The 115,059-nt window shown below is 36.4% G+C and overlaps 2 protein-coding genes across 3 annotated transcripts; both read right to left on the reverse strand.

The window, feature by feature from the left end:
* Positions 1 to 1,260: 1,260 nt before the first annotated feature.
* LOC136981948 (Krueppel-like factor 6) lies at positions 1,261 to 31,858 on the reverse strand. Its single transcript, XM_067278373.1, has 9 exons — positions 31,605 to 31,858; positions 23,528 to 23,594; positions 21,823 to 21,889; positions 8,979 to 9,083; positions 8,243 to 8,387; positions 4,941 to 5,016; positions 3,984 to 4,282; positions 3,427 to 3,627; positions 1,261 to 3,347 (listed from the first exon to the last, which is right to left on the reverse strand). The coding sequence occupies exons 1-8, from the start codon at positions 31,726 to 31,728 to the stop codon at positions 3,455 to 3,457; spliced, it is 1,056 nt and encodes a 351-aa protein (XP_067134474.1). The 5' UTR covers positions 31,729 to 31,858; the 3' UTR covers positions 1,261 to 3,347; positions 3,427 to 3,454.
* Positions 31,859 to 36,040: 4,182 nt separating this feature from the next.
* LOC136981937 (TBC1 domain family member 4-like) lies at positions 36,041 to 112,091 on the reverse strand. Of its 2 annotated transcripts, none has more exons than XM_067278345.1 (20): positions 111,474 to 112,091; positions 105,868 to 106,026; positions 105,541 to 105,789; positions 78,927 to 79,436; positions 71,282 to 71,386; positions 71,057 to 71,198; positions 57,415 to 57,506; positions 55,113 to 55,232; positions 54,931 to 54,978; positions 44,818 to 45,059; positions 44,602 to 44,741; positions 44,375 to 44,524; positions 43,794 to 43,955; positions 43,519 to 43,686; positions 37,739 to 37,890; positions 37,555 to 37,647; positions 37,305 to 37,464; positions 36,994 to 37,163; positions 36,743 to 36,913; positions 36,041 to 36,667 (listed from the first exon to the last, which is right to left on the reverse strand). In XM_067278345.1, the coding sequence occupies exons 1-20, from the start codon at positions 111,870 to 111,872 to the stop codon at positions 36,425 to 36,427; spliced, it is 3,675 nt and encodes a 1,224-aa protein (XP_067134446.1). In that variant the 5' UTR covers positions 111,873 to 112,091; the 3' UTR covers positions 36,041 to 36,424. The 2 variants fall into 2 exon arrangements, with proteins under 2 accessions (XP_067134446.1, XP_067134445.1); XM_067278344.1 differs by having other exon boundaries at positions 54,931 to 55,014.
* Positions 112,092 to 115,059: the final 2,968 nt, after the last annotated feature.

Raw genomic sequence — 115,059 nt, forward strand, 5'->3', positions numbered from 1 at the left:
GTAAATATATTTATTCCTAATAAAATTTCACTCATTTTATTGACAGCAGATGGCGCCACATTAAAATATCTTATTACATTTTAATGTTAATAATAATATTTACTTATTATTATTATTTTAAAAACATATCTAAAAAACTTTCTATTTTTGTAACTATTTTTGAAATTTTTCAAATTAATATTTTTACACGAGTTTTAGATTAATTTATAGTTTTGAAAAACGTGAATAGATGGCACTGCTAAGCACTAAACAATTTAACATTTGTATTTATTGTACGAAAAGATATGCATTTGTGGTAAATTTATATTACAAATTTAATAATTATAAAATATTTTAAATTTATATTATTAATATACGAAAAAACAGATATTTCGCCCCAAAATTCCTTATGACGTTCATTTAAAAATCGCCCAAAAAAATCACAAAATTCAAATCCCGCCCATGAAAATAGCGTATTATTGTTACTTCCCATACAGAATTTCGAAATCTTTAAAAAAGAAAAAAAAATTAAAAATAATTAACATAAATTGTATTGTTAACGTTACTTATCTCACAGATTTCTACGGCCAACAATGCTTGGAATTACCAGAAATTGAGAAACTAGGCGGCTATTCTTTTCCGTCATTTTGAATCATAAACTATCAATTAAATAGACTTTTCATTGTTTTAAGCGTACATCAAGTGATTCAACCAACCATAACACTTTCGCCTACCATCTATTGTCTATAGAAGACTTTTTCTCATCCATAATAGTCGGATATTTCCGTCGGGCAATGTGTCAATAATGGACTCCTCCGTGTATTAGCGGGTAAGCGTGAGATCCACGTACGACCCTACCGAATCTTTAATTCCGAATATCAGTCCTAACAATACTTTTCCTTCTCCCTGGCCAGATGGGTGGCAATTTTTTTGTTGTTCGCTGGTTTATAATACAATCGATAAGTATAATCGGAATAAATTGCACTCGAAAAAGAGTCAAGTGATCGATTCACCAACGGGTCATTTGAAATCAATGAGGAATTTTTCGATTTATTTATCTAATCGGCGATTCGATGCCCGAATTTAATTCTTTTCCCAATTCGAGTGTCGAATTTAAATATTTCCTTATATATATATATATATATATATAAAAGGTAAAATAGTGCTTCAACGCGCCACACGGATTGCCGATCTTTCTGCATTCAAACCGGGATCTTCAGCAGCAGAACTTTGCCCAGCTAGGGAACGACTTAAAACAAGAAGAAATGGCCATACCAGAAATTATATTTATCACGTGTTTTTTTATTTTCTTTATATTTTACATGAAGTACAAAATATATATACTAGGTTGTGTATAACTTAATTTTTTTTTTTCCTCATTCAAATTTTCTCCTGTGTGAGACAGAGAAAAAAAAAAGGGAGAGAGAAAAGAGAAAGAGAGAGAGAACGTCAAACCTAACAACCAAACCCCCCAAAAAGTGATTGGCGACGTATACAAAAATTGTCACACCAAAAAAAAAAGTGATCCGTGGGAATGTGCCAAGTCTGGGTGGGGGGCCGGGAGTCACGAGAAGGGGGCTTGAGCGTTTTTTTTCTTCTTCTTCGTCTTCTACCGTCCATTTAGTGTCTCTGGTTCCAAAAAATAATAATTAAAAAAAAAAAAATTGGAACCGTCGTCATATGGAGGGGGGGGGTCTCTTGAACTTTGGATATCTATTAATGCCCGATTTTTTTTCTTCCTTCTAAAAGATGCGGACTAGGTGATGATGCGACCTGCGTCATGTTCTGTATACCGGTGTTCAGCTTTTTAACACCAATGGAAATAAAATAAAACACAAACAAAGAGAGGGGGAGTTCGATAATGCCCGCTGCAATATGTCCACTCTGAATACTGCTTTAAATAATGAAGGCACCGAGGGATACCAATACGTCAAGAACGTGTAAAATGTATGTACTTGCGTGTTTTGTGTAATAGTATAGTATATAGTATAGTATAGTAGTAGTAGTAGTAGTTGGCACATGTATATCCCGAAAGATATCCTCTATATTTTTGTTTAATAATTTCTTTTTCTTTAAAAAAAAATTCGGATTGGCAAGTCTCCATAGAGGTTATCATCTTTACGGGAGGTTAAAAACTGGGGGGTAAATCCTAGGGTCATAGTATTTTTTTTTGTATTTTTTTAATAAATTTTTCGTATAAACCTTGAGCAAAAAGGTGCACCCGAAAGGAGGCATATATTCATATATTTATATATAATATATATATGTATATATAATCTTTATTTAAATTTTGTTTCACCGTCGTATGTGGAAATTGTCCAAAAAAAAAATTACGATGGAATGTCCCGTAGTAAAGAGGACCGTTGTGGTATAGGGGTTTACGGGGGAATTCGGGAAGATATAAACTATACAATACAATAATAAACTGGCCTTTGTTAATGATGCCGTTAATCGAATTTGTATTTTGTTTTAAATCATCATTTCGATTTGTCGTCAATAATCAATAATAACGATACCATACTCGCGTTCAAAAATAATAATAATTAATAATAATAATAATTAATAATATAATAATAATAATAATGAGGCTGTCTAGCCTGCGTCATTTGTAATTAAATGGAGGAAAGGAGGGGGACGTCGTTGATTGGATGTATTGTACTAGAACGAAATAAATCAGGCCCGCTGACTTCAAATTTCGGCCCCATCTATACAGGGCTCGTCCAGTTTGCGTATCAGTAAACAATCCCCCTGTACGATGTTCTAGTACGAGATCCGAATACTTTGTATCGTGTGTATGTGTGTGTGTGTTTTTTTTGTTCCCCCCTAAAACATTCCTCCGTCCATACAAAAATAAGGAATTAGCGAGTAACGACGGGGGAGGAAAAAAATAAAAATAATGATAATAAATGATGAAAAATCGTGTAAAACTGGCCGAATGGTCTGAAATTTCCCTCGTGTTCTTGAGGGAAATGGTCGTTAACGTATACAAACACTTTAAACCACAGAAAACAAAAAAGGGGATGTTTTAAGATGCATTTCTGTAGCATCTCGTCTTAGGAAGCCCATGGAGAACGGGGTGATGAAGTAACAATTCGAAGGGACGAAGATAACTTTCCCTGTTGACAGGGTCGTTCTTTCTTTTTTTTTTTGTCCTTTTGTGTATTTTTTTTTATATTTGAACTCTGACCCGACGCCTCATATCGTGGGCCGAAGTCACCGTCGTCGAGCTTTCTTTTCCTGCCAGGATGCACGGCATCGTCTTATTTTTTGTTTTTGTTGTTGTTATTATTGTTTTTTATTCGTGTTAAACTTTACTAGGCCTACTGACCGTGTGCTTGGCCAGACGTCGAATGTACATGTACTCAAACCTGGAAGAGGAAAAAAAAGGAGGGTGTGTCAGAGGAAACCGTGGGTGGACGAGGATACGATTTGCAGAAATGTACTTACGTTCAACATGGCAGCCGCCTTTTGTTTTTTAGTGTCGTTTCATGTGCAGGGACAGGTGATCGGAACGGGAAAACGAACGCTGACACAACTGGCACTTGAACGGTTTCTGACCCGTGTGCTTCCGATAATGACGGGTCAGTTCGTCTGACCGGGCGAATTTCCAGGTGCAACCCTCCCACGTGCAGGTGTAAGGTTTTTCACCTGAAAACAGATAACAAAAGAACGTGAATAATAACATCGCGCGGGGTGGTCGCGGTGTCGCCATCTACCGTAAAAAAACAAAAGAAATTGAAATTAGGGTGGGATTCTTGCGGCCGTCACTTCCGGGAGAAGGCTGCACGGACGAAATTTCGTTCGTGATTTGCGTCGGGCCCGCTGGCGAAACGGCGAAATTAGGAATTTCAATTTGTCGGTTCATAGGTCGAACGGGACCGGATGTATTGGCCAAAGGCGTCGCGATGTTTTTTGGCGACAATTGGAAAGTCACGAAAGGCGTGAGACCGAGAGGAATAAACCAGTTACGTAATAATTTCGGGGAGGTACCGTACGGAGCTTACCCGTGTGCGTCCTCTTGTGAGCTTTTAGGTGAGAACTCTTGGTGTAGACCTTGTCACAGCCTTCGAAATCACACTTGTGCACTTTCCGCCTCCTCAGACTGTCCGAGTATACGTCTGAAGGTGATAAGCTACAGCTGACCAGTCCCGCGTTACCATTCGTTAGACCTGAACATGTCACTACCATAGATGGTGACTGGGTGACCGCCACTCTTCCGTGTCCCATAATGCCATTATGGAGCGATCCGTTGACCGAAGTGACCGCAGACGACGCTCTCTGATGTAACTGTTGACTCATGGCTCTCTGCAAGATCAAAAATACACCACATATATTAAAAATGGCGGCACACTATCCTGGAATTAATAATTGCAAAGGGTCGAGAGATCATCCCGATCCGGTCTGCCAAGTGCCATTAATTAAAATGGCAGATAAAAAAATGGGGGAACGATCATGTACTCTATACGTCGTGATTGGAGGAACGGTGCCGTACTCTTACAACAGGAGAAGGTTATTTATAACTGTGGGAACCATTCGGATGGAGTAAATGGCTCGACTCGCACCGCTACACCCACATCTCTTCATAACAACTACGATGATGCGGGGGAGTACAAGTAGGACAAAACGAGCGCGGAGGTGCGGCTCCGTCTCCCGCCAACAGGAAGTGGGTCAGGTGTTTTCCACGCGCGCGCATTTTGTATAATGAAGCCACACTTCCGAGCCAAACCAGAGGAGATGCCACCGGTTGAAGGTCCGAGACCCGGATCCGTTTTGGCACGATATTGAGAGTTGGCTTCCTTGACCCCAACCGTGACGCAGACGTGACCCCACCTTCGTCCTTCTCCAACCGGATCGGAGGCACCCGATCGGGTCCCTAATACGAGTATACTTCAGTAAGCTGGCGTCTCATCTATTTACTGCTAGATGCTACCGAAATTAATGATGCAAAAAAGGCTACTTACAGCGATGCTTCCTTTATCCTCTGCAGCGACAGGAAGGTTGTGGTTGTCGTCTTGTTATTACTGTCCGAGATACCATCTAAACAAAGACAAAAAAAATACAATAATTACTTCCGTCATTCAAACATTGTAACGCGACAGAAACTGAAAATGAATAATTTCTCTTCCGTGTCAGTTCATACGACCGCTGCGTGCAATCGAATTGCATCCCCCTAATTTTCTTTGCTTCTAGATCATCTGCATACGATAACGGACGCCATTTTAATTGATCAATTCGCTTTATTTACGTTGTAAGTTAGAAAAAAACCGCAAAAACAAAGTAGAAGACAAGATAAGAGATTATGTAAGATAGGTTTATTAATAAAAGAAGAAAAAAAAAGATGGCGGAACCAGAAGAAAAACAGAACTCAAAAATGACAATCTAGTATAATTAAAATTCATGAAGATTTGCTAAAAGAAAGAATAGATTTCACTGCGGGATTCGTGGAAATTTGCAGCCAAAGTAAATGCGATAAGAAACAAAATGGCTGCTGGATACAATGTCAGGTATGTTAATTCTTTTAAAACACGAAAATCGCAGGCAATCCAGGCCACGGGAAAACACTGGAAGAAAGTGTAACAACGAAGAAGTATAAATGAACTACAGACGAATACACACGTCTTAATAATTTATGAACGATCGCTAGGTTTTCGTCTTATAGATTATAATTTAATTATCTTACTTAACGAACAAAGATGGAAAATGTCAAAAAATTCAGCAAGAATTAGAGAGATAACGTGAAATTGTAACGACGAGACAACAGAAGTAGAAACACGGCAACGTGTAAGAAAAATACGAAAATGGAGGATAGAAAGAATAGCAGGTAGCCAGAACACGTGTTGCCAGGAATGACAGCAAAATTAATCGATGATGCAACCGTCGCAAGTTTTAAATTAGTTTGAAACCTCGGGCTATGCAATAAATGAACGCACACAAAAACCCTTCTATAACATCGAAGTATATATATATATATATATATATATATATATATATTAAATCACAGATATACAAACACGACTTAAGTAGCAATTCGCGAAGGATGTTCACTTCCTGCTTTTTGTCAGAGTGAATAGGAACAGAAGAATAAATAACGCCGAGTAGAAGCTTCCTGTTGGTCGCCAGCATTATCATTATGCAATACAAAACCCCCGAGCGAAGCGGATTGCGGGAGATTTCTGGCAAAAAGAGAACGCCATTGCGATCTTCGGATATGGAGGTTAGAGCATTAGAACAACAGATGGAGGACGTCACACACGCCCCATTCAGATAACGATCGAAGTTGAGGTGATGCCGGCCGCAACGCAACCCATTAGTGGTCGAACGGCGACCCGAAATGGATTGGGTTATCGCGTAAGAGATCGCTACCAACGAAAGCATCAAATTAGTTTTTCCACTCCGCCCATTGCCGTTTACTGCCATCTGGAATGGAGCCAATTTCGGGCGGATGTCATCCGCCAAGCGAGAAAGAGAGGAAAAAGCACTCTCCAAGAAGGGAATTACCCCCAACTCCGGTGTCCTTGTTATACATAGCTTCCGTCTTAGCTTCGGAAATCCCTCCGCTCGGATGCCAGATCAAGGAGAACCCGATTTTTTGGGGGAGATCTTTCCCGAACGCCTTGAAGTTGCGGATAAATCACACCATTAATTTAATCCAACGTGACATTACACCGAGCCTAAAAGGCACTCGAATCCTGTTTTGGGCTTTCCTGCTTCGGGGCGTTTCGGGTCATCGACACGCGGGGTAGCCCGCTGGGGGGTTCGAGGAGCCCGACCTCGACACCTCCGACCCCAAAACCGTGACTTACCGACTGCTAGAAAGCCCGAGGGTGAAGAATCCCCGCGGACATCGTGTCGCGCTGTGAAAACCGGCGGGTCACACACGTACCACCAGTTGGGCCGGTCCGTGCAAGGCACGTCTGCCTGGCAACGTTCGAAATTCGATATATAGGAGGGCGCAGAATCAATTCGTTACCGTAACGCCTCTCTGGATACAAAAAAAAATAAGTAACTGCACGACGTAATTCCATATCAGAACCAAAAAAGTGCAATTGATAAGATGCCACTTTCGTCCTCCTGAAAGACCCGGTTTTCTGATTGCGAAAAAAATCCTCATTGGCGGGGAAATTATAATACTTTCGATATTAATGATGATCTAATACCTGTCTAGTTATCTTGACAGGAACAAAGCGTATCGTGAGATAAGTGACAGAGCGAAATAAACCTAGAAGTACCCGTTTTTTTTCCCTTTGTAGTTTACTTCTTTCCCTCCTCCATTTTCTCTCCAAGCGGCATTAGCGTATCTTGATGGGTTTTTGCAAACTACAAAATCATTATATATCTTTTTTCCCTCCCTTTTATTATTAAGTAATATTGGTAAAACCGAATTGCTCAGATAGGATCGTGCTGGAGAGGAAGCTTCGAAAACCCCCATATCAGGACTATAAAAGGTTGCAACTTAACATGGGCTGTAACGAAAGAGGAAAAACTACTATCTGCCCGGTGTCCCTGACCGGGTTAAGAAACTAATAACTCACGATCATATTTAATTTTCGAACAGATAAGCAAGGCTTTAAAGGCAGAGGATTAAAAAAAAACAAAAAATGGTGCTCTATCGCGTGTAATCCAAGAGTCACTAAATCAAATTACTGATAAAATGCTCGAGGGAGGTCAGCGCGTATTCGAATTGAATATCATAACCACCGAAATCACACTAGCATGTAACAGCGTTACGTCCTGCACGGGAATTTAAAGAGAAAAGGGGGAGAGGGAAGAAAAAAAAACTCTGAATGTGGTTGCATGTACGGGTTAGAGCCAAAAAACCGGCCCTTTGGGCGCTACTTTAATTGCTAACAACGCAATAAACCCGTCTTAAAACACGAGTGGCCGGTCATAAAGCACGTTGTCCACATGTCACGCGGCCATGCGAGAGACGAGTGGAGAATCGTGGTTGATCTCACCTCACCCACTCACCGGTTTTTCCTCAGGGCCGAGTGGTTGGTTAAAAGGGGTTAGACGTCGCTCGTACGCCATAAATCTCCGGTGCCAACGCACCACCCGCAGGGGGGTGTCGTGTCACCCAACGGTCGTGATTGCCTTACCCGTGAAAATGACTAGTCGTGAAGGTACCGAATGCCGACGGTATTGCACGCCCAGGAATTTTCACCCCCGTCACGCGAAGAAACGTGACAAATGGGACGCGCGTCCCGTCACGATCCACCCCCTCGCGTAGTTGGCGCACCCGGCACCAGATGGCGCCCTTACCTACCTGCGGTTTTGTTAAGTCGTAAATCGATGCAGCTGGCAGTGTCTGGAGAGGACGGAGGAGAGGGGGCTGGAGACGAATCCGCAGACGACCTGCTTTTGTTGACGGAAAGATCGACTGGTTCCATTTGCGTCGGGGGACATTCAGCCTGAATAAAGAACCCATGTCATAAGTCAGTTCACTACTACACCAGTACCGTAGGAAAAGACAGAAATTTTCATAGTATTTTTCCTGGTACCATAAGCACATTAAAAATTAGTCGAATCGATATATAATTCGTGGGGGGGCCCAATGTGTTTGGGCGAAGTATATACCGATGTTTGCCAAGAGGGCGTCGTGTCTGTCTTTCTTATCGTCGGGCCATTTGTCAAAGGCGTGGCACCTGGTCCTATGTACACAACCCGGTCGGTACCGCGGCAAAGAATACAATTTTTGCAAATCGCCGTTGATGGTTGGTATCTATTTACGGTCAACTATCGACCTTTGTGCCCGCCTGGCGGATTGAGGGTGTTGCTATAAATACTCCACCTAGTGAAAAGGGGAGAGTTGCCTTTCGAGCCAAACATCTGTCGAGATAATGGCGTCGTGTTGACACAGTGACAGGGTGTGACCGAAGATGAATATGGGAAAAAGGGGGATCCCGTTTATACTTCGACCAAACAATTGCCGGATATTTTAAACGCCTATGATATCAGGAAATTATATATATATATAAAAGATGTGGGCTTATAATACCTACCTCCTCCGAACTCATAGTATGTTGCATGGGCAGAGGCGAGTAGCGTGGAACTGGTACCAGGGTAGCCAGGGTTGGTGACAAACGGCTGTGCACCGTGCCTTCGCGCTGCAACAAGAAAATTCTTTTTTTAATAATAAAAACACACACACACACACACACAAACACACACTAAAGCGCTGCTGAAATATTACGAGCTACCTCTAAGAGGCAATGATTATAAAGGATTTCCATTTTGCTGGCTGAATTTTGAATCTTGTGTTTTTATAATTATACAAGAATGTCTCACGCATGATAAAATCCCGAAGAGGGAGCAAACAAGACATTTCCGATTACATGTCAGACATGAAAGTTGAAAGAAATGTACATCAACAGGCAGACAAAACACGTTTTTGGAAGCGCATACTTCCTGTTTGCAAGAATTTCTATCATAGACCACGGCAATTGTCATGTCCGATTGTCTACGGATTCGGGTTCGAATACCTCGTCCCCTCTTTTTTTTCAATTTAGGAAATTAGTAAGGGGAGGGCTGGATGACGTAAGAAACATCGTGCCAACCGCGGGAATGCCGCATCAAATCTTGGTTACGTCGGTTTGTCAGAACTGAATGAAGTCGGTAAAAAAAACCCACAAAAGAATGGTTTTGCTGTCCTCAGATGACCGATTCTGTGCTGTCTTGTGTCGTTCGTCGCCATTTTTTTGTGTTTTGCGGGCGTTTTACGCTTGGTCGGACGAGTCAACGACATTGCAAGGATGTGAATCATTGACGCGACCTCAAACCGAACGTTTCAAAAACTGGCTTCGATTTTGGAAGCGTGTCCAAGCTGAACGTACTCAAAATATCCGTTTTTCCGTTTAACGGAGTTCATATCAGTGATGCGAAGTTTTTCCTTTAAAAAAAACAAACAAACAAAAATACGCCTGATCATTAAAAAAAAATAAACTGAGACTCACGAAGACCTGAACAGAGGGATATCACGCCTGAGGTTACACAAGAATTGCAGCGTGCCGTACATCCGAACATAAGACACGGAGTGGCTCATCCTCTATCAAAATGGCCACAGGACGAGTGTTTTTAACTGCAGAAAAACACCTCCTAACGTTGCCCAGTATGCAATTTAAAGAACTCCAAAAATAGCAATATATTTCACAAATCCCCCCCCCGATTCTAACGGATATTGACTACCAACCGATAGAGGTCATTGACTCTAGAAAAACGCCGACTTTTCACATCATTTGACATACCCGGATGAGAATTTCCTCGAAAACCCAAGCGATTTTCCTGGAGAACGTAAGAAAAATCAACTTGAAAAAATAAAATATGCCAATACAACAGAAGGAGCAAAGAAACCGGGTATTAATCTATTAGTATCATCTTCACCTTTTAATCCTACTACGCCAGGAAGTCAGTCAAAGACAGGAATAAGAAGAGAAAAAAACCTACGTTCGACAACCATTAATTAGCAATTGCCTAAATTCCGGTCTGGAAGGTGGGAGCTTTCACGAATCAGCTGCGTGATCCTCCTCCCCCCTTCTTCAGTCCCGTCGTCTAAAAGAGGGAGGAGATGGTACAGCACGTTGGATCAAGAGGTCACCTAAGCCCCCTCCGAGTTGTTCCGGGGCAAGTCAGGAAGGAGCCGCCTGGCGGGTCATTTTCTGAACCGTCACGAGTTCGGTCCCTCCACGTATATTTTTATTTTTCCGCTTCGCGTGCCACTTGCGCTTTTTCAAGACGTCTTGCATGCGCTCGAATATCATCCCTCGAGGGTGGGCGGATCGATCGGAGAATCGAAATTTCGCCCTACGTCACTAACTCCGGAGTCTATCCTACCTTCTGTCGAACGCTCGGCCGGTCCGGTAACAAGAGGGGGAGTGACATCATCATAAATAACGCGGAGATAAGGGATTCTAAACTTCCTCATCTTGTCGTAGCAGCTGGCCTGCCAAGCAACGTGGCACCGCCTCTCCATCTAAATCTTCAGCTACTAAGCAAATATCGCATTCGTCAAAAATGTAGTTCAAAGTTCAGGCCGACTTCTCGTTCTGAAAACGAGCACATTTTAAACGACGGTGAGGGCAATTTCGGGACGGGGAAACGTCGACCCTCCCCCTCTTTCCCTTTCTTGTTTTTCTTTTCCGGCTTTTAAAGGGCAAAGTTTAAGATAATTCACTTTTTTTTTTCTGGCAGAGAATGCGAACAGAAATTGGGAGACCGCAGAATGAGTCAGATATAGCGATTGTGACTCACAGTACACGCGACAGCCGTGTCCCCGTCGGGGGTTATGGGTCATAGACAACACCTGCCTATCCCCCACAGTGCGATTTGGTCGTAGACAGTACGACATCCTTACACCCATATGGTGGCTACTAAACCCGCATACAGACCTCCATTTTTTCCTCCCCTTTTAAATTTAAATCGTCCCTCCTTAAAGCGAAATTCGGTGCCCGAAATTTTGTGGCTCTCGCGTCTATTGTTGCATCTTCTGCTGGGAGTTTCACCCTCGAACGTAATTGAAATTCCTTCCGCAGATCGGGCATTTTGCTTGTATGAGGAACCGCTCTAAGAATAGAACTCCCCCTTGTTTTTTTGGGGGGGGCTCTTTTTCTTCCGGGAGGTCACTGCACAAGAATCACGCGTTGTGCATTGATTGGAAGAGAGGAAGGACGGAAATATTTTGATAAAAACCGGGAGCAGAAAAGCACGGAAGCTTACAATCAGCTCTTCGCAGCCAACCAAAAAGAAAAGAGGAGGGGGAATGGAGGGAGGGAGGAAATGGCTCGATACGGTTCCAGTGCAGAAATCCTTATTTTGTAATTAGCGAAAGCTTACATTTCGATAGCCTTATCTTTTAGGGATTTTCGTAAGAGAAACTTTTCCAAAGATGACGTTTGACCAGACAGGCCAAGGACGAGCAGAAGATTAAAAAAAAGAAAACAAGTCGGTTTGTTTTCAATAAATCTAAACGAGTTTACCTGCGATTCCGTAATACACAACGAGGCACGGGGAGGACGAGTGATTAGGTTGATTCTCAAACCCTATCATCATGGTTGGAGGCGAAGGAGTACCTCATTTTTCTTTCAATCGCGTTTCGCAAAACGCCATTCAAATGAGGCATCCGTCACGCTTTTCGTTCTAGTTCGTGATCGATGACGACCTTTGTCACGAATTTTATCACGGACTTCCAGTGCGTGTTTCGGTGATAACTGATTCGGTGACCTAGATGGGTATCTACTAGATCGATATGGGGAGCTGCTTATATAATTTGTGGTACTTTACCCGTTTGCGCAATACCGGGAGGTGATTTCTGTTTACAAACACTACCAAGTGGACAATTTTCTTCCGCTGTAAACAGGTTGGAATCTGTAAACCACCAATTAAGATCCCCACTGATCGCTTCTTTGTGTACTGACCACAATCGAGTGAAATCGAGTTTAAAATTTGATCTTTCTCGAGGACCAGTCTGCGGTTTATTATTTATTAAAAAATGGCTTATAAATTGCATGAAATTCTCCACGTATTGCATGCAATTAATGTACTTCTCTACGAGCGGATTTATAATTTAATAAAATCCAGAGGGTGTACTCGTCAAAATCTCGATAATTCCATATATCAACTCCATTAAAAATTTACGATATAAAAAGATATTGAAGATGTTAAAACAATTACAGATGGTTTATATTGTGTGGATATTTGTCAGGATATCCTAGCCCTTATCAAGAATTACAAAGTACACATTCAAGGACTTCCTGATGTAAGAATCGGATATAATGTTTAATAGAGGATTCTCCTCAAAAAAACTGTAAAGACCATTCGAAGAAAATCTAAAATGTCATTCGATGTTCCTCCATTGTTTATAAATACACACAGGGTGGTTCCTCCCTACCTATAATCGAGGCGAACTTTGTTTCAGGAAGTCCACGGATCGTACGCAATGCCCCAGACAAATTTATCCGTAAAAATTTTTAAAAAAAGGATCCATGCTAAAATCTGCAATCATTTGCTTCGCATGGTTACCTTCGATCATCATTCAAAAAAGGGCATACGCACCATAAAAATAATAAAAGTTAAAAATTCAAGTTTAAATTCTTTTCACGCGTGAATTCTGGATATTGGTTCGACCCTGTTTAATACGAATTGATGGATCAAATTCTAGAATTTTTGGCTCTAGAAATCCATCACAATATGTACTGTAAGCTACATGGAAGAGAAGTTAGATGATCCGAATTGTGTGGAGTTTAAATTTCCTCCTCACACGCGCGGGTCAAGGAAGGATTTACGCAAGCGATCCTCCTCCTCCTCAGCTGGATATTTAATTTAAAATATATAAATAAATACGTACCGTAAACATCCAGGAATCCAAATCGATTGTTTAAGCTGAAAAATAAGGAAGTGCATCCGAGCAGGTGTAAACACAACACATGACACAAACTGTATCCAAGTCGATCTGCTTTGCACTAAAGATAGAACATTCGCGTTGAGTAGATAGAATCAAGTGTAACGTCTAAGGACGGAGAGTGCAGGAAAAGTATGTTGGACGGAATGGGAGCCACTGACTGACTGCCACACGTGGGAGTATCGAAGTGTGCCAGATTTCTCCATGCAACTCGGTAGGGGGAGGGACGGATGAACACGCGCTCTGGGAGTGGACGGGACAAGTCCATTGTCTTCGCGCCCGTCATTTGCATAGCGTGAACTTACCATACCACGGTAGGGGTGGCAGGTAGAAATGGAGGAGGAGTTGGGCCAAGTGGAGCCTGGGAACTGGGCCCGGGTCTCTGGAGAAGGAAGATAGCACTTTATTATCACCTGCGAACTTACAGGGGGAGGATTAAAGGCTGATCCGAATTATGACTCGGTGCCGTTGTGTGGGAAGAAGAGAGGGTGAACTCTGCTAGTCGGGTCGTATAATCTCGTTCACTCAATTATGTATTTTGGCTGCCGCTAGGTGGTGTTTTATCGTAACTTTCCGCGTGTAATTTACGCAGCTTTTCGTAACTTCCAAACAAAAGGGGGTCGCTTATACTGAATAGCTCGGTGGGATGTTCTGACTTTGTTTATCTCCCCCTTCAATCTCCCAGACGAGATATAATCAAACAATTTCGTTAATGCGATTAATAACCAGGGAACATGACTTTTAACGGCCGTACTCTTCTTCCGGCTTCGCATTGACCTTTCGCAACCAACTTTATAATTAAAATTAAGTCATTAATAAAACTTCGGTACGGTCATCGGTCTTATATATAAATATAACTATCGATAACGTAAAGCGTTATAAGCGGGAAAGTGGCCATAATAGCATTTAATACACCCCATTCTACAAAAAGATATATATGATCCGCCCGTCTTTCTACAGCATTGTATATAAAATGGGTGGATCGGTTGCGTAAAAAGATTTACGCAATTAATCCGCCCATTATCGGTAACATAGTCGGAATATCTATTACTCCTCTAAACATACGTTTGGGATGAAAAATAAAGCCAATTCGGGCTTACGCAATCGACCAAGCACGTGTTTGATCCTTACCCATTACTTTAAAAACAGTTTCTCATCATGTCTATTACCCGATAACAATGCAAAATGGTGACTAGATCATGTCTATTATCCATCTAACAATACAAAAATGATAGCAGATCTGGTTCCTGCCGATTTTACGACGATAATAAACAATACAGGTCTGTGTAAAACTGCGAACATTCTTCATAAAAATGTCTTGTGTCAACCGCTCCGATGATTGCCCTACTAAGTCGGTTCAAACTTTTTTTTTTCTTCTTCTTCTTCTGTTGCGATTCCTCCCACTTAGCAAAAATGAATATCCTTAACTAGACCATACATTAAATGCCGCGAATATGTTTAAAAGTTCGTTCACTCCTTAAGGACACTTTCCAGGATATCAAAACAAGCCCGATACAAACCGATCATTCTCTTAAATGTTATATCTCCGACTTAATATTTTCCCACATGATTTTCCTGTTCTTCCAGATGGATTAGATTACAGTGTATGCGAAATGAGCTCTGTACCATTTTGATATACGACTGTCCACCTTTGAACCAAATATAACCCTTAAGACATCATTACGTGTAGACCTCCTCAGTACAAGGGATGCTAAAAACTTACAACAAGCATAACTACCTCCTGTGATATGACTCTCAAGGTATTCCCACGAATATTTGTCGATGTCCATCACCGAGATAGTTCTAGGTGTGCCCTCTGACCATTCTAACCTCCTCTACACCTGAAAAGTCCCTCCGTTGGGCCATTGACCCGCGGGCAGAGTGTTACGCTCGGGGCTAAAACGAAAGTGTAGTGCACCTGCTTTCACCCTTTCATAATCAGAAATTTCAGGGGTTAAGCTTAATAAGGTGGAAGGTCTTTGCGAGAGGGGATGGAAAGGAAAGGAAAAAAAAATTTCTAATCAAGCCAAACAAATTGAAATCGTTTCGTACGTTGTACGAGCGAACAGTATCGCTTCATTAAAATCCCACAAAATCATTACGGTGCAATAAGTCGCTTGATAATTATGCATGCACAGCAGGTAGCGAACCCGCGACCTGTCGACATGGTAGTTGCTGATTAACTACTTTGCAAGAATCTGATTATCAATGTTTTGTTGTAAGAATGTCAAAAGGAGTCATGAATCGGGAAAATGAATATGCGAACTGTGAACCGAGAATCAATTTCGGGCGACCTTACAACTCCGAAATTAAAATGCAATTTGCATTTTATTCAATACTCGAATCCAAACCAATTAAAATAAATATCAGAATTTGATGTTAATGATTTATCATAAGCGTTTAAAAGACTTTTAAAAAAGGGAAAAAAGCAAACGGAAGTCCAAGAGATGATTGGATTAAACCCGCAGCAGCAATGCTTTGCAGCCATCAGCAAAGGGGTGATCAATTCATAAGAGGTGCTGTATTTGATGAAGGAAGTTGCTATTTCCATAGCCTGCAGGAAATATCAATCACGCGTTAAGCTGATAGGATCTACACGACAGAAATGGCGACATAATCGAGTCCGAGACTACTGTTTTGTTTTTTATGTTCGATTGTTTTCGTTGGCAAACGAGTAATAAACGACTAATAATCGATATATCCACAAATTCGAGACCCGGATAAAACGTAAACCCGGACTTTAGACCCGGCACGACCTATGATTATAGAAAGGGAGCCTCCTCGGTAATGGGGCAAACGTGTATGGGAGCCCCCATGCGGTTCGTGATGGACTGATGGAGATTCTTTTAGGGGAGGGTGGGGTCACGACTTCTGTACTCGGGTTGGTTGTATTCATTCTCCTGCATTGACCACCTGTGCACTTTGGCAGGCAAACCCATCCCGCTGGGAAGATTCATTGCGACAGAACCAAAAACGTCTTTGGATTAAATAACCACACCTATTTTCTTTTTTAATGGGCTATCTCCAGACTGGAAGGAGATTTAAGTCGATTTATAAAATAAATTGGAGCATTTGTTGAGTTAATCTGAACCGTACAAGAAGGAACCCGAAGAATGCGCAAACCGTGAATTCTCCCACGTAACAGTGGAGGTTTTAGGAATAATTTTAGGGATTATAAAGATGTCTAAAGATCGTGATGCCGAATTCTCTGGAAATTTACGCGGTTGTAATGTTATTAAATAGAGCCATCTCCTTTTATCTCTGTACTTTGTACTGTTTACATCTAGTTCTTCACTTCTTTTCGATTCGGAAGAATGCACGATCGAAGAACAAATGGATCAAAACTTGATCGTTTGTCTCTTGTTTCTAAGCGTATAATTCTCTTCCTAGTGGTAAATGTGATTAAAATATAAGCTTTAAACTAATTATTCGGAAAGACAGCGGTGAATATCAAAAGATATTTTTCTCGGAAACGGAAAATCTCCACCAAAACGCACAAACCTGTGACGTTTTATGGTGTATAAAAAAATGGTTATAAATGTTTAAAAAGTTTATCTTATCAGGAAAAACTCTCTGGCGATTCCGGAGCGTAAATTACTTCCGACGACATAATTAATTTTAAGACAAAAGGGAGTAAAAAGTGCTAACAGTAAACTTACCAATGACGTCACTGGAAAGAAACGATCACCTCGAAAATCGCCAAAGCGTCTGAGCAAAGTCACAGCATGGTCTACAGAGAAAGCGAACGGGTGTGGCCTGTGCCTCTCCTTAGCCTTCAAGGTCAGGATTTAATTTGAGCGCCACGCGTGCTCTATGTGGCGGCACGTGGCTGCCGTCATCAAAACCCACACCCAGTGCTGTCCGGGGTCGGAAAACCGGCCACAGACCATTGTAATGAAAAGAAGGGTGGCGCCTATCTAAAGACATAAGAATGGAGGATTCTCATTTCGAAAAATAAAATAAAAAAAAAAAAAAAAAACAAGAAGGGCATCCCTCTTGATACACCGACATTTAAGAAATGTCCAAAAAGTTGGAACATTTTTGAGGAAGTTGTGGGTCGTCGGCACACGCAATACATTCCACTTTATCAGCCTCACCACCCAAGGCGGGCGGGCTGGATTTCGAAAAAGACCTGGATACACCCTAAAAAGACGTCGCACCCGGCGACAGGCGAAACATGCCTTCTCAATATAACGTTTATATTTATGCATTAACCTTAAAAAGACCGCATAAAAAAAAAGAGGCTAAGGAATAACTCGTGCTTATTACATTAACTTTCATTGATAAATTTGCATGATCCTTCCACTAAGATAACAGTAATATGCGGAGGGGGTGAGAAATAAAAAGAAGTGATGAACTGTTTGGACAAGAAACATAAGGAGATAGCAACTAAAACTGGTGGTTTTTATCATTGTATAACTTTGCTTTCATACATTTTGGCCTAAATGGATTAATATTTAGCTTGTAGTTTATCATCAGAACTACATAAACATGAATTTCAACCTGAGGATAGTGAATACACCCTAAAAAGTTACTCTAAAAAGAGGAAGCATTGATAAAACTTTGATGATTATTATGTAATGATCAAAATGCATACATATAAACAGCACTTCCATTCAAAATATAAGAATTTTAGCATAAAATTTCTTTATATTTTGTATATAATATATATAGACAAGACACAAATTTTCAACATGTTTCATGCTAAAAATCTTGAATTTTGTATAGAAATGATGGTTATATGTATATATACTTTTATTATTATATGATAATTATCATCAAAATTATATATCATATATATTATTATATTTTATAACATTATATAATATATGTGTATCCTAATTATGCAATTATGTCCTAAGTAGCCTACAGTAAAACTGCATTGTTTAGCCCCAATTATTAGAATTTTAAGCATAAATTTCATGTTTTTCAGATGAATTAAAGGATTTTGGCATCATTTTCATGTAGAAGAGCCAGTGAATGATTAGAATTTTAGCATTTTCATAATGGAACATCAAACGACAGAATTTTTGACATCAAAATAGTTAGTAAATTAATGAATTTTGTCATTAATTTCACCTGGAAGAGTTAGGAAATTAGTATAATTTATCATTAGTATGGAATATAAAGTGTATAAATGTATGGCATGAGATTTCTAATATCATTTTCATTGTTATGGAATCATATATTCATTTATTTCATTTAAAAACACATTGGAAATGAAATTAATGTTAAAATTCAGTTGCTAAATCACTTCTAGATTAGCTCTAGAAGAAAAATACTGTAATGTCAACCATCATTAGGTATTATGAAGATACTTCTGTCTTTGATTACTCTTATAAGCTGTCATTTATCCTATAAATGATTTGGATCTTTATTTATTATCATTTAACATGGAATTGCATTAAAAATCCCACAATTTTATTTAGAAATGCAACAAAAATTCATAAATATAAATGAATAATTAAACACAGGAAACTAGAAAATAATTTTTTTAAATTAATATAACCTGTGATTAGTGGCCTATCATTTTAGCATTCACACATTACAATAGCTGTTAAATCAGTAGACCCTTTTTAGCTTTAATTCTACATTGAATATCTACAAAATTAGTATATTTTAGCATCATTATTATATTGAATATTAAATGAATTAATGGCGTAAGATTTTAATATGTTTATCATAAAATATGTAATGAATTTATCCAGAATACTGGAATGGAACACTCAGAGAAGGAGCCCCTATATAATTTGCTTTATTTCCTTTACTTTAATATATTAATTTAATTTCCTATAGGGGCACCAATATATACAGTATATATATTTTGCCCTAGGGCCTCTATTGCCCACCGAGTGGCGCTGTTTGGCGCCATTGTCACACGGTGCTGTTTTGTGTAGATTTTTATGTTGTTAAAACTAAATTTAGCCGGCGATTTATATCATAGAAAGAAAATAATATTAACATTAAGTCGAACTGCATGCAGTATTATAAGCCAAATCGATATGAAAGCTTGGAATTTATCATCCAAACGGGATCGATTTTTAACGTCGTGTCGTGTGTGTGTAAGTGCAACAAGTGACCGCTCAGCACCGGCTCTTGCAGCAATTCTTTGGAATTTAGTCGATATAAACCGAATAATTAGCGATATGTTGACAGAAGGAAATGATTTTTCGCAACGTGTAAACATCCAAAAGCACTCTTCTAATTAAAAATAATAAGAAAAAAAAATACACAGAAAGGTTACGGAACTCTGTTATTGCGGCACACATAACTTTCATTGTGGGCTGTTATAAATTCAATTTTTGGTTACAATGGAGGAAACGAAAAAGGAAAATTTATGGCATAATTATTTTTACCTGTTAATGAGACTAAGTTAAGCAATTTATGCCCCCTCTTCTCTCTCTCTCTCTCCGTTTATTTAAGTGAGAAGGAGACGACGACAAAAGATTTATTTTAATTGCATTTACGGGAGTAATTAACAGAGTAACTTAAAGGGGAAGGAATCGAGAATTAATGCCACGTATGCACCTAGACGACTAGTTAAAAAAAAAAATCTTTTCGGGTTTAATTGCAGAAAATGGCGTTGAAATTTAATATAAAGATATCGCGAAAACGGCGTTTTCAGTGCTGAAAAAAAAAAAAATATATATATATATATATATATATACTATATATTGTAAGGGTGGAGGGGGAAGAACGTGGTGTCCTGGACTTTAAACCTTGTAAATAAATGATGAAAGAGTGATGGTAAATTGAGAAGAAAATGGCGTTTCGCAGAAAATTTAAGAAATTTGAGAGGAGAGAAAAAATATGCCAAAATATTTGAAGATAGACGTACTGAAAGAGCGTATTAAACCGGGGGTCAGATTTTACATAAATAAATAAAATATATATATATATATATATGTGTGTGTGTGTGTGTGTGTGTGTGTGTGTGTGTATGTATGTATAAAATGAAAATATCTGATGATAAAAGATGGGAAAAACTTGAAGAAATTTTCATAATTCAGAAGAAAATATTTTATCATCATTTATCTTTTAATGTCGTTTAGAAACGCATTCGTTCCCTCGCATCTTAAATGCGTAAATAACAAAAATATGGCATCATTTACCGCATCAAATGACGTCATTTTCGTCCGCTCCCATCATTCCCTTTTCTTTGTCCCTGACTGGAGGCTCGATTACTGCCCCCTGGTGGGCGTGCGTCTGTCACGTGTCTTCCCTCCTCCTCCGCTTGACCTCTGAACCCGACAGGCCCGGGGAGGAGATGCGAGTCGTGAGTTAGCCACCTCCCAGATGTCGCGTAGCTAATGGTTGGGGCGGCAGAAATTTTGCGTAATAACGCCTCGCGCTTGCCAACACTCCCAGTGCCCAAATAGAATAAGGACTATTAAAAACCAGAGCGACTTTAATGAACGTGTTAATCATTTGTCTCCACCGAGCTTTGTCCCAAATTCGCGGCGTCGTATTCCTCGACGGGAATAAGCGGAATTCGAACCCGAATCAGAAGCATTATTTCCTCTAGTTTATCGACCGCAGCACGCGAGCGGGGTGTAAGCTAAGTGGAAGTGCATGTACGCGCGATGGAAACCCATTGAAGGGGAGCCATCGCGATGGGTACATCCGAAACGTGTCTAGCATGTATATTGGTCATAAACACACAATTTTGTTAGAAATGATAAAAAATAACACACCGCACACACGAAAAAAAAGAAGAAATCTGGTTTTGTAGCCATCCGGCTCAGTGCCAATCAGTCGGGGTGAACGTGCGGCATATAGAACCTCCCCGACCACACGATCCGCATAAGAACAAAAGCAGAATTTCAATTATTCGAATCGTCGATTTAACAGATAAGATAAGAAATAGGGGGAAAAAAGACCTGGACCAAAAGGCCAGGACCTTCTCTGCAACGTTCCTACACGGACGACACTGTCAGTTCCTTTAACAACGGAATACTAACTAGAGAAGGGGGTTGTGGGAAGGTGTAAGAATCGCCGATAGCGTCATCATTTGGTGCCATCTATTTTGTTAGACCCACCGCCAGCCTATAATGGAAGCGGATGATAAATGAATACCACCAGAGCGTTCCACTCTCGAGGGGGCACGCGCGCGTTCGATTGGACCCCCACCCCCGCTGAGCACTCGTAGCACTCGTGTGTTCTCGTGGCAAAACGTCATTTCAACGGGTACCTCCGGCTTTCCTTCTCTTTTTAGGCAAGACTTCACAGTCTCGCCAACCTTGACCGGTTGGGGACTGGCAAGGGGCTCAAGGACGATGGGTGCCATACCGACTCGTGACGCCAATATGGCAGCGTGTCAGCTCGAACCGCAAACTTTACGCTATTTAAACAAGTTAAGCAAGCGCGACCGGTCAGACAAACGCATGCTTTCGTTAAATAATAATAATAATAAAACAAGAGAAATATTTTAAATACAATCACGCAACACTTACCTTCAGCTGATCGTTTTTGGCAGAATCCCGCATCACCTCTTCAGCGCTTCCAAAATTGGTTAGTCCACTGCAAAAAATGAAAGGGGGGAGAGATATATTGTAACGAAAATAGGAAAGTGTACGCCCTCAGGATATATATATAGAGAGATATCAAGATATATGGTGAGTAAGGGAGAGAAAAATACGGTACGATATCGAACGTTGGAATACAATACATTCGCGTTATTGATGAAAAAATATAACACGTCCAATAGTGTCGCAAGAAAAATTGGGTTAAAATATTATATTTTGAAAACGTTACATTGCTACCGACCGTGACGTGGGTGTTAGTTGCAAACAATGAGTCAGAAGTTTATTAAATTCATTAAAAAAAAAGAGGGGGATATCTTACGAAGACCAACGTCCAACCCTTCTCCCTATATCAGGAGAGAATGGGTGAATCTTTGTCCGTACCGTGACGTCACAGACTCGTCCTCAATACTTGAATGTAGGACATGTAAGAGAGAGAGAGAGAGAGAGAGAGAAAAAAAGGAACGAGGACAAAGAAAGTAGTTAAAAATCCTCATCCCAACCGACCTCTTCCCGTCCTAAGAATGCAATTATATGACCCATCCCGTCAGGACTTATTGGACGTGATGTCATTGTTCCAAAAATGGTCAAAATGTAAATGTGGTAGCGAAACGTGACCATGACCCATTTAGAATTTGCTAGTTTTTTCTTTAATTTATTACAAGATACTACGCTTTTCGTTTAAAACACGGTAGTAGTTTGGTCCGAAAACCACCCCGTTCGTAACGAAACACCATTTTTTTTTAAAATTTCCTAGAAAACAAATCCCGCCAAAAATAAAATAAATATTAAAATTAAATAAATTATTTTAAAAAAATAAGAATTCGACATTTATGTACATGCGGATATATATTTTTTTTATTGATGAAAATGGGCGCAACACGAAGATCGCCATGTCTATATATGTATACACGGGCGCGCGCGTATAAGAATGAACTGAAAATAGGAAGATTCTTATACGGATTTAATTTAGTATAACCCCATAGGGTTATTAATTCTGCTTTCAAAGCAGGGAATAAGGAAAGACAAGAGTAGTAGTTGTGGCCTACATAACCAGAATTTAGAAGGTGAACTAGTTGGACAGTAAATCACTGAGTTTACAGAGAGAGAGAGAGAGAGAGAGAGAATCTGAGGACCATGACCGACTTCCGTATCGTCGTAGGGATGGCTCCTTTAACGTTGCCAAAAATTTGATGAAGTAAATTTGCAAGAGCATATCCCAAATGCATCTAATTTCGGAAAAAATATCGTTTACGAGAGCCACGATTTATATCAGCTGCCACCAATTAGATACGTCTGAACTTCTTTTGTTTCATTTGTAATTTTTAGCCTCTGTGCCCATTTTTTTTAATGCCTTTCTATAGCTAGATCAAGTAATAATTAATAATAGCCAGTTCAACAAAGCAAGCAGAGTGTAAACATGTGTAGAAATGACACAATTTCGAATAGATTTATGACGTATTTACAATCGTAGAGGCGTGCGATGCACTTAAACTTTCTCAATTTTATCATAAAATTGATACTGTATATATTTTTTCTAATGTTTCAATAACAAGTTTTGTATCGGAGTGGGGTGCAAAGTCGAAAAATTAGTTTTATCAGACGGACGCAATAAGTTTACGGGTTACAAACTTACCTGGAGGTGTTAATGCTTGCCCAAAACGAACGTACGCCCACTCCCAGTTCCGAGTAGTCGCTAACTTCTGAAAAACAAGAAAAATCGAAGTTAATTCTAACATTTCGTAAATTCAAAACGAAATTATAGACATACACGAGGCTACGCAATGCGTTACAATATGCAAACCGTCATACAGGAGACCCCCGTAACTACGTTCTCTGTCATAACTAGGGGAACTCTAATTAAAGTCCAAGTATACCCTATCGCTTGGGAAACACTGTCAGCACGAGTCTAATCAGAGTTTCGTAATCAGTGGTGCAAAGAATGAACGTTATCATTGCCACACCTCTCACTAAACTGAAGATTCTATGAAAGAAATTGCAATTTGCCCTACATACAACAGGAAGTGGACTTCTACAACAAAGAAAAAGCGCAGCAGACGTATAAAGCAGGTGTTGGTGACTCAAGAAAAAAAAAGAGAACCCCCGACTATACCCCCCGATGCATAGCATTAACGAAAGTACATATATATATGTGGGAAGGTAAGCATGTGGATTTATCTACATGAAAGGGGTCTTCAAGGAGTTAAATTAGCATAATTTAAATACTTAAATTTTTTAAAAGTCTAAACAAAGCATCCTTCCAAATATTCGAAAAGCTCGGCTGCCTGCTTAACCAGCAATAAAAATCACTCACCGTAACGTCGTAAGGTTCAAGGTTGTCGCGAAGGTCAAAACCCAATATGGTTTCCCGAAACTCTCGGAGATTCTTCGGGTGACGGGCATTTATTCATTGTTTATTTATTACTATTATTATTTCCCATCCGTTTATTCAAAGAGAAATAGGAATTCGGCGCGCCGTCACGTGACCGGAACGCCCGTTTCCCCGTTCACGTGACGGTGCCCCTAGGCCAGGGAGGAGTTTTTGGATGGGAGAGCAGATGGATTCAGACGAAAGAACCGCGCCAGGGCAAACGACACACCAGATATAGCCAAGTAGTCCTCCTCTTTTTTTTTATTCGGAGGGGGGCAACAGCTCTAGAATTAGCTACACGCTCTGCCTAACATCTCTGGCACTTTTTTCCTTCTTCTGCTTCTTCTTTTTTAGTAAATATTATTCGGTGTGGTATGCGTTAAAGGGAGCCATTTAGTATAAAAACAGGGAAGCTTTTTTTTACCACTGACTAATCGCTTGACCTTGAAAAAAGGGCGCTGTCGAGCGATGGCTTGTGGCTCCACCCAGGTTATCTTTCGACTCAATTATTCGTCTCCACACGCCCAGGTGTCGCATATGCCTGTCATTTGGCGTCCAACAGTTGTCGCATTGCTTCACCAAACAATAAAATAAAAGCGACAACAAAAACTGCACCCCGTTTTATTTTTAAACACTCTCACCTTGACTCTAAATGCTTGAATCATTATCGTTAATACGTATATATAATTTCTATACTTTGTACCACGTATTTACTAAACTGTACACCCCTATACGTACATTTTAATATAGAAAATAAATTTAAAAAAAATAAATAAAGGATTCTTGGGGTAATATCCTGTTATAACTTTGACCACCCAAGTGTTAGTCGTGATAGTCGGATCATGCCACTCCCTTTCGAGGGATGTTGAGTTGGAATGGCTTCTTATCAACGTGTTAGCAACGTTTATGGATAGATTACCATCGAAATTTCGATATTAAACATAAACACATAACTACAATACTGAAACCCCTATTATCTCCATGAGCCCTGTTATTCTATAGTGGTTCTGATACCTTTATCCACTCTGTTTAAATAATTTAGTGTGGGGAAAAAATGGCTTTCAAATCCCCATAAACAATGATCCATCTCTCGGTACATCCCCAGATTGTCTAACCTATTATTTTTAAATCATTCTATTACTTGTTGAATATCTCAAACAAGTAACTGATCCTTATTTTTTAAACTGATAAAGCAAGATGATTGGACTCTGATAACCCTCAACTTTGATCCATGTATATTTTATGGGGTCTTCCTGAAAGTCCTTGTATACTTTCCATTTTTTACTTTCCCTGTTGTTATATAACAAAGGGAAAGTATGGCGATCGGTCAAATAATTGACCCCCAAAAAAGATTTTTACATTTTTGGACTCGGAGGACCTTGAAAATGAAAATAAATTTAGGGTTTTTTCTGTATGTGTGGATGTCAGCGTGAGTGGGGGCACGATTTTGTTCAGCCACTTTGAAGCTTAATAACTCCTGTGCCTTTTGTCGAAAATTCGTGAAAATTTACAGGGAGGTTTGCGTGTTAGGAGGAAACGTTTCCGGAAATTTTCAGGAAAATCGGACTACTTGTTCGGGAGATATGGCCCTATTTTCCTTTAATATCGCCAGAACCAATCTGGAGACTTAAAGGCAGTGGTAGCAATTATTAGGAATGAAAACAAACAAGTCCAGCAACAACATTGCAATCTTTTTTTTATATGAGAATATATAAAATATCACACATTAATCCGATAAAAATGGCAATTAGAACATCCTCTTGTAGGATCTACTTTCAATTTAACCAACGAAACCTTACTGACATTGTGTAAGAGAACACCAAACAATATACAAACCTCAGTTATTATCTATATTGATATTGTTTAATCCTGGTTTTTTTATATAAAACTAAACATTTTTTTTTATCTTCATACTCACTTCCTCCATTACTTTTCCACGCTTTTGTCCTAAATATAAAAGATATATGGGGCCAACTCCCTTTTATCTAGAATTCTTTTTGACAAGAATTCTTGTATTTTCATTCTTTTATAAGTGCATTTTTTACATCTGTGATGCATAATTTACTACTTATCAATAATAGAATCTATGTTTATGTTCTTCTTTTTGATATTTTACATCATTTTTTGAATTTCTAACAAGGTACTCGTTCTCTTCTAATAATAAATCCATTCAAAAGTATACAAACTTTGATTTTTCCATCTTGTAACACAATCTTATTACTTCCATTAAATAAGAATTTTTTTAAATCTTTAATTCATTTATTTCCTGTCTATACACTTTAAAACCTTATAAATTTATTTATTTACTGGAATTTTTTAACTTATTTCTACAAAATCTTTGATTTTAAATTTATTTTCTCTTCTTTTATACATCATAAAAACATCAAATCCTTTTATTTTTTACTATATTTTTGGTTAGAGAAAATAAAATTACAATTTTTATTTGATTTTATTATTCTTTTTTATCAATTTTATTGCATTTTTTTATTCACAATTCTTAAACCTTTATAGCTTATCCCCAAGAAATATTAAATCACTTAGTTTGTTAGTTTATAGAATGATTTGACAGCTGTAAACTTTATTTTATTTTATTGAGTGTTAATGTTTTGCAAATATATAAATAAAAATACACAGAATTTATCTGTATATTGTAACTGTATATTTAAATCAATATACATATTTATATTCAGCAATATCAATTATAATTAAGTGTAAACTCAGAAAGAAAACCAATTAAAAAGTACATATTTTAAGTGATTCCTACAGAAAAATGTACCTATAACCTTCTCCAGACAATAAATTCCCATTATAGACAATATTTACAGTAATTCACATGTAAATTTTACAGTTTTTACCAATTTAATAACTTAAAATATAATTGATTGTACATTTTTTTAGGGGGAATGTATACAGTATAAGGACTGTGTACAGGAACTGTACCCTTTACCTGTAATTTTCTATTAATTTACCATTTTTATTAATAAAACAACTTTGAAAATCATGCTAAAAAACTGACCCTCAGCTTAAGTGAATGTGTGTTATGTCATAAGTGATATGCAAATTACTATAGTTTATGAATTTTTCTGGTATATAACAGAATGAAGTTCTTCTTCAAACAATATATATTGACTGATTTAGGTAAAGATAGGAGGAAAGAATAGGTTTGTTATGCGAATTCCAGGTAAGCCCTACAGATAGATGAACGGTCACCAGAAAAACTGGTACTATTAAGTAACTGGCAGTGGGCAGATTAAATCAATTCGTTGACAAATTACTTTCAACTACTTCCTGACGTTCTTTAAATCATGTTCTCACTGTTTCATTCTTTTTTTCTTCTTCTTTTCTAGTACAAAATTTATTGGAATAAACACGTACTAATGATTCATTTAGCATCTCGTAAGTAAATAGTTTAAGAGGATACCATCCGGAATTATAGATTTTATATGGAAGAAACAAGGATTTTCTCATTATATACTGTGCAAGCTTGCTGGAAACATAAACAAGATCTCAGAAGAAGTGAAAGAAAAAACCCACGATGACGGTTTTATGTTACCAAATTAAATGTTTAAAGCGTATAATTCTAACTAATGACATCATCTACAAAATGATCCTATGAATAACAATCCTGAATCCTGTAAATCCTGTAAAATGGATCGTGTTAAATGACGACGAAAGCTCGTACGAGATGATAATTACGAAGTAACTTCATCCACTCTCGTATTAAGAAAAAAGAAATTCAATCTCTTTAAATGGAGTAAAAAAGTCTTAAAATTATAAATTCACGTGATTAAAAAAGTAGAAAAATGTTTTCGCTATATTTATCTGCAGAAGTGTATGAGATGAAATTGCTAGCAGCTTCAGCAACAGCAGCAGCAGCAGCAGCAACAGCAGGGACTTTCATAATTGATAAGTCATGTGTAAACCTGAAAGAATTGGAATAAGTTCAATAGTTTGCCTTGAAAGAATCTAAGAAAATATAATATATATTTTGTTTTTTCTTGCTTAAAATGATATAAAACAAGCAAGCATTTGATTAAATTACACCATTGGATATCTGCGATGACTCGCGCGGATTTCCATTTTGAAAATGATTCCAATGAAGAATTTGCTGCAGCGTATTACACATTAAGATGGCTTCAAGTTGCGACTAATTTTTTGGATGGTCTAAAAAAAGCGGTAGATGTAATACAGCGGCTCATTACGATCGACATAAAAAAAATCCCTCTTGGTTTGCAATATATGGGCTTTCAGCTGTCACATCTTACAATTTTGACAGGGCCGTATCTTATTCTAGTTTTTTTCTTTCCGTTCGGCAAGCCATACGGGTTTAGAATAAGGTATCGAGGGGCCTATTTTAAGGTCTAAAAACAATACAAATAAATTTTTAATAGCAAGATAATAAAAAATATTTCATAAACACAACGCGCTGTTTTGCTGCAACTCGCTCTCTCTCTCTGTCCGAGGGCCTATAAAGAATAAGGGATATTTAAAGGGCCCGTGTGGAAGAAGAAACCGAGGCATACAGCTGTTACATCGACTGGGGTAGAAGAAAAAAACACGACAAAGCAAACGGTTGTAAATTTTATTCCCGTAGAAATCCTACAACGGATGTCGCTCCATAGCCAAAGCCACAGCTGCGTTGGATCTGGTTTCAACAAGTCACATATCTACAGGGAGTCAGTATTTTTATATCACGTGATTGTTATCACGTGACGGTAGTAAAAAAAGGGAAAAAATTAGGCAAATAATCCTTAAATTTTAACATTTCAATGAGCACCCGAACCCGAAACCACTCAATATTCCGATCGCGTAGGCGAGAGCAATTTCTTCTTTTTTTTTAAATATTTATTTCTCTATTTATTCATTTACTTTTTGACACGACTCGACTTACTTTAAATAACGTGTGCATGCTGCCCGCACAATAAAACGTGATGATGAACAGGCATGTTAAATGTTGAACATGTCATTAAACATTTAAAAGTGTTTAATGACGTGTTTAACATTTAAGATCCATTCGGAATAAAAAAAAAAAAAAAAGAAATCGTAAAATGCTTTTACAGTTCCTCTCTCTCTCTTTCTCTTTTTCTAGAGATTTTCTATAAGGCAAACGAATTAAAAGCCTTACAGAGTTATAATCTGTCATCAACGCTTTACATTCTAAAAAAAGTCCATTAAAAAAAAGGGGGCAACAACAGGAAATTAAGTTACGCATGGACAGCTTGGAATCAAATTTCGCTTTAATAATATATTCAAAAATATGCTCTACTATAAAATTATGTAAAATTCGCCCTACTTAACACTTATTCTGTAGGGTTTTAAGTAGTTTAAATAGGGATAAGCTGCTGTAAAAATTCCCCATACAACACTCACCCCTTTCATCCATGTTTTACTGAATAAATTAATTAAGGAATATTAAAATTTTGTTACGGAATATAATAGGGAAATTACCTCATTTAAGGTAGTAGTAGTAATAATAATTTTCGCGATTGTTTTAGTTATTTAACTTAAAAAAAATTGTGAAAATTATACAAGTAGTACAATACCTTAAAGGGAAAAAAGATTTCCCCTATGGGTGTAGGGTTTATCCCTACACAAATTAGTATATCCTTCAGAAAATAAATAAATGGTCGCATGAAAAATTACAAATTAATATTTATTTATAAAAGGACAAATTCATTTTTTTCTTACAAATAAATATTAGTTCCACCTCAGAAAACACAACCTCCCCTAAATATATATAAATATAAAGTATCCCTACAGAGAAAAATCATTTTAAAAAGAAAAAAAAAGAAAGGTAAATAAATACTAAGAAAACGTTAAACAATTATAAAGACCTTGACAAAAATATCCATTTTAAAAAAATTAAATAAATTTTAAGGTAAATAAAAGCATAAAAATCTGAAGTTCTCTCTCCTTTTCAATAATTACTTTTATCCCTTTTTATATCTTTAAAAAAAAAAAACCTATAAAAATTAATTTTATTGCATTTTTATACGGAAACAAATGGAATTTTATATTTTAATATCGATTATAAAATGAATTTTTATATAAACGTCCCTCAAATTCCATCTAATTAAAAACTCTTGTAAAATGTAAGCGGTCTACCCCCGTTTCTAGACTCGAAATTCATTATTTATAAGCGTTTAACGTATAAAAAAAACCTTATGTATTTTAATAAAATTCTATTTTATAACGTTTACGACTTAAAAATAAAGAAATAACATGTAAATTTTCCAGAAATAAGCCCTTAAACACTAAGTAATTAAAACGCACCATCCTCACTGTCTACCACGTTTTCTAGACTCAAAATTCACATAATTTACGAACGTTTAACGTACGCGAAAACTTATGTATTTTACTAAAAACATATTTTATAACGTTCATAACATAAAAAATAAAGAAATAAGAAGTAAAATTTATTTAAAAAATTAAAAAAAAAAAAGCCCGCACTCTACGCGCGATCCCCGTCGGCATTCCGGCGAAATTCGACCCCCCGGCATAGAAAAAAACTGTAAAAAATTATTTATAATTCTTCAAAGATAAAGAAAAATATATTTTTAAGTTAGTGAGAATCGTGAAAAACGTATTTTTTTAAATTTTTTTCTACGAATTTAAGGAATGAAATTCGAGAAGATGGAGGCGAATCTCCGGGAATCGAAAACGGATAGCATTTCCTCAAGATTCTTCTTAAATATTTTTTAAAACCGAAAATTACATTCATAAAAGGTGGAAAATCAAAAAACTGTGAAGGTCTTTGACACCGGAATTATATATAATATATATATATATATAAAAAAATATATATGACGTCAGCCGTGACGTTCAAATAATTCGTACGATTTAAAAATACAATTCCCCCTCCCCGATACGAAATTCATAAATTAATTTGGAAAAATTAAACGCGCGATTTAAAAGGAAGGAATTTAAATTATAATTTTGGAGTCATCGAGTAAGAAAGAAAAGAAAGAGAGAGAGAGAAAAAAAGAGTAAACACAAAATCGATGACGTCACGAGTGAAAACAAACACGATTAATCGATTCGAATCGATTACGTGCGGCTTAATTACATAAAGGGCAAGAGGTTGCGATCATTTTGGAGAAGTGGTAATCGGTAGCGGGACAAAGACACCTCTAGCACCTCACTTAACAAAAGTGGATGAGAAAACCCAGTAGCTACGGTATACAACCAGACGCCCATATCGCCTGTAGCGACTACAAGCTTTTGGCTTTCTTTGTTCGTTGGAGACCGCCAGCCAGCTGACTAGAAATCCCCCGTCACCTCCCACCATCCCCATCCTTTAAGTTAAAAACGTCCGAATTTTAGGAGAAAATAATGGAATTACCTCTTTTAATATCAACGCTTCTGCCGTCTTTGGCGTCTTCTGTCTGACTACTCTCGCCTGCTATACGTTCTCCGCTACCCGACTCGACCTTGGCACCACATGAAACACTCGCGATGTCGGCCATATTGATTAGCTACCCCACCCAACATCCGGGCATTGCGTGCTGGACACACCCAGTCCTTCTCCACACCCACTGCTCTCGCTCCCTCCAGCTCACTATTTTCACGCTTCCTGACACGGCTCCCGCCACCGCTGCCATGGTAACAGTTTTAGTACGTGTACCGGCCGCTGCGGCGCTCTGTACGCACCCCCTTTACCGCTTCGAATTTTCCTATCTCTCCGACACGTGCTATTGTTTACCGCTTCGGCCTGCAGGCGATGCGTGGAAATTATTTAAGTTTCGGGCGAAGAAGAAGAAGAATGGTTAATGGGATTACAATGCGACTTCTTTTACGTGTTGTTCGGCATGTTGAGGTTTCGAGTTATGTAATAATTATTTAAGGGGAGCGAGGCGGAGTGTTTCATTCACGTCATGTGCCCGTCTCCTACTTTCTACGACAGGAATGCGCACGATGTTCATGTTAAGTTCCCTCCGAGTGGGAGCCGAAAATACGCTGAATTACGCCATGCAAATTACTCAAATAACACGAAAAAAAGTACAGTTTTGCGGGATATTTTCCATTCGAAAACCTGGAGAAATAAATCGCCTTACAAACAGTACCACCTTCGACTCTACCTATGCCTTTTTATAGCGATAGTAAGTATATCTATGACATATTTTAGGTGCTGATGTACTTTTAAGGAATGTCGGCGCCCTCTTTTAAGAATGAGGAGTGTGCGTGCGGCATCGATTTTACTCCACTTTATCACAGAATTTTCGGATCCCGAAATTTCCTATCGCCTCCTTTCAAAGTGGGACCCTCTAAAATCCGAGTTAATCGATAAATTACGTGACGGGATCGGAAAATAAACGAGCTTCGGACACGTCCAAACACTAGAAATTCCCACACAAACTCCCCTAAACAAGAGGGGGTGAGTGTGTAATTGTTTGATGTCATCTTCCAAGCAAAGGGGAAAGAAAAAATATAATAAAAATCATTCTGGAGGAAAATAAACTGTCGGTTTTACAAAAGACCTTGAAGTGTGCAAATTTGTGCTCCAAGCACGAACTTTACAAATGGGAAACTCCCCCTGACCTATCTTACCTGAGCATAGGAGAAGATAAACATTTTTCGCCGCGTATGTCGCCTGTACAGGACATCTGACAGTAGGAAATGCACCTGTTCTATTCTGTATGCAGCCAACGCTCAGACTAATTTGCTGGAAATATGTATGGAAACGCCTAATTCTCTACAATGTATCCTTAATGAATAGACGAATATTCATAAATTCGTCAGAGTATACTTTCAGAGGAATAATGTAAAAAAAACTGCAATAAATATGCAAAGAAATCCGATAAAAATGCCTTTAAAAGTAGGATATATGAGAATTCGTGTCTGAAATTACGAACAGACAAACAGGAGTGCGTATTTTATACAAAAAGGAATGTCTTCGATCCCGGAAGTCCAGGGTTGACGTGTCTAGCGCTAACTGTTGACTGTAAATTTAAAGAAAAATATATTATTTAAGCTTAAACATCGCTCTTGGATATATACGCTCATGAAATATGATCTTTATTTTGATACCGAACTATAAAATTTCAAAAGTTTATACCCTACTGTGACACAATTGTTTAAGTAGATTAAGCTTCTAAATATTGATTCCTTAAGCTGATATCAACATTTGAAGGCGAGAAAGTTAAGAAAAATCAATACTATGAATGTATATCAGCTTAATTAGTGGTTTTTCAACTAGTTTTCAGGTATAACACCAGCAGTGTAGCATCGAAGATGCCTTTATAAGTAAGAAACTAAAAGCAAGCTTAAACATTTACAGCTTTTTATACGAATAAAACACAAGTAATATTAAAAATTAGCATTTTTAAATGATTCTTTTGAATTTTTTAGCCATGGAAAGCTTGTGGCACACAGGTTAAGAACCTCCGAGACAAACTATAACTTGAGATAGGCCTGTATTTATTATATTAAATAAATCTTGAGCAAGTTTTTCTCCTTGATGTAAAATAAACCTAAATTTGCAATTAAATTGCTAAAATACTAAATTTAAAATTACAATTTATGATGTATACACTCCTATTCATCTGCTAAGCCATTCATTAAGCTGAATCCAGATGTTATTTGAACACGTACAGTGTTATTAATTAATATATTTTAGAAATATTTTGGAGTTTTTCAATTATTATTGATTTATTATACTGTTTTCTAAAATTTATTCTTATGGCAGCACTTTTTTTAAATAAGATCCTTTGCTTAAGAGCTTACTCAGGACTTATATATAACAATATATGAAGTATAATTATCATTTAACACTATACAAGGATATAATATATATAATTAAGCAGAAAATATGCAAAAGGATGACCTGTAAATCTATAAAGTTTATGCAAATAGGTCTACATATAGAATTATACAGGATAAGTCTACAGACATGTATGCTATAAATAACAGAATAACAGGCTGCAAATATGCACACGTATATAGTCTACAGGCCTACCTATACAGGGCCGGCTCAAGATATGGGTTCGGGTCTTAGACCTTCTTTTGAAAATATTTTGGGCCCCCGCAAAACCTCCAGCCTGCGCTGCATCTATAGCATATGTAGACTTATGGGGCTAGACGTAGGGTATATAAGGTTATTATTTGAAGGATTAACATCAGATGCCAATAAATTTATTAAAAACAACGATACTTGCTTGAATGACTCATACAGTACTTCACTCAGCCCCATTCAATTCCAATGTTTAATTAAAATTGTAGAAGCGTAATTTACGGGATTATCATCACAGTAATATGAGGGCAATTTAACGAAATTTTTTGCAAGCAAGAGACTCAAAGAGTAATAATAAAACAACGTGGATCAAGTTATAAAATGGCCGCATAGGAGGAAGAAATAATTTAAAAAATTATAAATTAGATCAACACGCGTCTTAATAACTAAAAACAAGGTGTCAAAATTAAGCAAATAGATCAAGATCGGCGATTAAAAAAATCTTTTGATGAACTTATCGATAAGAAATGCAATTAATGACAAACCAAGCCAGACGCGTGCAACCTGTCTAATGATAATAGATTAATAGCCTAAGGCCATTCTCGCAATGTATCACGGGATATTTATTAACTTTGATTTCTTTTTGAAATTTTTAAAGCGATGTTGCCAACTCTTCAAATCTTTCCTCTTACTAAATTTAGAGTATGCATATATATATATTTTCTTATTCAAAAGGGAAAATTTTGTAGTTTTATTTAAATATTACATGTTTTTAATATAGGCCTATTATTTTAAAAATCTGATATTATTATTATTACCGATTCGAATTCGATTAAAGTATTTGTTTAACTGTATTAATGGGATGGCAACTTTTGATACGTCGATTCTTTCTTTAAATTATGTCAAGGAGCATCATGATGCCGAATATATTTTTAAATTATTTAAATTTTAGTTAAAAAATATAAATTTAATAATCCGTTATAAGAAACTTAGGGAATTTTAGAGGGTTTTTTTTTTTTTTTTAAACCTTCAACTAGGTGGAAAATTGTCTAGAGTTGGTATCACTCAGAGCTGGCAACTTAAGAATTTACACCTAAAGTTAGTAGGAAATCAGCAAGATGGGAAATTTAGGGAAGAAATAGTTAAGAGGGAAAATATAATCTTCCCATATTGGTTAGTGAAGTTTCAGAGGCGAGTAGGAGTTTCCAAAATTCACATAAAATTGTAAATTTGTGTTCCTCCGAATTGTCCAAAGACTACTGTATATATTTTTTGATACGCATTATACCGAGAGCAGAACTATTTAGGGGGAAATTCAGGTCTGTTTAGGGGTTTTTCACCACAGAAGATTGTCAACTTGACATCACTCTCCGGATGCCGGTTTCGAGTTAAAATTACCGCGATAAAATTTCCAATTTCATTACCAAAAATTGCTTTAATTGCGAATTCGATTACGTGCAGTTATTATTTATTTTTCTCTCGTCTCCAATTTTCTTTCACCCACAACAATAGTGAGAAACCTTCTTTATACCGTAGAGTCATTCGACAATTGAGAGTCATCTACTTTAGTTGAACCAAGCGTGAGAATGCGACCTACTCAATTAGTCTAGCTTAAGCGGTGGAAGATCGTTCCCCAATTCTTCCTTAATTATAGAAGAAAACAAGGACAGATAAATCTCACTTCTATCATTAACTTCGTCGTTATACCGGGATTGATTTGTAACCGCCAGGCACTTTTACTGTTATTATATTTTAATAGTTTGTGAATGCTTCCGCCACTGTTACAGCAAGAAAAATAAGAACAGAAAATAAAAAAAATGAACACACAATAATCTTTTTACTGATTTATTCGTAAATAACACATTACATAACTTTTACTGTCTGTCTGGTCCATTCTTTAAAACTTTCCCCAGATATGTTTATATATATATATATATATATATACACATTCATAGCTTTTCATTAGGAATGTACCTTCCTGTTTTATGTTTTCTTTCTTTGGCTAAAAATTTCTTTAATAATAGTAATAATAATAATAATAATCTATTGTCCTCTATGATAACAGAGTGCAACAGCACCTGGTCCATACTTCTATTAATAACCTAAAACATCACTATATACATATTAATTTACACATTTACGTAACTTGTGCTGTTGCTCTTTATAATTAAACTACGTACACAGAATAACAACTTCATTTTTTTTTTGTTTTTTCAAGCGCTTTCTTCTTCCTCCATGCTGGCTTCTTTGATGAATAACAAAACATCGTGCTTCTGATTAACTTGGCTCAGGGCTTTGGAATCGAATTCCTCTAACCTTTTCCTCAAAACGTTAACGCTGTGTAACAGGGCATCCCTTTCATCTTCGAGACCTCTAACTCTGGACTGAAGTTTGTTGATTGTGCTTTGGTACGAAGTTAATGTGGCCTCTAAATTGTGCACGGTCGTATTTGCTGCCTGTTTTTCGAAATTGGTAAATTGGTACAAGGTTACAAGACTAAATTAGAAGGGAGAGGGAAAAATATGGCTTACTTGTAATTGTTCAATTAAGCTTTGATTTTCTTGCTTTAATTCGTTGTTGGTAATCTCCTGCCTGGATAAGGATTCCGCGGATTTTAAGGTGTTGTGGAACATTTCTTCTTGAAGTACGTGATATTCGACTTCGTAGGACTGCAAAGATTTGGCTACGTCTAAACTAATAGCCTGTAAGAATAGAAATTTAAGGAAAATTTAGCGAAATAACGGGATAATTTTCGATAAATTCGAGATAGGATCAACGTTACTTCGTTCAAAATCCTCGACGTTTGTTCGTTATCTAAGGATGGCAGGACGTTTTTCAGGTAATCGACAATGGTCTCGAAAGTCGTCAGTCGTAGTAAATCGTCTCGAAAAGTTGTCAACAGCAATAAAGATACTTTGAAAACTGCCTCCATACCTTGTAAAAAGATAAGATCTGAAAGAACAATAAAAATTATCGCTACGGAAATTCAATCGGTTTGTAGGCAAATCCCGTTTCCAGATTGCACGGGGACAAAACATAAAAGGCGAACGTCCCCTATCAGTTGTATTGTTGCATCTATGAACGATGACTCACCGAATAGTCTGGATACAAATCCTAGATGGAATTGGGATGAAAATAGAGTTAGGAACCACGGAGCGGCATATAAAGCTGGAGAAACGTCGTGGCGTTCGAAATGAACGTGGATGTCGTATAAATTATCGAAAATCAAACGAGATAATTGATATAGCTGCACCTGATAACGATTTTTTTAAAAAAATCAAGAGGGTAGGTTAAAAAAGAAAGGCAATTTCTTAAAGGAAAAATAAACAAAAATGTCATTCACCTGAAGGGCTACCATGTTAGGTCTGTATTGATCGCGAAAACCGAGGCAGAACAGCATGTGTTTTATCATGTCAAAGGCTTGCAACTCCGACATCTAAAAAATGCAAAAGATTTTCTGTTAAAATTACAAAACAGGATTTACATGTTTATTTATTTATTTATTCGTTTTAATCAGACTGACTCACGTGTAGTAAAAGAACTCCAGCAACAAAACTGAGACCTTGACAATAACCGACTTCTGAGTCTAACAGGGAATAAGCCTTCAAAAGGTTAAAAAGCGATAACTGTCCAGCACCGAGTGTCTGTCTGTAATAGGGATGAGAAGGAAACGTCCTGCCTACACAAAAGAAAGAGCGAGAAAGAAAAGTGGCACATTCACCTTATGAAAGAAAAAAAAAATTTAAAAACTTTATTTATGTTCAACCGGCAGACAGAGTCATCATAAAAACATATTTTAGAAGTGATCATAAATGAAAAATTACTTTCAACTCAATTCGTCGCGGTCTTCTGTTCTGTAGCATAAAACAAGTAAAGCACCCCCTGTCGGTCTTCTCTAGAACTACCGGAAAGGGGGTATGATGGGTTGGGTGTCCCAACCTCCTACATACCACTGTCACCTAACCATCAGGTGGAGGCGGAGGGCGACAAAAACACTCGGTGTCGTGACCAGGGGTCAGTGAAGAGGTTAGAGAGGTCATCACGCACGACCCACGATAAGGTTACGAGACGTTGGTCACCGACCTCGGGCCATTACTTTCTCACGGCCCCACGTCCACATGAGAACTTGCTCCGACCGGCAAGTTAGCGGGCGCGCGCGGCTTCACTGCGAAGACGAAACGAATTTCACATCAGAGTTTTTCAAAACGAAAGATAATTAATTATCCCCTAAACGAGTTGTGCCAATCAAACTCCGGCGACATTTAGCGAGTCGGGGGGACTCCCCCGTCGCGGTAACCTACGATAAGAGGTTAATAAGAGTCGTTACGGACGTCGGGGTGGCAGCGGCAACGCGGTAAATCGGAGTGGACCCCTCTTGTGAAGCGCCTATGGTGAAATCGGGAGCCATACTCGGATAATTATTGCATTATCCGAGTTTTCGTTTCGAAATTAATTCGACCAACGTCCCGCGATGGGTATATGGCTTCTTTTAATGTCGGAACTGGCATTGTATCCTTGGCTGGAGAGTCACGGTGTGCACGACATCCGAGCACGAAGTCTCCCTTCTCTATTGTCCGTTGCGCAGGTGACAACATTATCCGCCTTACTTAATATCACCCGAATGGGGCAGATACTGCGCTCGGGAATGTGGATGGCATTCAACATCACCAAAAATTACCCTTTCAGATTCGAATTGCGACAGCGCCCCAGTTTGCGGCTCCGTGTAAATGCTAGCGGGTTTAATAATGGCCATTTGAAAAACACGCGCGAGCGAAGATTCGTAGAGAATTGGCGCACCCTTCTCCCCCAACGCTTTGCTAATTGCGTTGTCTGGGTGATTACTTCACTTGCGGAAGTCTAGTGGTAGGTGGAACCCACTTAAACGGCTTCTTGGCGAAGATTTCCGAACGCCGATGCGAGAACGGATTAAGATTCTTTTAGGAGGACCATCCGAAAAGTCTGTTAAATAGCTGGGAGGTAACGATCTACGGGAGGCAAAGGCGACGTGACAACCTAATTCAATCACCGGAGAACAATTAGGTATAGTACCCGCCGGGGTAGATAATTAATAGTGGAGCAGCACGTGAATGGATTGTAGAGATGATGTGTGAGGCTCGCGGGCGAAACGTGGCCCTGGGGGGCGACGGGAGGAGTCGGACGTCACGATTCTTACACCCACAATGTCGGCAAAGTGTAAGGAGCAGCAACACTTTTAAAAAATTATATAGAATTTTTGGAATTCTCACGAATAAACACATACAAACACCGCGGGTTACCTCACGAATATTCGTACCTCTATTCAGTGGCGAGCGTGACGCCGGTTGTTAAAGAGACAGTAGAACAGCGTGTATTAAAACCATTCTATTGTTGATGCCACAGAAACGTTGCCGTAACGTTAAAGGATTCGAACTTTTCCATCTCTAGGTTATCACAAATGACTCAATTATACATAATTAGATCCACTAGGCACCGATTATGTTACGGGCCTTCGAAGATTGGCCTTGTTTTTAATTAGCCAGACACTTTACTTGTGTGTGTGTGTGAGAGAGAGAGAGAGCAAGCTCAAACTCGGACCCCAAAAAGTCCACACGACTCGACTCGGAAAATATCAAATTAGCATTTCCTGGAAGTTTGTAATTTTTTTTTTTTTAGTCCCCGTATCCGAGTTCCTCGAACCTTTTATCTATTTCCAGACTGGAGATGTACAGTACGCTTGAAATTTTTCATAAAGGTCACACCAGCTTATGAGATATCGCCCGAACGACAAGGAGTGGAAACGTTACGGAAAGGGACAAAAATCGCAATTTAATTTTTTGAAATTAACGCCGTTTCCCTTTTATCTTTTTCCACATCGGGAAACCTGTAGATGAGGCGGCCTCGACTCCACAAAAGAACACCGAATAAAGTCCACAGGTTCCTAAACCAACCGTGACTAATTATGACAATTAGGGGGCGGGAGAGGGGCACATTCGATCACGTGGTCACGTGCCAACACGCGCCCAGTGTAGGCGTACAAACCCAATGACGGCCGGATGGAACGGAATACGTCAGTAGCGTGTTAAAAAAGGAGGGCGGCGTGTGTGGTTCGGTTCCCTCTTTTCTTTTTCTTTTTAGAAACTCTCCTCGTGAATCGCGTCTAAGTCTAGTTCTAAAGTTCCGCTTAGAAAATACACTGTACACACACACACAAATACACAAACAGGGATAAAAACCTACTACTCATACTCCTAAAAGCTGATGTAGTGTGCTCTTTGGGCGGTCCTTGACCTCTAACCTCCACCCCACCCTACAGAATGGTGACTTGTTAGGGTGCGGCTGAAGAACACACTCCGGATTCCTGTTTCCGGCTCAGAAATGGTTTTTAAAAAACTATAAAATAACTCCATTAAACTATATTGTAGTCATCCCCATCGTAGAATTATAAAGGTAAAAACAAAAAAACAAGGTAACCAGCGCCATTATGCATCCACAAGCGTCGCGTCGCGATGCCGCGTGGGTGTCGCGCGTAATTATAGTTCCTATCGCGCGCGCATTATAGTATTTTCGTGATCGAACCCGAAGAGAGGGTTAAGAACGGACGTTAATGCAAAGAAGGACCCTATTTTTTTTTTTTTTTTTTAAGATAATATGCCGAAGATTGTCTCCCTTTTCAGCATTCAAGACGAATTACATTACTAGAACTTCAGTTCCCCTCCCCACAGGTCCTCTGTTAATAAATTTTCTTTAATGTGTTCCTGTCATTCTTCATTCCGTCCTTATAACTACCCGACTACAAGATAATAGTAATTTATAAATTAAGTACAAAACCAAAATACTTTAATCACAACTTTTGCTAACAATCACCTATCATCAACCCAGCAACTTGGGTGTGGATAGTAAACACGTAGTCCCACAGATGCGATCCCCATTCTCTGCTTTGAATAACAAAAATGCCTAAATTTCATCCGAATATCACATTCTGCTCCAATTAAACACGTGGTTAAAATAACTTTTAAACCCCCTCTGGCTGTTCCTAAATAACTTTTATGACTTTAAAAAGAATTATATTTTATAAAAGGGGTCAGAAAACTCACGATATGTATGTATATATATTTTAAAAACAGGGAATTTTCCGAAAATTTCTCTAACAGGAAGGTGGATTTCGAATAACGTGATACTTAAGCGATAAAAATCTTTCGATATTTTACGTATTGAAGGGTGTGAATGTATGCAAAACTAGGCTAAATATAGTCGAAAGTATTTGATTCTTTTCAAAAAAATTCTGTCCATAACTTCGTAAAATAATTATCATTAAAATGTCTGATTAATATAGTAAAATGGGCAAGTTTATAAAATACCATAATTTATTTTTAGGTAACGTTTCAAAACTTTCGAAAAGTACATTCTTAAACTTGATTCCTAAAGAGCTGCATCGTGAAAATTAAGCATGGTTTTAATCTGTTTAGCAGTTACTAATTAATTAATTTAATTACTAGTAACTGTTTATCAGTTAATAAAAATAATATTATAGTAAATTCAATAATTATTTATAGATATAAGTGTATAAATAGTCATACCAAATTTTGTTTCTATGGATTATAATATTAATTAATTAATTAATAATTATGTCAAAACAATGCAATTTTATGTATATCTAATTAAAACGTTTATTATTAATTCAAGTTTTTAAAGCAAAAATATCAATTTATAAATTCTAATACAGTAATTTGTTTTAAATTATTATTTTTTAATTAAATATACAAAACTTTAAAATAGCTTATAATAATTTTTCTAATTCATTAAATTCGATCAAATTTTAATTTAAAGGTTTAAATATTTATATTCAAAAGAGAAACCAAGCAGGGGTTCAGGTCCCAGGGCTCCCCTTACCTATGTAAATAAATAAATGAAGGAAAAAAAAATTCAAATAAGTACAGGAGGAAGATTTGAATGTAACAAATGAACTTGCATATATACATCTAATAGTTTACTCTTCATCCACAACACAGTTGTAGAGGTGAACATAGATTTCCACATTCTATTTTATGCCCCCTTAATATCAGCTCTAGTTATGACAATGTATTTATTACTGATATAATTTGATATATATATATATATATATAATTTTTTAAAATAATGTAATAGTTATTTAATGATGTTACTGTATATGTACTGTACATAGAACACCATTAAATAACTATTATATTATTTAAAAAATTAATTATTATACCAAGAAAAACAAAGTATATATTGTTTTATTATTATTATTGTTATTATTATTTTATTAATTTATTTTTTATAGATATGAAGCAGATGGACAACAAAACTTTAAGTTAAAAATGTTACAAAATGAGGGTTTTATAAATAAATTTATAAATTTCTTTTTTTTTATCGTTACGATTGTATTGTTAAAAACGGGGAAAATACTTTATGTTCTTCCCCATTGTGCCTTGTATTTATATAATAAATAAATTTACAATTACTCAAACGTTATTTTAAGAATTAATTCCTGAACATTTCATACTACTATACCTAGCGCCATCTCTTATTGGACATTACAAACATTAATCGTTTAAGAATAAAATAAAATATAAACGTTACATGTAATGATATATTATAAAATAAAATCAAACTAAGAAATGTAATTTTATTTATATAAATATACTACACAACAGTGTGTTAATGTTCAATACACTGTAAATTTAAGCAGTGGTAGAGGTCAATGAGAGGAGTATTTGTTTTTTTTTTTTATAAAGAAGCAGAATGTTGGAAAAAATTGAGAGCTATGGACAGCAGGAGATTCAGATGTGCTCGTGTGGTAGACGACCATCATACATTTCTTTGTTTACCTTCGCCATCTTACTGCCTATGTATTTTGGGATAATGAGTAATAGGTACATAGAGTACGGTAAATGAAACTTTACTAATATTTTTCTGTGTATTTACAATGAATGTTTGAAGTGGTAACCGTCAACTTTATTACACAGAGTACAATGATGAAGCAAATTTATCCTACTCTCTCAAAGAGTGCCTGTTGTCCTCTGATAGCATCACAAGCCAAAACAATATGAATGAACATTTCTTCCTTTGTTTCTACTGGTGTTTTACACCCCATACTCATTATGTATCCCCAGAGGAAGAAGTCGGGAGATGGCGTGTCCGAGTTTTCTGTGGGCCGTAGCTCGCCCAATTTTTCTTTCTGACCCTAGGTTCTTCGTAAAATGTGTTCGTCTTGTCAACCTTTACTGCCCTTTAAATTTATGGCTTATCGAACATTAACACCCTGTATGTAAAAAAGCATATTATGTAAACGAGAAATAGAAATTACCTAAATCAATGAGAATGGCATGTTGATGAGGCGTTAACTGTTTTAATAAATCGGAGTACTTTAATTCCAAATTAATATCGTCGTTCTTGAAAACTAGATTCAGGTTTCTTAACTTATATTGGTCTGCTAAAAACAACCAAACATCACCTCTCTTCTGGTGAGGAATGCCTGATGATGCAAAGGAAGGAAAAGAATTAAGATGATGTGAAATATACAAAAGTTTAACGTAGAACCTCTTAAATTTACACAGTTTAAAATTATAATAAAAGACATACCCAACTGAACAGTTTCTTCTAATGTTTTGCAATCAACTGGTCCGTTAGCGGGATCGAATTTTTGAATTATGTCGTCCCAGATATCGGCTGCTTCTTCGGCGCACGGAACTACTTCTTCGTAATGTAATTTAATTCTTCTTTCCATTGCACAATTCTGAATAACTGAAATATTTACAAATTATAAAAAAGTTGTTATAATTCTCAAATTATTACAGTTTAAATTTGTTTACTCTGTTTTGATATTAGTAAAAATGCATCTTATACTCTTATTACATAATTAATAATTATTTTGGTTTGAATTTAAATGTAGTAATTTGGTGGCAAAGAAAATTATTAAAAACATTAGATAATTTATTAGTTTTTTTGATTTAAATTATAAAAAATAAGATTATTTTTTAATAATTTAAAATGTAAAATAACAATATAAATTTTCTAACATTAAATATGTGTATTTGATTAAAAACTAATAATTTTTCAAGTAACAGTAAGTAAAAATAATGGACTTGAATGTCATGAAAATTATATGTTAAATTACTGTCAACCAATTTTATTTGGTCCGTGAAATTTAAAGAAATATTTACTTTTTAGTTTTTTATTTTCATTTTCCATTCTTATAAGTAATATCTGTTCCAAAATAGCTTTTCTCCAGAGTGCTCTTAAAGCCGCTTGCGATCTTCTTACCGGTGGACTAACCTCTCTATTTTTTCCTTTGGGACTTTGTAATTTATTTCCTGGAAATATACTTTATGATGAAAAACAATTTTCTGTTAGAGCAATAGTTACTTTTATTAATAAAATAACAACATACCATACACAACTTGATCTTGTTGAATGGGAGCTTGGACTCTTTGAAAGATCGCTTGCCTCCAAGATCCCTTTTTCATGTAAGACTTCTGCTTGACTTGAATGGGAACGGCTAATTTACTCTGACTTCCGACCTTCATAAATCTAAGAAATTTTAATACAAAATTTTAATAATCTTTTAACGTAATTTTGTTTAGAGTTTAATTATCGTTAAACAAACATGTGTCTTAAAGGACTCATTGGAATATGTGTGGGCTTCTTATCTAAATCTTCTGCCTCTTTCTGATCTTTTTTTCTTTTTTCTCTCTGTTTATCCTTTTTAATTTCGTCATTTGTTTTCAGTGACTGATCGTCTGCATTTGTCTTATCGTCACTTGGAGAAAGAAACTTCGTGGGATTAGTGGGGGTCACAGGAGCCGATGACGAACTAGTAATTTTTTTCTTAGCATCTGCTGGAGGAAGCTTAAGAAAAGAAATTTTGTAATTATTCAAATTATACAGTTTATAAATTAATCATCATAAAATTATTCATCATACAAAAATGAAAAATTCACTACATCAGTGATTCTGTACTTTTAATCTGTACTTATCTGATTTGAAATTTGGATCATTTTCAGTAATATTTAATCTTAAAACAATGTTTTAGAGTTGCATTCTAAGTGGATTATTAGCTTTTTCTTCTAAAAAAGTCAGGATTTAATTTTTAAAAATCCAGTATCAAAAGTATTTTTAATACTGTAGTTATTTGCCAGACAATAACTGATGATAAAACTGTTCTCTCTACCAGTGCCATAACTAAGCAGGTGCAACAGGTGCACCCACACAGAGTCCACTTAGAAGGGGACCCAAAATGCATGTGTTTTATTATTTTTCCAAACCTAATTGAGAGGCCTAAATGCAAATTCTTGCACAGGGCACAGGAATGGCTAGTTATGGCACTGCTCTGTACACCTTAATCCAAATAAAAATATAATTATAATTTAACTCTTTAAATATTAAAATGTTTATTATAAAAAGCAATAATTTGATTTTTTAATTGATTGGACTCACAATGAAGATAGGATGGGATTCAACATATCTAGGTCAAACTAGCCATAGATTTCCTGATGACCTGACCTGGACTTAAAAATAAGTCTCTCAGATCAGAAGGTTGATGCCTTTAATACTTTGGACATTGGCTGTCACAAAGCTTTGTTTACAGATGATTACTGATTTTAAGTATTATTAAATTAAATAATACAATTAAATTACTATATTGTAAACAATCCAGGACATATCTTTCTTTTTTTTTCTGAGCATCCTTTGCTCAAGTATATCATCACCGGTTTAAGGAACAGGAATTTATATGTATTACGACTGTGTCTTAGAAGAGTAGTGCCAATTAAGTGAAGAATTATTGTCAAAACTGTACAGATATGTGAACTAATTTTGGCAGGCATATTTGGTATTTTTTAAAAATAATTTGAGAACATGCTAGCATAGCTTTTTGCTTAGATTCTGCAGATTTAAATGAATGTTATCATGGCAACAATATTCCAATTGTTAATAAAATGAAGCAGGTTAATGAAGAGTGAAGAATAATTGTGTTGGCAAATTTTACAAATGACAGAAGGAAAGGGAGAGAAGCTTCACAGATAAGCATATTTTGGATATGGAGATGGCAAGAATGACAGTTTACAACATTATAGAAAACCTGGAAAGTTGTAACACTATTAGATGTCTATGTGTCCATAGAATAGACAAAAGAAATTAAAACAACAGATAGCAAATGGGTCATTGGAAAGAGAAGCAGTCAGAAAAGTTGGACAGTCACTAAGGAAATTTTAAAAAAAGTTCAAAATATCTCGTCAGTATGTTAAAAACATACTAGTCAAGCAAAATTTTGTCCTCTGGAGGTGAAAGTCAGCCCCAAAATAAAAATAAAAACAACTCAAATTGCAAAGGACTGCTGCAAAAAGTGTGATTTTTGCCTTTAATGGCAGTGACTGTGCAGGAAACAACACATACTATTGTAAGGATGGTGTTGAGGTTGATCTACAGGAAGAATTTAAATGCCATGCAAACTTTCCTCAGAAAATGTTGGTTTGGGTAGCAATCAGTCAAAAAGAAAGGCCTCAAGCATTCATGGCACCTTCTTGCATCTGCATTAACAAAAAGAAGTGTAAATAGAGAAGTGTATTAAGATGAGGCTGATCCCATTCCTCAAGTAACACCTCTCAGATGGCTTGTATGTCTTCTGGCTGAACCTTGAGCTGTGCATTATGCAACAGATATAATTTCTGTGCTATCAGATACAAAACAACTTTACTTTGGGCTATAGTTCAAAATTATATTGCAGGCCTTTCTCCCAAACCCACCCCTGCTTCAAAGGAAAGAATTTGTATCCCCCAATAAAGCCTTTAGCCTTTGATTGAGTAAAAGAATCATCTGTTGGCTGTTTGCTTGACATGTTTGGACTCTATTGGCTCTGGACCCTGGTTTGGCCGAAATGCTTTGTGCCTTTGTAATTCCACCGCTGTCTCTGATAATGAGTCAGAAAAATAAAAGTACTTGAGACTTGTTGTAATATACTTATATGGTACCAACCTATAACTCATTGAGAGAGGTGGGTTGTGTCTGGAAGATGTGTTGTTTCACATAGCTCCACAGAAAGAAATCTAGGGGGTTAGATCAGGCAAGCATAGAGGCAACGATGACAGGCAACTGCAACCAATCCAATGTCCTGGAAACATTTCATTAAATTTTTCTCATGAATGGATAAGGCAGTGTCTGCTGTTACACCATCCAGCTGGAGCAAAAGTACCCATCATTGACTCAGAGGAAGATCATCCAGGAAATTCAGCACAGTGGTATCCAGTATGTTCCTTAATGTGTGGATTATACCTATCTGCTGGACCTTTGTCAATATACACACACACACGATCCTCGACTTTCAAATGTTCAATGTAACTTATGTATTAAAATTAATAATTATAATATTTAATTAAATAATTTAGATTAAACTGGAAGAAAAGAATCAGTCTGAAGTAGGATTCAAACCCACAACTCCCGCTTTCCATGTGGAGATGTTGCCAGTTATGCTATCTGGACCCCTGGGTAGCATAACTGGCAACGCATTACACCCCTAGTGTCAAATTCATTTATAATTTTTAATTAATATTTCCAAATTATAGCCCAATTATTTACAGCATGTTGTGGGTGTCTATTTGCTATGCATTGAGTTTTGGTTGGTGTTTATATTTGTATTTGGAATTCTGTATATTTTCAGTTAACAATTTTGAGCTATTGTGCAGTGATGTTTTCTGCCAGTCTCAGTTCCATGTTTTCAGTTTAATTTATAGTTTAAGGGACCGGAAGTTGTGTAATTTCAGGATTGTACATGATCTCCCACGCGATAAAATTTGTAGAATTTCAGTTGCTCGGTTATGTTCCTTTGGGAAGCTTGTGCCTGGGGTTTGAGCAGATCTAATTTTGTTCTTGTTGTATGTCCTAATAAGTTTTCTGCTGGACTTTTCCTATTAGATAAGGGAGTCACTATACTGGAATAGTGGTTCATGGAGTAGCTTCTGATGTAGAGCACTGTTGGAATCAACGATCGCAATGTTTTGTAGATGTTCTGATGTAATAAAAGGTTGGTGGCGTTGTTGACCCCTCGGGGAAGGTGACCTCATTTCACTCTTCTCTTTCCAGCGCTGACCTTCCATGAGTCAAGACTGTGTGTAATCTTTGTGCACTCTTTGTTCTTTTGTTACATAACCGGTTACGCTATTTTAACTGCCTTTTTACCAATCTTTCCGATAAGTGCCAAGTCTAACAGGTTATGGGCCCAGTTATGGTAACAACTAATTAAGCGTAAGGAAAAGATAAAGGTAAATTCAAGGAATAATATAAACTAAATAAATTTACGCAAGAAGAATATTTGGCAAGAACAAAAAACTTCAAAATGGCGGATAAAAGTTACATTGCCATCACTAAATTGAACAACAACAATTATCACATTTGGAAATATAAGATGGAATTGCTGTTGATAAAAGATGAGTTATGGGACGTAATACAAAAGGAAATACCCTTGGATCCTGACTCATCTTGGTTAACAAAGGACAGAAAGGCACGTGCCATGATAGGCCTCCTGATGGAAGACAATCAACTGCCATTAGTAAGAAAGGAAACTATGGCTTCCCAAGTTCCTTTAGCTGTAAGGAAACACCATGTTAAGTCTATACTATCAAATAAAGTTTACCTATTAAAGAAAATTTGCAATTTAAAACTAGAAGAAAACGGCGACATGGAGATACACTTGGCCAACATGGAGGAAATGGTTGATCGTCTTACGGCACTGGGAGAAACTCTAGCTGAGAAATTAAAGATAGCATTATTACTTAGTAGCTTGTCAGACAGCTATAGCACTTTAATAACAGCACTAGAGACTCGTCCAGAAGAAGATTTAACTCAGGAGTTAGTACGTAATAAATTAATCGAAGAACACTCAAGAAGAAAGACCTCATCAAATGAAGAATGTGAAGCGGATAAAGCATTTAAAGTGGGAGCACGCCCAGTAACTCAGAAAAGGAATTTGCTCAAAAGTTGTTATTTTTGCAAAAAGCAGGGACATGTAAAGAAAGAATGTAGGAAATATGCAACATGGAAAGAAAAACATCCAAATCAGATCAACAAAATTTATGCGGAAAGTGATGAACAACACCCAGAAAAGGAATCCTATGTATGTTTTAAGACAGGAACACAAAACGAGATTCATCAATGGTACATAGACTCGGGAGCTTTGTCACATAAGTGTTGCGAGAAGTGTTTATTCACAACTATTAATAGTAAACATAGAGAGAGAGTAATACTAGCCAATGGTCAAGCCCTATACACTGAAGGTAAAGGCAATGTAATGATAACCTGCATGGATGAAAATAACGAACGACGTCGAATATATATGAAAGACATGCTATATGTGCCACACCTTAAAGGAAATTTAATCTCAGTCAGAAGACTAACGACATTAGGGTTTACCATAAAATTTGAAGGAACATTTGCTCTATCCAGAAAAACGGAGTAACAGTAGCATCGGCAACAGCAAACACATGTTTGTATGAGCTTGATAAATCACATAAAGTGCTTACAGTGGTTAATGGTGTGAAGGAATGCATCCATTTATGGCATAGAAGATTAGGGCACCTGACATAAACTCTATAATTTCGATGCAGAATAAACAATTGGCTATAGGAATAAATATTCAGAAATGTCGCATATTCAAACCTTGTGAATATTGCATCAAGGCCAAGATGACTACTAAAAGTTTTCCAAGGAAATCAGAAACCAAAACCTATCAATTACTTGAATTAATACACATTGATGTATGCAGACCAATGCAAACAGCAATACCGAGAGGCAACAAATACATTTTAACCATGATAGATGATTACAGTAGGTACATCAAAATATATCTTCTTAAACATAAAAGTGAAGTACCCGATAAAATAAAGGAATATGTTAAATATGTACAAACAACATTTGGAAGAACTCCTCAACAAATCAGATCGGACAGAGGAGGTGAATTTTCAAGTACCAACTTAAAGACGTTCTTTAAAAATGAAGGTATTCTATGGGAAACTACGGCACCTTACTCCCCGCAACAAAATGGAGTAGCAGAAAGGAAGAATAGATAGCTGACAGAAATGACAAGATGCATGTTAATTGATGCTCAATTACCGAACAAATACTGGGGAGAAGCGGTGAATAGTGCAAATTACCTACAGCATAGGTTAATTACTAAAGCGAGTGAAACAACTCTGTTTGAAAAATGGCATGGAAAGAAGCCAAACCTCTCGCATATAAGAATTTTTGGATGCTCAGCCTATGTTATTAAACCTAAAGATCGAAAGAAACTAGAACCTAAAGCCACAAAACTAATTTTTGTAGGATACGAAAGAGCATTGAAAGCTTATCGATTAATTGACACGAAAATTGATAAGATAACAATAAGCAGAAATGTTCACTTTCTGGAAAATGTCAAGCACAGAGACTCCGAAATCGATATACACAATGATAATGAAAATTCGAAACAAGTTACAACAGTTGATAATACAAATTTAAAAGAAGAATGTGAAACGAAAACAAGGGAACAAGAAATGGAAGAATCTGGCATACATTTAAGGAGATCAGAAAAAACTACTAAGGGAGTACCTCCTATAAAGTTAATTGAAACAATAAATTTATCAGTGACAGAAGATGCAGTAGAACCGAGAGAATATAGTGAGGCAATCGCAGGCAAACATTCCAAAGAATGGAGCGAAGCCATAAATCAGGAAATAGCAGCCATGAAAAATAACGGCACATGGAAAATTACGAAATTACCTCCAGGTAAAACTGCAGTAGGAAGCAGATGGGTATATAAAATTAAGAGAGACGAAAACAATAAAGTTAACCATTTTAAGGCTTGTTTAGTCGCTCAAGGATACACAGAGAAGTATGGCTTTGACTACGATGACATATATGTCCCCGTGATCAAAACTGCCACCCTTCAAACACTCCTAACTCATGTTCTTAATTCCGGCTATAAAGTTAAGCATTATGACATCGAAACGGCTTACTAAAATGGAGACTTATCACATGAGGTATACATGAAACAACCCGAAGGATACGAAGAAAGATCACCGGACATGGTTTGCAAATTATTGAAAAATATATATGGCTTGAAACAAGGCGCGAATGAATGGAATAAAAAATTCAATGAAGCATTGCTATCTAAGGGATTTAGAAGAAGCATGGCCGATCCCTATCTTTACACCAGAGGCCATAAAAGATGTTTGTATTTAGCAATTCGTGTAGATGACATAATAGCAATGGTCACAGACGAACACACGTTAACCGAATTTGAAACCAAAATGAAGGATATGTTTAAAATCAAGAATTTAAGTGACTTAAAATATTATTTGGGAATACAATTTGAAAGAGACGAGAACGAAATATTTTCACTCCACCAAGAAAGATATATCGAAAATAAATTGCGAGAATTTAACTTATCCGATTCAAGACCATCTAATATTCCTATGGATACAGGATACTTAAGAAGAAATGAAATGTCTGATACGTTCAAAAACAACAATGTATACAGAAGTGCTATTGGATCTTTATTATATCTAGCGACTAACTCGCGTCCAGATATTGCGATAAGTACATGGATATTAGCGAGAAAAGTAACAAAACCTTCGGAAAGTGATTGGGTGGAAGTAAAAAGAATCTTTCATTATCTGAATTCGACAAAAAAGAAGAAATTTAAATTAGGAAATATCGACGAAGAATTAGAACTTAAATGTTATGTAGACACCAACTGGGGAGGCGACATATAGACCGCAAATCGAACACAGGATATTTGCTCTTGCTAAAAGGAAGTCCTATTCATTGGGTCAGTAAAAAGCAACAGTGTGTAGCACTTTCGTCCACCGAAGCAGAGTATGTAGCCTTGGCAGAAGCTACCCAAAAAACTGTATGGATGAAACGACTTCTAGAAGAAATAAATCTACCGATTACGACACCTATCAAAATATTCGAGGACAATCAAAGTTGTATACAACTTTTAGAATTAGGAAAAGCACAACAACACATGAAACATATCGACACAAAATATCATTTTGTATGTGATTTAAAGAATTCGGGAGAAATTACTGTAATTTATTGTCCGAGTGAACGAATGACGGTTGACTTGTTAACAAAGCCGCTAGACGCGAATAAGGTTAATAAATTTACTCGCGATATTGGATTGTATTAACGATCAATCGTTGAGGGGGTGTGTTGGAATCAACGATTGCGAAGTTTTGTAGATGTTCTGACGTAATAAAAGGTTGGTGGCGTTGTTGACCCCTCGAGGAAGGTGACCTCATTTCACTCTTCTCTTTCCAGCACTGACCTTCCGTGAGTCAAGACTGTGTGTAATCTTTGTGCACTCTTTGTTCTTTTGTTACATAACCGCTTACGCTAGTCCAACTGCCTTTTTACCAATCTTTCCGATAAGTACCAAGTCTAACACTTCCCTCACAATTTAGTGAGATAGAACAAAGCTTCATCAGTTGTGCTGAATAAAAACACGTGGCAAAAGTTTATCACAAGATAAAATGGTCTAAACCTGCAGTATCTCTCCTTGATGGATGCAATGGAAAGTTCATGGCATGCAGGTCTCTTGATAAGTTTAAGGCCCATTTTCTTCAGACTATAATTGGTTACTTATTGATTAACACCAAACCTTCATCCCATTTCTGATTGTGTTGGTGGGTTTTCCATACTGGACATAGTGTTTAGTCCCTATAATATTGCCTTTGGTAGTATACATTTTTGACCACCACTACTTAGCTTTGATCCTTGTCTGGATGCTCTCTGCTTACCATTCTTAATGTTTGAAGTCTGTTCAATGGAAATATATTGTCTTTTTATCCTTCAATTTTTCTAAACTTGTCTGAAGGACCACCCAAGTACTAAAAGAGTCCTAATTACTAAGAGTCAACTGTTTCATCACTTACTTTTTTATTCACTATTTTGTCCTAGACAACTGTTCTGGACACATGCACTTACTAGACTTTTTATTATTCAAATGTCACCCACATCATTACACAAATCGCTTTCATTACTCTACAACATTCACTTGAAAGTATTCACTTTGATTTTTGTAGATCTTAATGCATTCTATACTACTTTGTGTTTGTGGATGTTGAGACTGCCATGCATAGTTTTACCTTTTGTTGGGTCACAACACAGTAGTTTTCTTAGGTAAATTATGTCTAGTTTTGCAAGTGGGACACAAGGCAACAAATATTTCAACAGATTTTTTGTACATAAAATCTGTTTGTAATACTGTATAGCATTTTGTCATAAACACCATTGTAATGGACACTTGGTACATGTGCTCGGTTGTGTGGCCAGTGGTGCGAAGCTATTGTTTGTGGAATTATGACTGAATGCCTCTAAGGCAGAAGCCCCCTACGGTAGTCGTTGCGATAGTAATCCTGCGCAGTACGAGAGAAACCGCAGGTTCAGACACTTTATTACTTGGTCACTTGTTGCTAGGACGTCGGCGAGTGCGAAGCAAGAAGAACAAACGTATACCCCAGAATAGATCTGAACCTTGGGGTATGGACTCTTGAGTGTCAACCACCCTGAACTTGTGCTCAGCTAAGATTTCCGTTAGCCGTAACAACCATATCTGCAGGATTTATGAATCTCCATCAATGTGTCAAAACACTGTTCAGGAGGAGGTATGATAGGTACCATAGAATCCTCAGGTAACTTTCTCTTAAAAATGAGATGATCCTCATCGGTTGTACTTATGATATTATACTTTAAACACCAATAATATTCAATAGATATCTGCTGTGCATCAGAGTCTATGGACATCTTACCATTTTTGATGTGTAAAAATTCTTTATCTATTTCATGGTTTCATAAAATTTCCATGCTGTTTTGCATTGAACACCATTAGATGTTTGTTGAAATTATCTTTAAACTCACTATATTCAGAAACATTTGCACACTTACATTATTTGTTGTTATATTCAATATTTCTAGTGGAACAGGACATGCTAAGTGATACCATGTTGGTAAATGTCTCCTGAAAACCACGAATGATAAGAATTGGAAGTAAGTATGACAATCCGATGGTAAATTAATCTAATAATGCACTGTAAAGTTGCTAATTATTTCGCCAGCTGTATTACAGAATGTAAAATGTCATTCAATCCAGTGGAATTTGGTTTAGCCTCTTTGTAAAGTGGCTGATGTTTGCTAGCTTTATTATAAAACAGCACCATTTAATCAAATGGCTAGATGGTTTGTAAAGCAGCTAAATTAACAATCCAGCTGTAATATATAAAAAAATATCTAAGAGTTTATTCTTCATCTACTGTACTAGTGGTACATCCACAGTGTACTTTTGTATGTTTTAATTCAACTTCCCCTAATATTGGTTCTAGTTATGCTACTGTTGCTTTATCAATATGAAGCAATAAAAAATGTTGATGAAAAGATGTATTATTTGTTTTTGAAAGTAAATTAATATATTTCCTGTTAATAATTTATAATTTATTATAATAATATTGCATTTTTGGATGGGTTTCAGCATGTTGATCTCTCCAGGTTATGTGCAGCATGCCAGTCAACCCATGAAAATATGGTATTTATAATAAATTTTAATAAAATGTTGGCTTCCTGAAATTACTAGAGATTTATTTATTTATTTTAACCCTAATATTTTTACAATTTGCATTATTTTAAAATTAATATTTAAGAATTTAAACTTTTAAAATAAAATATACACATTGTTTTCTTTATTAAAACATACCTTCAGTAATAATTCTAATGGACCTGGTAATTGTCTTTTGGTCTTAAACTGTCCAATAGAGAAAGGCATTAATCTTTTATCTGGCTAAAAAAATTAAAAATTAAATAATGAATAAACTTTTATTTATTAAAACATATCAAACATAGAATTAACAAGAAATTAAAATTTTAAATTTAAAATACTTCTTGTTTGGTCCCTTGGTTAGGAATGTGCGTATGATTCCTTTGTTTTTCTTCACACAATCTTCTCAGCAGCATCATAAATACTTCATTCTGTTGCTGTAAACTTTTAATTTCTTCTCCCTAAATGTTATACACTTGGATTTTACACATTATTATTAATGTAGTTATTATTTTTAAACTGAATTTCATTGAGTATGTATGTATGTGTGTGTGTGTATATATATATATTTATATAGACAACAATTCCACAAACCCATTTTCAATTAAAGCCAGCTTATCTTCTGAATTATTGGGCTAAGAAATTCTAAATTAAAATTAGTTTATTAAAATGATCATGAGATGGCAGCTTAACAGCCTACCTCTAGACAAATAACTTTGTATCTAATTATTAGTTTAGCCTTATTATAGCCAGCAGCATAACCAAAAGGGAATGAGAGGGCACATGCTGCAGACATTGGAGGTTCCAAAATGAGCTCCATGGCTCATTTTGGCACCTCTAAGGTTATCAATCAATCAATCAATCATTTTATTTAACACACACAATATACAGTGCATACTTGGTACCACTAGGCACAACCAAGTAAATACAATCAATAAATCAAAATATGAGTAATAACAGTAATAATACTAATGTTAAAATTCAAATGATACACTAAAAGTGAATAAAATGCAATACATAATAATAGTGATACAAATATTAAACTACAGAGTGTTATTATAAGAGTAAAAGAAATATAACATATAATAATCAAAATATAGTAAATAAAAATAAGTATGAAAATAATAATACAACAATAAAGATACATAATGATACATAAATAAGAAATTAGATACAAGAAATCAGAATACAGGGAATAATAATAGCAATACAAAATATTAAAAAGCAAAATGAAAACATTAAGAGAAAATAAGATACAATAACACAAAATATAAGTAATAATAACAATAATACAAATACAAATAGTTTAACAAATGGTTAGGCACTATGGCCAAAGGCAGAAGGAGCGGTGCAGATGCTATCTATAGTTTGGCACAGTAGTGGTTTTAAAGTATGCACTGATGAGGTCTATGAAGACTCTAAGGTTAGTGTTAAAAGCCTATAGAATTTTTTAGTAATTATAATAATCCAACAATCGCCTAAATATTTGGGTGTATTGTGTATATATATATATATACACCTCGCTGGGGACAGCGATAGTGGCTGAGTGCCACAGAGGAGATGTTCATTGGCCATTCATGTAGGGTTGTCTCCAGCCAGTGCTGCTTGTAACCATGGAAAGTTATATCAAAATTTAAATATTTCTGGAAGCGAAGGCTGGCTTGGGGCTGAATGGTGCAATTGGTAGCGCACCACATGGCAAGTGGAGACTGTGGGTTCACCCTGGGTCAGTTATTTTCTTCTAGATGGTTCTAAATTATTTATTAAATTATTAAAATTATTAATTTAGATAAGAGATGGCACCTAATGCTTACCTCTAGTACCAAATTTATTTGTATTAATTATTTGATTATAGCCATATTATAGCCCAAATATTTAGGCAATCATTGGAATATTATATTAATTCATTGGGCTTTGAGATGTGTATTATATTTTTAATAATTAACATTGAATCAGAGATGCCAGACGTTTTGTCTCAGAGTTTTGTCTCAGCTGCCAAAACTGTTTGGAATTGTTCTGATCGTAGCCTGAAATTTGGCAGATTACCTGGCTTTAATGAGGGGTTTTTTTATTGTTAATGTGAGAGCAGCTTATTTTGATTGTTGGGCATTGCCATGTATCTTTTATAAAGAAAAAAAGAACAATCTGCAAAAATAAACAGAAAGCAAGATCTTTTATTTGAAGTTTGGTTTTTAGGTTTAGTTAAGTTACGGCAATGCAACACTTGGGTGATGTGCCTAGGAGGAATGCCTTCCGGGAGGTCTTTTTAAAGGTGACTGGACCCCATTCAGGCATTACAGACATGGGGAAAACCCGGAAATCCATGTGGCCAGCCCATCCTGGTGAGGCGCGAACCCACCATCGAACACCCAGTGTTCAGGGAATGAAACTGCTTGGCTACTGGTGGGCCCTTTTATTTGAGAAACATTTTTGAATTTTTACTGCTAATCTTCTTTTCATTAAATTAAGGTATTATATAATTTGAATGAGATGAAAATGATACGCAGATATTTAAATGATTTTTCAAATAAAAGATCTGATTCTTACATGTCTGCTTAGATTGTTTATTTAAAAAAAAATAAATGCTTTCTTAAAGAAAATTATTTAAGAATTAATTTTTAAACATTTTTTCTTATATTTTACCTGATATTTATTTATAATATCTTCCTGATCAATTTCAGAGAGAGAAGCAATTCTATGAATAATAGCTACTTGAGCTTTATCCGTTGTAAGACCTGAAAAACAGATACCATTATTATTTTTTAAATAATTATTTCAAAAGTAAATAAATTTATTAAAAAAATTAATTTTCTGATAAAAACTCATAAAATGCTGTTAATTAAGAGAAAAAACTCATAAGTTTTAAAAGAATATTAGCTTTAATACAAGAAAAAGATGGCAACGAAGCAAATCGAGACTGGCTGAAGTTGGTACTTCTATAAAGGACCTTCTGGTGATATAGGGAGTTATTGGACAAAATAATGAGTGTTATTTTGTAATACTGATGCTGAAAGATCCTTGATACAAAACTGTTAAGTAAGTTAAATTTTCAGTTTCATGATCATTACTCCTTTGTGAAAAATAAAGTTAGGATCCAGGGAATCAATGGTCATATTTCCATCTTCAAATGGGCCCTTGAAATCCAGATTGTTAGGTATGTCCAGTACCTGTTCAAATCCAGTAACTGTTAATTTGCATCCTCAAGGTCTTGTTATGGGGTATATTAGAAGTGGATTTCTTCAATAAATTACCATCTATCCTCAGTGACATAAGAATAGTCTTTGAACACAGTAATGACCCTTAGAAAGGTCATGGATACAGCATAAATTGCACTAATATAAATACCAATATAGCATTCCTCAAAATGATTGATCTATCAGGTGTCAATAATTCCAATCGTGAAAGAACCACTAACCTAATAAAGGGAAATATTAACATCTTTGCTTCAAGTGTGGAGGAGGTCACTGGCACTTCTAAGTTTGTACAAAAGCCAATTAGTGATATGAATAGAGTAGTAAACTTAAGATAGTATTGAATCCCAAATTGCCATTCAAATAAAAGTTGAGAAAATAAATAGACTTTCTTAAAGGCTAGTATTTGTGAGGAGTGTTCCTCAGAATGGAACTCTCCCATCCATATAGTACTGAGTCTGGTGAAATAAGAATAATGTTAGACCTTCAGAAGGTAAATGAGCTGACTAAAACTCAAGAATTTCCAATGGCCTATACAGATGACATTCTAGATAAATTTCATGGTAACAAATTTTTTTCAATATTAGATCATTGGTATTAGTATTAGTCTAGATATTTCCAAGTTTCCATCAATCCATCTGCCCACCATATTTTTGCTTTTCCACTCCATGGGGTAAGTTTCAGATGTGTCAGCTTCCCCAAGGAGCTAAGAATAGCGGGGAAGTATTTCCAGCATGCCATGTCCTGCTTGCTGGAAAAATACATAGGGATAAGCTGCTATGTCTTCCAAGACGGCATTGTCCTATTCTCCTCAACAATTGATGAACATATCAAGGCATCAAAGAATGTGATTTCATTATGAAACAAACCTTAAACTAAACCCAAAAAAGTGCAAATTCTGGTTGTTGAAATTTATTACTTCGGCCATCTAATCAATAACAAAGATGTCTGTCCCAACCCCAGTAACATTGATGCAATAGTACAAATGGAGGCCCCTAGCAATATGCCTGACATCAGAAGTTTCCTTGGCCCGGTAGGGGTTTTTAGGGAGTCATTCCAAAATTCTCCAAGGTGGCACATCTCACTGAATTAACAAGAGAACACCAGAAATTCAGATGGATAACTTGCCATTAGAGTAGTTTTAATAAACTGAAAAACTTCACAACTTGGCCACTTTTTCTTGCCCATCCTGACTTTGAACGACCATTCTTCTTGCATGCAGGTGCCTTGGACAAGTACATCAGTGCCGTCCTTGAACATTGGAAAGGCGAAGATTTAGTCCTATTGGGATCCTTTACCCACAAATTTCATGGTGCAAAATTGAATTACTCTACAATCGAGAAAGAATGCCTCGCCATCATCTTTACAATTTGACATTTTTGCTCATTGATTCTAGGTCAGCATGTTTTGGTCTTTTCTGGCCACAAGTCTTTATTGTACCTGAAAAACATGAAAAATCATAACAATCACCTAATTAGGAGAGCGACTGAGTTTTCAGATTTTAATATCAAAATTAAATATCTGAAAGGCCAGGACAACACTATAGCGGATTGCTTATCTAAAATACACAATGACTCTTGATTATATTATGAACCAATAGTTATTAATGCTAACAGCTGTAGCGCTTCGTCGCTATTAACTATATGTATATATTTATGTATTTTTTTTTTTTGTTCGATTGTTCTATTTATATGTTTGTTTTTTCGTTTATGTCGCGTCGCGTATATGTTGTTGTATCGGGTTTTAGATGTGACGCACAGCCATTTTGTTGTGTACCGTACCGTCTGTTGTCGTCATTGCTGTGCCGTGGTTTGTGATTCGCTATTTGGAGGATCACGTGGGAGGAAAAGAAAAAGCTCCCGGATGGTGGGAGATATAAACGGGTGACTTCCACGTGTCGAGATATTTTTTTTTTTTCATTCTTCTCTTTCGTGGATCGGGGATCTGGAGCGGTGAAGAGACGAGAGAAAGGATTCGAAGCAGAGCAGCCGATCAGGAAGAAGAAAAAAAAGACAAGAACCAGCGAGAAGAATCTCATTTCGTAACTACGTGTCCCACGAAATACGGCGACGGTATCTACCATCTTGTAAATGTTTGTATAGTTTTTTAAGGTTTAATCGCGTATTAGTTTTAGTCTCGCGATTAATTACTGTTGTAATCTTAGTGTTATTGTCATCCTTAATTTTGTTAAGAACGCTGTTTGCCTGTTTAAATCAGGCGATCAATTCCCCCTTTTTGTGTGTGTAATTAATAAACCTTTGTTTGTTTATCTATACGCTTCTACCGACTATTCATTTCCACTTCCTTTCATACCCGCAAACCACGTGCTTGCGGAGTCCACATTGGCGTCCGCGACAGGATATAGAATAGTCGGTTTAGCGTACATCCCCTCATTTCATTTTCGTTCTGTCCGTCGCACATTCCAGGCCCTACTATTTGTATAACGTATTCGTCGCTGCGCTGCACATCTTCGGTTTTGAAAATTTTTTTTTTCTCTTTCCTTATGGAAAGCCATACTGTAGTATCATCCGGATTGGCAATGGAGGGGATCAGTAACGTCCCTATTGTTACCGGGTTCATGGGGATGATCCCATGCTTTACGAATTCGCCAGGCGATGTTTTGGATATATGTCGCTTCTTTCAAACGGTGGAAAACGTGGCGTCTCTCGCAGGTTGGGAGGAGCAAGTCAAAGTAACCGTGGTTCAGGCCAGGCTTAAGGGTGAACCACTGTCGGTGTTTTTTGACCTAAGGGACCAAGGCATCACGAGTTACGACGAAATAAAGAGGGGTCTCATTAAATGCTTCGATCGGAGGGACAAAGAACAAGATCCTTTCAGTCAAGTCCTAAAAATAGCCCAAAAGAGAGGAGAGAAAGTCTGTGAGTACGGAATCCGCATAAGGTCTTTGTTCTCGCGCGCCGTGGCTCGTAACAGTAACTTGGCCACGCTCCGGGATAACGCTGTGAAAGAGTGTTTTTTGAGAGGTTTGGCCACTGACATCCGGAGGCAGGTAATGCAAAAACATCCGGACACCTTGGACCAAGCGATATGTAGGGCAGAGGAAGAGGAAGAGATTGAGGCGGCTTGCGGAAAAGGGAAAATAATGAGCGAGGTGTGCACGAATTCAGAACATAAGGTTTCGTCCTCTGAGAAAGAGGATGGCGTGAACAGCCGTATTGCAGAGCTCGAGGGTCAAATACGGGCATTGACGGAGTCGGTCGCATCGTTAACAGGATGTATGAAGGGAAATGGGAATCCCGATAGAAAGTGGAGCAATGAGAGAAGATGCTATGCTTGCGGGGAGAAGGGGCACCTGGCTAGACAGTGCAATAAGCGTAGGCATTTAAACTAATGGAGGGCCATTTGGGAGGTCAGACAGATGGCCAGAGCGTGAGATTGGAACTGACCACGAGGATCCAATTATCCAGGCGCGGGTTACCGACAATCGAAGGTCTAATGTTAGGTACCATGGTTACTTGCCTAGTCGACACGGGCGCGGAAAGGACCGTTATTAGAGACGAGCTAGCTGAAAATATAAGAAAACAGAATAGAAACTGGGTTGTGTTTAATGATTCCTGTATAAGCGGAATGTCAGGTGCTCTCCTGAGAAGTGATGAGGCTGTAATTATCGATTGTAGATTCGAGAACGGGTGTAGGGTATGTGCTAAGGCTCCTAGTTTGAGTTTTCCAAAGGGGACGGACTATGACTTAATTTTCGGCATGGATGTTATTTGCCAACACCCAGAGCTGCTGACTGGCATCAGGGTAGTTGTGAATAGTACGAACCTGAGGGGAAGTGGGGATTTCTCCATTAACATAAACACTGAGCTAGGTGATAAGACGGGGTTATGGAAGTTGGATCACCTTGAGGAGAAGGTTAAGGAGAGGGTGATCGATGTGTTAAAAAGGTATCCAAACGCTATGGCTAACGAAGTTTCAGAGTTATCGGGGACCAAAGATCACGTGCACTCCCTTGAATTGACGTCTGAGTGTCCGATAAAAGTTAAGCAATACCGTATCCCATACAGCTACTTGCCTGCCCTCAAAAGACAAATTAATGATCTCCTGAAGGCGGGAATTTGCGAGGAGAGCACGTCAGAGTGGAACTCCCCGATACACGTCGTTCCGAAGGACTCTGGCGAGCTCCGCGTCACTCTGGATCTGAGGAAGGTAAACGAAATAACGAAAACGCAGGTTTTTCCGATGGCTAGGATCGATGACATATTGTCTCAGCTTAATGGGAATAAATATTTTTCGGTTCTAGACCTTAAGGCGGGTTATTTTCAGATCCCCTTGGATCCCAGGGTAAGGCATGTTTTCGCGTTCTCCACACCTTGGGGCAAATACCAACTTTGCCGGATGCCTCAAGGGGGTAAGAACAGTGGGAGATTTTTTCAATATGTCATGACGAAAATCCTGGCTAAGTTCGTAGGGAACTCTTGCTTCGTCTTTCAAGACGACATCGTTTTGTTTTCCCAAACATTAGAGGACCACCTTGATTTGTTCGATCGCGTCATCAGCACCCTGAATAGCGAAGGCCTTAAACTTAACCCAAAAAAATGCCAGATATTAGCGGAAGAAGTAAGTTATCTAGGGCACATAATTAGTAGGGAGGGAGTACGTCCGGACCCGAGTAACATCGAATCCATAAGAATGGTGAGGGCGCCCCAGAGCGTGAAAGGTGTCCGCAGTTTCCTTGGCGCGGTAGGGTTTTTTCGAAATTTTATACCATCCTTTGCTGACCTTGCCGCACCGCTTACCGAGTTAACAAAGAAGGGAAAAAAATTTGCGTGGGGTCTGGAGTGCCAACAAGGGTTCGAAAAGTTGAAGGAAGCCATCGCCACACCGCCATTATTAGCACACCCTAATTTTAATGAACCCTTTTTCTTACACACCGATGCGTCTAAGATAGCGGCTGCTGCAGTGCTAGAGCAACGCAGAGAGGGGGGCTTAGTACCGATCGGCTACTTCAGTAAGAGGTTTCAGGGAGCTGAACTTAATTACTCGACCATAGAAAAGGAGTGTTTGGCCATAATCATGGCCCTGAGGCATTTTAAGTTTTTAATCTTGGGGCAAAGGACAATAATTCTCTCCGATCACAAGCCTTTGGTCTTTCTTAGTAACATCAAAAACGGAAGCAATCGCTTAATCAGATGGGTGATGGAGCTCATGGATTATGACATCGAGGTGCAGCACGTTAAGGGCGTGAATAATAATGTGGCGGACTTTTTGTCAAGGAACGTTAATGGGGTATATCACGTTGAGGTAGGGGCCACGAATTTTGCTATTCCTGATAGGTACGAAGTACGTTTGTCGCAAGACAGAGACGAATTTTTTGGACCTATTAAACGGGATTTAATGAGAACTCCTGATGGTAACGGCATAAGGAGTAAGATGCCACAGTATATAGTAGTGGACGAATGCCTATATAGGCAAAGTTATTTCAGGGCGCGCGATCAGTATTACAGCCAGGTCTGCGTGGGGGAAGACATTTCCAAGGAGTTAATCAAGGCTATTCATAATAATAATCTGTCGGGGCATTGGGGAGTACGGAAGACGATGATGAGCATCGAAAAGCATTATTATGTCAGAAACCTAAAGGATAAAGTAGAGGAAGTGGTTAGGACCTGTGAAAAGTGTCAGAGGCACAATATTCATAAGGGAAAGGCCCCATTTCAGGAGAATGAGGTGGCTAATGCCCCTTTTCAGAAGATCGCCGTCGACATCATAGGTCCCCTTAATACGACGAGTCAAGGGAATAGCTTTATCCTTGTGATGATCGATATTTTCACGAGATTTGTAGAGATTCACCCCTTAAGAGATCAAACTGCGTGGTCGGTTAGCAATGCTATCTTTAACTCAATAATCTGTCGTTATGGTGCACCCGAAACTATTATCTCGGATAGGGGGACGAATTTTCTTTCGTCCCTGTTCTCCGATTGTTGTAAGTGGCTTGGGATCAAGAGAAACATTACTACAGCCTATAGACCGTGTTCAAACGGGTTATGTGAAAGAGTTAACAAGTCGCTAATAGAGATGATATCAAAGTCCTCGGAGAGAGGAGGGGCGGAATGGGATGAAATGATTTATCCGGCCTGCTTCGCTTATAATAATTCGCACCACTTGGCAATTGGCGAGTCGCCTGCATTCCTGTTATATGGAATAGATCCCCGCATTCCGAATTTCGAACAACACGTCGATGAAAGCACGACTGACGAGCGTAGGACGTTTCTCATCACAAAACTTCGTGCTCTAAGGGAGTCTGCAGGGAAACGCGCTACCAAATTTAACGAGAAAAGAAGAGAATACGGGAGTAAGGGGCGAAAATTGGAGAAGTTTTTAGTAGGACAAAAGGTCTGGGTGAGAAAGAAGGGGGGAAAGAAAAATAAATTCGCGGATAAATACAAAGGGCCCTTCCGCATCATTAGAGTTGTGAACCCGACTACGTATTGCGTAGAAGGGTGTAACTTCAAAGACAGGGAGACTGTCCATGTTGACCGTATAAAGATGTGCTACGGAGAACCGGTAGAAAAAACTAGGCGTGGGGAGAGAAAAAGGGGAGGAAAAAGGCAACCTAGCGATCATGAAATAGAGGATGAAGAGGAGGGTCAAGATGGGAGATGGAACAGGAGATTGAGGAGCAGTGATGTTAGGGTAAAGGGTGTTGGCAACGACGTTCCGCAGGGGAATAGCGATGACGAAGGCATAAGCAAGCGACCGTACAACCTAAGGCATCGTGAGATTGACTTCCGTAGGCTACACTACGGTAGTTAATCGTCTCCGAGGGGAGATATGTAGCGCTTCGTCGCTATTAACTATATGTATATATTTATGTATTTTTTTTTTTTGTTCGATTGTTCTATTTATATGTTTGTTTTTTCGTTTATGTCGCGTCGCGTATATGTTGTTGTATCGGGTTTTAGATGTGACGCACAGCCATTTTGTTGTGTACCGTACCGTCTGTTGTCGTCATTGCTGTGCCGTGGTTTGTGATTCGCTATTTGGAGGATCACGTGGGAGGAAAAGAAAAAGCTCCCGGATGGTGGGAGATATAAACGGGTGACTTCCACGTGTCGAGATATTTTTTTTTTTTCATTCTTCTCTTTCGTGGATCGGGGATCTGGAGCGGTGAAGAGACGAGAGAAAGGATTCGAAGCAGAGCAGCCGATCAGGAAGAAGAAAAAAAAGACAAGAACCAGCGAGAAGAATCTCATTTCGTAACTACGTGTCCCACGAAATACGGCGACGGTATCTACCATCTTGTAAATGTTTGTATAGTTTTTTAAGGTTTAATCGCGTATTAGTTTTAGTCTCGCGATTAATTACTGTTGTAATCTTAGTGTTATTGTCATCCTTAATTTTGTTAAGAACGCTGTTTGCCTGTTTAAATCAGGCGATCAATTCCCCCTTTTTGTGTGTGTAATTAATAAACCTTTGTTTGTTTATCTATACGCTTCTACCGACTATTCATTTCCACTTCCTTTCATACCCGCAAACCACGTGCTTGCGGAGTCCACACAGCAAGAAGACTAACTTGCTAAAAAAGATTATAAGTTCTCAAGACAACAATGAATTCTTTGGCCCTATCAAGATGGCTTTGTTAAAGAACAGTCATCAGCCTGATAAAGATGGGCCAAAAAGGATTAATCCTACATAAATTTCAATTAGATAGACTTAATCTTGTCCATGTAAATAAAAAGTTTATGGACCTGAGAAACAAGATGCACTTTCATTGGGAGAGTGGCTATACATAACATGATAAAACACTCATAATTTCCAACTTGTGGGACATTGGAAATGAGAGAAAACTGTGAAGCTGATTAGCTGGTACTACTATTTCAAGAAAATGAGGAAAAGCATCAGACATTATATAGAGCATTGCAAAGAGTGCCAACTGTATAACCTCCATCAAGATAAAGGTCCCATTCAAAGAGATGGAGGTTGCAGAGTATCTGTTTCAAAAGATATCTTTTGACATCATCGGGCCCCTTACCACTATATGTAAAGGTAACCAATACATACTGGTTATGATTGATATCTTTACCCATTTTACCAAGATCTCACCATTACCTGATCAGTTAACACAGCAGATGCAATCTTTGACACTATTATTTGTTGTTATGACTGTTCACAGGTGATCGTCTATTTACACCTTCTCTATTCGAAAACATGCAAAGATCTTGAAATAAAACAGAATATTATGACTGCATATAGACCTTGTTCTAACTTGGTCTTTGAATGTGTGAACAAGTTGACAATTAATGTTATATCTTGCATATCTGACAGCAATAACACTCAATGAGATCAATTCTTATGTCTGGCACTGCTTACCTACAACATTAAAACCTATTCTTCCATTAACAAATCTTCTGCCTTCCTAATACATGCATTTGACCTGAAATGTCCTCAAATCCCAAAAATTACGAGTTTCCAAAATGCCCTGAACCCATATGATTCTTGTGACTATATGATGAAAAAGCTAAGAGTCATCTGGGACACTGCTTACAGCTTAAGCAGAAAGAAAAATCAGGTTAATAAACTAAACAAAATAAATATAAGGGCATCTGCATCTACCAGTTTAGTTTGGGGCAAAAAATGTGGTTCCTTAAAAAGACAAGAGATAGTAAATATGAAAAATTTTCCCTGAAGTAGGTTGAACCCTATCATATGGTTCACATTCTCAAATCTATAAATATGAAGAATGAAGAGAGTTCACAAAACAATAAATGTGTGGTCCATATTGATCATGTTAAATCATATCTCATCCACTTAATATATCCCAGCAGACCTGGACAACTCCAGAGATGTGAGAACAAAAAGGATCAAGGAGGTGATGAGGATGACCAATCAGATATTCCATACATCCTTTCATCCCATTTTAGAAATGAGGATCCACCATTTCAGAACAGCGACAAACAAGCTCAAGATCATCCTGCTCATTATTACAATCTCTGCAGTACACAGATCGACTTCTGCTGCCTACACTACAGGAAGTAACTTCTAGGGATATGTGTGACAGTTACCTGCCATGGCTTTTTATATATAAATATATTTAGTTATAGTTTTTATTTGAGATATTTCTATAACTCTCTCTGTCTTTTTCTTTTACTTGCTGGTTTATTGCCTAGAGAGGCAATAAACTCAGTGGGAGTGAGGGGAAAGAGTATATAATTGGTGGATGGAAGAAAACACACATTTTGCATGTGTAGAAAGACATGCAAAATGACAAGATTGCTCAATGTCATACCATTCTTCTTTTGAGATACTGAAGGACATGACATTACCACAATCCATCATTTTGGGCTTTGAGATACTTCTCCTATATAGCCTGCCATTGCTCTTCCCTCCTCCTTATTCTAGTCTTCTGTAGTTTTAATATAAGTTAAAGCATCACAGGCCTGATATATCAGTATTGACTCATTTTACAAACTGATATTTAATTTTTTTCCAATATGCATCCTTCACATAGTTTTTCCATGGCAGGCATTCAAACATGATGAAGAACATACTGTACCATAAAACTAACTGATGGTAGACAGCACATCCTCTCCACATATTATGTGTCACCAATAGCCAAGTGACAAATTGTTCTTGTCACTTTTGGCAAGTGCCAACTTGGCAGGGAACAGGTTTTTTGACACCATATTCCAAGAATTTGGCTCTTATGTGGGCTGGTTGGCACTTTGGCTGTTTTTTAACTTATTTTTAACATTTTCTTATTTGTATATGTGAAATTCAAAAAAACATTACCTTTCATGAAGCTAGTAAAAAGATTTTTTCATTATAGATGTGTGGTTACATGCCATATTTCCAATGTATATTTTGTATAAATTTATATTACTTTAAAATTGTATATTCCCTGTTTCCTTCTATCTTTCCTATTTGTCTATTCTTCCTGAAATGTTCTTGTTTAACCCTCTTTCTTTGGTATGTGGACAACTAATCCATTAGAACAAAAGAATGGAATGCAACCCTGAAGACGAGAAGGTGAACACGTGTCTCATTCAGGAGTGGGAACCCGAGGAGGTTAGATGACAAAATTTGGTCTCTCCAGTGCATTTTAGCCTCGCATGGAGAGACGAGAACTTTGGAAAGAGAGAGAATTGATTATGAGGAATAAAAAACGTTATCAGCCCTTTGAACTGATTTTAAGAGAGTGATAGAAGTGAAACCATTCCTTAGCCCAGTAAGAAATCTCATTCCACGATATCATTGCAACTAGAATGTCGCACCAGGTTGTGGGTACCCTCTTTTAGTTTACTAGTTATAATTAGTCATAAGCACCTAGCTGTAAGTTATGTATAATTTTAGACGACTGATTCGGGTAGAGGTCATCACAGAATTTTTATCAGGAATTGATCTTGTACTATTTTTTGTGTGATTACTTGTGCATATTATTTGGTGGGAGAGGTGTTAGTTGGCATTCTTAAAGAATCCTGTATTGTATCGAGCAAAATAACAAGTTTCATTTTATTTTTATTCCTTTGTCTACATATCTTGCTCATTCACCTCACAGATGCATAATTTTTATTCTTCCTCTAAAATCTTTTCCAAATCTCTCTACATTTTTAATGACAGTTTTTGGCAAGTGTCCTCTACTGAATTGATTTTAGATTCAGGAACTTTTATAATTTTTTTTTTTTTTTCGTTTTAATTGAATTCACGTGTCTGTGTATTCCTATCGCGCTTCACACTTTACAAGTTTTCTCTATCTTAATACAATTAAGTAACTCTAGCTAACCCTTTGGTGAGTGATTAACTGGAAGCTCTCTGTCCTAGAATGAGTCAGGTTTTAAAAAATGTAAAATTTACAAAAAAATATCACATCTTATAATTGATATTTTTTTCTGATTTGACTGTGTCGAATAACTCAACAATTCAGAAGGAGACAGCAAGTGTGAATGACTACTAAACACTATGTTTGTCTTTATGCTAGAAAATTCTATGCTAAATCTTGTGAAACTTAAAAATCATGCAAAAATATTTCCTAGACCTGTCAATAGATGTCACCAGCTGTCTGTAAAGTTTTAAGTTTACCTGCAAATATACAAGTGTACTACAATTAAACTTGAAGAACATATGTGTATATATATAGAGTAATACCTCTGTTTTCATTGACTTCGGTTATTGTCGGTTTCGGTTTTTGTCAGTTGCCTCAGACTTTGTCGGCATGCTCGTGTGACCTCACTGCTACTTTTGCAAAAACAAAGGACAACCCATGTGTTTTCTCCCATTCTCCCCTCCTCTCCATCTTCCATACACCAAGAAGTGTCTTCAGAAAGGTAAATGCCATGTTAAATGTTCATTTATTCTTTACATTAGTCTTTTGTATTCATTTTATATTAATTCTTGTTGTTTTTAGTATTAAGCACTATATTTATTCTCTATAAAATGTCTTTTTGGTATGTATTTTGGAGTGTTTAGAAGGAATTAATTGGATTTACATTGATTCATGTGGAAAAATTTGCCTCGGTTTTTGTCAGTTTTGGATTTCGCCGATTGTTTTCATCGGACGGATTATTGATGAAAACTGAGGTATTACTGGATGTGTGTGGATGTGCGTGTGCGTATACTCTGTACAACCCACCACATATATCACATATATTTATAGGCATACTCATAAAAAAAATTCAGATATATAATAGTTTGACTCCTCTTAACATTTTAAATCCAAAAAAACTGATATTTAGTGATGGACAGTTGATGTGCAAGCAATGTTGTAAGGTCTGGCAATATGTGGTCAGATTTTGCAATATTTCAATGATTTTTTTCAATCTGGTGATTTTTCTATACTATTATAAATTTATTCAAAGCTTGTTAGAATTTTTTCTAAAAACAAGGCTGGAGTTGAGCCTAGGCAAACTAGACAATTACGTCTGGATAGGAAAGAAACACGTAAATTGATTTGTAAATTTTTATTTCTTTATATTTGAATTTAAATGGTTGATAAACACAATGAATATTCTCTAAACCAGTGATTCTCAAAGTGGGGGTTGTGAAAAATATTTGGGAGGGGGGGTCGCTGAAAAATTGATGCCAGATCAATTTTTTTTCAAATATTTTATAAATTTATTATGGATTCATGTTTAGAAATAATAGAAATAAAAAATATATAAAATAATTTTTACTTAAATAAATTGCACATATAAATAATAAAAACAATATAAATATTTAAATACGAGCCTAAATATATTATTCATAAATTTGTGCGCTATTGGGAAATCCCCCGAGTTTCACTTTCCGCCTAAACTATGATAGAACAGTATTGTCATTTGGAATGATGTTTGCTAGCAGCGTTGCGTCTGTAGGCAAGTCGAGTTAGAAATACAGAAGAGCGTCGTTATCCGAAAACCGATCAACCGAAAGCGTTTCAGTAGGCAAATTTGAATTTCCGCTAGTGCTGTGGCACTGCAATATTTGGCTATGTCTTGGGATACTCCGATATTATTTTAGTTGATATGCATTTTTAGCTGGCAACACTGGCGCGACCATGAGAGGGTATTTAAGGGCGCGCCAGTATTTGAACAAGACTTTTTTCCTATCTTGAGTGGTAAGTTTTGCTTGTTTTTCTGAGGACTGTGTTGTGCTGAATCGGAAAGTTTTGAGACTAGATTAACTTCCGAAATATAATGTTTTCTGTTTTTATATTTTTCAATATATTTATTTTGTTTGTGAAAAATAAAGAAATAATTTTTTAAAAAATTTTGTTAGTCTTAACATTGACAAAAATTAAACGCAAAGCGATACACAATGGAGGGAAATTTCAACATGGAATAGATTAATTAAACAAAAGAAATTAACTCCTCCTGAATTTAAATTAACCCCCTCCCTCCGGAATGTTTTTCTACACATACTCATTCTTCGGGGGTCCTTTGAAATTTTTAAGTGCAAAAAGGGGTCGCGGACCAAAAAGTTTGAGAAACACTGCTCTAAACCAATGAGATTTTGGGCTACCAACACCTGTAGAATACGGATAGAAGCAAGTATTGGCATTGAATCGATTGGAAAATAACTAGTATCGGTTTTGTATTGGCAAAATTCAGTATTGTAACTTCTATGCTAAAAATAAAAAATTTAAATATTTATAAACTTACCTTCAATATCCAAACAAAGGCGGTGAAACCAATGCAAAGGACAAGTTTCACAGAAGAGAATTTCCCCTTGTGTTAAATGTTTCTGATAATCTTGATGTGCATTATGGAATGCTTGCTTCAAAGTATGCATTATCTCATCTACCTGCATTATTTAACAAAGAAAATATTTTAAATTTTAATTTTATGTAAGAATTTGAAATTAATTTTTTAAAAAGTATTTCTTACAACTCTTGCAGCTTGACAACAGAATATATAACCTATATAGCTTTCTACACCAGTTAACGATGTTTCTTTACAGATAAATCCAAAATAATCTGGATTTTTTATACCCTATTAAAAAAAAAATTTTATATAATAACATATTCATTTTAATTCTGATCAAATATAAAAATAATCCTCAAAACTCCTTTAATTTTATGGCTAAAATTGTAATTGTAAAATTGGAGTCTAATTTGTTGTCAGTAGTTGCTGCTAAGTTCTTCAGCTTTATCTTGTCTTCCTCATTTCTATCTTTTATCTTCAATTGCTCTTTTTGAATTTGTATTTGTCACTTGCTGATTTGTTAAATCCATGTCAGAGTTTGTGTTTCACTGTTCCAACTAAAATTCCTTCCTGTGCAAGAGCACCTCACTTTGTTCACCTTTTTTTTTTTTTTTGGAATGTGTACATAGTTCTTCCAAAAGCTCTTAAATGTTGCACATTAGGTTCTTTTCCATTCCACGGTTCATATGATGTTCTGGCAATGGATCTACTAGGAAGATGATTGGACTGCGATTTTCAAATCGCAGACCTATACATTCCCATTGTTATCTGTCCTTTGTTAATCTTGAGAATGGTATTGCATAGAGGAAAATTGAGACCAGATACGGACAGCTTATTTTAAATTAAAATATGATTAAAAATTGCAATGAGGAATCCAAAAATTTAATAAAAAATGGTAGTTTGTGACTTTGTTTTCAAGATACAATAGGGTCAAAGTGATAACATCCATGCTCCCTGTTGCAATTGAGTGTGCGTAATGGAATTTAAGGGGGAAAAACAGCATTGCACGTGTCTAATGGAAAATGGATGTGAAAAACAAACAGAACACAAGAACAAAGCAATTGACATCTATTGGTTTGTTCTCAAATTGCCTTATTCTTTCTCGCTGTTCCTCTATTCTATCATAATATGACAAAGTCACATAATGCTTCTAGTTTATATCAATTAGTCTATGGTAAAATAGATTTTGTTGTGTGTTGTTTTGCTTAAGGTTGTAATTTTCAAGAACCTATCAATGACAATAAGTGAGGTTCTGTTGTATTCAATTTATTGACAAAACATAAATAACAATTGAATAATCATTGCATTCTTAAATTAATTAATTTAAATTTAGTTTAATTCATGAAAGTAATAAAATAATTAATGAAAATATTTGAATATATTCATAGGATATTTGGGATCACATACCATTAATGTATAAAATTAATAAGGTTAAGGCCAAAAAAATGAAAAATATAAGAATTGATTTTGCATTACTTTCTATAATTGTAATTCATTTAGATGATATTAAGTATAAATTAAATTGAATTTGAAACAACTAAATTATTTTTAATTTAAACTGCAATTTAAAAAATAGTTGTTTATAATCATTTGTGTTGGAATACAATGATTGAAGTTATTTCTAATGTATTCTATATAATGTATCTAATATACAGCTGCTCCCCTATGTACAAAAAGGTTAGGTTCCCAAGGTTTTGTCCTAAGTCAAACTAACAAAGAAAGTACATCTGTACACAGAATAACCACATACTCTTAGTGTTTGATCCTTCAATGTATTTAATAGAATACTGTAGTGCTTCGCAACTATTTTTTTTGTTTTGGTTTTCCCCTCGACCCCTTTTGTTTTTGTTCGTGGTACCACCTTTTCTCAGTTCACCTGTGGTGGGTAAACCCCCCCCATGTATTTTATGTATTATTATTATTAAACTTTTTCTATGTTAACGTTTAATATATCTTTCCAACTAACCCTTTTGTTTCCCACTGTTAAACCTGCTAAACAGAAAAATAATTACTTTATGGCGTGTTTTGGGCTAGCGGAGTCCCCATACTGAGTAAGAGGGCATAAGGACAACTTTTAGCCATTCTGAGTCAAGACTGCGAGACGAGAAGCACGTGGTGAGAAAGGACAAAGGTACGAGCGAGACGAGTGTCGACGAGAAAGGAACAAGAGAGAGAAGCTCAGTCAACGAAGATTCAGAAGGATTGTGTAAAAGGACTGGAACAATCAAGATATAAAGGAGGTTTCATAATTGGATATTTCGTCCCGCCGAAAGGTGTCCACGTGGTCAGGTTGTATCCTCAATTAATTGTGATAGACTTTGCAAATTGCCCAACTCGCCAAACAAAGAAAAGGGATCCCCTTCTAACATAACTTTTCTATATTCTTTCTTTAATCTAAGTAACAGTAGTTTTAGTTTAATTTAAGTAAGTTTTAATTAGTATTATAAGATGATTTGAACGGATTGTAAACTGGCCGGTTTTGGGACTCACACGTGTAACCAGATCTACGAGCATTGTGAACGAGGAGAAATAAACGGTTTAAATTCTGTAATTTAAGTTGACTGTAAATAAATAATTACCATATCGTTTATTTGAAATACGTGTTAATCCGTGGTGTATTATTTATATAATGTGGTTCTCATTAACCCGTCACACCACACACCTTATGTTGGCAGCTGGATTGGCCAGTGGAGGTCATTTGAGGAGGATATCTGCTTGGCACAATATAAAAGGTTGCAACCCACGTGTAGTAGACACCTTTTCTTTTTGTTCATGCTTGCGGTGTTCTGGCCACGTGTGAAATATAAGAGATTGAGGAGAGGATGGAGGATAGAAATTTGGCTGAAGAGACAGCGATCGGTTTGCATCCAACCAAAGACACTTTAACATTAAGATACAATATATTCAAGAGAAAGAAGATCGGTGGAAGCTTCATCTGAACGTATTAGTTTCTCTCTTCCATTGTTTGTATGTGGTAGAAAAAGTATTGTGAGTAGATTAATTTGTATTTTTGTTACGCACCTTTTGTTGTTTGCTTTTATCATGTGCCACGAGCCCCTAAAAGGAGAGGAAGAAAGAGAGGGAAGTGTGAAAACGTGTGTTATTACTTGGACATTGTAAATTTGTCAATTTTGTAATAGTTCGCGTTCTATGTATATATCATGATTGTCAACGGGAATTAATGAAAAGCCAGTATATCTGTCAAGACAACAGTGGCGTGCCGTGACATTTGATGACAGGGAAGCTGTGTTTCTGTAAGAAGCCGACTTCCAGGGGCAATCAGTTAATTGCGCGTCAGTGATGGTCTAGGGCAGTGGTTCTTAACCTTTTTATACTCGTCGCCCACCAAATATTTCATAATTTTTTTGTGACTCCCATTTTTTAATAATAATTTATATTTGATAATTTGATAATTTATCTATAATAAATTGATTTTTTTATTATTGCTTTATTTTTTATATAATGAATGTAAATCATAATTTTATTATTTCATTATCTATTTAAATAACATTCAAATTTCACAATTAAACATGAAAACTCATTAATTTTTAACAGAAAATAAAATAAGAAACATGTCGATAAATCGATCCAATGTCGATGCTAAAACTAAACTAAAACTAAAACGCCCACTTGTAGTAAGGATTTTGCATAACTTTTGCAAAAATATTTAAATTTTCAAAGCCTACTATTTTTCCTAATTATTTTTAAAATTCCAAGCATTAATAGTTTCTTAAAATTGCTTTGGAATAAAAGAAGTAAATACTGCGGTGTAAGTAGCATATTTACATTTATTTCTTCTGTACTAACAAAGTTGTATGTAGGAAAAAATACAAAATAAATAAATAAAAACTAAATAGGAAAACTTTATCTTTCTTATTTCACTTTTCAATACGATATTCGGATTATACATCAATTTTCTTTTTATTATATTCTGAAGGAAATTTTGCATAATTTGGCGGCCCCGGCAAACTTCTTATGGACCCCCAGGGGCCGCGGCCCCCTGTTAAGAATCACTGGTCTAGGGTCCATTCGTATTCATTTGTTCGATAAGCCAGTAAAAACTGTAGACTTCTCTAAATGTATTTTTAATATCACAATTACATTCTGAATCGCTAGCCACGATATAAGGGCTAAAATTAAAAATAAATTATAAAAACTTACTCGGTGAAATAAAATGTGCGATGGATATACATACCTGGTACAATGTATTGTTCGATTGTATTAATATACTTTTAAAGAAAATTATAATTAAAATATAGCTTTGTAAAGAAACGTACATAAAAATAACATAAAATAGTCTTTACTTTTTAAATCTTAAAACAATCCACTTAGTCAAATATCTTGATACGAGTAGCTAATGGATGGAACTAGTGCCGGTCCAGGTAGGTGTGTAGTGAGTGTGTGCGTGCCAAATCCCGAGGGTGCCGATACCGGTCAATGTCAAATGCCTCTTTTGTCGCATCACTAGTATATCTCAAAGGACGCCACAGGGCTGTTGTAAATTTTAAACGTTTCTCACCGTAGCTGTAAAAATCTAACTATGTTAAACTTAATACTCATTCGTTTTCTAACTAATTCGTTTTAATACCAGGTGTACACGGAAATCAGTTTCCCACTGTACTGAGCGAGTGATTGGTTCTGTTAAGCTTTTGTTGAAGTAAAATTCTGGCTCTTTCAACAGGATTTTATTTATGTCCCCATTCCCTAATCTCTTAATTATTTAGTCACTTCTTAAGTAGAAATAAGTCGAAACCAGTTACTTTGTACCTGAATATCTGTAGTCTTGGGAAAACAGTGGAAAGACAAATTTTTATGACAACGGATATATAAATCGTAAATTTAAGGAAAATAAATTCTAGAGTTTTTTTTTGTACCATTGTACGTACTGTACGTCTCATTCATTAAATTTGGTTGTAAATGACGCTGCCAAAGTAACAGTTAATTTTTAACACTGTACTAGAATTGTACAAGTTTTTCCTGCATCCCCTTACAGATGGGACATACTAAATCGTAATATCACCGGTTTAACATCGAAATCCGTAAGTAATATAAGATGGGAGAGCGGAATAAATGCAGAATAAATATATCAAATATTTTAATGGAGTTTTTTTAAACTCCTGTCAACTATACAGAACTATCATAAAAACGTGCCAGTAAACTCCTATCGGTTGGGTTGTTATAAATCTAGTCTAGGGTGGGCAACCCTTTTTGTAACATGGGCCAGAATAAATTTTATGTTTTTTTCCACGCTGTAGTAGTTAATTGACGCCTTCTTGTGACTCGTAATTTTTTTAGTCTGCAAATATGAAATAAATAAATAAAAAGTTAATTACTACATTTATTTCTCTTATCGTTTTCGAAAATTACAAAGAATTGGAAAAATAACTAATTAATAGTTATTTTTCCAATTTAATAATCTATTAAAGATCTCGCGGGCCGGATAGAAACTTTTCGCCAGCCGTAGCTGGCCCGTGGGTTGCCCGCCGTTGATCTAGTCTGCTCATGATTCACATAATCGGGCGAGGATGGCCGAATATCTAGCAGGCGGCTAACAGCCCACAACCGCTCCGGGATATAAAGTCGCGTACTCTTTACGCGTGTGTCGCTTCTACCAGCTAAACCGTGACGTTGGTGCTCTGTAAAGCGCATGCGCCAATGCCTATAATCTGGCTGCTTGGAAGTTGACAGGCAGGCGGCTAACAGCTCACAACTGGTCCGGGATATAAAATTAGATGCTCTATGCGTGTGTTGCTTCTACCAGCTAAACCGGGCGAGGTTGGTGCTCTGTAAACTGCATGTGCCAAAGCCTATATAATCTGTCTGATTGGAAACTGACCCGGTTTCGACATTCCTTCCGCCACCGAATTATTCGAATATACAATAGCAATCTTATCGTTTTTTTCGCATGTAGTATAGAAATTTGTAAAAGATACATAATGCAGTTATAATAAAATATTAATTTTAATTAATTCAAAGTACGTTAAAATATGAAAATTTATATTTTATAAAATACACAGGAAGGTCATTGGAAGGTGGAATCGGCGCTTCCATCGCTTCCAATGACGGCACGCCACTGCAAGACAACTTGTCTGTTGTTTTTGTCTAGCCCAGCAGACCTTGTTCTACAGGGGCATTCTACAATACATTATGCTTGTTTACCTGCTCACTGCTGTTTATTTTGGATGTTTTGAATGCAGTTTTTTTCACCTAACGCACTTAGTTTTATAATGTCGAGTTTAGTTTCCACGGTAATAGAGCCACACTTCTTGTATTTATCACCACTGCCAGATTTACTATTATGTTTTGGAAACTTTTTTAAAGCACTGATCATAAAAATTTATCAAAATTACAAACATTAATGAAAAAACACCATTACTGCAATGTTACCAATTTCAACACCACTTCATCAGTGTTGTTGGAATATCAGAGTTTGTATGAAAATAAAACATGACAACATACAATAGAAATAAACACACATTAATTATTTATTAAAAATTTATGATTTAATACTGGCTGAAGACTGACTTTGACATTTCCCACAACCACCAAGAGACCTTCAGAATTCAGGTGAAATTTAAATTTTAGACATATGGTCAAATTGTTCATAAATCTGAAAGTTTGTAAGTAGGGGAGTGCCTGTAATCTATTATGAATGTACTATGTTATAATGATTTTGTAATGAATATTTAAAAAGTTATATAATAAAAAGTTGATGGCACTGGTAACAATCCCTTAGGAATTGTTAATCATGATGACTTCCTGTTTGCTTTCCCCTTTCCCAACACTGATTTTCTGTTAAACAGATTGTGTAATCCTTTGTTCTTTGCCATGCAACCGGTTCTACAAGTTTAATCAGTTATATTATTAGAGAGGTTGCAGGCAAAGTTTTCATCTCTAAAACGTGAATGTCAAACTTTGAGTGCTGCCATCTTGTAAACCTAAAAATTTGACAAAAGGCGTTTGGAACATCGAGATGGCAGTGCCAAACATTCGATGTTCACATGTTAGAGATGAAAACTTTGGTCGCAACCTCTCTATAATTTCCTAGAAGTTGACAAGTCTAACAATTTGTAATGTATGTTTTATGGTTATTTAATTTGTTTTCAAATGGAATCATTATCCTTTGTTATATCTTGATGATGTATTCTGATGAAATTTTTTAAAGGGTAATAAGGATTACTGTATTTTTGTACAGAGAACATATTTAAAAGACAATTTAAAAGAGGATATGAGTTACACATTAGTTATGAATTGCAATTATAAACTTATGTAGCAACAATTCCCATAGGTGCAAGTTATACAATTGGATGAATTATGTGAAGATTTTACTTTTATTCTAGCAATTTTGTATGGATTATATGAATGTTTTTGTCTACCTTCCGGTAGACATCTTCAGATGGAATGTTACGATTCTACAAAAAAATTCTTCAAAGTCAATGAAAATTCTACATCATCTATATCCACCAATAGCCAGGCACCACACCTACTATGTAGGTGTGGTGCCTGGCTCTGGTGTATATAATATAGTAGGTGTGGTGAATGAGGCACCACACCTACTATGTAGGTGTGGTGTCCTACTATGCAGCATGTACGATTCTAAATAAAGAATTTTTTTTGTAGAATCGTAACATTCTACCTAAAGATGTCTACTGGAAAGTAGATGAAACCGTTTGTGCAATTGGTTAATTGCTGGATTTTGGGTTAACTTTGTGAGTAATTTTTGTTTGTATATCCAAGTATTGTGTTGTTGTTCTTATATTCATATATATAGATCCTGCATATACCTGTAATGTAGTTTAATAATAACTTGCTTTTTAAAACTACTTACCTGGGAACAATGAGAAATATCTTTGAAACATTTTCTAAGTAACACTTGCTTCTTATCAGTACTTAAAAGACACAATTCCAATTGTCCTATCACAAATAACATTGTTCGGTTATGAGTCTGACGACTCACCGAACTAGAAGTTCCTACAATTTGTTTCAAGTTATCAGTTGGACCACAATAAAGAGGAAGTGAAGTCTGTTTAGTTGGTTTTATGGGCTTATTATTTTCTTTATCGTCGATTTTTTCTTGTTTTGCACATTTTGCTAGATCTTGTATTATAGTTTCTTTTGTGGGGGCATCTAAGCTCTGAGTATGAGTGATGAGAGAATGATCTGATGGAGGAATTAAAGTATTTGAAGATTCTTGTGAATTCTCTGAAGAAGAATTTTTGGAAGGACTAGATTTATCACAACTTTCTGAAATTGTTGACAAATTGGAAATCTTTTCATTGTCTTCTGATGTCTGTGAATTTGCAGCTAAGCAACTTGTTTCACTTTCTGCTGGTGTCTCCTGAAAAGGAAAGAATTTGATTAACAGCTTAATAATTATAAATATATGACAATTAGGGTAATTAAGTTTACAAAATAATTTAAAATGTTATGACAATTCTTATAAACTGTAGAAATTGCAAACATTTCCAGACATTAAACATTCATTAATAAAATGAAGTACCATATTAATTAAGTGACTCATTGATTACAATATAACAGTTGAAATTTTATATTATAAAACACAGATTAAATAATCTGTGCATTTGTTTTATAATAAAAATTTTTATTTTCATTCATAAAACAATGTACATTTTCTTATATTTAAACAAAATGAAACAAATTTTTGAATTTTCAGTTCAAATTAATTTTTTTAAGTACACAATATTATATATCACATTGAATTGAAGCCCAATATTTTATAACATGATACCATATAATTTTCTTCTGGTTAGCAAGGAAATGATTCATCTATTTGCTTCTTGATACCTATTTTTCCAGAACAACAAACAGAGAAAGTGTGAGTCTCCAGAAATGCCCCGGAAGCACACTAAAATCTAAAAACCACTAAATTTGTTAATATAAAATATAATTTTTATGTCCATAAAGGGAAATATTAAATATAATAGTGGGGAGAAACCTTTTCACAGAAATTAGGCAAAGAAAAACTAGGCAATGTAAGTCGTAAGATCAACTATCTCTGGTTGGAATCGAATTAAATGTCGATTTTGACTCACCCTGCGATCTGAGTTCAGATCTTGTTATTCTTAGTAATGAGTAATGACCAATTAGGAAGTGGGGATAAGGAAGAATAACCAATCAAAGTGGTTGATCAGGGACCGAAAATGATAAAAACTCTGAATTCGAGGACACAGTGTTTCTCCCTCTGATTTCTCATAGCACTGCATCTTACTTGGTTGACTTCTACAATTCATCCTTGACTCAAATTGAACTGATCACCACCTTCTCAACAGACTTTCTCATAACAATGCCCAGGGGCAGTCAACTCCATAGAAAACACTGAAGGATTCTTCTCTTGTCTTTCTCTCTCTTTAGAAAAAAAGAACCTGAAGATTTACGGTCTTCACCTGCAGATCCAAGAATATTATTGCTATAAGCTTCATTTTTGTTTAACTAAAATCAGGATGAATTTTTTGTAAATGTTGAGTCTGACTCAGTGTCTCAGTAAGCAGTGAAGACATTACTTTGATATCTCAAGAAAATAAAAATTACAAGCTCCATTACAAAACAGACACAGAAGAGCTGTCAAGTTTTTGTGATGCTGACTGGGCATCAAATCACATTGACAGAAAATCCATCAGTGAATATATAAGGCCTGTTTCTTTTTCAACCTCCAATGGTCCATAAAACAAAGACAAATGTAAATAACAAAACAAATTTATTACCAAAAGTTAGGTACAAACATAGTTACTTTTCGACATAATCACCATGAAGATTGAGGCATTTGTCTATCTGTGGATGAGCTTTGAAATCCCCTCTTCATAGAATGTTGTCACCAGTGACTTGAGATAGCCTTAACAATGTTGTTTTGAAGATCATCATTAGTCTCAAACCTCTGCCCTCCTAGCCACATTTTCAGTTCAGGAAAGAGGTAGAAATCACTCGGCGCTAAATTGGGGCTATACACTGGGTGTTTAAAGGTGATGAAGACTTCCGCCCAGCTTGAAACTTTTTAATGTATGAAGATTTCCACCTCTTTCCTGAACTGAAAACATGGCTAGAAGGGCAGAGGTTTGACACTAATGACAATCTTCAAAACAACTTCGTTAAGGTATCTCAAGTCACTGGCCAGCAATACTCTATAAAAAGGGGATTTCAAAGCTCATCCACAGATAGACAAATGCCTCAATCTTCTTGGTGATTATGTCGAAAAGTAATCTGTATGCTTCTGCTTTTGATTAACAGCTGATTTGATTAACAGATGTTTGTAACTAACTTTTGGTATTAAATTCATTTTGTTATTTACATTTGTCTTTGTTTTATGAACCATTGGAGGTTGAAAAAGAAACAGCCCTCATATTTTAAAACTTGGCACCAACATCATTTCTTGGTAAAGCTGTAAACAAAAACATGTTACACTATCCAAAGCCAAAGCATTGTTATTATCAATGGTTAATGTTGACAAAGAGATAGCATGAGTGCATTCTTTCCTTAGGGAGATAGATGTGTGACAACAATTTTCCACAACAGTATCATGCAATAACAAAGGTGATAGATTTATTAGCGAAAACAAGACTCTCTTGGAACGAATCAAATACCTCAACATAGAAAATTTCTTTATTCAGGATGAAGTAAAAAGAACTGAATTGACTTTAAATACATTTCATCTACTGACAATCAAGTGGAGGTGTTGACAAAAGCTGTAAACAAAGTTAAACTAAGAAGTTTTAAGGATTTTTGCAGACTTAACATGTAAAATGTTTGTACGATTACAAACATTTAGAATGTCCTTTAAGCAAGGGGTGGTGTTAATATTGTAATGCTGTGCCAAAAGCCTAATTATTTTCTTTGTAACATCTTTTGTAAAGGATCATTCTTGCTCGCCCCACCCAAAATTTCACACACACACACAGTCCTAGTTAAGAGTCAGTGGAAGTGAGAACAAAAAAAAAACAACTGAAATTTTGTGACAATAAATTTAATTTTGTAACTTCTAACATTTTTGATAATTTATTTGTGTTGTTGCATTTTAAAATATTTTGGAGTGCTATATTAAATATGTAAGTGCTTTCATGAAAGAATCTTGCTCTAGGCAAGTCATCTGAATAGTGATTTTCTGCTGATTTAAATTTTGCTATAATTAGAAAACACGCTTTATTTTTCTTTCATAACTATCAGCTTGATCTAAAGTAACTGTCATTAAATGTTAATTATATCATTTCAATCAAAGAAAACACTTCAATATTGATTTTAATACAAATGTATTGAATTCATAATATTTCAATTTTAATGTAAGAATGAATTTCAAATTAACTGTGTAGTGCTCCGCGACTATTGTTATAATTTGATATTTTGAAATGTTAAGTATCGTGTTTTAGTTGCAACACGCAGCCATCTTTGTCACATGTCCTGTACCGCCCTTGATGTCATGGCTGTATCACGGTTTTGGATTGGCCGGGAAAAAGCAAACGTCGTAGACAAAGCCCCGGATGGTGGGAGATATAAAGGGAAACGCTTCCACGTGTGAGCCACTTTTTATGCGGGGAGAATCTAGCGAGATTGGACAGAAAGAAGAGATAGGATAGAAAGGAAGAGGAATCTTAAAAGACAATCCAATTCCATCCGGCTGTGGTTCTACTCTTCAGAATATACAAGTGTTGAAGAAGACTCTAAGATCACCCGATTCACTAGTAAGAGCGTTATTTACGTAAAATCTTAAATGATATATATGTGACGAGCCAAGTAATAACCACGTGTGGCTGACAAAGGAAACCGTATTTCATAACAATGTATGACTTGAAATATGGCTACTGTATATACCTCTGTGTAAAGAATTGTATATTTTTCCTAGTTTAATCGCGTATTAGTTTATAATTTTTGTCGTAATTACTAGTCCGATCGCAGTACCGTTGCCATTCTTATAATTGGTAAGAATATCGTCGTCTGTAGGAATCAGGCAATTAGTTGTTTATTCTGTACGATTAATAAAACTATTTGAGAAAGATTGGTTTGTCCGATTTGTTCCGTACAGTACATTGTAAGGTCCTCGTTACATTCCCTTCTCTTTATAACAAGATATATTTCGGCATATCCTTGTACAGTACAACTGTTTGCAACATCAAAATTTATAATTTTATTCCATTCCTTGTAACTAATTATAGCATATAAGATAATCTACCACTATAGTACATGTACTATACCAATGGCCCACCTATAAGGGGCTAAGAGGCTCTGACACCCCAAAATAAAACACTAGAAAATTTTCCAAAAATATTTTCTTAATTAAAATTCATTATTTTCTTTATATTGTGTCATGTGTTCTATTTCTATACTATTTATGAATTCATGGTGAGAATTTTATTGAATTTGCATTAAAAAAAGTGTTTTAATCAGTTCAAACTTGGCTACCCAAGATTAAATCCCAAGTGCACCACTGTACTATGCTGTACAATAGTATGATACATCACAAACTGTTTTGAAACGCTAATTTAGAACATGCCATGGGCATTTGTAAAATGACAAATGGGGTGTTTCTCTCTCCCTGGAATCAAGTAAAAAATTCCACAAATTATAATTGTAAAAGCGATTGAGATATGACCTTACATCCTTGACTATGAGGACACTTTGTCTTAAATTTTATTTTGGGTTGGCCAGTTTTTGCTCTTGATACCTAAAAAACTTAAATAAATAAATAAAAATCTTAGTTATTGTATGGAAATGATTTAAGAAGAAGAATTTTACCTATAAAATGATAAATGACAGATCTTATAAATGATTATGAACTCCTTTAATATTGTTTTGACTGTTACTTAGTGTTTCTATTAAAAATAAATTTAACTTGAATAACACGTTTAACTAACACTTGAAATTATTTTCTTGAGGAAATTACAAATAAATTTAATGAAAATATTTAAGCTTACTATGGTTAAATAAAGAGAAACAATATTAAATTCTTTAAAAATATAACAAAGAAAAAAAATCTGCTTTACTGGCATTCACTGTAATACTTTTTGTTGTGTTACTGTAGTAATCTTTTCAAACAACCGTGATACTACACCAGAGTAAAGTAAACAAACATACCTCTGAGCTTGTTAACGGTGTGCGTCTTCTAATAAACAGAACATTTTTGAACTCTCAGGTTCTTTTGCGAGAAACTAATAACTCCTGAATGAATGCAATTCAAATTAAATTCAATTGGAACACCAGATCCACACGATAGAGTTCTGACTGGTTTGTTTAGTAATTTTTTCGGAAAATAAACAAAACAGTCTAAAAACACCTTTTAGAATTAGGAAAGACCATTTCACATTCAGGCAGTTACACCAACAGACAATTTAAATTTTGTGATGCATATCTTGTCAAGAGACTTCCCAAGTTTATTGCTAAATGGCATTCGTGTATGGAATCTGCAGTATGAACTTCAATTTGATAGTTAAAAACATTTCTTTTTTACACTAATTTTTGCTGGAAATTTAGATTTTAGTTTAACTTACTATTTTGATTGTTACTTTCCATTCTTTCCACTATTTTTAGTTAGCATTTTTGATAAGATGTTTATTTTATTTTCTTTTTATTCTGATTTTAAAGATTTAAATATATATATTTAGTACAACATGACCAATTTCTCTTGTTGTTAGCTTATGCTGCTAACTAGATGAGATGCTGACTTAAATGATTATCTTGGCAATGGCTTATATCAAATAAGAAGTATTTGAGGGGCCTAGTAAGGTGTCTCTCTTTTCAGGGATGCCAATCAATTTGATCGCATCCACTCAGTGTCATTGCCTTGCTGGGTAAATACTTCAGACAGGACAATATGTTTCCCAAGCAGTCACCGAGTATTTATTACCAGTGTGGTCTTCAGACCACGTGTTCTGTTACCTAACCGGCTCGTAACCAACCCCTTGGGTGGTTCACGGTGTAAAGGTGGGACAGGCCCTCATAGTGTAAAAGCTTCCTGTTGTAAAAGTTAATGGGAGAAGGGGAGATACGTGGTCCAAAGATCACATGTTCTATTGTGTGATCCTTGGGTGGGCCGCAGAGTAAAGAAAGGATGGGCCGCGTTTTCGATGACAATGAAAAAAATACCCAGATCAAGGAGGAAGAGGGGGAGATCGCACATGCTCAACGGAAGAAGAGGGACTTTTTCGGAAGAAAGAAAGAGAGAGGACGTGTAGACGATAGAATTGCGAGATTTTTTTTTTGTGTTGTTTCTTTTTTTTGTGTCTGTTACAGTGAAGGGACAGAGTAGTGATTGGAAGGACTAAAATAAACTTTAAGTTCCTTGCATTGGAGTCTAGAGTGTGTGATTTATTTCTTTGGAGTTTCTTTTTGTTTTGTTCCCGCACGGGGAATACTCTAAAGATTGAGTACTTCCCCACATAATTGGCGTCCGAAACAGGATTTGCTCTCAAGACTCCATTTTCACACCAAGTTATAGTAGTTCAGGTTGTGAAAACACAATCAACGAAAATGGAATCCGAAACCCAGGTTAGTTCAGCAGAACAGTCGGCGATGTGTCCACCATTGATTGCCGGATACCTCGGAATGGTCCCCACATTCACAGGATCATCATCAGACATGATTTCGATTAGAGAATTTTTCTTACAATTTGAAAACGTTGCTAAGCTAGCTGCATGGAGAAAGTCGGATTACCTTACAATAGCCAGTGCTAGGTTAAAAGGGAAACCTCTAACTTTTCTTAATGAGGCCCGGGCTATGTATGGAGAAGACTATGATAAAATAAGGGAAACAATCATTATAAAATTTCAACAATGCATGAAGGATGGCAGAGAGGCTTTAAGACAATATACAGGTATTAGACAACGGAAAGAAGATCTATGGGAGTTCCGTGTTTGCCTATGTGAAGCGGTTGACCAAGTGATCGAGGCTAATCCACATCTTGAACCTAACAAAGGACAACTACTTTTGGATCAATTTATTAGGGGCTTAGATATTTGTTTACGTCATGAAGTGCTGAACCATCAACCCGTATCATTCAATAAAGCAGCTGAACTGGCAGAGAAGGCTAATGAGATCGAGCAAAGGTTTTTTCGTAAAGAGAGCATATGTTACATTAATATAGCAGAAACCACCACAAAAACTGAGGAGGATGTCACCAACAGTAAGGGAGCAGGTGAACACAAGGAAGGCAATTTGAGAGAAACTGTAGAGAACCTTGTAAGACAGGTGGAAGAACTTTCAGAGAACATGAGTCGAATGACAACCATTAACAGAAAAGACCAGATCCGAGAAGCAGCAGACTATGTGTGTTACACTTGTCGTTACCCGGGACATATTGCACGTAACTGCCCGACAAAAACAAAACAACAGTTAAACTAACAAGGGTTTGCAATAGTGGCCAGGATTGCAAGCTCAGCCATGTTTGTAAGCTGGCCCTGAACATAAGACAAAACAGTAATGGTTTACCGGTATGCAGAGGAGCAATTGGGACAATGAAGGTCTGATTTTTCATCAATACAGAGTCAGAAAGGTCGTTAATGAATCTTGACACAGTAAAGATGCTACTAGACGGAGATAATTGCGAGATAGTCAACGAAACCCTATTGGTGAAGGGAATAAGTGGACCGCCTGTAACTTGTGAATCCGTAATTTGTATGAAACTCATGTGGTGGCAAGATCATAAAACAGAAGTTTGGGAGCGTCAAAGCAAATACATTTGTTGATTATGACGCCATTCTTGGAATCGACTTCCTGCGAAAGTGTGAAGTGATATGCAAATTGTTATATAAAATCAGCACATGGGCACAGGAAGACAAAAGTAACGAGTGTACGCTCACAGTGATGAGTCATGCCACAAGTACAGTTTCAAAGGGAATAAAGGTGAATCATATCCCTCCTCCCCACCAAAGTAAAATGTTTAACTTGATACATACCTTTTCTTCTTGCTTCTCCTCAAAGCTTGAAAACCTAACAGGAACATCAAAATTTTGCCTTGATATCGAGCTATCTGAGTCTAGACCGATAAACAGCCGGCAATATAGGATACCCCACATTATGCTTCCCAAGTTGAAAAAGAAAATAAACTCCTACCTGGAGGCTGGAATCATAGAAGAGAGTAATTCTCCTTGGAACTCTCCCATACACATTGTAAACAAAGACGATGGAGACATTAGATTTACGTTGGACTTACGACGGATAAATGACGTAACCATTAGTCAGGACTTCCCTATGATGAGAGTTGATGATATTCTGACACAATTCAGAGGAAGTAAGGTGTTTTCAGTCCTTGATTTGAGCTCGGGGTACTTTCAGATCCCCATCAAAAAGGAGAAAAAGGAGGTTTTTGCTTTCTCCACGCCCTGGGGGAAATATCAACTGTGTCGCATGCCCAAGGGCAGAAAAAACAGTGGTCGTTACTTCCAGAGTGTGATGAATTGTGTCTTGGTTTGTTTCATAGGACATTCGTGCTTTGTATTCCAAGACAACGTTGTCCTATTCTTTAGCAACTTAGACGGACATATATCACTCATCCATAAAGTTATGGAGGCCATAGATAAAGCAGAACTAAAATTAAATCCAGAGAAGTGTAAATTTTGTGTCCCTGAGATAAGATACTTAGGCCACATCATAAACGGAAAGGGAATCAAACCTGACCCTGAGAACGTCAAAGCAATAACGGACGTACCAGCGCCATCTCCTACAAAGGATGTTAGAGCATTTCTCAGAATGGTCAATTATTACCAACCATTTATTCAAAATCTCGCCCATATAGTACAGCCCTTAACCGACTTAACTAAAAAGGGAGCGAAATTCGATTGGAATTATAAACGTGAAAAGAGTTTTAAGAGAATTAAAGAAATGTTAGTTAACACCCAAACTTTGGGACATCCTGATTTTGGGAGCGAATTCCTTTTGAGTACCGATGCCAGCGAGGGATGCATAAAGGCAGTGTTGAACCAGAGGGTGGGGAAGAATGAACATGTCAGCCCAATAGGATTTTATAGTAAGAAGCTGCAAGGAAACGAGAGGATGTATTCGACTGTGGAAAAATAATGTCTGGCCATCGTCCTAGCATTACGTCATTTTAGATATCTTGTACTCGAACGCCCGGTGATTGTTTATTCCGATCATAAACCACTAGTATTTCTACAACATATGCAGAATCACAACCAACGCCTAATGCGATGGGCCATGGAATTGAGCGAATATGATCTAACTTTGGCTCATGTAAAAAGAAAAGAGAATGTGGTTGCGGATTTTCTCTCAAGGGCAAGCGGATTTTCACTTCACAGTGATGTGATTACAAATAATGTGACATTGAATCAGTCTAGACCTATGGAAGAGATTGACAAACTTATAACAGAGTCTCAGGACACCGATAAAATTTTCGGTCCAATTAAACGTAAAATTCTTGGGATAGAGAGACCAAACGACACGGTGGATATGCCTATAGAGAATTTCGATATTATCGACAGCGAACTTGTGACAATTAACGAATTAACCAAGTAGATGATGACTTTTATTAAAATTTTTTTAGTAGCTGTATTTATGTTTATTAGGTGGTAGTCTCTTTAATCCGAATAACGGTTAAAATCTGAAAACTTTATAATTAATTGTAGCACTACTGTAGGTACACGGGTAAATAGGAATTAAACAATATTGTAAAAACGAATATGAAAACAGAACCCAGTGAGCACTGTATAGTTAATAAGGAGTATACGAAGAACTGAAAAGGTATTAAGGAATGTTTTTTAGGAATGTTTTTTAAGGAATTTTTTGTAAATCTTATTGTTTCGTACTCGCGTCACTCATGTTAATAAAAAACCTTTGTTTTCTGTAGCACTGATGAGGGATCAGGACTCATAAAACTGGTCCGAAATGCATATGTTAAAAAACCAATAAAAGAGTTTTTAAGCCTGTTTAGCTGTAAGACAGTCTACCGTTATTTGGATTAAAGAGACTACCACCTAATAGATGATGACTGTCGGAATGATTAGAAGATGTGTTGGTGAAAGTGCAGTCGATCAAATTATTTCGACACATCATTGTCACCCCCTTGCTGGTTACATGGGAATTGCCAAAACATTTGCTGCAGTTAAATGCTATTTCTACTTTCCAAAGATGTGGAAAAGGATAGAGGAATTCGTTAGTGTGTGCAAGGTGTGCCAGCGTTATAATCGTCACAAAGGAAAAGCCCCCATCCAGGATTTCAAAATAGCGTCGCGCCCCATGGTCAAAGTCTCTGTTGATCTTATAGGACCACTCCCCCCCCGAGTAGGAAGCCAGCCTTGCCGCGGTGGGGGGCCTAGCGGTGAGAGACGACGGGTAATGGGATCTCGAAAGATTCGTCTTGGTCTCGACCGCTGATGGAGCTGTAAAACTCGGGCCGAAGGTTCCAGAGGTGTCAGAGTATCAGAGGCCTTGGGTCTGCGTGTCATGCCTCAAGGCAGCCAGTCATCTGAGTGTAGTGGGCTTGCCCGCAGCCTCCCGATGGAGTTTCCATAGTGTCTCCCTATCTGGAACCTATCTCCGTTGGGCAGATGGCAAATAAAGCTGTGAATTGGCTTAATAATACAAAAGACTCACATCGAGACAGAAGGGAGACTGGTGTGATTGAGGCACAGGTTCATTCCTAATAGTATTGGCAATAAGAGGGCCAAAATGAGCCCTCAGTAAGTCCAGAACTGGGGGATGAACGCTGTAGCCGCTACAAACAGGATTCCCAGGGAAAACTTGTCTTCGGACGAGATATGTGGAGTGTAGTTGTATGGACTTGTTCGACGAAAGTTGGTAGATATAAATAAATAACAACTAACCCGTTAGAAAGCTATACATCCACAAGAGCCGAATTATACTGGAGGAGGCGATTGGACTGAAGGTCCGGGTAGCGTAACTGGTAACGTGTCTGCACGGATAGCAGAAGTTGCGGGTTCGAGTCCCGCTTCGGGCCGATTTCTTTTCCTCCAGTTCCAAATTATTAAAATTATTTATTTAATTTAATTATAATTATTAAGTTTAGTAAGAGATGGCGCCTAACGCCAAGCTCTAGTGCCAAATTGTCTTATTTATTATTTATTTATTATAGCCAACTCTAGCCCGATAATTCGGCTCTTGTGGATGTATAGCTTTCTAACGGGTTAGTTGTTATTTATTTATATTTATACGCCTTGCCGGGGTTGCGATGGCCGGTTGAGTGCCTTGGGAGGACGTGGGCACTTGATGTGTCCCCAGCCGGCATTGTAATGACCGTCGATGGTCGTCATGTTAGCTTATTTATACTGGAGGAGGCGATTGGACTGAAGGTCCGGGTAGCGTAACTGGTAACGTGTCTGCACGGATAGCAGAAGTTGCGGGTTCGAGTCCCGCTTCGGGCCGATTTCTTTTCCTCCAGTTCCAAATTATTAAAATTATTTATTTAATTTAATTATAATTATTAAGTTTAGTAAGAGATGGCGCCTAACGCCAAGCTCTAGTGCCAAATTGTCTTATTTATTATTTATTTATTATAGCCAACTCTAGCCCGATAATTCGGCTCTTGTGGATGTATAGAAAGTTGGTAGTCCTGCCGATGGAAGTCTCAGCACTCGTCGGTCGGCATCACTCGATAGGGGCACTGCTGTAATGTGGTAGGGACCCTCCACCTCGGTGGAACGGTCCAGAGTCCTCCTACTCGCGACGGTCAATTCGTCTGCTTGTAGTGAGATGATTGTCGTTTTCATCCGAGAAATCCTCTGACTAGCCACAGAGGTCGCTGGGCTTCTGGATTCAATTTCCGCGTCAGCGAGGAAACCGGAGATAATTCAGTATCTGAGACACACAAAGCGAACTCCCGCATCGAGCCCAGTGGTGCGGGCTGGTGTTTGTTTACGTAGGCGGTCAAATGCAATGAACTACGCCTCACCCATGGTAACGCAAATCACGTAAAGCTCCTTCTGTCCGGTAAAATAAGAATCAGCTTCCCAGGGGGAAGGCCCCGGTGCTGCACACACCCTGGGCGCTAATCTGAGGGCCACGACCTGCATGCCGAAGCTAGTAGGGCGAGGAGTCGCACTCCCATAGCCGAAGCCTTGCTGGTGGCCACGGGGATGTATGCACCTACAGAGGTTAGTAGGGTCCCGCTAGCTGATGTCTATCCTGACAGACAGTTGGCAGAGCCGCTCCTCGAACATAGGGCCAACTTCCTTCATGTCCTGGGGGGGAAGCAGTGCTTAAAGGCCTGGTGATGCATTGGATGGCCGTATATGGTCTCGGAGGACTCAAAGCGGGAAAAAGGTTTCCCAGTAGGGCGGATGGGGCAGCCCAAGCCAAGCAACCAGCTGGGCTGGGGTGACTTGGGGTAGGCAGCCATTAATGGGTAGCTGTCCCGGCAGCGGGCCAAGGCAGTGACGGCCCGGCAATAAAAGGGCCAAAATAGAACCCTCAGTAAGTCTGAAGCCAAAGCAGGATCTTAAACGCATTCTCTGAAGTCTGAACAGATTCTGGGCACCCGTGGAAGGACAGGACCACCCCGATTTCTCCTTTTTATTTTTCCTTTATTAATGATGACAAAAGAACAAGTGTGTGCTATGGCTAGTAGTGTGTGTGAAGCTACGAAACCTATTGTTCCTGTCGTCGGCGGTTCCGAAGGAGATGCTGGAAAAGAACATGCGGAGGCTAGTGGTGGTGCGGTCAACACCACAGAGCCAATGGGTAGGCAGTTGCGGAAACGCAAAACTGCCAATGACCCCCCACAGAAGCCCGAGCGGGACGGGCCAGTAGACACTGTCAAAGTGTCCATCCCTCTTGTCAGCAGCGAGTCAGATTCCGATTCGTCCTGTGACGATGGGAGGGAAGTGTTTAACACTGCGTCTGGTTCTTCTACTGAAGAATCCGAGTGGAAGCCCGCGCCTAATAACGCCAAGACCAGGTGTAAACAAAGACGGGCGAAGGCGGCCAAAGCCAAAGTGGCGGAGTCGGAGAGTGATAAACCCAAGGACAAAGCTGCGAAAGCTATGGTGGCCATGGCGGAGGGGAATCCCGCTGCCAAAAGCAAAGGCAGGCCCAAGAAAAAGGGCTCTACTGCAACGGTGGCCAAAAAGATAAGTCCGGCCGCCAAAGCTGAAACGCCATCGACATCGGCCCCTGTTGTGACACAGGAAAAGCTTGCGATGGCTGAGAGCAGGTGTGCCGCGTTGGATGAGATCCATGATGATCTCACTAAACTCCTGGCCAAACAGGATAGCAGGTGCCAGAAGGCCACCTGTGCAGTAATTTACAGCCTTTTCAGTAATATAAACGCCATTCTCATGGCTCAGGAGGTAGAGATAGGCTCCCTCTGGGCAGAGAATGCCACACTGAGAAGGCTAGTGGATGGCTGCCCACCATCCACACTGCCTGCAAGTGGAAAAGAGGCTCCACCGAGTCGTACGTCCTATGAGACTGTTGCTGCCCGCCCAGCCGTCAAGCCTAGCCAAGATAGGCCGCGGGTGGCGACAAAGCCCACAAGGGGACAATCTACGGATCACATGCTCCTAGTATACCCTACCGATAGCACGATGAGCAGCGATCGTATGCAAGAGTTGCTAAAGACGCACATCAACCCAGCGAAGTTGGGCGTTGGGATAAAGAATGTGCGCAGAATACGAAATAATGGCATCCTGGTTGAGGTTTCGAAAGGCCAAGGATGTCACGAGACTTAAGAGGGAATTGACGGAGGGGCTGCCAGCACTAAGAGAGGCAGTCAACTGCTGACTGCCCCAAAAGCGTAGGCCATGGCTCATCATCTTCAATGTTAGCGCAGACATCGAAAAAGCAGGTCTTGTGGAGACCATTAGAGGTCAAAACGTCCTCAACTCGCAGACTGGTGACCTGCAAGTTAGGTTCCCATTAAAGAGAAAGGGAGGCTTGGTCAACTGGGTTGTTGATGCTACTCCCAAGGTCTTCCACACCCTAGTGCAAAGGGAGAGAGTCCACTTGGGCTGTACCCGCAACTGAGTGAGGGAGTACATAGCTTGCACTTGGTGCTACGTGTTATGCCTTCGGGCATATCGCTAATAGTTGTATGGCAGCAACTCAAAAATGTAGCCAATGTTTGAAGGACCACTCCTATAAGGAGTGCAAGGAAACCACTTTGAAGTGCATTAATTGCACAAGCGCTAACGCGAAATTCGGCCTGCAGTTGGATACAGCCACTCAGCAATGAGTGCCAACTGTCCGTGCTATGCACGCAAACTCGAAAGGGCCAGGACTGACTATAGTCAGTAGATATCAGGGATAACGAACAAATTCGCGTTCGATACCTCACCTTTTTACACACAGAGGAACAAAAAACGTTACTGCAGGGTACTGCAGTTTAATGTCAAAAAGTGCCATGCTGCAACCACCCAACTTAGGATGGAAGTGGCTGAGCGGGAGATAGATGTTCTCTTGCTCCAAGAGCCGTACTTAGTACAAGGAAAGGTTAGTAGCCTATCACTTCAATAGAGCGTTTTTGCCCAAGAAGGTAATGATTGTCGAGCTGCAGTAGTTTTAACACGAAGGAACGTCGATTTGTTCGCTCTCCATGTCTCGCAACTCGTGGTGGCCGTTGAAATACGGTTGCCCACCTGCAGCTGGGTCGCGGTCTCCAGTTATCGCCCACCATCATTACATCTGAAAGTTCTCCTGAGCGAACTCAAAGGGGTTGTCTCGCTCCGTAGTGAGCTTGTCTTGGCTAGCGACTTTAACGCCAAGCACTTGCTGTGGGGCTCATCCATAGACGATCCTGACAGGAATGCAATGAAGGGTACGTTGGAGGGATGGGGGATGCATGTCCTGAACGATCTGTTTGGGATTGCTACCTTTTCCTTTCCTTCGGGCGAGAGCTGGATTGACCTCACCATCGTGAGTGGAGCAATGCTGAGACTGACCTCGCAGTGGGAGACTATCAATGCAGAAAGCTGTAGTGACCACCGCTTCATCTCTTTTGAGGTGGGGTGTGGTTCGCCCCAGTGGCCAAGTAGGCGCTACAAGCTGACTGAAGGAAACTGCCATCGATTTAGCAAATGCCTCGTCGAAAAGACGGCCGATATCATCAATCGTGTCTCTGCGGTAGAGTGTCGAGGATCTGGAGGAAGTTGTGGTTGAACTCACCCATGCAGTCAGAAGAGCGGGAGACCACACACTCGTGCAGAGAAGGCTCAATAACCACTGGTCAGTTCCCTGGTAGACCCAGGAACTGAGTGTCCTGAGGAAGCGCACGAGGGCGCTCCAGCGACGCTTTCAACGCTGTAGGGACGACGACCTTCGGGCTACCAGGAAACTGGAGTTCCAGAGGGCCAATGCTGAGTATAAGTTAAACAATGCTAAAAAGACCTCATGGCTCAGATTCTGTCAGGAAATCAGTGACAAGAACCCGTTCTGTCTACCCTACAAGCTACTGGTGGGCAAACTCAAATGTAGTATGGTCTTGGGGCCCATTAAAAAGCCTGATGGAACCCTAACCTCCACACAGGAGGAATCGATAGAGGTATTGCTCCGCTCGCACTTTCCGTGCCATGAGCAGTCCGAGGACACTAAAGAACAGAGGCGGCTTCGCAGTGATGCAGAGTTGCCCATTCTTGAGGCCGTGTCGACAAAGCCAGTGACTGACTCTGAGGTCGCCCATACCATCGGCAACCTAAGGAAAGGGAAAGCACCTGGCAATGACGGAATCACGGCCGAAATGGTACAAGTTCTGCAATATGAATGTCCTGGCTTGCTCCGTGTACTGTATCAGAAGTGTTTGCTCCTGGGTCACTTCCCAGCGCAGTGGAAACGGGCGCGTCTTGTGTTTATTCATAAGAGTAGGCGCCCGAAGAACGAACCTAGGTCCTATAGACCGATCAGCCTGTTGCCAGTCCTGGGAAGGTTCTTGACAGAATCCTCAGTGACAGAGTATTTTTCCATCTTAAGCAGGAGAGGGATGTTGCATCCACAACAATATGGATTTTGCCCAGACACGTCGACCTGCCATGCATTACACCGAGCGATTGATCTGGTCCACCAGAATCGCTTGCAGGGCCTCCACACGTCGCTCGTTTTGATGGACGTTGAGGGGGCATTCGACAACGTCTGGTGGCCATCCATCGTGGGTGAACTGTGGAAGGCGAACCTGCCAACCACCCTCGTTGCACTTACCAGGAGTTTCCTGAGTAACCGCTGTGTTGTATACAAGACACTGAGCAATAGGTATGAGAGGATACTGGAAAGGGGCTGTCCGCAGGGGTCCTGTAATGGGCCCCTACTATGGAATGTTCTAGCAGACACGGCGTTGCGACTAGTCCTACCAGACGAAGTCCAGCTGCAAGCATATGCTGACGATCTGTTGTTAGTAGTTGCTGGCTACAGCCGAAGCAGAATGGAGACTCACGGCAACGAGCTCGCTGGGGAGAGCTGCACAATCTGTCCTTCAGCCCCACAAAGTCAGAGGCCCTGACGGTGGCCCGGACTGGTGTGTTGGCTCGCCAACCAATATACCGGATTCAGGGCAACCCCATCAGAAGGGTGAATGAGCTGAAGTACCTCGGTGTTATCATCGACCAGACACTATGTTGGACGCCACATCTGAGGAGTGTTCGAGAAAGAACTATTGAGACTAGCTAGACAGGACTATGGGCTAAGCGGAGAAGTGCTTCAATCCATCTATAAGATGAGTGTAGAGCGTGTTATCTGCTACGCCTGTGGGGTGTGGTGGAAGGATTCTGCCAATGTCAAACAGAGCAGGATGCTGCTAACGATCCAGAGACCCGCTGCCCTGCAGATCACTAGGGCGTACAGAACTATGTCTACAGAGGTGGCCCTGATCTTGGCTGGGCTGCTCCCGTTGGCCTTGGTGGTAAGCCAAGAGGCAGCCTTCTACAGGACAACTGTGGAGGGCATTGAGGCAAAGCATTGTAATCAGATGTACCCGGTCAGATTTAGATGTCAGACAGATGTGCTAAAGATCCATCCGGCGTATCGGATTTGGACTCGACTGGGATGTCGGTGAACCAACACATATCGGTGTTGAAATAAATACCGATGGCTCAAAGGATGGTAACTTAGTAGGAGCTGCGTACTGCGTCTTCTCTGACAAAGTAGAAGTGCACTGTCAGTCAATCAGACTGAACGAGGAAGCGTCCGTGTTCCAGGCTGAACTGGTGGGCCTGGCGGGGGCGTCCCAGTGGGTCTTAGAACATCCAGGCCCAGGGCCGGTCATGGTTTACTCAGACAGCCAGTCATCACTTCAGACTTTAAGCGATGGATATTACAGAGACAAGTTGGTACAGGAGATCAGAGGTAGGGTACTGAGGGCGAGGCACGAACGACACATTACTTTGAGATGGGTCTGAGGCCACATCAGGATCCTGGGTAACGAGCGTGCCGACCAACTGGCAAGGCGGGGGGCCAGGGGCCCATTTGTAACGAGGACGGTGGAACCCTCGGCAACATACATAAAAGGTACTCTACTGCAGCGATCAATGACACACTGGCAAGAGAGCTGGACTCAGAGTGCAGTAGGTAGGCCAACCTACGCCTTTGTGCCTGATGTTGGCCTTACTCCAGTAAGTTTGTGCTGGTACAAAACGCAAATACTGACCGGACACGGGAGGTTTCCCCACTTCAAGTCCAAATTCGGACAAGGAGATGGTAGCTGCTCCTGTGGGTGTCCTCACGGAGACATGAAACACTACGTGCTTGACTGTCCTCTAACTGAGGACTTCTGCCTAGGGGCCGACCAGGTCAACTGAAGTATGCCCCCTGAACGAGTGCTTAGAACGCTAGCAGCTAGTAAAGGGAACCTAAAGAGACTAAAGGAATTGATGGTAAGGGTTATAGATCTACTTGATCTATAAAGCTCAGTGGACGCACTGCGCAGAGTGCCTCCTTCTTGTAGGGAGGAATACCCCGCTGTCCAATGTCTGAACATTTTAAAGTATTTAATATGTGAGCTATACGACACAGCAAAGTTAAAATGCAGTACAGGCTGCATATATACAAAAGTTATGCCAAAGTTAGTGCGTTGGGCCTAAGGGAACGGATGGGAACCTGAAAGATGTACCTGGTGGCCCAACTAAAAGATGTCCAAGACTACCTTATGGTATGAGACCAAGCCCATGATTAAGGCATAGTCTCTTCTAACCCTGTGGTGCCATTAGGCGAGGCAGGGCAAGAGTTTGCTTTATGAGGTATAGGACCACTCCTAGTAACGGAACGATCAAACTGCCATATACTCGTATTCATTGATTTATTCTCAAGATACGCTGAAGCCGTGGCCATCCTCTCCCAAGATGCAAACACCGAGGCATTCTTTTGCAATTTTGTCTGCCGATTCGGGTGCCTGACCGTACTAATATCGGATCGAGGACCGAATTTGACATCTAGTATGATGGAGGAAGTGTGCCGAATGTTAGAGGTCAAACGAAGAGTGACGACTGCATACTGTCCCACATCTAATGGCCTCATCGAACGGTTTAATAAAACAATTGTTGAAATTATCGCCCGCATTATTAGATGGGGATAATCGTAATTGGGATACCCACCTCCCAGCAGCCATGTTCACGTATAGAAATGCTGTAAATTCAGCCACAGGTGAGACGCCCAATTTTTTAATTTACGGTTTTGACCCCTGCTTCCCTAATGGTGACAAGATAGACAGAGTCGAGTGGAACCAGAACATAGAAAGTTACCGCTCAGATCTCATGGAGAGACTCGAGACTGCGCATAAAATAGCGCGTGCCTTGAGTGACAAGAACAAAAGAATGAGTCGGGAATATTGGAATAGACACCGCTCTCTCCAAAAATTTGAAGTAGAGGAATTAGTATGGCTAGCACTACCTCTTCATGAACCTACAAAACGAAACTTCTCTGCAAAGTATTTGGGGCCTTTCCGCATAGTTGATAGGATAAACAGAGTGAACATAAGAATAAGGGGATGTAAAGATGGGGATGACCAAACAGTCCACATTGACCGGCTCAAGAGGTATGTTGGTCCCGAGAGCAAATTGGCTAATCTTAGAAAAAAGAGAGGCCGTACGCCCCGAAAATTACCAGTGAGAGCTGACGAGATACAAGATAATGAAGAGGAGGAACAAATCAAACGTAGGGCATATAGACAAAGGGAAACTGTTCTACCAGAAAATGATGAGAATTATAAGGATCAAGGTGAGAGAATACCTCAAACTGAAGATAGTTTAAGCGGCAGGTACAACTTGAGAAGGTGTCAAATCGACTTCCGTGCATTGAGTCGTGGAAACTACAATTAGATCTTAAACTTTGTAAAGTTACAAAATGTAGCATATTGGTGAGCCCAACATTACTTATAGTGTAAAGAAAAAAATTTTCTGTTTGTTGTTGTTGTAAAGGTTAATGGGAGGAGGGGAGATATGTGGTCTGAAGACCACGTGTTCTGTTGCCTAACCGGCTTGTAACCAACCCCTTGGGTGGTTCACGGTGTAAAGGAGGGACAGGCCCCCATAGCGTAAAAGCTTCCTGTTGTAAAAGTTAATGGGAGGAAGGGAGATATGTGGTCCAAAGATCTCATGTTCTATTGCGTGATCCTTGGGTGGGCCGCAGAGTAAAGAAAGGATGGGCCGCGTTTTCGACGACAACGAAAAAAATACCCAGATCAAGGAGGAAGAGGGGGAGATCGCACATGCTCAACAGAAGAAGAGGGACTTTTTCAGAAGAAAGAGAGAGGACATGTAGACGATAGAGTCACGAGATTATTTATTTATTTATTTTTTGTGTTGTTTCTTTTGTTTTAGTGTCTGTTACAGCGAAGGGACAGAGTAGTGATTGGAAGGACTAAAATAAACTTTAAGTTCCTTGCATTGGAGTCGTAAAGTGTGTGATTTATTTCTTTGGAGTTTCTTTTTGTTTTGTTCCCGCACGGGGAATACTCTAAAGATTGAGTACTTCCCCACAGTATTGAATTTGCATTAAAATTTTTATATCCATTTAGCTCAGCTCCTCCAGGATTAAATCTTGAGTGTGCCACTGTACAAGCATAAATACATTCTAAATTATATCAAATTTTATTGATTAAAAATATTAACAAAATTGAAATAATTTTTAATAACGTTAAAATCATTCTAAAATTTATTTTATTCAACTATTACGTTTTACATATGCAAATATTAAAGGATTATTATAATGCTAGGAAAATAATTCCTAATTAAATTAGTAAAGTCAGAAGAGAGAAAATGAAATTTCTAAATGTTCAATAAATCAAATTAAAATTTCATCTGGTTGTAATAAATAAACAGACAAACGAATAATTGCAATTAAATAGGAGATTACACAAACAAGTTTACAATTTTAATTATGAAATTTTCTAATTAATGATTCTGCTTACATTAATGAGTAATGTTTAGAAAAATAAATATAATTTGTTAATGAATATCTTTTGCTAATATTTACTGTATATAATAAATATATCTGTTATTCTAATTATTTATCAGTTCTATAACATTTCCATAGGAAATGAGAAGATTACAGTGCAATTAATGAATGTGTTCATTTATTAAATCATATTATTAAAGTATTTTAAGATATTTTAATAAAAGATCTTGAGTTTGGTCATTTTTTTCAATACATCTATATTCTGTCTAATGACTAAACAGATTGTTATTCCATAAAATTTGAAAACATATTTAAGTATATATTTTTATGATAAATAAATGAACAGTACAAATCATTTATCAGAAATATAACAATAAACATTTCTATTTGTATGTGATATATTTCAAATAAACAACTACATATTAGACTAATTTATAAGCTTAACTACAATAATGATAATTTATTAAATGTGCTTTTGTAGTTAGCATAACATTTTTGTTTTATGTATACATACATACACGTTATACAGAAAACCCTTGTTAATTCAAACTCGAATAGTTTGAAATCCCGTTAGTTCATAACTGTACTATTTGTCCTGGCCAGGGATATAGAGATTTACACTTGATTTTAAAAAATTTTAAAAATTTGTGTGTATTATTATGGAAGACATCTGTTTGGCATTTAATTATTTTGGACATTTCTTGCAAAAATCTATTGTTTCAATAATTCCAAACATCAAATACACATGCATATTTATGATAGAATGTGTACTTATAGCTTTAGTCTTTAATAAAGCTTGTTTTCATCAGATCAGACGATTTTCATAATCTGGAACTCAAGACAAAATTTGCAGTAATTCTGATTGAAGCACTTAAGCTTATCTTGTATGTTAATTTCAGGTCTTACTTTAAATGTAATATGGTTACGTTTTCATTGTTTCCGTTAATTACACACCAACTGACGGTTTTCAAAATAGCTTAAATTACTAAGTAATAACTTGTAATATTAATGCATTTGTAAATGAATGGGGAAGATAATGTTATAATTTTAAATACAGAAATGACTCCAACTTCAGCACCGGAGTAAATTATATATGCATTATGTGCCGACAACAGGTTTAAGAAAGCATAGTTATAATTTTATTTAAGAATTACAAAAAAACTCTGATTTGAAAAAAAATGTTCAGATAATTCAAACCTGGATAATTTGAAATCAAGTCTTACTTAATTGTACTGTGAGATTTTCGTTTACTCACTCACAGTACAATTAAGTAAGATTAGAAAATTCTGACTCCATTTTTATTGAAATCATGTTTTTTTTGGTCCCTCGAGTTCCAAAATAATGAGTTTTTACTGTAGTTGCTTCCAAGTTTGCTCCTTTCTCTTGGGTACAGTTTGTTACCAGTTGGATGACAATAGTTGTGGTCTTAAGCCATACTTTTTTTGTATATTTTATTTGTGTATATATATATATTTGTGATATATATATATATATATATTTTTTTTTCATTTTCCCTTCTTCCTCTGTCCTTTGTTTCTTGGCCTTCTCCTTCTGGAAACTTCTCTCTGCGGGTCACGATGACCTGATTGTAAGACAAAAGAAACGGATAGCCTGGAGGGGCTAAAGGAGAAATACACTGGTCAATTTTGGCTTAGATGTCGAGCTGTAAGGACGTATTTTGTGGAGGTCTCCAAGTCAATTTCACACCAATGGAAGAACAAAAGAGGCAGCAGGCCGAAGGTAGCAAAGAAAGGAGAGAAACCCGAGTATTTTTATTCAAGAGCTCCTCTGGAAGCTTATCAAGAAACAATTGAGAGGAGAAGAAATTTCAAACTCTATGGTTATTGAAATTTGTACCATCTAAGAAGGTCTAAGTTCTAGCCACCACCACGAGGCCACTAACTAAATTTGGGTACCCATTCTTGTCTGGTTCTTTATATTCTTCTATCCTATCATCTATCCCTTCTTCCTTTCCTTTAGTATAAGTAGTTTTAAGTAATTAATTATAAGTTTTCACGTTCCTTTTGTGTTGCACCGCATATCTTCAGTCAGTCCTTTTGTCGCGAGTTTTAAAATTAACGATTCTGTCTGAGTGTCCAAAAATTTATAACTTTTGTTTAAGGAGTGTCGAAATCCAAACGAAAATCCTGTATAAACTATCAAATGCAGGTGAAAAAATTAAAGAAGTTTTTTTGTTGGACTCTTTTTCACCACGTGTGTTTACAACACAGTAAAGAGGGTAAGAAGTTTAAGTAGGTTGTTTTAGTGAAGTGAAAACTGCAAGAATTCTATTACTGCAGAAAAAGGAGCATTAAACTTAAAGTTTATTATAAATATGTTCGTACAACTGAAAGATTTTGTTATGAGTTCCTATAGCGGTTGAATTGGAGAAAATCTGAATGTTTGTTGTTATGAGGTTTGTTATAATGAGGTTTGTTATAATGAGGTTCTACTATATCATAGTCACTGTAGTTCTTTTTGTAAAATTTATAATTGAATAAATAGATTCTTAATGCATATTGACCATGTCTCAATAACTCCTATCTTTTTTAAGTAACTATAAAATAACTTAAAAATAATAATTAACAAACTTGAAATATATAAATTGCTTAAAATGTATTTTTCACGAGACCAAAATGCTAACAAACATACAAGGAGTCACTTTAATAATTTAATTTTTATTAGATTTCAGTCTTATGATGTTATTTCCTACTAAAAAGAATGCATTTTTAATAGTAAAGTATCAAAATTAAAATAATAATAATGTCATTACCTTATATTTTATTTTTAAGTAATAATAAAATTTAGAATAACATTAAAATATAAGTCAATTAATAATACATACCTCAATTAACACATTAAATTCTTATAAATTAACCAATTTAATATACAGCGTGAGTCAAAAGTCCTTTGCATCTTTTCATTCCAAAAGTACCAAAAGATATTGGATGGAACATTTTATTGACCTTGAAAATGAATTTTCAAGGACAACAAAGGGTCTATCAGATTCTCCATATGTGACTTCCTATGTAATCATATTAACAAAATCAATATGTCATAAAATTAATTAATATATTTTGGAACAGATAGGGTGCAAGGGACTGTTGACTCACTCTGCATATCCATATAAAACTGATAACATATTACATTCCAAATAAAAAATAATTTTAGATAGCATTAGTACATATATGGAGCAGCAAACACTCCATATAGCAGTATGCTCTAGTCATCTTTATTCCCAAATCCTCAAGTTATTTATTTACTTTTTAATAAAGAATAAGGTGGGTTAAACAGAGAAGAGTTAAAACAAATACCAAAATATAAAATCACACTGTTCTCTCTAATGAATAGCTGTCATATTGAATGTGCTAGCTTGGCTTTCACTAACATAAAATTAAAAATATACTTGTTTTTTTTTTACATCTATACAATTTAATATTATGTGGGGAAGTACTCGATCTTTAGAGTATTCCCCATGCAGGAACAAAACAAAAAAACTTCAATGAAATAAATCACACACACTATGACTCCAATGCAAGGAACTTAAAGTTTAATTATTATGCCTTTGTGTCCTTAATTATAGCTTAAATTTATCTTTGTATACTAAGTACATTTATCAATTAACAGGACTTATTATACTGGAAAATTATGGATGCAGATATTTAGTCTTACTGATCAGAAATAATATTTTTTATTTAGTTCACCTGTGAACTAAATAGGCAACAGAACATGTGGTCTGAAGACCACAATTATATATATGTTGAAAAATTTTGAAAATCTTTTAAAGAAGAAAACACTTTTTAATTAACAATATTGATTACTTGAAAATTTAATTAACTGACTAAATATTATAAATATCACTCATTTAAATTAATTAAATTAATAAAATAATATTTAATCTTGTTAGTAATATTGATTTTCTCTCTCTAATGGTTTATCAAAATGGACTCTACAATATTTAGTTTTTAAATATTAATATCAAAAGCAGAAACATTTAGAACAACAGACTAAATTATTAAATCATCATAAAAGTTTGACAAATTTTAAATATTATATCTACTTGATTTAAAAGTGTTATTAATAACACAAGTTTTGCAAAAACTATCCATTGATAATTCCATTTTATATTAAATAACTGATGAAATAATGTCAAAACTTTGATTTTATACAATTAAAAAATGTAAAGTGAATTTGTGTTTATTTCTGAATTGATAATACGAACTTGTGCCCATCAGTGGCAGAGTGGATAAATCCACCATACATCTATAATTGGTAATGGGTTCATGCCTTGTAAATGGCTGCATGGAGTTTTCCAGATTTTCTTCATATTAGTAACACTTAAATAGATGCCAGTTTCCCATAGAAAGTCCTTCTAGGAAGCATCATCCTTTGGCAAATTGCCCATGTGTTGCATTGCCGTACACAAGTAAAACAAAACAAAACATGAACTGACTTCAGTAAATCCATATTAGTCTATATTATTAATTAATTAGCTACTATCAATTCCTTAAACTTAGAAATAAATGCAAATTCAACATATTAAAAGAAATCAGTTTATACAAATATAAACATCCAAATTCGACAGTTATATATTAAAGCCAAACGACTGCCGAATTACATCAGGCTATATTGTAGGTTTGAGTCCTGCTTTGGGCTAATTCTTTTCTTCCAGAACCTTCTAAATTAATTATTAAAATAATTAAATTTAGCAAGAAATGGTACTTAACACCTAGTGCCAAATTACTTAGCATTTAATTAATAACAGTATTAGTAATATAGCCTATCATCTTCAGCAATTGTTTGGCTTTTAAGTCAGTTTAACTTAGCAATAAGCATTATTGAAACAGCTTGCCTCTAACACCAGATATTATACCTGAATAGTTTTATGCCTAAATAATTTAGCTGTGTTTGAAATTCAGCAATTATTTCTAACATAAAAAATGAGTTTCTATGGAAACAATCAAATAAAGCAATGTGTTACTGATACAGAGTTTTATTGGTGATCTATAATAGCAAAACATGTAGCTGACACAACCTTGATCACATTTTGAATATTTTCAATTGATAAATGATACTAAAGATAGAAAAAGTTTTGATCTAACTACCTTTTAGTAATAGATTTTCTTGCAACCATTTTTTTCTTCACATTGTTATAAAAATTCTATAATGAATTCATATCAGTATTATATCCAGACAGAAGTAGCCATTTAACTTTATATTGTTAATAGTAATTGGTAATCTAACAACAAAATTATAACTATGAATTTAGTGTAAACAGTGAAAGATAAATAAGTACAGGTAGGCCTCCTACAACGCGGTACCTTTACAATGCATTTTTGCTCCAATGCGGTTGGAAAAATGCGGAAATTTTCTTACAATGCAGTACTTTTACAACACGGTTTAGGGTATTTAGAAACGAATTATCTTTCACATAACAGAAAAATCGCAACAGATCACATAAGTGCAGTGGAACTTGATGGAACAAGCTCAGATCTTGAAATAAGGCCAGTCAAACATTCTCGAACAACTATAATAAGTGACGATGAGGACTGAATTTGAGCATAACATTGTTTCTTTTTGATTTTGACTTGAAATCATAATCTTTTTACTTTTTATATGATGTTGAATTTTATTTAAGCTTTTTATGTACATAAATTTGAAAAAATGATGAAAATGTTACACCATAAAAGGCAGTTTTTCTCTTTTTAGAAGTGAATCCCAGTTTTTGTATTAAGTTGGTGTCTCCTATAACGCAATTTCCCACAACAGGGTATTTTCAAGGAACGTATCTACCGCGTTGTAGGAGGCCTACCTGTAATTGCAAATATTTCTGTTAAACTATTTACACTAATGATGATAAAAATTTTTTATCCTCGAAGTTACTTTCTTTTTTGTTAAACAGACCATTAAATATTTCTAAATAGTCTGTATTTTTTAAGTACGGTAATTCATTTTTCAAATGTAAACATATAATACTATAACAGGAAATGTATTCCCACACAGTTTGGCTGCAAAATTTAAATTTTGTAAGTTAAATACAATTAACACAAATAAACATTAAATTATATATAAATATTTAAACAACAAATTAAAAATAAATATTTAAGAAGAATTATTTTGTGTATTAATGATTCTTATTAATTGTTGTTTTTTATTTTTACCTCTTCCATTTTATCTACAGATCTTTTATTCATAAAAATATCGGGCAGGCTTTTCTTTCTTTCCAATGTGATATTTGCTATTTCTTGAAGTGTTGGTTCATTTGATTTTTTCTCTCCATTACTCATATTACTGTAAGATTCATTTGGTTCCAATTTCTCACTCTTTTTCTGTCTTTTTTCATTTTCTAGGTTACGAAATTTATTGACAGATTCATCAATAAACAGCGGAGGGGCACGTTTATGGGATACCTTAATAATATATAGAAACGATCATTACTTAAGGAATAACTAATGAAGATATATTTCCTATCAATATAGTAGCTTTACCTTAATTTTACCAACGTATAACACTTCATAATGGTGCCATTTGCTTGATGCAGCATCTGTAGAAGGATTACTTCCCATATAAGTAAGTGTGTGCTTGCTAGGATGATGGTGAGCCATTTCCTTAGTCATTTCTTTAACAGAAGTAAATAAGTCCAAAACCTGGCATATATTTAAAATTTATTAAATTATATGTTTAATTACAATTATAATAATAATAGTATTCAATACTAAAAACGGATACAAGCTTACATCTAAAATTATCATTAAAAAATCCAATATACGTAAAATATTCTTGATACTGACACTAATCAATAATACTTTTACTTGGCATTCCTGTAGAATCATTTAGGCTATATAAGCAGCAAAATGTGTTATAAATTTATATTTAAATTTATATTTTAACTGCAGTTGTCTGTTTACTATCAATGAATTGTCAACTATGTCAAGTTTTAGTTTGTTTAGTGTTTAAGTACATAGTAAAGAAATTTTTCAGAGTTCTGTGACCTATTTTCCTGTAAAAAACATGCAAGTGTTCCAGATTTTAAGAGAGAAATGTTTTTTAAACAATCTTATTTTTTTTATATATATGTAATTATTTATATATAATTATTAGAATAAAATCTCTTTATCCATGAAGAATATTATTATTATTTACTTGTACATTGCATTTTTCATCTTCGGATACACAGTACATTTATTTATTTGCATACAATTATCTTCTGTAAGTTAAAAAGTTAACATTTTCAATCAATAAGTCTATTTTTCACAAAGATAAGAAAAATAAATTTTTAAAAAAAAGGACATTTTCATTACAAATATCACATTTTAAATATTTTTGAAAATAACTGTTTATTTAAACTATTTTAAAAATAAACACAGCAACTAACAAATTTATCACTAAATGTAGCTGATTATAAATATGGAAAAACTGGTTGGTAACAAGTGTATATATATATATATATATATATAAAAGATGTGAGTGGTGAATGTTTTATTGCTCATCAAACACTGTAGCTGTTAAATATTATCTTGACATCTTTAACTCCATGACTTAAATTCTAAAAAGTGTTGAAATTCACAGCTTTCTAGTTTAAAAAAGTCACTTACATTCCATCAGGGATGTATCGACAAGAGTGCTTATGATGCTACAACACCCCTTTCATACCAAAGCAATCAGTTTTGATACTTTAAAATAAAGATAAATATAATAATGCTTACAATACGACTTCAATAGCAGAAAGTAATCTTATACAAACAGAAAAATTTTAACAAATCAAAAAATGTGGAACCAGACTGAAGAAAATTGCACGTGAATTCAAAATTATTGTAATTTCAATAATTTCTAGTGAAAATAAAAAATGTAATGGTTTTAAACCTTTTCTATTCTTCCATTTGGAATCACATAGGGTATAAATCATACTGTAATTTGTATAATTTATAATCAATCATATCAATTCAAAATTATCCATTTTTCATCTTCCACTTAACAATTTTAAAAAGCTAGAGAAAAGGAATAATGTAAACAGTAACATAACTGAGTAACATCCTCCAAAAAATTATATGAAGCACTTGGTCTTGGTATCCTCAAAGTCTGAACAGCACTTACAGTCTCAAAATCCTAGATATGCCACTAAATCCCATCTTTGGATAATTTTTTAGAACATTTAATCTAAAATGTAATATTATGGATATTCTAAAAAGTGAACTGGAAATGGGATCCAAGAGATCTCAAAAACACTAAACAGAATAAATAAATTAAATCTTTTAAACTGGTAAACTATAAACTTTAAGAATATTTTTGTTTAAAATATTCATAGCATTGTTATTAATAAAAACATAATTTAATATGAAGTAAAAGTCAAAATTACATTTTGATGTGTAATTTTTATAATAGATATTTTAAGAGAAAGAGCAATTTTCCTATTCAGAATGGTTATCTTTCCTTGTAATTATAATTTACAAAAACTACATGCATTAAAACATTTACTTTATTTTATATTATTTTTTAAAATATATTTTCTAACAAAAGATGTAATACATTATTTATCTATATTGATAAATTATTCAGCAGTTTTAGATGTTAGTCAATTGATAGCTGTATTATTTGTTAAAACATAATACAGTGATCAGTCAATCAATATCATATTTTATATACTTATATTCATTTTCCTAAAAGATTATATTTAAATTTAATTTTTTTGATAAACTTTCATTACAATATTAAAATTTAGCTTTTGGTAAACGAAAGTCAAAGACTAAACAAAGAGAAAACACACCGAAACAACTATAATTTTACTATTTTACATGTATTGATCGAAAAACTGTACTGTACATGCTTATTAGCAAGAAAACTCAATATCACGATATGTGTGCCGCATTTATAATAAATATATTGGAAAAAGCAATAACTGGCCGAATACCTGCTTTATAACTATTTCTATTCAAGTTACAGAAATTTGGGTCATTCCAATAATATCCAAGCATAACTGGCCAATGAGATTTTATTTTTGTTTCCAAAATAATCTTAAATAGATTTAAAGAAAATAAATATTTTTAATTATAAAATATTAAAATTTTAAAATAACAAAAGTTAATTTAACATGTAATCCATTCTTAACTCATTTAAAGTGTTTGTGACATCAGTAACTAGGATATGTTTACTGAGTTAATAAATCAATATCAGGATACAGCTAAAAAAATAAACAAGCATTATCAGTTATATTAAAATGCAAAATCATTTGTATAATTTATAATACATTTTTAACAATACAGAAGATTCAATACTGAATATTTCAAGAAATAAACTATCCATAATTTAATAGCATTAGAGGAAGAGGGAATATTTTATTATTAATAACTCTAAGTAGAAAATGAGAAGGAACAAAGTTTAAGTTGGTTATTTCCACTTTTAAATTTTGTATAAGCATCCTAAAAGGGGGACAATGACGCACTTTCTCACAAATTATAATGGTAAAAGCAACTGAGATACTTAACCTTACACCCTCCCTTACAGGACACTTTGAGGCAATACTGTATTTTATAATACAGTCCTAATTGTGGGGAAAAAAACCACACAAAATTAAATAATTAAATAAAAATTTATGTAATTATTTGTCTCCAAGCTTTGTTCCCCCCTGAAAAATTTTCTGTGGATGTCCATAGCCACTGGTAATTGAAATTTTTAAAGAAACTTTTGAAAATTATAATAAATGATGCTAGATTTTACATTTATCTATACACAGTAAACAATGATAAACAAGTAAGATCTGCTTTATAAATTGATAAATTGCGATGGAAAATGAAACAGGGCATATGTAAATGGTTGAAGCAAAGTAGAATAGCTGTATCGATTGAAAAGGAGAAAAATGAGAACGTCCGTTCTTTGGACATCTTGGGAAAAAAAGTGGAACTTCAAAAATATGAGAATAGAAACATCTGACAAAGAACGAAAAAAAAAAGGGTACAAAAACGGAAATATCAGGGATGAAAGATCGATTTTTCTATACCCAACACACAACAGAAAAATCTATTAAGAAAACAGAAGTACCACAAAAAAAAAAAAAAAAAAAAATCAATTACAAACGAATGTAATTCAAGTGTAATGTTTTTCAACGAATAAAAATCATTAATACAACCGGCGAATGTGAAAAGATAAAGAGATTTCTATGTAAACTTGATGACTAAATTGGCAAATCGACTGGTGTCACGTGCAATGCACGTGGCTTTCAGTGCCCTTGCCACTAAAATAGTAATAGCAGGACAGGTAAAGAACATATGGAACACCTGACTACTACGATTGGATCGTTGCCCGTAATGCAACGATAAATCATTTTAGAAGTACGCGCTAGGTAACAAAGGAAAATAATAAAAAAATTAAACTTTTTAAAATTTAAAATTATTAAATACAATAGTCATTTAAAATGTCCTCTAAATAAGGTTGATAACATGAATTAAACATTTGGAAAAATATTTTAATTTTTATTTAATAATTCCGTACAACCTCGTGTTTTTTTTTAAGTTTATATTTAATTATTGGAATAATTAACGATAAAACGTTATTTAACTTACAAAATTATATGATATTTAACATTTCAAATATATAATGACGTAATTCGATTTGCCCAATTATCTTTTGATATTTAAAAATTTGAAATTCCATTCGTCCAATGATCTTTTGATATTTAAAATTTCAAATATCAAAAGATCATTGGACGAATGAATTACGTCAGAAAATTATTCCTACAGAAGACGTTGCAATAAATTCGTGTACTGCGTCAGTCATACGTTGACGTCACAATGCATTATAAACAATTTGTTACCCCTTTCTTTCCTCGAACATATGAAAGAAAACGATTATTATTAGTAATAATTTCTCACCGAGATAATCGATATACAATTATAGTGCCTACATCAAACACGGAAAAAATGGCCGAAATTAATATATTATTTCGAACACGTGGGTTCGTAATTAATTATTTAATTAATTAAACAAATTCGTTTAAATTCATTACATTTTCAATAATGTAATAAAATTTAAAAATAGTTAATTTTAAAGTAATAATATATGTTTTACTCTTCATTTCATAACATTGTCCTTTGATAAAATCTCATTAATAAAGCATTCGAGCGTACATTACAACACTTGAAAGGTTAATTTTTGCTAAGTATTTTCTTTAAATATCATTATTCTTGAAATTTTTTAAATAAAATTACAGCGTTAATTTTGAATTTAATTCATTTATAACTTAAAGATTCACACGATAAAGTAATTTAGTATTTTTTTTTTTTTCAAAAATTTGCGAAATTTAATAACACATTCCTGAATATTTTTGTATTCATATTAACGGCATTTCAGTAATTTTTTTTCTTTTTTTCTTATTTAATATACACAGGTTAATAATAATAAAAGTTCAGCAAGCAGTAATCAATAAACTAATAATATTAAAAATATCCTAGATTTTCTTATAGGGTTTATTTTAATATTGCATTACTTAAGCAATTAAGCAAATATATAAAAACAACACATTAAAATTTAATAATACAAAAATTAAAATATTAACGTGGAATTATGTAAATTAGTTTAAATAAACACTGATTTTGTGAGACTTTTGGAAGTTTGACCTTTGGTCACTAAAGTAGTTAGTTTCTAATAAATCTAACCTTCATAAAATTACGTAAATTAAGCCACCCTAGTATTACGCTTTCCCTAGGAATGAGAATATGTAAATTAGGGTCCTCCAATATAGCACTTTTCTTGTAGAATTGGCTCCCATGAAAATATATAAATTAGGAGGCACCAATATACCACTTTTGCTACAGAATTAGCCTAAACTGCGAACTTTTATAAATACAAACTTATGTAAACCCTCCAGATGTTGAAACTGCGCCTAGAAATGACACAACCACGCAATATAAAACTGAAATGCAAGAATGCATCGATCAGGGGCAGCAACGGCGGCAGCGGCGGCGGCACAAAAACATCATTAATATCTAAAAGTGTATATATAAATGCACGAAATCTATTTTTATATACCCGAAATCGTTTCACTAATTTAAAATAATGTCTAATTATCATTAAAATATTCAAATATATATTTAATTCTTACCGTTTCTTCGATTGACGAACGGAATACATGACAAATGGAAAGACTTTCGGGCGAAGCTCTGGTTATGTAAGTAAAACAGTGAAGGTCGTGACTAGTTTGGGCAAATTTCGACATTGTATATAGTTTATGCTCGAATACACAACATCCAGTTTCCATACTGACTGCATTTAAAGAGGAATCGGTAAGGGTAAGGAGTACATCCTGTTTCTTTCTGCTGTTTCTTCTTACGATTTCGGCTACGATCCAAGGCAGCATGGCAAAAGTATGCCGCTTATCTAGCATGGCAGAACCTATGTAAACAACACGAAAAGTGCCCCGAAACGTGCCCGATCCCGATGGTAAACCATTACGTTTAACCATCGGTTTCAACGCCATATCAGCTGTGTGACGTTCTTCCATTGTTTAGCTCACTGACTCGTCTTGTTCCGTGGCTTATTTCCAAACTGTATGGTTTTTATGACATCCTCATAGGTCATATCCAGCTTAACGTCGTAACAATCTCTTATACCGACGGGACGTGCGAGTATTTTCGTACGCATCATTCTTTCCACCTTACAAAAATAAATCGTGCCTAACGGTGAAGCAACGTCTCTCTCACTCTCTCTAACAGCGCCCTCTTTCGTTTAATTATCGACGGATTATTTTAACTAATGGAAGATAATTTAAACAAAACTTTCCCCCCGTTAATTTTTATCTAATTAATTAATTTACTTTTACGTGCTATTTACCCCGCTTCGTAATTAATTACGAAAAAACTACTTATGAATTAAATATAAAGGTAATGATTTATAAAATTAAACTACGTCACTACGATGTTTAAATTACGTCATCTGATCAATTTACGAAAATATCCTTGTTTATATAAATAACCGAAATTATTCATGTGTGTATTTTATTGTCCATTATTAAGCAAATCTATAAAAGTATTCGCTTTAACCTTGATGTTTTCCAATCGAATTCTAATAATAATTTATTCAGCTGGCATGGCGGAGAATTGAAAAAAAGCTATAAAAGCCTGTTTAAATTCAACTAAAAAGAAAGCGGAAGTTTTCCATATTATAAAAAAACTAAATATGTTTAAAATTTAAATAAAATATTAAAGTTTTATATTTATTATTCGGATTACAAAACTTCTGTTTTAAAAATATTGTAAAAAAATATTTTTATTTAGCAAATTTTAATTATTAAAATGATTTTATTTCAAAAATTATTCATTAAGAATTGCGACTTTTTTGTTTTAAATTCTAATATATATTTATTTTATCTAATCGTTTTGTTTAACAATATTTACTTAAAAGAAACTTTAAGTAAATATTTAATTTTAATGATAACAGCTTTAATTATATTTAACTGTTTTGCTTTACTTCTAAATTATTGTATAATAAATTTAATTATTATTTTTTTTCGAACTTTTATATAATTACTTAAATGCAAAAGCTATTTAAGAAATATGTCTTGTCGTTAACGCCATCTAGCGTTAATTTTTAAATTGGCTATTACAGTGCCGAAACTGAAAATTACGTAAATAATATAATACTTAACAATAAAAATAAGGAAAAAATAAAAGGAGTAATTAATTTTATATTTTATAATTTTTCGCCTTTAAAATTTATGTAAAGTTTGTTTGCATGTTTTATGTCAATTTGACGTCATTTGTATAGTTTTATAACAATTAAATCTAAAATATGACGTCAAATTGACGTAAAACTGTGTATTTTATTCCTACCGAACGAACAGGCAGTAGAAATCGGAGTAAAAAGTTACTTATGCAGAAAGGAGTCAAAACTGATTTATTGTTGACATACTTTAGAAACGAAATCAAGTTTTACTACACAGAATTGGGCTAGTAAATTTAGATAGGTTGTATTACACACGTTTTCCCATTAAAGCTTCATCATAGTTTTTAGTTTGTTATTTTATAGTACAAAATATAAGATTATTAAGTGATAAAATAGAAATTTATGTAGAACCTACACTGTAGGTCCTATAGGCATGGGCCTTCACAGAAGAACAAAGGGACACTTGCCCTCTCGTGGGGTTGAGTAAAAAAGTCTACAGATTATAAACGAAAAAGTGGGCTGCAATTTAAAAAAATTGTAGACCTATAAATTCCCACTGTCTGTCCGTCTTTCATTACTCTCGAGAACGGAGTTATATAGATGAAATCCGAAAAAAGAAATAGAAACCTTACGAGCAGGAGGCCCCGAGTAACTATATATAAACTTTCGATGCAAACCGGAAATTACGTTATTTCAATTCAAAACGTCCCCTAAAAGCAGTTAATAGATGACCGACACGACTCTATTGCTAACAGGAAAAGTATGATGTACAGGGACAAGACACTACTAATAATTTGAGGTGGAAAGCATATATTTTAAATGAAATAAATTAAAAATATGATTAAAAATTCCAGCCCAGCATTGTGACCGTGTCATAATAAATAATTGCTCGTTGAGTTATGTAACCTTATAGCCTTGACTTTCGGACGCTTTGTCTTAAAATTTCTTGTCTATCTTTAAAAAGCCCAAAAATTAAATATTTGTCTTCAAGCTTTGTCCCCATAAAACCTTTCCTGTGAACGCCCATGTCTATAGGCCATACATCATCATCACTATCATCTGGTCCTGTGCGAAGCATATCGGGCAACAAGCGGTCATTTGCCATCTTCCCGTGGGATGTTAATAACTTTCAAGTCCTCCTTAAACAAGGCTATAGATCATATCTGTCTAATATAACATATAATACGGTAAGATATAAACTTACATACTGTATATCTGATATACGGGATCCCCAAAAGTCAGTTATTATTATCACAATATAGAAGTACAGTACAGTATATCTCGGTTAACTAACTTTTGGGCCACACATGTATACGTGTCAAATATAATTTATATAATTTATACAAACTCTTCAATATTTAAGTTGTGCTCAATGTTTAAATAACTAATTGAATACATAAATGAGTGTAACGAAACCATTAAAACAACTAAAATATTTGGTGCTGATCTGTTTTGTTATACATGGGCTATGCGGCAGGGTTACGACCGTCGCGCGCGCGCAATGCCGGTTTCAGTACTTGCGGAAGCACAGGTTTTCTTTTTTATGTATTCATTCTAATTCTAAGGGCATGGTATTTTGGGGGCGTATTTTGGAGGAAAAAAAAAACGAAATTATGATTTAAAAAAAGAGGAAAAAGTACCAAAATGTATGACAAAACAGATGTTAATTAAGAAGTCTGTTTTATTATCCCATCTATTCTCAAGCCAAACTTCAATTTAGACTTCATTAATTGAAAAAAAGGTCGTAATTTAGAAATTTTCAAATACCTTTATAGCGTTTTAATGTATTTTTCACGTGTTTTTTTAGTTTTTGCTGTTAGAAAGAATTCAAAATTACAAATCCAGTAGTTTGGCTAATAAACGCCGTGTGACGTTAATTCGGGGTTTTATGCAAATTATTCCTTTTCCCGTCGACCACGAGGGAGAAAGAAGGTAATCGAAATAACGAAAACAAAGAATTTCGACACAGTAAATACTTTTTACACCTTTTTCTTCGTTTAACTATTATGGGTACAGTACGTTTCCTG

This window comes from Centruroides vittatus, unplaced genomic scaffold, assembly GCF_030686945.1.
Source record: "Centruroides vittatus isolate TY-2023 unplaced genomic scaffold, ASM3068694v2 contig_799, whole genome shotgun sequence".
Taxonomy (NCBI): Eukaryota; Metazoa; Arthropoda; class Arachnida; order Scorpiones; family Buthidae; genus Centruroides; species Centruroides vittatus.

Bases quoted from the DNA above. Each gene is read 5' to 3' on its own strand.
- LOC136981937 (XM_067278344.1), bottom strand. From the start codon at position 111,872: ATGGAAGAACGTCACACAGCTGATATGGCGTTGAAACCGATGGTTAAA. The intron at 106,027-111,473 runs GTAAGAATTAAA...AATATATGCCAG, and splicing joins GTTCGTCAATCGAAGAAACG to GTTTTGGACTTATTTACTTC. The intron at 37,891-43,518 runs GTAATTTCTATT...TCTTTTGTGTAG, and splicing joins TGCCATTCTCATTGATTTAG to GCAGGACGTTTCCTTCTCAT.
- LOC136981948 (XM_067278373.1), bottom strand. From the start codon at position 31,728: ATGGCCGACATCGCGAGTGTTTCATGTGGTGCCAAGGTCGAGTCGGGT. The intron at 21,890-23,527 runs GTAAGTTTGTAA...CATTTTTTGCAG, and splicing joins GCAAGCATTAACACCTCCAG to TGGACTAACCAATTTTGGAA. The intron at 3,628-3,983 runs GTAAGCTCCGTA...ATCTGTTTTCAG, and splicing joins TCACAAGAGGACGCACACGG to GTGAAAAACCTTACACCTGC.